Raw genomic sequence first — 144,179 nt, 5'->3', positions numbered from 1 at the left:
GGTGGAAGATAGTGTCGAAGGCCGCAGAGATGTCAAGGAGCCTGAGGGCCTCAGTCTCCCCTCTGTCAAGAGGGCACAAATGTCATCTGTTGCTTAGAGGAGTGTGGTTGTGGTGTTGTGGTTCTTCCTGAAGCCTGATTGGGGAGGGTCAAGGATGTTGTCATCTTCGATGAAGGCGGCAAGCTGGCTGTTGAAGGCTTTTTCCATCACTTTGGCCAGATAAGGGAGTAGGGAGATCGTTCTGTAATTCTTGAGGTCGGTGGGGTCTGCTGAAGGTTTTTTCAGGAGAGGGTGGATCTCTTCGTTTTTCCAGTCGTTAGGGAAGGAGGCGGTCTTGAAGGAGCGGTTGATGATACGTTGAAGATCGAGGCAATTTTGTCTGCGACTTAGCGGTAGATGTGCTGGGGCAGGGGTTCGTGAAGGCCCAGAAGTGGGTGGTCCTCATTATCCTCAGAGTGTCTTCGATGCTGAGGGTGGTCCAGCTATTATGTGCCAGTTGTGTGCTGCTGGGAGCGGTGGGAGTGGGTTCCTCGTGGAGGTTTTTATCGTCAAAGTTGTAATAGATGTTCTTGATTTTTTGATGGAAGAAAGCGCTGAGTCTGCCGCAGAGGTCCAGCACTGAACACAAAGCTTTTCAAAGAAAATGGTGCTCCAGAAACATATTCTACTGAGGAGCTACCCCATTTTGTTTGGAGCATGGCTTCTCATCTAAGACCATCCACAAACTATTAGCGTCTGAGCTCTCAACATGACATCCTTATATGTTTATCCCTGATCTATGCAGGGAACAGTTACTCTCTGCTCTTCCCGTACCTCCATATGCTGCAATACGGCTCTCACGACATGTTAGCATCTTACAAATTAGCTAGGGAAACAGATAAATTATATGACGCTTCACTTATTGCAAGACAATTTATTGTTGAAAGTATATGTTGAGATTGGAATATTCCCTGCATAGTGTACAGTTGTGAACCCTGCCCTGTGTGCCTGCAAACATCTAGTATCATGGTATTCAGATGTTTGGCCCCAGCATCATGTTAATGTAGCCTGTGTGTAGAGGCCAAGCCTGCCCATGACTTGTGAGTGGTCCTGAACCTGTCCTGAACCTTACGGGATGCACCAAGTGTACCATCTGTCATGACAAGAGGACTACTGTCCCTGTCACTGCTCCATACAAGCAGTGTGGTGGTGATAGCATACCCAGTGTAATAGTGAATGCAATATGACAAGGCCTTTTTACCTGTGTCATATGAATGAGAGCACAGTGGCCCATTTATCCAAAGTTCAGCTGCGAATGGTGAACTCAGAATCATACCGCTGAGATCCTCTGGCTTGGATGGTTGCATGTATGTTAGTGAGGTTTGGAATGCATTACATCAGTACAAGAATGACACAGGGCTGTGTTTCCATTTTGCAAGCCCCTGAACTGTGTATGCACACAAGATGGAGGTAAGCCTGCTTTCCCAAATAGTGGAAATGTATTGCTGATTTTACTTAACCACAAGGGAGGGAACACAGACACTGAAATAGGGTAAGAAGATACAGGCTTCCATTTATAAATTCAATTGGGTCCTTTCTGATACAGAGGGCTTTCGATTAGTATTCTTTAGACTGCCATTTGGTTGATGACAGGGGCAAGGGTTGTGACTGATTATTTTGTGTCAGGGTGTAAAGGGGAGCAGCCCTTTGTCTCTCTTCTTGGTTACTATTAGGTGTGGATGTTCATGGGCTTGTGCAGACTGCTCACACCTTTTGAGTCTCTCTTGTGTCTGCCCACCCTTGAGACAGTCCTGCTGTTAAGAGAATTACTTAAAACAAAGGCTGAGGCTGAGGCTGGAGGGCAGCCTGAGAAGTGCACATGAAAAGGGAACTGACAAAAACTGGGTATTAAATGGCAGGCAGAGAATGCATATACTCTGTCAGCTAACTATGTATAAAAGAGGGAGTAGCTGATCCACTTATTGTTCCAGTTCCAAGTTCTTTCTGACACAGGAGGGGGGTGCTCCACAGAGTAATCATGGGAATACTGTGGAACTATTGCTGTTGTCTGGCTGACTGCCAGCTTCACAGGCATGAGGTAAGGGAGTATGATCTTAAAGAAGAACTGCCTGTCTTGTCCTTCAAACTCAAGGAGTCCAATCTGGGTGAAGGCGACTCAGTGAGCTGTCCCTGGAGGAAGAATGTAGCACTGGATGTAGGCTAGAAGCAGTTGACACTAATGCAAGGGTCCATCCACCAGAGAGTCTCTGACTGTGTAACTGGCTTCATCAACATTGCAGACCAGCCTCAGAGATCCTTGGAGGGCAAGAGACCTTCTGAAGTGTGTGCAAGAGGCCTCATGTGCCATCCCCGTCATGGCCACCATGACACTTGAAAAAATGCACCCAATCAGTTGTCCTGACTGACACCAGGACTGACATTTGTCCTCTCACATCCACTGTTTGTCTGCAAACCCAAATGGCATGAATCCATTACTGCCAACTCTGTGCCATACTGTCCTGGCCACCCAAAAGGGGAAGACTCTCAAACGATTGTGAATATCAGATTTATTAACCACCAACAACCTTCTGCACCCATCTCAATCCGGCTCCAGAGCCTGGCATAGCACTGAAACAGTATTATTGGAAATAACTAAATCCATCAAGTCAAGTTTAGACCTTGCGCTTAATGTTGCTTTAATTCTGCTGGATTTATCAGCTTCATTTGATATAGTTTCACACGAGATCTTGCTTCAAAAGCTAGAGACGGCTGGGGTGGGTGGCATGGATCTGAAATGGCTGAGCTCTTTCCTAGAGAAGCGAAAGCAAGCAGTATAGGTGAAATCATGAAAATGCGGGGTGCCATAGGGCTCTCCAGTGAGCTCCACTCTTTTTAGTATCTATGTGGAGCCCTTGGCATTTTTAGTAGTCATTCGGCATCAAAATTGTCTTTTATGCAGACGATACGCATCTACTGCTGTCTTATGAGAATGACTCAGTCACTGCTAAACAAACATTTACATCTTGTGTGGTCGCATTGAGGGACTGACTTAGAACTATTCTCTTACAGTGTAAGCTGGATAAGACAGTAATACTGCTGTTTGGCCGTCTTCCGGGCAGGACAGGCACTTTACCAAGCAGTGGTGCTCTCTTTAAAGTTCAGATAGCAGCAGTAGCGAAATCTTGTTTCTGGATTTTAAGACTGCTGAAGAATTTCTAGGACTTTCTTTCATAGGATGCATGGATAACAATGGTTAGAGTGATGATTCTGTCCAGATTGGACTATGTTAATGTCCTCTACCTGGGAATTCCAGACCATCTCAGCACCGTCTGTAGACGGGGCAGAACACGGCAATCCACCTGCTGTTCAAATCGTCTAAATGTTCCTCAGTGTCCCACCTCTGGGAACAACTGCACTGGTTGTCAGACCATAAGATAGTGATGTTCAAAGCCTTAATGATCGCGCATCGAACTTCTACAATACATGTCTCAAATACCTAAATGAGAGAATCATTGAATACTGTCTGGCCAGGGCTCAGCGCAGTAGGAATGCTCGGAGGATTGCTGCCCCCCGTTTTAAAAGAAAGCGAAGGGGGGTTGCCTCCTTTGTGGTACTTGTTGCCAAAAGGTGGATCCAACTTCCACTTCAACTAAGCGCCCTTACAGATGAAGCAAACTTCTGAAAAGCCCTCAAATCCCACCTGTTTAATCTATAAATCCGCTGCCCATCTGGCTTTTTGCCGTAGCACCGGGACACTCATTGAGTAGCTGTGCACTATACAAAATACATTTAAAAACAACAAAAAAAGACTGAAACTTGCAGTTCCCACCCAGAGAACCCCCCTTTGAGGGGCTAATTTGACGCTGACACGCAAGAGCCCAAGTTGACTACACTGCTCTGTAGAACAACGCTGTAGACTCAAAAGCGCCATGTACCAAATTAGCACCTTGCAACTGTCACGTGGTCAGGCTAGGCCCAGATGGAAACGCTACCTTTTACATGCTCATGTTTCTTAAGTTTCCTTCTCTTTTAAACACAGTGACTTTTGACGTACATTTGCGAATGTGACTATGCAGGCTAACATTATCTGAATCTGCATTGCTTATATTTCACCTTCATAGGCACGCTTTCACAACACCTTGAACATTTAGTACAAGAGATAAAGTTCACTGCACAAATGTTATTTATTTTAATGTCTGGTAAGCATTGATGCTATCCAACTAGAATAAAGTGGCCTGACAGGGGTTGCAACATGTCCATATGTGTGCTGTTATTATATATGAAGGACGATTTGCTTGTTTAGGGGAGAGGAGCACTCAGCTGACACTGTCAGGTCACTACATGCCGGAATTCCAGATCAGGTGATTCCTGCATATCAACACAATGGATGTCCTACTCTACACAAAGACGGACAGCCTGATGACTCTTACCCACAGGTAATGGGGAGTTACTGTCTTTGCACAATGGTGGAAATGTTAATCTTTTTCACTATTCTTGTAATGCTAATTACTCTAATCTGTTTCAATATATTGATTATCGCAGCACATGCTTCAATAAATGTTTAAACTCCCTTTTGAGAATTTCTTGTCTATTTCTTTGGGTATGCATCAGAGGCCAAGTGAAAGGGTTCTAGATCTGTTACCACAATTTCCTTGGGGAAGCTGGGATGTCATGTTCTGAGGCTGCACAAACATTTGTTACCCTGTAAGGTTAGGGGTGCAGATGGTGCACTGTGGGCTAGCAGGGAGAAAGGCCAACATATCCTGAGGGAGTGCACGGAATCAGCCTGGCACAATCCTGATATTTATGTTGTCTGTCAAACGCATGCGATGAGGTGCAAGCCCTATGATACAACAAAGGCGCTAAGACCACCATGGCTTGTTTGACTGCTGTCGTTGTGCTCTCAACTGAGCCTAGAAGTATGCTTTTGCCACTGGAGCCCCAAGTCCAGAGAAGGAGACTACTGAACCACCTCCACCCAAGATGGGCAAAGTGTGATTGGAAGCTTACTCAACAGAGGTGTCAGGCAGATATGGATTCTTTGAAACTTACTCCAGAACTACAGGGGTGGGGTCTCAGACACACAGTGTAAGGACTGAGTTCAGTTGAACGTGAGTTAAAGAGGCCCAGTAGACAGAAGCCCTAACACAAACCCACCAAGCTAAGTGCAGTTAGTGCTTTCATGTTACTTATCAGTAGTCCTGTTAAACAAGTTCAGGGACACAGTGGTAATCAAAACAATTTGTTCATCTTGCAAACAACACACTCAAACATTGCACTAAGAAATCAGGACCTGTAGTTTGAAAAGTTTATTTTAAAAGTTTTAATCGTGTGCAGATAAAATATATGGCAACGACAGAGATTGAAGAATAAAATTGCAGTTAAAATTGTTATTACAGCGAACAATAAAAACACTTCAAATGTTTTTGCTTGGTAAATGACATCCTAGAACCTAATGCTATTACTAAACCCTACACTAATTCACCTGGATAAAACATTATATATTATTGTTGCCTGTCAAGTATTGATCACACTGCATACCTTTTGCTAAAGCAAGTCTGGTTTCTTGTTATCAGAGTTCTATCACGGAAGAAAAGACTTCTGCTTCACCCAAGGACATGAGTCCCAGCACAGCTGCTCCTGGCTTCTGCAGCCAGCTCTCCCAATGTATCTCTCTAATTGAGAGTGAGGTCTGGATTGAGAATTTGCAAATTGAGGTGACCTTTGGCAATATTCTCTCGGGCGAAGACCTCTCCTATTCAATGATTGAAAACCTAGACTTTTTTTTAGGAATTTGGCCACTTATGTTTTCTAAACAAATCAAGGGTTTAAGACATTATCTACTTAGTCTGAACTATCCCAACCTAAGGTACGTAAGCTTCACTCCACCTATTTACATTAAAGGACGGCGCCATGTTGACCTGATGGCAGGTGCGTAATTATGTAGGTAATCAAGAACAATGTCAGCCTAATATAATTGAAATAACTTTATTTCGGCCACCAGGGCCACAAAAGTACAGTACAAACATGGTTTAAATAACGTAATTTTATTAATGTTAAAAATCTGTGCGTGTTGCATCTTTACATACAACTTCCAAGATAAAAAGTATACAATTATCAGTAAGCAAAAGTAAAATACAATTTCATGTTTAAAACAGATAAATGATTGCTAATCAGAAGGTACGAATTTCCTGCGCACAATCCACATGGCACCTAAAAATTTGGCAAGAGGTATAGCATATGTTGGGGAGCAATTTATCAGACCTCACAATACGAAGAGCCAATAAGTGGCTACAGTGACCTATACGCCTGCAAATGGGAACGAGCCAAAAATTTAGCTGCCGAGCATAAGCAGGACAAACTAAACAGACTTGCGGGACACTCTCTGCCTGGGACTGGCAAGCAGGACAAGTATCAGTATCCTCGTCTGACCAATTCTTCATGAACGTTCTTAACCGCAAGGTGCCCACTCTAAATTGGAAGTATAATTTCCTATCACAGAGAGCTGTCACAAGGTCTCAATGTGATTCAGAGCTATCCCGGGGTTTGATGTCTATGAATATTTGTGTTAGGGCAGGAAGGTCTGTTCTTGCAGTTAATGTTTCCTCCATCGGTGTCCAATATAGCTTTTTTAAATTGACTTTTAGAAGGGAAGGATATGGTGGCAGCTTGTGTCCACAGTTCGGGGCCCCCATTGATTCTAGTGTGAATTTTATATGTTTGAGCTAAAGGATAGATATTGAGTGGCCAGCTACAATAACATCGTGGAGGGCTGTGGAATAGTCATCCAGGGATATACAGCTTCTGTAGGATTTATGGGGATGAAACATCATTAGCTTCGTCTTATCCAAAGGTGATCTCCAGGCCCCGAACACCACAAAATTCTTTGAATCGGGTCAAGGGCTGTTGAAGGCTGCTGGGGGTCTTGAAGACCAACAGGGTGTCATCAGCAAATAGAAGTATTGTGGTTTTGATGTGGGCCAGCGTTGGAGCATTGGCATCCGTTTGGGTTAAATTAGGCACAATATCATTGATATAGAGCGGGAATAAAGTAGGGGCCAGTACACACCGCTGGCGGACATCTCTGTCCACTTTGATCTTTTCTGTCATCTCTGCCTGGTTTCCCCGTCTTATTCGAGCAAAGTTCTCTTCATGAAGGCAAGCAGCCAATTATGTTATGTGTGGTGGCATTTTCATGTCCATAAGTGCTTGCCAGAGTTTGGGACAGGGTACTTAGTCAAACACTGAGCGTAAGTCGAAAGGCAACATATAGGTTGCCCTTGCCGATGAGAACAGTTCGCCAGGAGTTCATAAGGAATTGTAAGGCTTGATCAATTGTGGAGATTTTTTAATGAAAGCCCACCTGGAAAGGGTTAAGGATGGACTCATCTGACATCCAGTCATGTATTTTCGCCAAAACACATCTGCATTTTTTAACACTATCAATAAGGCTAATGGGTCTGTAGTTAGATCAATCGCCTTTTTTATGCAGGGGGATGATAGTGGCTCCTTTCCAGGACTTGGGAATGGGATCTACTGTGGTGATGGTGTTCATTAAAAGCAAAATGTATTGAGCACATAACTCTTAGTCTAGTAAAAATAAGTCGTCTGGAACACCATCTGGACCAGCAACTCTGCCCCTAGCAACGACCCTTACAGATTGGTCAATTTCAGCATGATTGGACAGGTCTTCCTGAGAAAAGTAACACATCGGTGGGAGGCTAGAGCCAGATAAGATATTTGGAAGGGTAATAGATACAGTGTATAAGGAAATAAAAACTCAGCCCACATCACTGAAGCTATACTATTTTGTGGGCTGGGAGCAGCACAAGTATCCCATTTGGAAACTAACTCTCAAAACAGAGTATAATCCTTGGCTATACATGTTTTGTTGAGAATAGACCATCTCGGTATTTCCAGTTCCTTTTGGCTGTAGCTATGGCTTGTTTGTACACTTTACGAAAGAGAGGTATGCATGGCAAATCTTGGATTTTGCTAGGCCTGATTAGAAGACGCTGGTATTTGCGGTACTCCTTGCAAGCAAGGGTGTGCTTTTGGCTTTACAGATTTGAGAGTTGCCAGAACTTTAAAATAACCTGATAATTGATCAAAAAGGGCAGGGTGATTCATAACTAATTCGTTATAAGATAGTAGTTGCCCACCTTCAATCGATGCTATGGTATCTTTAAAGTCATCCATTATGGCCCAGATGATCTCAGGACGGCTAGCTGCCTGGTTCCATCTTAGATGTTTATTATTAAGAGTCATTAGAATATCCCTCGAGAAAATTGTAGGGACAGGGGTTGGAGGTATAGTACAACACAGTCCCGTCTAAGACACAGAGTGGGTTATGATCATTCTCACTTATTTCATGAACACTCATGTCATGCACATGGGACCACTTCCTAACATCAATCAATAAATAATCAATTCTGCTGGTGTGAAAAGTGTTATTATAAGTGTGGTTTACCAGCCAATCAGACGTTGTGTACCCATTTGCTACCCTTAAGCCATACTCCACAGTTAGGGCATGAAGCTGGAGAGCAGTTTGTGTCCACCTCCGGATGGGGGGATATCCAGCTGAGGGATCGACCATGCTCTGTCCTCGTTGCTAGACTGAGGGACTCCATGGATATCCAGTGGCTCAAAAGTAGTGTTAAGTCCCCCAGGTATTAAACGATTAGCATTAGAGGGAGATATATCTAAGAGCCCCTTTAGAATTTGAATGGTGGGGGAGAGGACCCTTCCTTTGGTCCCTCGGTTGTATATGTTAGAGAGATGGACCCTCATCATGTTTTTACAGCTTAATTCAATAGGCAAAAAATGAGACAATGGAGGGAAGCGCTAATCTGTGGAGAAGTGTGGCTCAAATGGTTAGAGCGGCAGACCCTGATGCAGAGGTCTGGCCCGGGACCAGGGTTCAATACCCGCCTTGGCTGGTCTTGGGCTCAATTTCCTCGGACCTGATAATTCTCGCCTCGGTGCCTATTCTAATCATGGGTCCCACTCTGCGACTCTGGGCAATAGCTTGCTTAATCTCCACAACGGCCCCAAAAGTGCTGGGATGCCTGGTTTCACCCTGGGGGTGCCCAGGAGTGGACACGCACAGGGAAAACCAGGAAGGGTTCCTAAGCGGTATACGGGCAGCGCCGGGACACTACCTCAGGGAAGTAGCTGTGCGCTCTATAAATACCGGTACATTTACATTTACATTTACATGTACATTTAACCCAAATGGTTAGGCCTCCAGACATTCTGCACCATTGGCTAGGAATAGCTGGAATGAAAAAGTTTAAGAAACCGGACCTATGGATAGGATCTAGTTATCATGTCTCCTGGAAAAAGCATATGTCATGCTCGTCCACGAAAGTAAATCAGTCAGAATGTCTTATCTCGCTCGAAGTGTCCATTTATTATCAGCAGTTTACATGGAAAAGGAATCGCACACGTTTTAATACAGATAATACTTGAATTGAAAACAAAGCAAACTTGTGAAAATAAATGGTGCAAGATGGGAACTATCGTAGTGTTCACAACTGGCTTTGGCAAAGCCTTTTAGCGTCAACTAGCAAAAAAAGGTCCGGTGACAGAAGTCAAAACTCCTGCAGGCACCACCTAAAGACTGTTCATGCAGCCTACGGCTGCCTGACCTGAGCAGGATTGACAAGAGCCATGTGCTTGGCCCTGTGCACCACTAATAAACCTACTCAGTTGTGTAAGGTCTATTGTGGCTCAATACTGCCAAAGAGAAGGAATTGGTGAGAGACTATATGGGCACTTTAGCCTGCAACAGTACTGTGTGCTAGGAGAGGAGGGAGGCCAGCACCTGAGCTAGTGACTATGCCTCCAGAACCCCAACCCATAGAGTGGCTGGAGGAATGGGGTTTGATTGCCCAGTCGGAGCCTCACTATGAGCCACATGGAACTAGTACCCGAGTATCGGGTATCCCGTAGATTATTCTAGCATGCAGGATTGTCCCTATATGTAATGTAAGGTACTTGTCTTTTCAAAGGAGAAGCACTGAGCTGGACACTCATCTTGTAGCACCACAGGGGCTGGTTTTGAGTGCCGAGAATACATTAACTCCCACACTAACTCCCTTAAGAAGCATTTCACGGCTGAACATTGCTAGCATTAAGAGTCAAGTGCTGAAAAGGTTGTACTTGGTCCAGTTTGCAGAGGCATAATCAGACCATTCCTGGGGCAGTAGAGGGAAGCAATTCCATCCCCCACAGTTGTGCCCTAATTGCCCCGGCCAGTCTAACAGTATGCTACATTAATGATGTAGTTCCTCATTTACATAGTGCTCTTACAGTACACCACATAATACAGCATTCCTCTCTCAGACAATAAAGATTGCAGGTCCCTGAAGAGGGTCTCAACCTGGTGCTCTCAATTACAAGTCTTGGGAAGCGGGTCCTGGATTCTCCAGGGATCCTCCAAGACAATGCAGTGACATACAGCTATGCTCTCAGTGTCAGCACACAACTAATACTCCCACAAAGGTACGCGAGTGGCTGCGTACATGAAACAGAATGAAGGAGAGGCACGTGAGATGGATGCTCTGTCGGTGTGTGCAAAGAGGAGAGTGACACACAAGAAGGAGTACTCTTATAAGTGTATTGTAGAATTATTAAGTGCTGTCTGTGGCCTGAAAGCAATTTCAGTCCACTGATAATGTAATGCAGAGCCTAGCCTACACTGTCTCAGACACTGGGCTATTAGATATGCACACCATATGGTGAAGCACATTATGTGTAATTATGCCCCATGGTCTTAGGCCGTGGCATTGATAGTGTGAGCTATGTTGACTGTAGGGAAAGGCTGCATCAATTTCAAAAGGCAACTTTAGTCATTTTTCTCCTTCTCCTATTACTTGAGTCAATCTCATATATAGGTTTTTGACCTGTGTTTTTCTATCAATTTGTATTAGAGGCGGCTATTTGCAGCAGAAGCTACTGACATCTGCTCTGAGAACAACTTGTGATCTGCGTTGTAATTTTCATGCACACAAATTGCCTATTCGCTTTTTTACGGTTGTTTGAGCGCAAGGCGCTTTGTCTCTCTTTATCTCTCAATACTCCAACTTAATTAGATCCCGATCTGTTCCTCCCAAAAAAAATCCTCTACAGATTTTAAGGTAAAGCACTGGTGATTTCTGCTTTGCACAATAAAATCCCTTGCACTTAGAAACCTTACAATTGTCATAGGAGATGATGACAGGGTATTCAGGTGGCATTTGCTCATGTGATACTACGCTACACTATTACTAGTTTTCAGGGTGCGCACTTGCACCAGGTACTTATTAATGAGTGCAAATTCCAGATGGTGTAAGTATGCGGCGTTTGTGAATGGAAATGTGCCGGGGATCAGGGACAACATGCATGAAAGGGCCCCATGATTCCTAGACCCGAATCTTATTCTGGGATCGAAATGCTGCTAGTGTCTGGAAATACCCTCTGGAAATCGTAATTTCTGACACAGTTTTAAATGAGCAATTCGGAATTTCGCCCTTAATTGCTTTCTGTCACTTGACCAGTTATCATAATGGTCCATAACAATAACATAGTTCGTGATAAGGCCCAGTTTTCTTTCCTTGTTCAACAGCAGCACAATATGGTAGCATGGTAATTGTAGCAACCTCGCCTATGAGTATTTTACGAGCATTCAAATTGTATATAACATTGTCGATTAAGAAGGCACCTTGATCTTTCCGCCAAGATGTCTTAATAAATACTGATTTATAAAAACTGTAGGGAAATCACTTACAATTTAATGTTATTTCTCTAAATGACTTTCTGTCTTTCCAGACAATGAGATTTCATTAAAAGCTCTGTAAAGAAACATTTTGCTTTCTTGAAGTGCTATTGCAGAGAGTGGAAAGGCCAGTATGCATGCATGCAAACTGTAAGAAATAATTTATAGGACAAATTCCCCTCTAGACCATTGAGTGGAAGGGAAAAAAAATAGAGAAGGAAAAAAAAACCTGGCTCCTGACACTTAAGGCTTAACATCAAATGCGGCCAGAAATCCATTTTCACAGTTTTATTGCCCATTCTGGACGCTTCATTTCAAAGGGAAAGAATTTGAATTCAGACACATAAAATTCCCTTTGTTCTCCTGCCCTCCAGCCTTTGGTGCCAGTGTGGACGGTACTACAGGGAGAGGTTCAGATCAAAAACACTTACAGCTCAGATACCTGGCCCTCAAATTATGCCCTTTGGCATTCTTAATTAAGTCGGCTTTCCTACAGATTGACAATGCACTGTCAGTTATAATCATTTACATTAGCAATCCGAGCATTTGAATTTTAAAGGCTTTGAAAATAACATAGGTTCAGGAGTCACAAAAAATGTTATAAAATTAAACCGCGTGCAAGGAAGAACATGCTGGACTGTCAGACACCTAAAGTGTTATTTTGACACCAAAGTAAAGTTGTTTAGGGCCTACACGCTGCATTATTTACCACCTACAACATTTTGCAACTGATTTATCAAGCCCTCTTTCTCGCTGCCTTGATGCAGTTCAGCCTTCCGTTAAACATGAACAAGGCCCCAAATTGTGCAAGTGCTCGAGGGATTTTCACCGCTCAGCAAGGGCCTATTGAGACTTCTGCCTTTTTCAAGAAGCTGTTACCCCGAGCAGGCCTACCTTTTACCTCTTTAATTTGGCACCTGGATAACGTGTTGTTATCAGAGGCCTGTGGCATTGACAGCTGACACTTCTTCTGTTTGAAAGTGAAGCATTTGTACATTACTTAATTTGTTTAAAAAAATAATAATGAGCGCAGGGACTTCAAGTTTTTTTTTCTCTTAGGAATCCCATGCTGCTGAATGCCAGAGTTATAGGGAGCCAACGATTGATTCCACCTCGTGCCTCTTTCTTCCACCACCCCACACTTTCTGTCTCTTTATTCCAATCCTGCTGGGGTATTTTTAGGTATTGGTTACTGACAACTATAGGTGGCTGTTGGCGGAAGTCTTGCTTAAAATGCATAACATATACTTTGAGTGGGCTTTGGGCTAAGATTGGACTGCTTTGTTGTTAACTCAGTTGTCTGCTCACGATTGAATGGCTTTCCTTTTAACTTTCGTTTGTCCTGCCGAGGAACATTTCAGTCTCACTTTCTTCTGGATAACTTGTATCTTTTCTGCTGCTGACTTTTTTTCCTGCAGTGAGCACTCAATGGAAATGCACGCATTTCCTCTCTCCACTTGTTCATCTGCACACCTGTCCCATGAGCCCTCCCCTTCCCCCTATTTCCCAATGCTGCATGTCCCACTACCTATTTTAAATATATTTTTTAATCAATTAGTTTATTTATTTATTGATGAAGGCCCGCAGCCATAATGTGCAAGTGAGTTATAAGTACTTGTGTGCAGAATTTGTGTATTGTCCATTTTTAAACTTACGCAAAATTGCCCATGATTATGTATAATGCATCTCTAGTGCATCGTGTTACAAAATAGTGACGGAGATGCATTTTGTGCTAAAAGATAGGATGAAATGACAAGTTGTGTTGCGCAAACGCACCCATTTTGTTTACTTCACTCTGCTCCTTTTCTAACTATACTTATGTTTCCCTAATTCCCAGGCCATCCACTTCCATCCACCCCTTTCTTGTGTACCTATCACTTTTTCCAACTTTATTTTCAACTTTTAAGCCTAATTTACAAGCACATTCCGCCACCGGTGCATCACTTTTTTAGACACACCAGTGGCACGGTGTGCTTGCCCCTATTTAAAAGGCTATGTAAAGTCACCCTGCATCATTTACACTTTTCATGGCCCTGTAAATATGGGCCCCTTTCCTGCATTACTCTGCGTGAAAGGGGTGTTCCATGGGTGTTCCCATGCAACATCCCTGGAACCTGACATATTCTCAGATTTACAGAGTGTTGTAAACCTAGGAATGCATCAGAATCCTCCGCCTCCCAGGGGAAGCGTAGGAGTGGCAACGAGGAGAAATACTTTTATTTCTCCTTGTTTTTTGCTCTTTCTATGTGTGCTACACTTTGCAGGAGCAAACTCAATTAACTCTTTTTTTGCAGGAAGGTGCACCTTTCTGCACACCACAAACCATCCCTGTAACACAGGCACCCTTAAACCATAGCACAAGGGTGTTGCGTGGTGCTCGGTTGCTGTTTGTGCTCTGGGGCAGGGGAGAAGGACAGGAATGTGCCATCTCTGGTAGATATGGCACATTCCTGCCCTTTTATTTTAATGCACACCAGTGCAGCAGGAAGGCTTACTTCTCTGCCTTTTGTCAAAATATAGTAAATGAGGCCCTTTGTTTCTCTGTGACTGCCACTGTGCTGTTATTTTTCATGTTTTGTTCCCTGTTTATCTGTCTTTATATATATATATATATATATATATAAATATATATATATATATATATATATATATATATATATATATATATATATATATATATATATATATATATATATATATATATATATATATATATATATATGTACCCTTTTACTTTATATATCCCTTATACTGCCAATGGGACAGGTAGGACATGCGGCCGTACCCTTCTGTACCCTCTGTGATCGATGCCAGCGCTAAAGAGTAAAGCCTGCCGACATTATTTAAGTGAGACAGAGGTGGAAGCGTTAATCTTTTATGCACAGCTCCACCTCTACTCTCCCCAGCAATGGTTATGACCCGGCAGACGAGCTGCAGTGGGGGAGGTACTGCGCAGCATGTACTGCCACACCAGGATCTCCCTCACCCAGCGGGAGGTAATGCACCGCTTGATTGATATCATGGGCCATGAGGAGGATCTAATAGGTGTGGAGGTGGAAAGGATAGGTAAGTGATGTTTATTTTCTTTTAATTTGATATTTAATAATTTTCAAGTGGAATTAGTTACATCACAGGTAAATTTCAGTGAGATATATAATTAGATATGCTAATCATGAATAACCAATTTGAATCACAATTTACACCAGGGACGACTCCTCCGCTATGGCGGAGGAGCGTTGCCCCACTTCTTTCTAGCAGTGTGAGAAGCAGAATCATAAATGGTAATAACCTTTAGTTATTACCATATTATGTTTGGGTTTTTGAAGGGTGAGTTGGTGGGCGGTACTGCTCTGTTCGGCAGTGTAGCAGTGGTTTGCCCACTCCTAAAAGTACGCAGTGACTGTTTGGTCTGCCCTCTCGAGTAACCCTGGGCGAAGTACAACGCAACGCTCGCGTAGTTTGCGAAGTTTGCGCTACTTCGCACTACAAGAATTGCACGTAGCACATTCCAAGCACGCGTAGCATAGCAGTAATTTTTTGCTTGCTCGCGGTCCTCAACGTCAAGTTGGCGACCACGAGTGAGCAAAATGCCATACTGGCGAGACTTTTTCCTCGTTCGCGATCAGCAACATCAAGTTACCAATCGTGAGCGTGAAAAATGATCCTCCCAGCGTGATTCTCATACGGGGAGGTCAGGTTTCTCATTGTGAGTGGTCGCGTATGCTCGCGACGGCTCGCAATGAGAACCTACCAGTCCGTGTTGAGAAAGCTGCAGCTCGAGTAGAAATCTACTAGAGAAGCAGAAAACGACCGCTTGCACTGTGCAAGATGCGGTTTGCACTGATTTCACAGTGCGGACAAGCATCTGGCACTGTGCAATCAGTGCGAACAGCATTTTGGACAGTGCACTACACAGTTCGTGTAGCTACGCATAGCTCGCGTAGTGCAAAGTGCACTTTGCGTAGCTACGCGTAGTGCTACTACGCAATCTATGCACAGGGTTACTCTTGAGCCGCCCAAATCAGTCATGCGCACTTTGCCCTCCTCCATGCAGGCTCCATCTCAGCCTACATGGAGAACATGGCCAATCCATAAGCCCCTGCTGGGTCTCCATCCCGACCAATCACAACGCTGTATGCAGCGTTGTGATTGGCTTTGGGGAGGGAGCCTGGCTGCCTGCTTCCTGTTCCTGTCGGAAGCAGGACAGCAGGAGCCGAGAAGACGCTGAACCTGGTCTCTAGGTCAATTTCATTTTTTTTACAAACCCCATCATACCTACCCCGCGACACCCCCCTCCCCACACGACCCTCCCATGTCCATCCCCCACCCGCAAGCCATGCCGGCCGCGACTGATTTACACATATATGTATATAGACAGTGCTCCCTGTGTAAATTGTGATTCTGACTGGTTATCCATGATTAGCATATTTGATTTACAAATAAGTCCCTTGTACAGTGCACTATGTGTTGCCAGGGCCTGTAAATCAAATGCTACTAGTGGGTGTGCAGCATTGGTGGGGCCATCCACATGAGTAGCCCAGTAAACCTGTCTCAGGCCTGCTATTGCAGTGTCTGTGAGTGCAGTTTTAAATTGCCATGTCGACCTTGTAAGTGCACCCTATTGCCAGGCCCAAACCTTCCCTTTTGCTACATGTTAGGTACGCCTAAGGTAGGCCCAAGTTACCCCTAGGGGCAGGGGGTAGTGTATGTGATATGCACTGGTGTTTTTTACTTGTCCTGATTGTGAAATACTGGCAATTATGTTTTTCACTATTGCAAGGACTAGCTCTCCCAGAGGCTATTATTTGAGCATCCTTGAAACACCTTACAAGTGTAGCTTTCAGTTGGGAAAAGATAGAGACTTGCAGATTGAACTCTCTAAGTTCAGAATTTAAAAGCACATCTTTTAGTGAAGGTGGTTTTTAAATTGTGTGTTAGAAAATTCCACTTTTAAAAAATAAACATTTTCTTGTTTTACCAGCCTGTGCCCCTGCTGCCTGTGACATCAACATCTGGTTTAGACAGACAGGGGCCTGTTGTGCCTTCACTTTAGACAGTCAACCAAAGGGAGCTGAGGTGTGTTCTGCATATCCAATGGCCCATCACCAGGCTGATGGGTCTTCCTGAGCTACAGTGATGGGAGCAGTTGTCACATACACCTGAATAGGGCTGCCTCTGGCCTGTCACAATGCTGTCTCCAACCCCCTTGGAGAGTGTCTAGAAACAAGACAGGGCAAGGCAGGATCTGTGAACTACAAAGACTCTCCTTTGAAGTAGGCCTATGTCAAAGACCAAAAGGGGTATACGCATTGAACCTAACATTTCAGAGTTTTAATCCCCTTCTGGATTGAAGACTCTGCCAAGAAGAAGAGCTGAAGAGCTGCCAGGAGGAGGACTGCCCCTCTGCTGTGTTTTGATTTTTGCTCGGTGGGCCTTTAGTTGTTGCTTCTGTTTGAGAGGAGTTAAGGAACTGGACTTTTCTTCTCTGATCCTGCCTTCCAAGTTTCTCCAAGACCTTGTGTGTGCTTGCCTCCTGTTAATAAGTCTCAGGGACACAAAGACTTCACCTTCGTCTACGGCCTTGAACTTCACTGCTGTGAGTTCTGACCTGCCAAGTAGTGCCAATTACAATTCTGGGCCATTAGAGGTGTTTGCTGGGCTGTAACTTCAAGAAAAGGATTACCAAAGCCCCAGCCTGCACCGATGCCATGATGACCACTTGCTGAGAAAGCACAGCACCGACCCCGATGACACCGCAGTCCTGGTCTTGCTGATGACGACTCATCTCTCTGTATCAATACCGCTGCCTGCATCATGGCCATGGGCACCACCTCATCGTATCGACTTCAACCGCACCCCAACGATGGTCACACTGATGATAATGCCTAACCACCGCCACCGACTCCACTGCTTGGTCACTGGCTCTTTGCACCACTCTCGATGACACTAAAGGCTTGGGCGGACAATAACAGCGCCATAGACTCAGAAGCCTGCTCTCCAGCATCAATGCCAAGCTGCTGCCTGCACTGAAACCACAGACACCTCATCATGACGAGCACGACTCACCGCCCGTGGTGACTCCGCTGACACCAGTGCTCTTGACATCAATCAGTGTTCTTGACTTCAGTCTCAGGGAGTTCGACCTGCAACGTTTGTGTTTTCAAGGACATACCGACGCGCAGCACTGACGTGCTTCACCGATGTTTTGCGACTCCAGCGATGCCGCACTGTCGCACTTCACTACAAAGTCCCTGAGGCCTCTTTAACTCCAAGGTACTCTATACAGGTCTTCCCTGATGCCGTAGCCAGCCCTTGACTCCATCGAGGTTGGAGTGAACTGTTGAATTTGTTGGTCACGACGCTGTGATAGCCCCAGTTGGCGCTATCGACTTCAAGGGACTGTATTCTTTAGATATTCTTTTAAAATTTACATCCTTGCTTGTGTATGCTGGAATATTGTGGTTTTGGTCTTGTTTTGATTAGATAAATATTGGCTATTTTTCTAAAATGGTGTGGTGTCCATTAGTAGTGTTTTCACTGTGTTACTGTGTGTTGTATGTACAAATCGTTTACACATTGCCTCTGAGATAAGCATGACTGCTCGTGCCAAGCTACCAAGGGGTTGAGCAGGGGTTATTTTGGTTGTGTAATTTCTTTACCCTGACTAGACGGGAGGGTCCCTACTTGGACAGGGTGCAATCCACTGCTAACTAGAGACTCCCATATCTAACACTGGTGGTCATCAGTGAGGATAGGAGTTGTGTTGGTACTCAACATACAGTGATTGGTTTACCCTTCTGCATAGGGCCAACCATTGTGTGACCACACACTGCTTTTAGATGTTTTTCCTCTTTTTGTGACAACCCTTGAAGTTATCTACAGGTGATGTCTCAGCTTGGTGAGCCAGTGGAAGTTGTAGAAGTTGTGTATGAGATTGGGAACTTAAAGTCCTACTCAGTATCTCAAATGAAGCAGATCTGCAATGATCTTAATGACCCTGTAAAATGCCATATACATATGACCACTTGGGCACCTCTGACCCTTCGGCAGTTTATTTGGGTATCATATACGTCCTTTAAAAATGTAAGCTAGCCCTATTGGGCTTCATTGAATGTATAAGCCTTTGGCTCATGACTGGACATTTATTTAATTTTCATTTCATATATACATTTATCCTTGTTTCATTTCCTCGTTATTGACAGCAGTAAACACACTAGAATGTCGGTCTTAGAGATGAAGCTGACAAGCCTGAAAGACAGCATGTAATGTGTAAGAAGTGTCTGTGAGAAGTTGGCCTGATATGCAGTGCTCACTATTCTAGTGATCACTATGTATCAGTCCAAACAACCCTTATTGATGATTGGTTGTAAGTCAACCTTATAGACCAGCTATCCTAGTAGCATGGATACAAGCAGTCTAAGGCTAAGACTCTAGAGGGCGTGTTAAGCCAGCTGTTTTACCATCACATTACCCCTTGAACACCAAGTGAAAGGACACCACACAAGTTGTTATGAAAATAAACAGATATTTATTTATAACAAGACTACCCTGAACTCTTTATGAGTCAGGGAGCTAAGCACATAACAAAACTCTTAAGAAAATACTTTAAGTCGCACAATTTACACAAATGCCCTAGGGGCACGAAAAACCATATACACAGTAAGTGGAATGCAAACTTGCTAGCAGGTAAGTAATACTTTTCTAGACTCAGGAATCGCTAGGCCTACAATTCTAAACACTGGGATTAGATGCAGGAGGCCTGTGGACGTCGTGTGCAGAGTGGGAACTCTCACGCGTAAGGCGGGAAAAAGTCTATGGAGGCTAGCAGTTGCAAAGTTACTGTTCTCGGGCGAACCCGACTAGGTGGGTCGAAAACAAGAGTGGATCCGAACACTTAGGGTGTTGGACTATGCTGGAGCACCAGAGTACTCAGGTTACCTAGCCCAGGGGCTGCGGCTGCATAGGGTTGAAGTTGCGTCGGAAACCCTCGTTGAAGATCCAGGAGCCTGAAGAAAGAGTTGCTGGCAGGCGGCCAGTGAAGAAAGTTCGGAGTGATCCAAGCCTGGATCAGGGAAGAAGAAACCTGTAAGCAGAGGGGACCAAGTTCTGAATCACTAGCCAGTGATTTGAGTGGGCACCAGGATGGCACCGGATGAAGTCACCTCAGCCAGGTGAGTGGGCGCTGCTGGGCTCTGCAGTCTCTCGGACCAGGAGGCGTTGTCGGCGACCAGGATGGAGGTGCGAGCTGTCCCACGAAGGTTCTTGCTGTCGACGTCGCTGGACCCAGGATTGGGCAACAAGTCTTGGCAAATGCAAGGCCCACGCGGTGGACCTAAAATGGCGTCTTGAGGGGACCAGGAGGGTCCAGGGTGCTCCTCTTTTGGAGGGGAGCAAGGGCTAGTCTGGAGCAACCAGACCAGCAGTGTTTGTCGTCGTGGAGCGTCGTGAGAGGGCCACTAGCCAACGGGCAAGTGACCTGGACAACGCGGTTGGCAGCAAAGAGCAGAAGGGCCCCACGCAGATCTCGTGGATGCAGGGGGGCTGGACTTCGGTGCTGGAGCTGCTCAGGGTCGGGGCTTCTCTTACCCCAAAGCACTCAGTCGAGGGTCACTCGGGAGTCGTGCTGGACAAGCGTCGTGCAGTCCTGAAGATGGCCGGTCCCTCGAGGTCTCGTCACACCCACGGATCACAGCTGGGCTGATGATGTAGGTTGAGGTCAGAGGTGCCAGGGAAGCCGGTTCTCGTCGTGCTGGAGCAGTCTTGATCCGAAGGAGAGACTGGCAACAAACCGCGATGCTTGGTTGGTGCCTGCTGCTGCAGGGTGACTACTCCTTAGTCACAAGGGAGAATCTTGGGAAGAAGTCTTGAGTTCCTTTCGTGGAAAGTAGTTTCAGGATTCAAAGATGATCTGATTTGGAAGGGGGCCAGTTCCTACCTTTATCCTGCAAAAAGGGGCTGGCACGCAACTAAGTCCTGCCCTATGGGTGGGACCAGGAGGGGGGTGGTTACACCCCTCTCCTTTGGCGGGCTTTCCCCAGGCCAGGGGCTGGAGTGCCCCTGGAACTGGTTTCAGCCGGCCTATGCACAGTGAGCACCGGGGTGCCACTTGCAGTCACCTTCCTCTAAAGCCCTGCCTACCTAGGATACACAAAATCCTGTCTGGGACGGTGCTGGCACCGCCTCTGACAGGAAACCCTTTGTCCTTGCCTCCTGCTCTGGGAGGACTCCCAGCAGCAGGAGGGCAGACTTGTGTCTCGGTGGCAGCATCCATTTTGTGGAGCTAAGGCAATGTCTGACTTTAACCGGGGTTACAGGTTACATACATGTCGTGTCCCTCTAGAAGGGTGGAATGCTAACCCCGTCGCCAGAATTGGCGAGGGGTTAGTATTCCAATTCGTATGACACCTTACTCGACATGTTTTGATAAAGCGATACCAGAGTTGGCATATAACCGCGAGGATTATAATGCACTTAAGAGTATATGGTATGCGATATCATGGAAACGGCTAAGGGATGGATCCCGAAAGCCACAGACAGGCTCAGCTCATGCCAGAGCACTATCTCACACGATTCCAAGCACTCTGCCTTCAGGATTGTTAAGGCCTGCCATAGGAGTGACTGATAGGAGATCTGTGTGTCCATTTAGGTTTAGATATAGGGATACTATATCTAAAGCAAAGGGTGAGTACACCACCTTGCCCCCAGCTGTCAAACAGCCAGTTGTGTCTGTTTGGTTGGTCAGTCCAGGGGTGGCATAATACATGCTGCAGCCCCTGGGAGACTTCTGGGTACACCTCAGCCCTGGGTACAGGGACTTGGAAAGGGCCCAGTGCCAATTCAGTACCTGGGTACAATTTGGAATAGAGAGAACAGCTAGGCTGTGGGTCTGATTAGCAGGCCCACAGCCAGGGAAAGTCGTAAACCAGTGAAGCAAAAAGCAAAAATCTGGGTGATCATAGGATTGCAGACCCTACTCTCCTACATGACCCCCCCCCCAAACTTTGGGACAATAAACTAACCTTGACCAGGTGAGTCTTCTTGCTCTAAGTGGAAATACCTGGAGAGCCCATCAGCATTGCCATGATCAGTACCAGGTCTGTGCTCCACTGTAAAATCCATCCCCTGTAGGGACATGGACCACCTAAGTAGTTTGGGGTTTTCACCCTTCATCTGACTTAGCCATAAGCGGGGCTTATGGTCGGTCTGAACTGTGAAGTGAGTTCCAAACAAGTAGGACCTCAACTTCTTCAGGGCCCATACCACAGCAAAGGCCTCCCTCTCAATAGCTGACCAATTTTTCTCTCTGGGGGTCAGCCTTCTGCTAATGAAAGCAATTGGCTGGTCGTTGCCATCAAAATTCAGCTGAGATAGAACAGCTCCCACACCCAACTCAGAAGCATCTGTTTGGACAATGAATGGTTTGGAGAAGTCTGGACTCTTTAGGATAGGTGCTGTGCACATGGCCTGCTTTAGGTCATCGAATGCTTTCTGACAGCTTGCTGTCCACTGAACTTTCTTTGGCATCGTCTTACTTGTCAGGTCATTAAGGGGGGTCACTATGGACCCATAATTTCTGACAAATTTCCTATAGTACCCAGTCAGGCCCAAGAAAGCTCGAACCTGAGTCTGGGTGATTGGAGGAGCCCAGTCCTTGATGGCCTGTATCTTACTCTCCAATGGCTGAACCTGGCCTCCACCTACAAGGTGGCCCAGGTATACAACCTGTGTCTGCCCTATCTGGCACTTAGTGGCCTTGATAGTGAGGCCTGCCTTTTGCAGGGCCTCTAACACTTTTCTCAGGTGGACCAGGTGATCCTCCCAGGTGGAGCTAAAGACAGCAATATCATCCAGATATGCTGCACAGAAGTCATCCATCCCAGTGAGAACTTGATTCACCAGCCTTTGGAAGGTGGCAGGTGCATTTTTCAAACCAAAGGGCATTACCACAAACTGATAATGCCCACCAGGGGTAGAAAATGCTGTCTTGGGCCTGGCTTCCTCAGCTAACCTGATTTGCCAATACCCAGCTGTCAGGTCAAATGTGCTTAAGTAGTTGGCAGAAGCCAATCTATCTATAAGTTCATCTGCCCTTGGTATTGGGTGGGCATCAGTCTTAGTGACTGCATTGAGGCCTCTGTAGTCTACGCAAAACCTCATCTCTCTCTTACCACCCTGGGTGTGAGGCTTTGGCACTAGAACTACTGGGCTAGCCCAAGGGCTATCTGAGGGCTCAATGACTCCCAGCTCCAACATTTTCTGCACTTCTGTCTTGATGCAGTCTCTGACATGATCAGGCTGTCTGTAGATTTTACTCTTGACAGGCAGACTGTCTCCAGTGTCCACCTCATGGGTGCACCAATCAGTTTGACTGGGTGTCAGAGAGAACATATGTCTGAAGGATTGCAGAACTTGTCTGCAATCCTGTTGCTGATGTTCAGAGAGGCTGCCACAAAAGACAACACCATCTACTGATCCATCATCAGGATTCTGAGTGAGCAGGTCTGGGAGAGGGTCACTCTCTTCCTCCTGTCCCTCATCTGTGGCCATGAGCAAGCTCATGTCCTTCCTGTCGACATATGCCTTGAGCCTGTTCACATGGAGCACCCTGAGGGGGCTCCTGGGGGTTCCAAGGTCCACCAGGTAGGTGACCTCTCCCTTTTGCTCAATGATGGTGTGGGGCCCAGACCATTTGTCTTTGAGGGCGGCTGGGGCCACTGGCTCCAGTACCCACACCTTCTGTCCAGGCTGGTACACAGTCAGGACAGCCTTCTGGTCATGCCAAGCTTTTTGGAGTTCTTGGCTGGCCTCTAGGTTTTTAGTTGCCTTCTCCATGTATTCAGCCATCCTGGAGCGGAGACCAAGTACATAGTCCACTATGTTGGTTGCAGGCTTTTTGAGAGGTCTCTCCCATCCTTCCTTCACCAAACACAGGGGTCCTCTTACAGGATGCACATACAGAAGCTCAAAAGGGCTGTAGCCAACCCCCTTCTGTGGGACCTCTCTGTAAGCAAACAAGAGGCAGGGTATCAGGACATCCCATCTACGCCTGAGCTTTTCAGGTAGTCCATGAATCATCCCTTTGAGGGTCCTGTTGAATCTCTCAACAAGCCCATTGCACTGTGGATGATAGGGTGTGGTGAACTTGTAGTTAACACCACATTCCTTCCACATTGCAGTCAGATATCCTGACATGAAGTTTGCACCTCTGTCAGAAACAACCTCCTTAGGGAAGCCCACTCTGGAGAACACTCCAACTAGGGCCCTTGCCACTACAGGTGCTGTAGTGGTCCTAAGTGGAATAGCTTCAGGATACCTGGTGTCATGGTCCACCACCACCAGTATAAACTTGTGCCCTGATGCTGTCTGGGGTTCCATTGGACCAACAATGTCAATCCCCACTCTTTCAAAGGGAACCCCCACCACAGGTAGTGGTATGAGGGGGGCCTTTGTTGTGCCACCTGACTTACCACTGGCTTGGCAAGTGACACAGGAGCGACAAAACTCCTTGGTATTCTCATTCATGTGGGGCCAGTGAAAGTGTGAGACAAGTCTGTCCCAAGTCTTTGTCTGACCTAAGTGACCTGCAAGGGGAATCTCATGGGCCAAGATGAGAAGGAAACCTCTCAGAGACAAGGGGATGACCAGCCTCCTGGTTGCACCAGGCTTGGGGTCTCTTGACTCAGAGTACAGGAGTCCATCTTCCCAGTATACCCTATGGGCACCTGTGGCATTCCCTGCAGCCTCAGCAGCAGCCTGCTGTCTGAGGGGTTCAAGGGAAGGGCAGTCTAACTGTGCCTTCCCCAGGTCTTCTCTGGAGGGTCCCCATGAGCCCAGAAACTCAACTTGATCAAGTTCAAGCTCTTTAGGCTCTGTTTCCCTTAGCTCTCTCAGATCAGCCTCCTCAGAGACTTGATCTTCAACCTGGGGCAAGGGGGAAGGCAAAGCCTTACCCTTACTGCTCTTCTTCTTGGAAGGTGTCTGGTCCTTTCTTCCAGGATCCAGCACCTGTTCAGTGGGGCATCTTCTGGCCTGTGACCTAGTCACAGCAAGCACATGTGCTGGCAAGCCTAACATTTCCATGTGAGTCCTCTGCTCCACTTCTGACCATAGTGATGACTCCAAATCATTGCCTAACAAGCAATCCACTGGGAGGTCTGAACTAACCACAACTTTCTTTTGGCCACTTACCCCTCCCCAGGAGAAAGCAACAATCGCCATACTATGACTGGTAGTGAAGTTGCTGGCATTGGTCACCAGGAAATCTGTACCTGGCATGATCTGTCCAGGGTCCACAAAGTTAGGTGTCACCATGGTGACACTGGCACAAGTATCCCTATCGGCCTGAGCCATTTTGCCATTTATTAAAGGTGTCTGTCTGTATTTGCCCAAAGTATTGGGACTTACATCAGGGGACATATCCATATCCCCTGTACAGACAAGGACAGCCTGAGTGAGTGTGCCAACTAAGTTGTCAGACTCCTCAGTTCCCAAGGTTAACCCAACTAATCCCTTGGGAGGTGCACTACCACTACTGACTGTACTAGGGGGTGCAGTTGCCTTAGGGGCTGTAGTGGTAGAGGTTTGCCCTCCTCTTTTGGTGCACTCACTAAACCAGTGAGACTTACTTTTACAGTACTGGCACCACCTTTTTGACTGGCCTTCTTGAGTCTTCTTTTTCTGCTGTGAAGCCTGACCCCCACCCTCTTTGGTTTGTTGGGGACCTGTTGAAGACTTCTGGTCATTTTGTTCACTCTTAGTATTACCCTTCTGGTCTGCTTTCTTCTGACCACCCTGGTTCTGGTTCTGGTTCTGCTTGATCCTTGTTCTGACCCATTTGTCTGCCTTCTTTCCCAATTCTTGGGGAGAGGTCAGATCTGAATCAACAAGGTGCTGGTGCAACAACTGGTTCTGACAGTTATTTAAAATTTGTTCTCTCATCATCAGATTATACAATCCTGTGTAATCAGTAACCTTGCTACCCAGCAACCAGCCCTCCAAAGCCTTAGTGGCACTATCCACAAAGTCAGACCAGTCCTGAGACTGAGTTTTCTGGGTGTCTCTGAACAGCAACCTGTACTGCTCAGTGGTTAAACCAAACCCATCAACCAGTGTATTCTTCAGGACCTGGTAATTGTTAGCATCCTCCACTCTTGTAGTGAGGAGCTTATCTCTACCTTTGCCATCAAAGGAGAGCCACAGTATAGCTGCCCACTGACTCTGGGGAATGCCCTGCACAGTGCAGGCCCTCTCCAAAGCAGCCATCCATTTCTGGATGTCATCCCCTTGTTTAAAGGGGGGCACTATCTTTGTCAGGTGTTTAGTATCTAAACCCTTCTCTCTATCTCTTGGGAGATTGCTGCCACCAGTGGGAGCTAACCCACTCATCTGCTGCTCTCTAGCAAATGCAAGCTTTTCTTTGGCCAGGGCAAGTTCTTCCCTTTCAATCCTCAGAGCAGCCTGTCTCATTCTGGCTTCATGCTCTATTCTCTGAGGGGAAGTCAATCTCCTCTGGGGAGAGTTTCTTCTCCTCTGAGAAGAGGCATTAGAGTGCAGAGATCTATTGGAGTCCCTAGAAAGAGATCTATCTCTCCTAGCTCCAAGGTTAGGCCTACTTAGGGTCAGTACTGGGGGTCCCCCAGATCCTAGCCCAAGCAAGTCTATGTTGGCCCTAGTTAGCCTTCTGACTACCTCAAGACCTTTGTCTGCCTCATCCCCAGAGAGTTCCTCAGGATCCTCCTCCTCAACTGCATTTACAGTGTTGTGAAGGTCTGGATCCCCAGTGGTACCCTCTAAGGCTGGCATATTCCCATCTAGCTGAGAAATCTTTCTTGCATCAAATGTCTCTAAGAGGCCTATCAGAAAGGGAATGGTGGGGTTAGACCCCTGTTTCAGTTTCCTGGAGGTACACACTTGTCTCATCTCCTGGAAACTGAGAGCTGCATATCTTGAAGTGACCTGTGGAGGGTCAATAACCACAAGGGGAGTCTCTGAAGACTCTCCATGGGTAGACATGCTTTTCTAGTGAGGTGTAAGTGGTGCACTTACCTACACTATTTGTTTGCCTACTGATCCCTTGCTAGAGTTGTAGTTTAGGGTGTGCTAGGCCCTAGGAGCTACAACAGCTGGTTCAGTAGAACTCAGAGTATTCTAAGCTAAGTTATATGTACCTTTAGTACTTATGTGATCTTTCAAATGATATTCTTAGGATATGTGTGGTAAAACAACAGCAAGCTCAAATCCCAACCGCTGCTCACCAATGTGAGAAGTTGGCCTGATATGCAGTGCTCACTATTCTAGTGATCACTATGTATCAGTCCAAACAACCCTTATTGATGATTGGTTGTAAGTCAACCTTATAGACCAGCTATCCTAGTAGCATGGATACGAGCAGTCTAAGGCTAAGACTCTAGAGGGCGTGTTAAGCCGGCTGTTTTACCATCACATTACCCCTTGAACACCAAGTGAAAGGACACCACACAAGTTGTTATGAAAATAAACAGATATTTATTTATAACAAGACTACCCTGAACTCTTTATGAGTCAGGGAGCTAAGCACATAACAAAACTCTTAAGAAAATACTTTAAGTCGCACAATTTACACAAATGCCCTAGGGGCACGAAAAACCATATACACAGTAAGTGGAATGCGAACTTGCTAGCAGGTAAGTAATACTTTTCTAGACTCAGGAATCGCTAGGCCTACAATTCTAAACACTGGGATTAGATGCAGGAGGCCTGTGGACGTCGTGTGCAGAGTGGGAGCTCTCACGCGTAAGGCGGGAAAAAGTCTATGGAGGCTAGCAGTTGCAAAGTTACTGTTCTCGGGCGAACCCGACTAGGTGGGTCGAAAACAAGAGTGGATCCGAACACTTAGGGTGTTGAACTATGCTGGAGCACCGGAGTACTCAGGTTACCTAGCCCAGGGGCTGCGGCTGCATAGGGTTGAAGTTGCGTCGGAAACCCTCGTTGAAGATCCAGGAGCCTGAAGAAAGAGTTGCTGGCAGGCGGCCAGTGAAGAAAGTTCGGAGTGATCCAAGCCTGGATCAGGGAAGAAGAAACCTGTAAGCAGAGGGGACCAAGTTCTGAATCACTAGCCAGTGATTTGAGTGGGCACCAGGATGGCACCGGACGAAGTCACCTCAGCCAGGTGAGTGGGCGCTGCTGGGCTCTACAGTCTCTCGGACCAGGAGGCGTTGTCGGCGACCAGGATGGAGGTGCGAGCTGTCCCACGAAGGTTCTTGCTGTCGACGTCGCTGGACCCAGGATTGGGCAACAAGTCTTGGCAAATGCAAGGCCCACGCGGTGGACCTAAAATGGCGTCTTGAGGGGACCAGGAGGGTCCAGGGTGCTCCTCTTTTGGAGGGGAGCAAGGGCTAGTCTGGAGTAACCAGACCAGCAGTGTTTATCGTCGTGGAGCGTCGTGAGAGGGCCACTAGCCAACGGGCAAGCGACCTGGACAACACGGTTGGCAGCAAAGAGCAGAAGGGCCCCACGCAGATCTCGTGGATGCAGGGGGGCTGGACTTCGGTGCTGGAGCTGCTCAGGGTCGGGGCTTCTCTTACCCCAAAGCACTCAGTCGAGGGTCACTCGGGAGTCGTGCTGGACAAGCGTCGTGCAGTTCTGAAGATGGCCGGTCCCTCGAGGTCTCGTCACACCCACGGATCACAGCTGGGCTGATGATGTAGGTTGAGGTCAGAGGTGCCAGGGAAGCCGGTTCTCGTCATGCTGGAGCAGTCTTGATCCGAAGGAGAGACTGGCAACAAACCGCGATGCTTGGTTGGTGCCTGCTGCTGCAGGGTGACTACTCCTTAGTCACAAGGGAGAATCTTGGGAAGAAGTCTTGAGTTCCTTTCGTGGAAAGTAGTTTCAGGATTCAAAGATGATCTGATTTGGAAGGGGGCCAGTTCCTACCTTTATCCTGCAAAAAGGGGCTGGCACGCGACTAAGTCCTGCCCTATGGGTGGGACCAGGAGGGGGGTGGTTACACCCCTCTCCTTTGGCGGGCTTTCCCCAGGCCAGGGGCTGGAGTGCCCCTGGAACTGGTTTCAGCCGGCCTATGCAAAGTGAGTACCGGGGTGCCACTTGCAGTCACCTTCCTCTAAAGCCCTGCCTACCTAGGATACACAAAATCCTGTCTGGGACGGTGCTGGCACCGCCCCTGACAGGAAACCCTTTGTCCTTGCCTCCTGCTCTGGGAGGACTCCCAGCAGCAGGAGGGCAGACTTGTGTCTCGGTGGCAGCATCCATTTTGTGGAGCTAAGGCTATGTCTGACTTTAACCGGGGTTACAGGTTACATACATGTCGTGTCCCTCTAGAAGGGTGGAATGCTAACCCCGTCGCCAGAATTGGCGAGGGGTTAGTATTCCAATTCGTATTACACCTTACTCGACATGTTTTGATAAAGCGATACCAGAGTTGGCATATAACCGCGAGGATTATAATGCACTTAAGAGTGTATGGTATGCGATATCATGGAAACGGCTAAGGGATGGATCCCGAAAGCCACAGACAGGCTCAGCTCATGCCAGAGCACTGTCTCACACGATTCCAAGCACTCTGCCTTCAGGATTGTTAAGGCCTGCCATAGGAGTGACTGATAGGAGATCTGTGTGTCCATTTAGGTTTAGATATAGGGATACTATATCTAAAGCAAAGGGTGAGTACACCACCTTGCCCCCAGCTGTCAAGCAGCCAGTTGTGTCTGTTTGGTTAGTCAGTCCAGGGGTGGCATAATACATGCTGCAGCCCCTGGGAGACTTCTGGGTACACCTCAGCCCTGGGTACAGGGACTTGGAAAGGGCCCAGTGCCAATTCAGTACCTGGGTACAATTTGGAATAGAGAGAACAGCTAGGCTGTGGGTCTGATTAGCAGGCCCACAGCCAGGGAAAGTCGTAAACCAGTGAAGCAAAAAGCAAAAATCTGGGTAATCATAGGATTGCAGACCCTACTCTCCTACAGTGTCCACCAATGCTTAATCTGTTTTATTTGCTATAATTCAAGTATGTACGGTGCCGAAATTTCAGTTGCAACTTTATTTAAGATTTTGCAATAGACGACCCTGCAGTTTGAAGTAGAGAAATCAAACTTTTGTATTTTTTCCATGACTATCATTACGTTTTGATGCATGTGACTATATATATATATTTAAAAAATGGCAGAGCGTTGTTGAAAAATGCAGAGCGCCCAAACGCGTCCGAAAAAGACCATTGCTGCAGCCGGTACTTTGAATAAATAATTCTTACCTGCTACTGGAGTGCCGAAATTGCTTTCATACCTAAGGGAAAAGTGTTTATATATGTGCGTGTGTGTGTGTGTATATAATTTATTTATTAGCATCTTCTTTTGCAACAAAAATAGTGGACAAACACAAGCCCTCTGGTGCAAAAAATGCATTTATGTATGTGAGTAGCACCATGTTCACAATGAACAGAGAGCAGGGATCATTTCAGAACTGTAACATGTTGGTGCCACTCAAATAAATAAATTCACTTTTTTCACCAAGGTGCCCATTCACGCTCTTTGTTGCAACAAAGCGGGCAAATAAATAAAGGACATAACTAAATAACAATATGTTTTTGTGTATGTGTAATCTGTTACGTTTCTGGATACACTTAATAAGTGGGGAGTGCTAGTGTTCGACAGAGAGTAGTGCGTGTCAGCCTGACAGGGAGGATGGAGGACTGGAGTATTGGTAAGAGAGTGCAGTGGACGTCAACTGAATCACACTGCCTAGATTATTTTCCACAGAGGCTAAGGAATGCTTAAACTGATGTTTAGAATGCCAGCAGGATAGTTTGATATTAAGGGTGTTGGTGTTCCTCCATGACTCTTCTTTTGCTAGGACAGTCTCAATCTCTGTGAGTTGCACACACTGGCATTGCCCAAATATTTTAGAATTTTAGCAAAAATATACATAGTTAGTGGAGGAGTAATATTATTTGTAGGTAAAAATATGAAGAACATTAAACTATTAGTTGGATAAAGACTAAAAAGAGGAATATGCTTGGTTAGTCAGACAGTAGATTTGTTTGCCTGCAAAATGCCCTTTGGTTGCTACTAATCATTGTCTTTCCACTGTTCAGGACAACCAGGGAGAACCAAGGGGGCCACGAAGTCTGCCACCACGTCAAGGGGTACTAAGCCCAGGGACATGCCACAGCCTCCACACCAGGTATTCCTGCTGGTGCTTGTAAATTATGTTTATGATTTCCTACTTTTAACAACTGTTACCTAGTATGCATTATGGTCTTCTGTATTTTTAATTTTTCCCTTCTTTTTCCACTTTTGACTGTAGCTTTCTTTCTCCCATTTTGTTCCTGTGGCAGAAACCGCTCTCTCATCTCTCTTTTACATATTGCCTTTTATTTCCCTTCCCCTCATTTTGATCAATATGTTTGAGTCTTTTCCTAGACATTTCCCTCCATTATTAAACATTCGTTTTATAGGGTTGAATTTTTGATAACTTGATTTTTATATTGCATTGAATTATTGACAACGCAGTAAACCTTTTAAAGTTATATCCTGTCTAGAAATTAATTCACATACCGAGGTATTGTTTGTTATATAACATGTGCAAATACTGTGGTTGATACTGATGTTCTAAATATGTGTGTTATGTTTTGGTCTAGAATTGTTATCACTCTATGCTATGGAGGAGGGCATGGACCATCTTGTGGATGGGGATCAATGGCCATTGGGGCAAATGGTAAATCACATTCCTTTCTCAATCAATGACAACTGCTGCATTGCTGCATGTTTTAAGGTATTCCTTCCTCCCTTCAATACTCAGGTATCAATCCTTTTTAAATTATCAAATTACTATGTGTCTAAGTCTGAGTCTCTCTACTGTTGAAAGTAATTGGGAGAATAAAAGGTGTATTGCCCACTGCCAATTCATACCTATCACCTCCTTATTCTGTCCCAGCCAGCCCACAATTCCATCTCAGAATATGCCACATTTCATCCATAGTTTCTGTCTAAGCGTTGTCTTATCGTGGCTTCCATTACACTGTTCCTCCCTATACCTACCATTAACCACACAACTAAGCCTGCCGTGTATGATATGGCCCAACATGTCCATCGCAAAAACTAAACCTAGTCCAAGGCCTGGTGTCTTATTAGACCATATCTTCCCCAACCCACAGTTTCTACATAGCCCAGGGAAAAAATATCTGTTGTACATTTAATGTATTTGGGGTGGCGTGTGTAGTGTTGAACTCATTCTACAGTCAAGGCAGGACTCTGGAGGGTGTGTGATTGGAGTAGGGCCTTTGAAAGTAATATGAAATGCCATTAGTAGTTAAAACATGCTTCCCTGCCAGGTCTGCTTCATTAATGTTGCACAATATATATTGGCAAATAAGTTTTGCATCACAAATGTTATGCACCATATTGTTTGCTGGCAAGGTATATGTACATGTTACAACTCAGTCATTTTTTAATAACATATTCAGTGTATGGCGAAAGGGTTACTTCATGAGGTCAAATAAATTATTTAGCAAAACACCTATTCTTTATTATGGTTGTGGCTGTGGATTAATTTATACCACATAATGCATTATGTGTGGGGGGAAACGATCCTGTGACAAGGCATCGCATTAAAAACATCAGTGGCCCAAGGGGATCAGCAAAGTTGTGTGACTGTCTGATTATGTAAACAAGTGTTTGCTGTGAGTACTACAGTTCATGTTCTTTTTTTTCTTGAATCATCCAGCTGCCCCTGCTAGAGTCCAGGTCTCAGAGTCACAATGTGAGTTAGCCACTCAGCTGTGCTTCCAGGAAATTAAGATTTTTGCGGTGAAGTACCACCACATGGCGATCCTCGAGGAGAAAGAGGAGGAGCAAGCCACTGCTGCCCCCACCAGGTCTCCAGTTGTGACACCCCAGTCACATCATTGCTGCCACCGCAGGCAGTCGGGGTCCTAAGCAGCCACTCTCCTCTAACCAGTGAGGCCATACTGCAGGAGGTGCTGCAAAGTCTGTAGGAGGTGAAGGAGGGCCAACAGGGCGTTGTCAGCATCCTGCAAAACATGCTAAGCAGACTGGAAGCCATTGAGGGATTGTTCTTTAGAGGGTGCAAGTCTTGTTTGGGCGGGAAGTTTAGGAAGAAAAGTTGGGGTCGGGGTAGCTGTGGCTTTTTTAGGGTTTATTTAGGGAGAGGGTGTGGGCCTGTTGTGGGAGGTGAGCATGAATACAACATTTGGGGATGGGTGTAGTTGTGGGGTTTTTGGAATTTCCGGAAAGGGATGGGCCTATTGTGGGAGATAAGGGTTGGGAGTTAAAAGATTTATGTTAATAAATAGGGTTCTTTTCTCATTCAAAATATGCCTTTTGTTCTCTAATTTGTTGACTGATTAATGTAACATTCATGTTAATTAAACAGGAAGCTGCACCAACATTGTAATGTCACAAGCTGAGCCCCACACCTCACCCATAACAAACCAATTGTCCAACTGTGACCATCCCCTTTGTACTCTCTCTCTCTCTCTCTCTCTCTCTCTCTCTCTCTCTCTCTCTCTCTCTCTCCCCCCTCTCTCTCTCTCTATCTCTCTCTCTCTCTATTGAGCTCCCTTGCCAAATTAATTAGGTTACTTTGCCTCCTCCTATCCACCCCATGCTATTAGTGTTGATAATTGGTTTTTGTGACTGTCTTCTTTCTGATACCCCCACTAATGATCTGGCGTTTTGGGTGACTGCATCCCTCTGTCACTTGTGCAATTCTGAGGGTTGCTGTGTGTGATGACTGCACAGAATGAGTGGCAGTCAAAGGGCTGCTTCACATGATACCAACATCTTCTTTTTCATTACTCCCACCTCTTTCTATCAGTTCTACTCATTCTTCTCTCTAACTAGCAGTCTCCTTTTGAGGTACTCTTCCCACAAAAGTGCATGTTGATTTATCAGGATTGGTCAGTAGGCCCCCAGTACCTGAATGTCCAATTGATGCACCTCTACAAATTGTGTTGCTGCAAATTGTGCACTTTGAGATAAGCTCCTCATGCAGCTTGAGTGTAAATAAGTCCCCAACCTGGGGAGGAGACCTTTCTTATTGTGCCAAAGTCTGAAGAACTTGTTGAGTTAGAGCTAAGCGGTTTTCTTTGCCTTTCACTAGGGTGGCAGGTGAATGCAGTTGACGTGGTGGTTCCTGCAGGTTTTGGGTTTTGGAAAATATGGAAGCTGGTGGAGTTGGTGAATTGTTATTGCTCAGATCAGGGTGAATGGCGGTGATGTGCAATTTCTCTGTGCCACTACTACCCACATGAACAATCATTGCTACATCATCCTACCAAGATTTTCATGAACCACCCCTTCCCTTCATCTCTCATATTTGGACTTTGACAGGTTCCAATCTATGACAAGTTCCTCGGAGAAGGGACTTAGAGGAGACACAGGAGAGCTATTTCTTGTCCTTGCCAGAGATTGTGATGCTGATGTGGTGAGTGGAAGATCAGTCACAACAACATACTGCTGTGTCATGCTCTGCTCCTACTTCTGAAGCATCACATTTTGCAGACTGTGGCTCCTCTTGTTGATGTTCATGTGAAGATTCGATTTGCTGCTGGGGCAAATTGATTCCAGACATGGGCAATGGTTTAGGTGGTGGTGCTGTTGATCCAGGGGTGATCATCCTACAAGCCGTCACTGTTGGTTAATTCATGGACTTCTCTCCATTTTAGTACCATGGCTGATTTCTCATACATCTGAAGGCAATAACAATTGAGACAGGAGTCAGTGGGGCTTTGTCAATCTAGTCAATTTCTCACAAATTATCATCATCATCATCATCACAAATGCTGAGCAATAGTGTATCATTACATAAACTAACTTTATCGTTTGGTAGACATTACACAGGAAAACTTAAGTTGAGATCCTTCTAGGGTTCATGGAACTCTAATCGGAGGCACAGGGTGCCAGGCAAAAAATGAATACATTATTATATAATAGCTGATGTCCCTCAAGGTCCCATGAAGATAGGTGCCCTATATAAATGTATGTGATTTAGGCCATTCATGGGACAGCCCTGGGCCTTTACACACCACGAGTAAATCCGCAATGTCAGATAAGAAAGTAAACTTTAAAAATGACCCATTCACAAGCAGCCCAAAGCAACATTAATGAACTCTCTAAAATACCTTTGAACGTTTCATACAAAAACAGAATAATCAATCATCTCACACATGGACAAGCTTACACAAAATAGCAAGCAATTACATGGGGAAGAAAGTAGCTGAGAACAAAGGAAACTATCTGGCAACATAGGCCTGGACTACAGAATCCACTGCAACACCACTCACCAACAGGCACATGCAGACAAAAAACAATCTGCATTTAAAATGAATATAAGGCCAGCCACAAGCACCAACGATGATACAAATATATCTATATTACAGCAACACCTAAGACTGTGAAAAATACATTAAAAAATCCAAAACCTACTGAAGGGAAGACTAGGCTCCAAGCAATAACCCAACAACACAGGAAAGTGAATTACGAAATTAATAAGAAAATGTGTATATATATATATATATATATATATATATATATATATATATGGAAAAACTCCAAACAACACCACTTCCGGGTCAGACCGAAGTCCGGTCGGCGAGGTAACAGAGGAGACGGACCACCAGATGCGCTTCACAGGTTCTTTATTGCAAGGTTGTCGGTAGGCAGGAGGGCACTACGCGTTTCGGGCTTGAAAAGCCCTTGTTCACATGCAATATATATATATGTGTGTGTATATATATATATATATATATATATATATATATTCCTTTCAAAGTCGCCCTGCAATGAGAGGCACACTCCTCCAGCTGTAAGGTAATAACCCTTTATTTTCAAAAACTGGAGTGCAACTCCAACGATTTATGTCCATTTGCCTTATGCGTTTCGGAGCAACTTCTTGTTGTCAGCACACCGATAATGATTTCATCCAGTCCCTTACGTTACTGCACCATTTTGTAGACCTCCAGTGTGTCCATTTTGCTGGGGTGCACGCTGGGATTTGTAGGGCACAATCCGCTTGTCAGCCTCTAGTGGCTTGTGTGCTGTACAATGTTTTTATGGACTGCTTTTCACCCTCCTGTGGGCTTCGGTGTTGCAATCCAGTTTTCTAATCAAGAAACAGCTGGTCCGTCCGATCCTAGGCAATGCAGGTAAGACGAGCCCCAGATAGTAGAGGGGTGGTGCGATCTCTCCGTGGCTATATATATACACACCCATGCACCCACACACACACACACATGTATATGTATATATATATATATATATATATATATATATATATATATATATATATATATATATATATATATATATATATATATATATATATTACCTACTGGCGGTCGCCAGTAGGTATATATAGTTAGGATTGTTTTCCATAGGGAAATCGCAACATTCTATTGGGAATAACTTTGGCGCCGGTTGAGGGATCTGCCTGTAATTTTCCTTAACTTTGCCTCGCTGCGCTCCTCTCCTTCCCTGAAAGTTTCGGGGGGATTCGTTAAGCGGGGGCCGAGATAAAAGGGGGGTCCCAAAACGTGTTTTCCCCATGTTAATTTCCATAGGGCGGTTGGACTCACTTTTAGCCCGAACGGCTGAATGGCTTTCCACCAAACTTGGCAAAATTGTAGGGACTGGTAGCCCGATGTGCCTTTGCTATGTCTCAAGATATGTGCTCCAGTGGATTTTGAGTAATTTAGGTTCAAAAAAATATATATATCTATAGCAGCTTACCCGTGAGCTTACCCGTACGCTTACGGTACGCGTACGTGCGCGTACGGTACGTGTACGGTAAGCGTACCGTACGCGTACCTCTAGTGCGCGAGCTGCATTCTGATTGGCTGCCAATGTCTGTCAACACTCCAAAACAGAAACTGTTGGCAGCCATCTTGTGCCTCGGTAGACTGAGGCACAGGAAAGCAGAAAAACAAACGTGTAGAACTCAAAAAGGGGGCAGGGTAGAAGCACCCTGACCCCCTAGGCCTGCTCAGGGGGTCCCACAAGGACCCCCAAGGCAAATTTTTATTTTTTTATTTAAAAAATTTGCGGGGTACGCTTACCGTACGCGCACGGTACGCGTACCGTATGCGCACGGTACGCGTACCCCGCGACTTTTTAAAAAAAAAAAAGTCTTTTTTTTTTGCCTTGGGGGTCCTTGTGGGACCCCCTGAGCAGGTCTAGGGGGTTAGGGTGCTTCTACTCTGGCCCCTTTGCGAGTTTCACACCTTTGTTTCACTGCTTTCTTGTGCCTTGGTTCTAACAAGGCACAAGATGGCTGCCAACACTTCCTGGTTTTGAGTGTTGACAGACAGTGGCAGCCAATCAGCATGCCTTCCCGAGAAAGCTGCATGGTCATTGGCTGTCAACACTTCTAACCAGGAGGTGTTGGCATCCATCTTGTGCTAGTGTTGACAGACAGTGACAGCCAATCAGCATGCCTTCCCGAGAAAGCTGCATGCTCATTGGCTGTCAATAGTGTATGAAAAGGTGTATGTGATTGTCACGTGGATGATGTCATTAGTGATGTCTTCAGTGATGTCATTTGAGATGTCATCAGTGATGTCACTGACCATGTCATGAATGATCTAATATGTGACATCATCAGCAGTGGATTGCGGGTGCGCGAAATATAGTTAGTACAACTAACTATATAGGAGCAATTTCAATGGTTTTGTATGAGTAAAATGTCCAGCTAACTATAACACCACTAAAACTTATAGTTTTTTGAGTGAATTTCAAAGGTTTTGTAAAAGCTAATTCCTAACTATATAACTCCTGAAACCTATGGTTTTTTCAGTGAATATATATATATATATATATATATATATATATATATATATATATATATATATATATATATATATATATATATAATAACGCTAGGCCTTCGCATTCCAAAAATGTGTAAATATTATATCTAAAAAACCTTTAATCTCACACGGACTTTTACTTCAAACTCTTGCCTATCCAGCAAGTAACAAACAAAAAAGGGACACGAAGAGTGGTGCCTACTCTCCCTCGAATATCAAACGTTTTGCAATGTACAGCATTGAACTTATTTGATTTTTCATAAAACGTAAAGATTCCAAGGGTGGCATCGAGCAGAGATTGCAGACAAAAATAAATTGATGCTTTTTCTCCAAAATCGAAACCTAAAATGACCAAGGACTGAACAAAGCAGACAGGGGAATCTTTATGACAGGAAGAGGAAGTTTGTAATCCATGTACAGTAGCCTCCCGGTCTCTATGGCAGTGCCAAAGTATACTGGCAGAACAAAAAGTATGCCCAACCTCAGTTACTAGATTCCACGTTTGAACATTTTGAAAATTCTAATCTACCATTCTAACATCGATGTCTGAAACAACATTCCTATATCCGTTAAGAAAGCCCCCACGCTATTCCGTTTAGGAAAAAGTTAGGGAGAATTTTTTTTAAAAACACAATATCACACCAACAGTCCACAAACCAGCGACCTCTATTATCCCTCGTTGACGTTGAGCCGGACTTTGACCATGTACAGCGCTCAGCTGCATTTTGATTAGGTACTAGGCTTGCGCTTTTGAATTAGCACATACATACATATAAAGGTCATGGTTGGCTAGCCAGCCTGCTGGTGTCGAAATGGATGCCAATCCAGTCCTTTAGGGACAGTGTCTGAGCACTGTTAATGCCCACTGAAGAGTAACTGTTCAAATAGAGTATATAATCTTTTGTGACTTGTAATGTGTTTTTAATCCAGAAAGTGGTGTCAAACTTGGCATATCTTTTTAACAGGTGAACAAAATATAACTTTTTTTTCCCAATGCATTGGCTAGTGTTCTATGTCTCCACGGTTTATACTAAGGTAAAAGCAGTACAGAGTGACATTTGTCCACAATACTGCAACAGTAGGTAACAATTCATTTTGACACTGAAAATCAGTGCTGTGAAAAAGTCTTTCAGCCTGGGATATTCCCACAGCGGGAGTGAGAGTAATGAAGAGATAGCAAAAATTAGTCTAGGTCGACTTAGCGTTGACAAACTGGCCTGCACCATTTGATGATCCATGTAAACTATTTTTGTTCGGCACAATACTTACAATAGAGAAGACAATAATGATTTTCCTACTGATGCTAGGAGGCAAATCCACTTTGCCACCCGGAGGAAGGGAAGAACTAGAAGAGTAAATACTTAAATAACTTTCTCCAAGAACACTTTTCTGAGCATACCTGCAGGAGCATTAGGGTCTTGGTCAACATGTGACAGCCTTGCTGCTTGCTTGGAAACACCCATCCTCCTCAGCTTCCAACTTCCAAGTCATGTGCTGCAAAGAGGGCAATTTGTTTTTATATAAAAGAGAGCTGCTCACCAGGTGAATAGTTCTCAGTTAACAGGTTTGCTACTAAGAAGGCGCAGTTGACATGTAATTCAATAGTCCATCCACCTCAGCAAATGAGATTTGTGATGTGTGTAAAAGCCTTTGGCCTTTGGCGACAGTCAGTTTAAAATTAGGTGCAGAAATAAAAGCAGCTTGGGTGGGGGAGGGCTCAGACAAGGACAGATCTGCACTGCAGAATGTATGTATTAGGACTAGGCATATAAATGGATTTTAAGGTGCCTCATTGCACCTAAAATGCATCAGTGAACAGGAGCATACTTTAGTGATACAGAGAAAAGCAGCTGCTTATGCTTTTAAATAGAAATTAATTCTGAAACTAGCTAGTCTTAAATTTCATTTGAAATTAAGTTGATGCGTTAGTATAGGGAACATATAGCTTTTAGTGCTGTCATCAGTCTTCATCCATGCACCCTTTTTATGTAGTTTCGTGTATGTTGGGATATTTTCAAGGTGCAGCATACCACCGAAGTCTTATGGCAAATGATGAAGATTAATGGGAAAAGAATTTGGAAAGCAAAGGAGAGATAGCAGAATCAGTAGGAAAAATAGGCAAATGCTTAAGAGAGCTGACGGGCTTTCAAAAGTCTTCAGAAAGCAAATAGGCTAGAGATGGCTGTTGGGTTTTGAGGTAGACTTCTCATGGGAAAGTCCTCAGTACACACATTTTACTATGAAGACAAGATGATTAGAAGGATGGAAGGCTTAGAACTTTGTATTTGAAGAGTGATTCTGCATGGTGGTCTTCTGAGGAAAGATACCTTCAGAAATGTGTTTGACTGATCATGTTGCAAGGTTTTGAATTTGATTGAAGTGTGCCTCAAAAGAGAGTGTTGGATCTAATGTGACAAAGGAGATTTTAACTTTTTCCCCCAGAAAAGATGTGATTAAGAATTGCTTAGTTAGAACATTAGTAGCAGAAGATAGCGTTGGATCAGAGAGAGCTTTAGGCAAGGAGCCTTAGATTCAGGCTTGACAATATTTATGCAGGCCATAATGTTATTCATCCAAGCTTGATATTAATAGAGGGTGGGTAAGATTTGTCCCATTAGCAATAACCCTCACCTTCCATACCATTATAGTACCAGCTATTAATATTAACATTTACATCTAATTTATCACGTAAAATAATCTTGCTACATTCTCCTGAGGTGCAATTTTAATCTTTCATCCAGGCTAGGCTTCAAACCCATAAATCATATGCTCAAGATCTATAAAAACAAATGTTTATCTATTGTACATTATGGAGGTGGAATCTGGGGATATGCTAACATTGAGAGTTTACAAATGGAGTACAACAAATTATTTTAGCGCCTCTTGTGCGTCCCTCCATATAACCCTCATTTTTCATGCCATGAGGAACTAGGAATAAGTTATCTGGCAGATGGTATTAAAATGACACCTTTAATGTTTTAACTTTAAAATTCGGCTAATCCTGCCACCAAACTGATTAGAGATATTTTCATTGAGTGGACTAGAATGGATATACAGATGAATGTTCACGGGTTCAAATATGTCAGGAAATTATGTCTGGAGCTCAGTAGAAGCCATTCATTTTCAGACCCCGGCTCTCTTAAAAAAAAAAGATTGAAACTGAGAGAATTAATTTTATACCTATTGGTGCTCATAGAGGGAGTCTGTGGAGCTTTTAAAGCATTCAGTTAGGACTCATGTTCTTTTCATAAGTGCCATCCAGACCCAAGAAATATTTTAAATCCAACCCATGCTCCATCACAGTCGGCCATATTTTTCAACTTTGACCCAGTCTTGCATGACTAGATGTCTGCGGTTGGCACTTTGATCTTTTAGGTGCAGGTTTTTACCTTATACTCTGGTTCTATTAATTGGATTTTTGTCATTTTGGTGTCAAAATATTTAGAAAAATATACTCTATTATTCTGACTTGGTGCAGGATTTTTCTTGTGTTTTCGCTTCCATACTGTTTGTGTGCTACATAAATACTTTACACATTTCTAAATTAAGCCTGACTGCTTTTGTGCCAAGTTACCAGAGGGTTAAGCTCAGGTTAGTGACTTTTGTGGTTCACCTTGATGGGGATTGTGGCTGTTACTTTAGCAGGGTTAGCACCCCACTCAACCAACACCCCAATTTCTCACATAATTCTGCTTTAGGTCCCTCCTACCATCACACTAAACAAATCCTGCTCGAGAACTACATATAAACAGATTTTTCACACCGCCTCTATGTTCCCCTGACTTGAGGTTCAGGTTCAGGATCGTTCCATTAAAAATGTATGAGAAAATTAAGAGAAGGCAGTGTCTTAAATTGCATATGTGGTCTGAAATGGGGAAAATAAAGTACTTTTTGGTCACTTGTCCCTTTTCCATGACATTTTTTGCAAGCATTAAAACAATTTTAAGTCTCACAGCTTATGAAGTTGAATCATAAAGACTACACAAAAATGAAGATTGTGGTCCTATTTAGATAGCTAGGTCTAAACAGGTAGGTTTTCTACAAATTAATTCATTCTTACCCTGTTAAGTAATTTTCGATTTTTGGCTATTCACCATTTCAAGTGTAAAGTTACTCAAAAGTGTAGGCTTATTGTGTCCCTCCCTTTGAAATAGGCGACAAAGTCACTAAAACAGCAAATATGGCTGTAAATGTATCACTAGTAGTTACAACAGTATTTGACATTCCACACACTTGGTGGATACCTCTGCAATCGTGTCAGTATTCCCCTATGATACAATATAGAGAAAATTGTGAATGTTTATTAAACATTATTTGTTAAATATTAATGTTAATTAATGCTATATTTTTGATACAAGTGTAGAATCATATAACATGTTATAACATTAATAATAAATTAAATTAAAATATATTCATTTTAAATACATTACATTAAAATTAGAATAGTTTTCTTTGCAACAAAATAAATTCCTACCTAAAGTAAAAAATATCTATTAAACATTAATAAAAGTAATGAACCAAATTTAATAAAAGTAGCCTAATTATTTTTAATAAATATTAATGTCACATTAATTTTTACATTTTAAAATGTTTAATAAAAGATTTTTTTATTAAATGTTTGTTTAATTTCTAGACATTTGTTTAATTAAATAAATTGTGTTACATTTCTAAATAGTATAAGTAATTTAATTAATTTTAATATTATTGAGTTTTCCTTGAGGTCCTCACCTCAAATATTTTTAGAATGAAATCAGTTTTATTAGCCGAACATATGGTTGATCATTACAGTGCATCTTTGCCTACAACCCAACGGGTGGGCTACATAAAGGACGGTACGGTGAAAGAAAATCAGTGGAGTACAGCAAATCAAAAGATGTTAAGTATACAGCGAGCCGCCTACAACCCATCCTGGGCCGGCCACGTCAATGAAGAGAGAGAAAGCACACAACGGCCACAGTTGCACTTAAATTACCAATGAAGGAGACCTGCTGAGTGTAATGCATATTTATGCGTATGAAAAATGACTTAACGCCTTGTATTGCTTTGCCCACTTGCGTAATCTGAACTTACGCACACCACTTACTCACACAGAAACTCAAACACTCCTCTCGAGGTGAAAAGTTAGCTTTATTAATATTGTAGGCAACGGCAATAAGTCACTGAAACTAATAAATTCTTAGGCACCGAGTGAAAGGCAATAAACAATGAATACACCACACTATATACATAAATATGTGTAAAGATGAGTCCAGGTAAATAAATAAGATTAAAATCTTTATTGAAGAGTTGGTACAGGAACCTCCAGCTCATCCACAGCCTGCTTCACAGCTCAGTTCAATCTGCTCTAAAGATAACATTCTAAACTGCTAAGCAACACATTTACATTCCATATGAGTCATCTCTACACACCTCCCCATTACATATCCACAACTAAAAATTGAAAGAAACCAAAATACAGAAAAATATGCAGAGGAGAACAATTTAGATACAAGGAGAAAAACACTTAGTAACATTTCCTAAACTCCAAGTAGACCCATCACACAAAATCACGACACTCTTTTTTACTTCTTTCACTTGAATTGGTTTAGAAAATTTGCTATCACCTTTGACAACAAAACCTCCACGTTTTACTACCACCCAATCTCCTGATTTAATGTTAGGAAACTTAACCCCTTTTAAATGATCATAATGTTTGGCAGCAAGGGTTTGTTTGTTGACAACTTGTTTTCCAATCACATCACGATTCACCCATACACACTCCTTGTCTTTCAACCACCCTGGTATCTCCTTCAAACCCGGTTCCCTTCCTTTAAGAGAAATAAAAGGTGATACTCCGGTCATGGAGTGCGGTGTCACTCTATAAGACCACATTAGCTTTTTCAACTCTTCAGACCAGGACAAACCATTGCACAAAGAAAGTTGTATATTGTCCGGGATCAAACGATTAATTCTTTCAACTAAGCCATTGGCTTGTGGTCTGAATAAGGCAACTCTTTCATGCTTAATACCCTTTCCACAAAGGAACTCCTCCAATTTTTTAGAAATTAGCTGAGGACCATTATCTGACCCCCAAACATTTGGAATGCCTTCATTCAAAAAAAGTTTCTCAAGAAATGTAATTACTTTCTCAGTTGTGATACTCTCAGATGTCTCAACCACAAACCACTTGGAGTGATAATCCACCAAAACCATTAAAAATTTGAACTTTGTCCCTAATATGGAAATAGGACCAACAAAATCTATTGCTAACCTTTCCCAAGGACGCTCAGGAAACTTCACAGGAGCAAGAGGAGGTAGATGTAAAACTTTGGTCTTATCATTAGCAGCACAAGCATAACAGTCTTTGACAACTGCTTCAACATCATTATCTAAACCAGGCCACCAGAATGACTGACGTACACGTCGCTTAGTCATGTTTCTTCCCAAATGACCTTCGTGTGCCATAATGACAATCTTAGATTTAAGAGTCTCCGGTGGTACTAACTTGTCTCTCCTCCACAATTTTCCTTCTCTTACACTTCTTAACTCTTCAGCAACATTGATGAAACCTTTAAACTGCACGTCATTGCTTAATTGCGTATCCCAACCATTAGAAATAAAATGCATGACCTTTTTCAATACATCATCTTCCAACATTGCAGCGTTACACTGCTCCAACCCAAAGGCTTGTTCTTCCGTATACCTTACTTCCTCAACATCAACCTCAGACTCCACTTCACTAACCACAACAGGTATTCTTGACAAACAATCCGCTATTATATTCTTCAAACCTTTCATATACTCCACCTCAAAATTATATTCTAACACAGATAAAATCCACCTTGATATCCTCGGAGTAACACTCCCTTCCAATCCTTTACCACCCTTAAACAAATGAACTAAAGATTTGTCATCAGTGCAGAGTCTAAATGGTAAACCCCACACAAAGTATTTGAAGTGTTTAATACCCCAACAACACGCCAAGGCTTCTTTTTCTATTACAGAATACGATCTCTCAGCACCCTGTAACCTTCTAGACGCAAACCCTATGATTCTTTCTTCTCCACTACACACTTGAGTTAAAACAGCCCCAATACCAATAGCGCTCGCATCAGTGGTAATAAAAGTTTTTGCTCTAACAATCAAAATGTCCAAGGCTAGGTGCTGACAATATTCCATCTTTAACCTCTTGAAATGCCTTTTGACAAGCATTGCACCATACAAACTCTATTCCATTTTTCATCAATATCCGCAATGGTTCCACAATATTAATAAAATTTCTCACAAACTTGGAACAATACTCCGCTAAACCAAGAGAACTTCTAAGTTGATCCTTACTCGTAGGAATAGGAGCATCTTTAATGGCAGAGACAATACTCTTCTTAGGTCTGATCCCTTCCTTAGAAACCTCATGACCTAAGTAACTAACTACGTCCTTTCTCAATTGACATTTCTCTTTTTTTATTGTTAACCAATGTTCTCGCATACGACACAAAACATTTTCCATTACTTGATCATGATGGTCATAATCTCTTCCAACAATTAACACATCATCTTGGAAACAAAGTACATCATTGATACCATGAAGAACTTTTCCCATAACTCTTTGGAACACCGCTGAGGCAGAAGCCAACCCAAAGGGCATCCTCTGGTAACGAAAAGCACCCAGCGGTGTTACAAATGATGTTAAATGTCTTGATTCTTCATTGAGATCAATCTGGTGATATGCTGACGACATATCAATAACACTAAAAACACTCCCTCCACCCATTGCGGTCAACATCTCTGAAATATTCTGTAGGGGTTGACGATCAACCCATATGTTCTTGTTTAAATCGCGAAGGTCAATGCATAAACAAATTTTCTTTCCCCCATCTTTAGGTGCGACGACAATGGGTGCTAGCCACTCAGAAGCCTCAATAGGCTCGATTATACCTAATTTCAATAACTTATCAAGTTCCTCTTGCAAAGGACCTTTCATAAGATGAGGAACAGATCTAACTTTGTGAACTACCGGAGTAGCATTGCTCTTGAGAATAATTTTGTGAGAACATTTTTTTTAGTTTCCCCAACTCATCACAAAATACATCAGAGTACTTTCCCATAATCAATGAATCATAACTGTCACCATTCACTAAACATATAGATTGTACTGGTATAGAAGCATTAGGATTAAAAACTATACCCAAATCCCTCTGGTGACGCCACCCCAACAAATTTGAACCCTGCTCAGTCAAATACACTCGACCATAGACTTTCTTGTTCTCAAATTCGATTACCATCCATTTTAAACCCAAAATATCAATAATTTTTCCTCCATAACCTACAGCTCTAATATCTGAAGTATTCCAGTCGTTTACATTTGCTGATGCACCCCAAGATTTGATGTACATTTCTTTTGACATTAAAGTATACAAACTTCCGGAGTCAATTAACATTTTTATGCCTACAGTATCAAGTTTGATAACATAATGAGGCTTATCCAGCTTGTCAGTACTTTCTCTAGCAATAGCAGACACATCAATATTTTCAATGACAGTTTTATCAGCAACATTAACTTGATAAGCCGTGATATTATCAATAGAGGGAATAAATTCTTGAACATCCTCACATGAATCGTCAATTTCGTGGACAGAAGGCATTTTAGTTCTACAAACCTTAGCAAGGTGGCCTCTCATACCACATGTTCTACATATAGCATTTCTGGCCATACACTTCATACTGGAAGCAATATGGCCGGGGGCGCCACAGCGGTAGCATTTGACAGGTCGCATATTCATAAAGTTATTATTTTGGTGAGATTCTTTATTTTTATCAAAAGTTTTACTAAAAGGTTTTCCCTGGAATTTGTTCAATGGCTTACCTAATTTAGTTTCATCAATATTAGCATGAATCTCTGAATCTTTAGAATTGATAACTTTCCCTGCACCATCCTTATTCACAATAGAATTGCTAAACTTATCCATTTCTTTGATCCAAACATCAGTATGCTCTAAAACCTTAGCTGTTTGTATGGTTTCTTCCAATCCTGAATCTCTTAAAAGCAAATTTTCCCGTACTCTTTTATTATTTGTACATCTGACAATCTGATCACGAATAAGTGAATCCGTCAAAGTCTCAAATTGACAAGTTAGCGACAACCCTCTCAAAGCAGCAACATATGATGCAATATCCTCATCCATTTTTTGTACCCTACAGAAAAATGTATGTCTTTCGAGAACTATATTCACTTTTGTGGTAAATCTAATTTCAAGCATCTGCAAGCTCATATCGTAAACATTTGCAGCATGTCCATCACCATTACCCAGGGAAACTCCTGGGAGATTTTCATATAACCTACGACCTTCTACAAGTTGTGTAGTAAAATAGCTTGCCTACGCACTGGGCCATATTTATCAGCACCAGTGGCAAGAATTAAGGTAAGAAATAACTTTTTCCATTCCTAAAATGGCCGACAAACGTCGTGATCACGCTCCGGGTCAATGACGTATTACGTGTGACGTTCAAAAGACAGAAGAGTCACAGAGGAGATCGGTAATGTGCGCAAGCAAGGAATCAGTGCACGAAGATGCATCCAGGCAACGTTAAAATGACCGGTGAGAGATGTTGTTTACATTCAAGTTACCAACGATTTCAGTCAGTTTCATTACACGAAATCGGTAAAAAGGCCAAAAATCAAACAAGCTTGAAAAATTAGAACACTTATGACCACTGATACAAGCGCTTGTAAATATCAACTGATGCAAGCGCTTGAAAATATCAGCAATACTTCAGATAAAATCCAGGCTTTGTTTCAAATCGCAACGAAGTATTAAGTTTAAGTGAAAATTCTTATTATTTTCAAGATTTCGAATGCTTGTAAATATCAGTTGTACTCCACATAAAATCCAGATTTTGTTCAAATCTTAAATCCAGTGTAAAGTTTAAACGAAAGTTCTTATTATTTTCAAGATTTCCTTTCTTCTTCTTTTAAAAGGTAGAGTCAAAATAGTTGAAACTCTGGATCCAATTAAATTTAAAGTTGAGTACAGAATGTAATCAGTTGAGTACAGAATTTAATCAGTTTACTCACAAGATAGTGGATGATGATATATAAAATATTCCAAAGTCCAAGGGTGGATTAAAATCTTTATTGAAGAGTTGGTACAGGAACCTCCAGCTCATCCACAGCCTGCTTCACAGCTCAATTCAATCTGCTCTAAAGATAACATTCTAAACTGCTAGGCAACACATTTACATTCCATATGAGTCATCTCTACAATATGAGACTGTAAATACAGGTATATAAACAGTTAATGTACAAAGCACCTCACCAGATTAATTTGCAGCACCGGAGACTTCAACATCCCTGGGCCAAGCACTGAACACCAAGTCGGGAACCCGTAGACCGGGGCTCAGGGAGTAATCTCTTCGGGCACCAAAGTTGTCCCGAGAGTGCGTCCACTCCAAGACTGAGTTCCTGAGCTCCACCCACAGACACAGCTTTTTATAGTTTAAATCAACCTGTTCGAGAAGCCTCTAGCAGGCGCTCTCGCCCATCTATTCACAGGTGCTGGCCCCATCTCTGCATCAGACCCGCCCAGACAGACCTGGCCAGATTCTGTTTGGGCTATGGTAAGGCCAAAGACATTCCTTTCCCTATTCTACAACCTTGGAGCTTTTCACGGCCATCCTCCCTATGTTCTAGAGATAAGTATGGAATGCAAGAAAAACACTCTGAAGGTACACAATAACCTCACGAGGCATCCTCATGAGATGCCTCGCACCCATCTGTACTGGTTTACGTGAAAAACATGTTTATGTTACTGCTTAAGTGTAACTACAGGGCAAAGCAGCACAAAATGGAAGTGCGATGAAATAAAATGGAAGATCAGAGCATTGCATGGAATCGAGGTCAACATGTAATTTAGCACGTGTAAAATGGCAAATGCAGTACACACCTTTACGGCAGGAATGGTGCTGATAAGTCTGCCTTTTCTAGAACAAACAACTAAAACATAACAGAAACAGAACATTTAAGGGTCAAATCTATACTCAATTATTTTTAAAGGGAGGGTGTTAGCCATGCATGGTGAAGAACTTACTCGAGTTCTGAACTGGAATACATTTATCATTGGTTTTGGTTCTTTATGGCTGCAGTGACTATACAAGGTCAGAGAGTGAATAGCAAAGGGTTTACTCGTTTGTGGTAGGGATTTGTCCCTCCTTACAACACTCAATTACCCTCCATAACCCTCCATAAACCTTTCTCATAACCCCTCACCTTTTGTATTAACCATTCCCCACGTTCTAGCCACTCACCTCTGTCCCTCCCATATTTACTACTAAAACGTACATTACGTGTGCGGAAAGCTCCACAATAAAACATAGGCAAGGTGGAGGCGGAGACCTAGGCACACAGATGTGTGAACAGCATTTTGTAGTACCTAAGTGGTACTATTAAATACTACCAAACGTACTACAAAATACAGTTTGTGAAAAGGCCTTACTGTGTAACAGTTATCATACTGTTTCATTATTTATTTGTTTGTAACTTCCTGTTGATGTGTAGTTTTTGTTTTGCATAATCAGATTAATTTGAATAAACATTTTGGTGATGACAAATAATACATTCCCTTCAAAAAGCAAAATTATTCACTGAGAAGTTGTCAACACAACTCTGCAAGGCTCAAGTACATTTTAACCTGTTAGGTGCTGAGGATGGAATGGTTCGATCCTCAGCCACAGTGGTCAAGTGCCGTATACGGAACCATTCTGTCCTCTGCACACTACTCAGAAATCCCTCTGCTGTAAACCGCAGAGGGATTTACTTTTTGGTTTTTCAGTCTCTGGATCTGGTTTTTCAGTCTCTGGATCAGTCTCTGGATATGTGGAAATTGTGCTGTTATCACAAAGTTTGAGGTTTGCAAGGGATTCTGGGTAACAGAACCCGGTGAGAACCACACAAGTCACCCCATTTTGGCTTCCCTGGGTATCTAGTTTACAAAAAGGTACAGGTTAACTATGTTTCCTTAGGTGCCAACTGATCTAGGGTTCCGAATCCACAGCTAAGCACATTGTAAAAAAGGGTCAGTTTTGCCTATTAAAATGTTTGCTGTCACGGGCACTAGGACTACCCACACAAGTAAGGTACCATTTTTATCAGGAGACTTGGGGGAGTGCTGGGTGGGTGGAAGTTTGTGGCACCCTACAGATTCCAGAACATTCCATCACAGAAATGTGATAAAAATGTGTTTTTTTACAGTTTGAGGTTTGCAAGGGATTCTAGATAACAAGCCTAGTGAGAGCCACACAAGTCACCCCATCCTGGATTTGATGGGTTGCCTTAGTTGCCGATGGAGTTAGGGCTCAAAATCTACAGGTATGTACATTGCAGAAAAAAGATCAATTTTCAGTGGAAAAATGTGATATGTCCACATTGCGTTTTGGGCCATTTCCTGTCGTGGGCACTTGGCCTACTCATACAAGAGAGGTATAATTGTTATAGAGAGACTTGGAGAAATGCTCAGTGGATGGAAGTTTGTGGCGCCCCACAGATTTCAGAACTTTCCATCACAGAAATTTGCAGAAAATGTGTTGTTGTTTTACAACATTTGAGGTTTGCAAGAGATTCTGGGTAACAGAACCTGGTGAGAGCCACACAAGTCAACCCATACCGGATTCCCCTGGGTGTCTAGTTTTAAAAAATGTATAGGTTTTCTAGGTTTCCCATGGTGCCAGCAGAGCTTGGGTTCAAAATCCACATCTAGGCACTTTGCAAAAAAAGGGTTCGTTTTCAGGGGAAATATGTCAGGTATCCATGTTGCGTTTTGGGCTTTCTCCTTTTGTGGGCACTAGGCCTATCCAAACAAGTGAGGCACCATTTTTATTGGGAGATGTAGGGAAATACGAAATAGTAAAACAAGTATTGTTACCAATTGATTTTCACACATTTCTGCCTTCCAAATGTAAGACAGAGTGTAAAAAAGGTGTCATTTTGAAAGATGGCTTTTAATTCACATGCTAATATGGGTATCCACAAATTAGGATATGTGCAAAGAACTGCTGTTTCTAAACTTCATATGATGTTCCCATTTTGGGAATACATAGGTTTCTTTGATAACTATTCTTCACTCTTTATATTTTACCAAATGAATTGCTGTACACTATGAAAAATCATTGCAAGGCACAGCTCAGTTATTAGCTCTAGGTACTTTGGGTTCTTGGTGAACCTACAAGTCCTATTTATACCCGCAACCAGAAGGGTCCAGCATACATAGCTGTATTTTTATTGCTTTAAAAATCTGTCATTAGAAGAAGTTACAGGTGAAAATGTAAGCACCAACAGCTGTTTTTTCAAACTCAATTTCTTCATTTTTTTATTTCAACAGTTACTTTCTAGACGAAAATCTTAAAGGATCTACACAAACAACCTTGTGCTGAATTCAGAAATGTGACTACTTTTCAGAAATGTGTAGCTTTTTAGAATCCATTACTGGTTTCACACTCATTTCTACCACTAAAGGAGGTTGAAAGCACAGAAAATAGGAAAAATAGGCTGGGTCCCACTACAATGCCAAAACTTTGTAGAAAATGTTGTTTTTCTCACAACAGTCTGCCTGTTCCTGAAAGCTGGGAAAATTGTGATTTTTATCACCACAAACCCTTCCTTGATGCCATTTGCAGGGTAAAAAACAAGACATTTTCTTCTGCAGCACCTTTTTCCATTCCCCCCCCCAAAAAACTAAATGTAACAGTCTTTTGGGTAATGTCTTGGTCCCCTCCTGGGAAATCCACAAACCCTGGGTACCTCTACAATGCCCATGATGTAGGAAGAAAATTACCCATATTTGTCATGGATGCCTTATGTGGACAAAAGGTTACAAAGGCCTAAGGGCAATTTCTTGGTCCCCTCCAGGGAAATCCACAAACCCTGGGTACCTCTACAATGCCCATGATGTAGGAAGAAAATTACCCATATTTGTCATGGATGCCTTATGTGGACAAAAGGTTACAGAGGCCTAAGGGCAAACTATGCCAAATAGCCAAAAAACGTTCACCGGGGGAGGAGGTGGGGTAATGTAGCATGGGTGGGGTCGGGGGGATGGGAAATCCTAGCAGGGAAGGGGTTAAAAGTCATATTTCTTTTTATTCTCTTGCAAAGGAAAAGTCATGGTTTGGGAATGAGAAGAATGTTAACACGGCACATTCATTCAAAGCTAGAAAGATTAAATGAATCATAGAGTTGATAGAGGATTGTTTTTCAGAGCAGTCAAAGAAAAGAAAGGTTGTAGAAAAGACAAACAGGTGAGAAGAAAGCAGTAATAAATAAATGAAAGATGCTGTGTCTTAAGGACTGCACCAACGCAGAAGAGAGGTCTAGCACAGATTTGTGACGTCAATTGTGCAAATGCATAGTATGAAGAAGAGGACACTTCTAAAATGATGGCAACATTTCATGTTTGGAAATTCATTGTGCTTGAGTCATAGTCAGAAACTCCGATACAAGGGGAGACCTTTCTCCCCATACCTGTGCACAGCAACAATTAGCCTTTGCAGGCGTGTTTATTTCCTTGCTTAATCTTTATTTTGTTCGTTTGACCTTTGAATGTTAATTCCCTTTACTCCTGCTACGATGTTAATCCACACGAAAAAATGCGCGCCTTTTTCAAGGTTTCTTATGTCCCCAAAGTGCCCATCCAGACCTCAATCAGGAACACGACTGAAGCGTTATTCATAAAAAGCAGCTTTTATTCATGTTTATGCCCAATGCATTTCGGGCTTAATTAGCCCTTCGTCAGGGGTCACTGTAACATTCCGCCGCTGATCTTAAAACGTCCTCGATATATCCAAAAATATCATATGAGTCATAGTCAGGACAATTTAAAAAAACAAAAGCTCAATCCTCATAACAAATAGTATCTTACTTATAGAGAGCCTGGAGAGCCTTACCAAATATTTCTCAATTTTTTAGATCCCATCCATAAACATTGCCATTTAATAGTAAAAAAATCATCTCGAGATTGGAGTGATGGCTAAACTGGCGCAAATCACTTTTTCTTGCATCTCACTAACTTGGATATACCAAACCTCATTTAAAGGGGGGGGGAATCACTGATTGACCTATGGTGGGCCTCTCCCCGAATCAAAGATTGCAGTCTATGAGCCCAAGGGCTATTGCTATCTTTTACGCATCTGAAGTAGGCCTTTTTAGGGCAGGCCTCCAGCATTGCGTCTGCCAGGTGCCGCAAAGCCTATATGGAAGTGGACAAGAGGCCCTGTGAGTAGGGAGAAAACAAACTTCATATGCATCAGACCCATGGTCTATTTTTCATCTACAAAATCTCTCTCCTGTTTTGGGAAGGTGTGGTGGGGTGTTGTTCCTGAAAAAGAAATAAAAATGCTGAGTGGACCAAAATTTCAAGCTGCCATGCTCCGCATTCATTGTTGCTGAAAATGCCTCTGCGGTACTGGTGGGAGGCGCTTTTGTCAGTGAGATGTCCATCAGGCAGAGCGTATCTCTCAGTATGCAGCTTTTCCTACAAGCAAGAGGCAGGGGCTAAAGCCTCCAGTGGCCTAGGAGGCTTCAAAGCCATCCTCCAGGATGTACATGACCATATTATTTGATTTGAATATTCGTATTCAAAATTGACACATCTATATTGGCCATGGGCACTATTCTATTGTCTGTGTCTTATGAATAATAAAGGAATTTTAAGACACAAATCAAACATTGATTCACAAAAGATTTCTTTATGAAATTAATATTTTCCAATTAAAAGATTGATTATTGTAATGCTAAGCACTTATTCGTAGGCTGAAACATTCTCATTTACAATTAAAAAAGTTTTGTGCTTGTTGAAGCAATTAATTACTTTGCCTGTAACTTAATACTTTTTGTGGAACACAGTCCTATGTGCTATACTAACATTATTTTATTGTTCTGCTATGCAGAGTTTCATTTGAACCCATGTTTTATTTTGTTACTGTGAGTTCAGCAGCAAAAAAATCTATTTACATACCCATCTCTCACTTGAAGCTATTATTGCCCGGTCAATACTGTGGGCAGTTTACTAAGGACTTCTTTGTCCTTGTGTGACACAAGTCGTCTCAAAGAAATGCAAGCCCTGGGATTTAGTAAGCCACACAAAGTTACTTTGCCTGGTTTAGTAACTACAAAGTAATGCAAGGCAGTTCATAGTGCCGGTGAGCATCACTTTGCGTCATGTCACATTTCATGGGTGGAGCATGGGCTTGGTCATATAGCCACCCATGTATTTGACACAAACCTACATTTACAAAGGCAAGTAAACCTGGGTTTGCACCAAAATGGTGTGCCTACCCGACATATTTCTTAGGGGCTTGCATTGTCTTTGTATGACACAAGTTGTCGAGAGGAAATGCAAGCCCTTAACTGAGATTTAGTAAGCCACACAAAGCTACTTTACTTGGTTTGGGAAATATAAAGTAAAGCAGGGCAGCACAGTGCTTTGCGCTGCCTTGCATTACTTTGCGTTGTGTGGGTATTACATGGGTGGAGCATGGGTGTCCTCATGCATCCACCCATGTATTTTGAGGCAAACCCACATTTACAAAAACTTGAAAATCTGGGTTTGCACCACGATGGTGCGTCTACCTGACAGAGGCGTAACGAGGAGAAATATATTTACTTCTCCTCATTAATCCCCCTTTCCACATGTGCAGCACATGTAGAAAGAGAACTATGCCTCTAAGGATTGTTTTTATTGACAAAGTTGCCCCTTCGGCACAAAAATAATCCTGCCAGTGATGCAAACTCTCTTGCATTGTGGTACAAGTGTGCCTGTGTTTGCACTAGGCAGCACACAGTGCCCCAAAGCAGGAGATATCTTTGTAATTTTCAAGCATTTCTGCCCTTTCATGCAACACAGTACAGCAAGTAAGTTACTTTGCGCTCCTGCATTGCATGAAAGAATTGTACATCTAACACTGTGTTTGTGTGCACAAGGCTCAGTTTTTCTTCAATCAATCAATCAATCATTCAATCAATCAATCAGTGTATTTTTAGAGTGCTTCTTGTCACCCATGAGGGTATACAGGCCCTGGCAGGGTCCAGTTAATTAGCCCAATAGTCAGGTCTTATGGGACTTTCGGAATTCAGGAAAAGATGGGGAGGTCCGTAGATGAAAGGGTAGCTCGCTCCATGTCTTTACTGCTAGGTAGAAGGAGCAACCTCTGTATCTGCTACGTTGGATGAGTGGGGTGAGGGTTGGAGAAAGGGACATTGGACAGAGGTGGGCTGATCAAAGTTCAGGCGGTGGTTCAAGCAGGCGGGTCTGCAGTTCTGTAGGGCCTTGTATTTATGGGTCAGGAGCGTGAACTGACATTGTTTCTGTACAAGGAGCCAGTGGAGTTTCCTGAGGTAGGGGCTGATGTGAGCGCATCTAGGGAGATCCAGGACAAGTCTGGCTGCGGTGTTCTGTATGGTCTGTAGTCATCAGAGGAGGTGAGCTGGGATCCATGCATAGAGAGCATTGCCACAGTCCAGTTGGCTGCAGATGAGGGCCTGGGTTATGGTGCATCTTGAGCTTTGGGGTAGCTATTTGAAAATTTTAGGAAGCATGCAGAGGATGACGAAGCAGGAGGGGTAGACAAAGTTGACATGAGTCATCATGGTTAGCTTATTGTCTAGAATAATGCCTAAGTTCCTAGAGTTGTCAGTGTGGGTAGGAGTAAGTCCGAGGTCTGAGGGCCACCACGATGTGTTCGATGAGGAGCTTTTGGTTCTGGAAATCAGTACCTTTGTTTTGTCGAGCTTCAGGTAGTTATCCTTCATCCAGTTGCCAACATGTGTCATGCAGTTGAGGAAGTTGGTCTAGTATTGGTGGTGTCTACAGAGAGGGAGAAGATGAGTTGTGTGTCCTTGGCATAGGATAAGAGTCCATGGGTTTTGGCGAGGCTGGCAGAGGTAAGTCATATAAGTGTTGAAGAGTGTGAGGCGAAGCAAGGATCCTGGGGTACTGCACAGATGATTTTCTTGGGTAAAGAGGTGAAGGCACACTTTTGGCTTTCTTCTGGTGAGGAAAGAGGCAAGCCATCTGAGAGCGGCTCATTGGATGCCTATATTATGCAGCCTTGTGATTAGGCCTGGGCGAAGTTAATGGAGTTCTGATACGCTGAAGTCCGCAAAGTGCAAAATCTCTGCCGTGCTCCGCGGAGTTCCGCAACTGGCAGAGTGAGGTAAGTCGCACTGCTCGGACTAAGTTTTAGTGGTAGGAGTTTGTCCCTTGCTGTAAAATCAGCATAAACAGCACAACACGCTAGAGGGTGCGGCTTCTTTCTGCCGCTTGATTAGATGTTCTACTCGAGCGGCAGCTTCTTCAACACTAGCAACAAGTTTCCTAACACATGCGGTAGCGGCGTGCCGAGACCACTCGCGTTGCGAAATCTCGGCGGGAGGTGGCCTAGCATATGATTTTCTCATTTGTGCTTGCAACCTAACATTGGTGAGCCACGCAAGAGGGAAAGCTCTGCAGCTTTGTGGAGGCAGAACTCCACAAACTCCAACAGCAGAGCAGAATTCATCACCCATCCCTACTTGTGATGAGTGTGTGGTGGGATACCATATCAAAGACTGCCAAGAGGTCTAGGAGGATCAGAGCAACAGTCTCTCTTCGGTCGAGTAGGACACAGTTGACATTGGCAGCCGCAATGAGGGCTGTCTCGGTGCTGTGGTTGCTGCAGAATCAGGATTCAGAGGAGTCGGGTAGGAGGTTCCAATTCCAGATGTAAGGAGAGTTGTTGGTTGATGGCTTTATCTAATACTTTGGCGGGTAACGGGAGCTGGGAGATCGATCGCTATTTTTATAGTTCACTGGGGGCTGCCGATGGTTTCTTTAGTAGGGCGTTTAATTCTTTGTGTTACCAGTCCTTGGGGAAGGTGGCCGTGGCAACTGAGGTGTTGAACAAGGTGGTGAATATGTGGCAGATTCTGTCTTAACCTAGGTTAAAGATGTGGTGAAGGCATAGGTCAGTTGGGGCCACTGAACAGACCGAGTTCATGATAGAGGGGGTGTCCTATGAGGTGAATTGGCTCCATTCAGTTAGTTGGATGTATGTGGTCATTGCGCGGTCATAGTGTTACTTGAAAAGTCAGTGGCCTTGAGCTGGGTTTTGAAGTTTCTGTAGATGTTGGCGATCTTGTCATAGAAGGCGTTTACAAGATTGTCGCTGAGTTCCTGTGAGAGGGTAATGTTGTTTATTGCAGCTGAGGGGTTGGGGAATTCTTTAACGATGTTGAAGCGTTCTTTGCTGTTACTGGAGCATGATTCGATGTGCGAGGCAGTCTGTGGTAGAGATTGAGGGCTGTCTTGAAGGCGGTCTTGTCAGTCATGTCCTTGCTGGTGTGTCATCTCCTTTTCAGTTGTTTACAGTGTCATTTAGCGGTTCTGATATCTTCGGTGTACCAACTAGCCTGCTTGGTGGACCTTCTGTGGGTGTTGTTTCTTGGGCCACTAAAATGTTTGCCTTTTTAAAAAAATGTTTTCAAGTAATTGTGTGGTGTTGTCATGTGTGAACAGGTGGCAGAGGTAGCATTAGGCCCTTACTAAAATTGAGGGGCATTTTCAACAAATAATCATGCAGTGAATCACAGCAAGTCACCTTCTTGCACTGCATGATAAGAAAAGTGCAGGAATGCGCTGTACCTAACAATATACAGCGCATTACTGGAATTGCGCAGCACTGGCGCACACTGTGATGCCTAGTGCCAATGCAGGCACCCTTATATGCTGGTGCAAGGGTGTCTGCGTTGTAAGCAGTATTGCTGCACAAAATTAATCCCCTTAGGCATTTAACTCTTTCTATGCACAGTTCAGCACACAATTAAGGAGGGAGTAATGAGGAGAAATTAAGATATTTCTCCTTGTTAGGCCTCATCTGGGGAGGCATGACATTTTGAAGCATTACCAGGTCTACCAGTAATGGAAAATCTGGAAATGCACCAAAATCTATGGTGGATGCGAGGGAAAACTCAGGCTTCACTCATGGAACACCTCCTGGAGTAGAGTAACGCAAAACAGCGATTTGTGCAACGTTGCATTACTCTAGATCTATCAAGTCATGCTAGGCCACACAAGGTGGCCGAGTGTGGCTCAATAACTCAAACTTGGCACAAGGGCTATGCAACTCTTTAACAAATATGCCCCTGAGTATTTTTGTTTGTATAATTCAACTTTGTGTTTCCCAATAATCTATTGATGTATTGGGTAACAATTTAAAACCGAGGAAGCACTGGCGAAGAACCACTCTTATCTTGAGAGATATTCAACATGTTTAGACTTGACGATGCCCTGGGCATGGAGTCACTGACTCGTGACATACTTTGACTGAGCCACACTGGCTTTCGTGAAGCATTTACCAGCTGCCAAAATGCATCATTCTTTTTTGCAGATTTGTGTTCTCTACTTGAATGAGTAGTAAGAGGAGATGTAGCAATATGACTGATGGAGAGATATTACGTGTTCATATAGATATCATTGTCTCTGTTCATTGAGACAGGAAAGAGTAAGGTACTGAAGCCACGGTCTCTGTCAGTTAAATATTGACTAGTCAAGTGTTTTTTGTTGCAATACCTGAGACAAATGATATGGGGCCAGGCAGATTTTCAGAATAACATGCATTTGTAAATTACATTCAAACATGTTCCTCCTTATTTAATTTGCATTTTTCACTTCCCAAAGCTGATTGCATTCTCATTTGGCAATCATCTACCCATCAAAAATAAGACAATCAAGGTTTCATAGGTTTGAATCAAACTATACCTGATGCACTCTGTCATAGCAGAAATCAAAGATAAGGCATTTGTCCCATTGCATACTCACACTGAGAGAGGATATCTTTTTGTTGGAAGTGATGTGGTAAAGCCAATCATCGGTGACATGGGACAGTCACATAAAAGGCACAAATAAAGGTATATCAAAGGTGCTAGAAAATACAACTAATGGTAGCATAAGAAGAGATTTCCTTTGGTGAAGATGAGTGGTGATGATGACAATGATCTTCTCTGTTCTGCACTGCTTGTGAAAACGAAGCACTCAGATATACACAGGCTGATTCACATAGTTAAATTAGAGAAAAAGTGTATGTGTATGATTACATTTATCTTCTTTATGCCTGCCAGGAACTCAAAAGGGTTCAATGCGGGTGTAGCACGAATGTGGAGAAATCTAAACTTCTAATTTCCACTCTATGGATGACAAGATAGCATTTCAAGGTGTGGTATACATTGGAAGTTTAGGAACACCACAAACTTGTACATTTGAGAGTCTTCTCACATATAGATCTGAACCCCTTCCACTCTGGAAAGGGTTAGAGATTTACTCCAGCACAACGGTGGCATACCAGATCACCCCTGCACTAGGTAGGGGCAAACAGCAAGGGATTTCTCCACGGGGAAAAATGTTTTCTGCCCAGGAAAAAGACAATAGGCATTTGCACTAAAGTCTCCACCCATACGTCTCCGTTTATTTGACCTTATTGCAACTGTACCTGAGCATACATTTCCATATTTGTAAAATGTACAAACATTCACAGAGTACTTCTGCAAAGGTGTGACAACCACAGGTTTCCAGATATATTTCTGGGAAGGTCATGTAACTATTTTTTAGAATCCCCGTTCCTCCTGTATTGCAGTTTGGGTAATTTTCTCTTATTACATAAATATGGATCTAATTAATTTTTGGGGAGATCAATTCACAATATCAAAATCAAAATGAGAAACAGGAAAGTGGACTAGCCAGAATAATACAATACAACATGCAGGTGACCATCCAGAATTATCTAAGTGACATTAATCATGCTCCTGAATGCTGAAGATAAAACGATTGATCTCACATGACGAGACACTTATTGATGACATAGAAAGTTAAGAGATAGAGTGTATGAAAGCAATACTAATGTAGCAAAGGGATTTATTCGAAATAGGCATTCTTAAGGAACAAACATTAAAAAGATACAGAGAAAGAAGAAGTAGAACACGTTTATTTCAAAACAGTCACTATATTGAGGACAGGTCAAGAATAATATATGGAGGTGTTAGAAACTCTGATTATAATGAATGACAAGTTGAAAGATTTCCACAACTGTTAGCATACAAGAGAAAGAGTCATTTGAATGACATGTTAATATTATCAGAGACATGTGAAGATGAGTTGGAAATATCATTGAAGAGAGTAAGTACATTCCTGTATCTGGATTGGGCACAGTAAAAAAAATGCCATAAAAAGTTGTAATCGGGTTTTCTCTATAGAAAAATTGGGAAATGTTGAAGAGATGTTAAGCTGCATTTGATTCCGTCTATTACATATACATGATAAAACAGTAGCAATTTAGTGGGGGTTAGTAGCACTCTTCTACACCCTATTTCTGTGATTGGTGAACCTGATTCAAAATGTGCTGATTTATGTTTTTATTTTCAAGATCCTTAATATAATCACGTTCCTCCTCAGTACATACGATGCATTTGGTTTTTGCTTTGTGCAGAAAACTATTAGGATGGAGACGATTAGAAGGTCTGTTCTATTGAAACAAGCTATATTTTGCATTAGATTCATTTTTCGATTTTGGAGACGGTATTGCCATTCAAGAGAAGAGGGGACAGAGAACAGAAATTGTTAAGAAGTGAAGCACATTAGATGGATAGGTGTGATGCCATACATCAGTGAGGTTAGAATAAATGGCAAGATATTATACTATTCCTTTGAACCACTTTGACATATCATAGAGAACTTAAACAGACTAATAGACAGGTTAACTAGCTGTCGTTGGGATCTAATTATTAGGGAAACACAGTTTTGCACCTACATGTGAAAGACATTTATCAAAGAGAGAGAAGAAAACGGTTGAGAAGGTGAGAGGCATATGCGTGTAGCCAGGCTAGATAGGAAAATAATATTTGGGTGAGAGAAGTGAATAATCAATATTTTATTGTTTACTTTTAGTGAACGTATAATGTAAGGTGAGTGTTTAACACTGCTGAAGAAGAGCTTAAAAGCAGCCCAAAATACATTGAGTGCTCAGTGTGATCATTAAATACCTTAAACTATTTAATTTGTACGACCATTATGTACTTGCGAACAAAAAATGAATAACAGTTAATAATATGAGAGGATATATTTCAGTGGGATAAATGGAAATGTGCGAGCAAAAGAGTTGGTCTCCGGAGTTGCATGTTGATTGTATAGAGGTTAATCAGTCTGTCCATTTATGCCCTAGCTCAATTAAAAGAAATAAAGGGTTTTGAAGTTAGGAAAAGTTGAATTAAGAGGTGTGCTCGGTCAATTGGTAGTTTACCATGAACAACACAATTGGCAAAGAATTTCATGGGTATGATTTTGTGGAAGGGAAAAATCATTGCTGTTGTCACAATTCTGAATTTCATGCAACTCAGCAGGAGGAAAAGAAGCCCACACAATCCAGCTAAATGATTCAAACACCAGTGGTGATCATGAATTGAATCGATCATGATTCATGAATTGGTCATGAATTGATGGTTCTAAGATTTTGGTTGGCAAATTTTCAAATCTAAAGTTACCAGATCAGTCTCATGTTGGTACGTGCTCTTTTTGAAACATACAGTTGTTCTGCATGGTGACTATCAGGCAAACATGATCTTAAATTGCAGCCTGTACTGCTCTTTCCTTCAGTAAAGCTTCTGAAGCATCTCAGTGATATAGGAGGATTTTCACATCTACAAAAATTGAAAGGACTGATATATTTCCCTCAGGTCAATGAAGAATAACTTAAGAACTCCTGCTAGAACCCAAATGCCTTAGTCAACCCTTGCAAAGACAATAATTGTGAATGCCAATTGAAAGTCTGCCACTAGAAGACTATGGGGGTAATTATGAGTTTGGCAGTGTGCGGTGGCGCAGTGGCTACCTCCACACCAGCGGTCCGAGCATCCTATTTTGAGTTTGGCGTTGGACCACCACAGGCTCACTTCAACCGCCGGGAACAGAGTTGGTGTGAGGCAGTAATATGCTGGCGGTTGTGTTGAGACAGCTCCAAGCATATTATGAGTTTCTTCACTGCCAGCCTTTTCATGGCAGGGAGTCTGCCATGAAAAGGCTGGTGGTGAGGGAACTAAGGGGGCCCTACATGCTGTGCCCCTTGTGTGCATTCGCCCCCCTCTCCAGCATGTCATGGACTGCAGAGTCCATGCCGAGCAGGAAAGTGCCTTAGCAATCCCGTTACAGTGCCTTTTTCAAAGGCATTGCCATGGGATCACCAATGGACCGCCCACCAGCCAGCGAGATAACTTGTAATCTGGCGAGCGGCAGATGGTGAACTTTAGCTCCCACACCGCCAAAGTCATAATCAGGCCCTAAACGTTTAGCAGTAACAAGAAAATTAAGCACTCTTGTAAAAGTATCCACATTGAATCTAAAATAAGACTCTAAAACATTTTCAGGGAGAAAGAAATCAATTTTGTATCATTTCTTTCAATTCTTTGATCCAGATTCCTTACAGGTAAATGGCCCTGAGCCAGAGCTTGGGAAACCATGGGGCATATTTACAACAACATTTTGGAGCACGAAGCTGCGCCAAATTAGTCAGCGCCTCACTCTGACATTTCCAAAATGCAGGGATGTGCCATATTTACTACAATATGGTGCACCCCTGTGTTTTCCCTAGCGCTGGTGCTCAAATTAGTTGCCTGGCATCAATGCAGGCAACCTTGCACCATAGTGCAAGGGTGCCTGCTTTGCAGGGAATGATTGTTTATGTTCCAGAAATGTGTTGCTTTCTGTTCATAAACAATCCATAATGGCTATATGTTACTTCTATGTGAGCTCCAGAATTGAAGTAGCATATCGTCATTATTTAATGATTGTTTATGTGCAGGAAGGGATACCATTCCTTTATGGCATTTAGCCTTTTCTATGTGTGCTGCAGGATGCAGCACACTTAGAAAAAGCAAAAACGAGAAGAAATAAAAGTATCTCTTCTCGTATAGCCATTCTAATGCCTAATCTTGCATGGCATTAGTTGTTGGCGCTGCCTCAGATTTACAGATGCTTGTAAATCTGGTGCAGCATCAAAATGCAATGGGTGTTGCAGTGGAACGCCCACAGCAACACCCATTGCACGCCCCTTTCACGCAGAGACCAGAGTGAAAGGGTACCATATTTACAAAGTGCCGTTAAGCCACACAAAAAAAGCCTGAACGCCACTTTGTAAATATGGAGCAGGGCATTGCGCCAGCCGAACATCATTAAAAGTGACATTCCTGTGGCGCCAGGACACATCTTCTTCACTCATGTAGGAGATCCAAAAGTCAAAAATAGTACATATCTTCAAGATTATGCAAGGTTTAGCCAATGTGTTGCCATCCAATCAGTGCTCTTTGGCTTCCCTAAGTGGGTTTACCAATCTTGCTGTAAGTAGCACTTCAGAAGCTGCGGCACACACACAATGTAAAAAGGGAAATAGGTGCATTGCATAATACAGAAAGCTATCAAAGCTGCAGATGTCTGTCTCACTTCCCCATTTAAGAATAGATTCAACATTTTCTTGCGCTCACTCTGTTTAAGACACAGTGGTCGTTTGATCCGCGTCACTGAACTCTTTTCCCTGGATGGGGGCTGCCCATCATTTTATAACATCTCTGCTTGCCGATTGGGGATCTCTATGCCTTCTGTTTATCCACCAATGTGACGGATGTAATGAAGACTGCAGAGTGGCGACCTGGTAACACATTTTCGCAGGCAATATCTGTTTTGGTCTCACTTGAAATTCTTTTTTCTTTTACTGAAACGAACTCCAAACACAATACTTTGTTTCAGAAAAAAACACAAGAATACAATGGCCCTGAAGTGCAGAAAGTTTGAAATGTTCTTTTCCCCACCTAAGTCTGTCATGCCTTGCATAGATGACCCAGGTGGGAAAAAATAAGTCACAGTGACCCTGCCCTAACTAGGGCGGGTATGACCACCACTGTGACCTTGTGGTACAGCGGTGGACAGGCCGCCTGATTAAGAGCTTCCATCTTCAGGGACAGAGGATGCTTAGGTGTTGGAAACCCTTTGGTTCCCGTGACTCTTTACTGATCTAGGAGTAATGCAATTCAATTCAAAAGTGCTTTATTTCGAGTATTACTCATAAAAGCAGACAAACATACATATATTAAGAAACAATTAAATTTACACGTCATATTAGACTTAGCACACAGTTAATATTTAAAAAACACAGTACATGAAAAAAAAAATATCAAAAGCAGGTTTGATATAATAAAGTGCCAAATAGTAATCACAGATAAACAATTTGTAAAAATATAACATAGAATATCAGACCGATGATATGTTAAGATTAAATATATTACAATGGAATAAAAAAATAGATACAAGTCTAGCAGTCCCTGACCAAATAATCAAATTTTTTCAGAGAATAGACTATAGCCTAGCAGTCTCTGAATTTATCATAGATTATTACGGAGAATAGACATGTAACTAACAGTTCCTATGAATGACCCAAGAAAGAAAGAAAAAAATTATTATCCTCTAATCGTTCTTTGTCTTATAATCCAAGCCCACCCCAGGTACTTTGCAGTAGCAATTATAATCCAGTTAGCAGATGTAGTTCTTAAAATCCGCAATGCTACCATGCTATTTTTTGTACCTAAGTTCCTGCACATTGGAGCCAACCACACTCGCCTAGGGGTGGAGTACCTTGAACAGGCAAACAGAAAATGACCAAGGGTCTCGTTACCTATCCCACAGACAGGGCAGATTGACACACCTCCTGCTTCCCACTTAGATGTTAGGTTAGATAGAGGAAGTGAACCTACCCTCAGTTGGAAAAGCAGTTTCCTGTCCATGGGCTTTAATATGTAATCCCAGTACATTTCATAAATAGGATACAACTTGGTCTCTAAGTAGCTAGTGGTCATAGACCCACTGTTTGAACTAAGCATACTCTTATTAACAACGTGTTCCCAGTAAATGCTTTTTATGGTGGACTTGGAAGGGAATGAGGTCCCAGCTGGGTCAACCCATAAAGCATTGAGTCCTATATCGAACAAGGCAGTCTTCAATGATTTAAACCATTTGATTTTGTTGTAGCAGTAACGTGTGACAACATCTTTAAACCCATTCGCATAGTGAGAGAGCTCTGGCGTGGTCCAAAGCCTACGCCAATATAAAATCGGGCGTAGTTTGGCCTTATCAGAGATTGCTCTCCTACCTAATTCATATCGTAGAGGCAATTGCGGACTGCTCTGAGGGACGCCTATCAGATTCCTATAGAATTTATTCTCAGAGGTTTGGAGCTCCTGAAGGTTTTCGTACCCCCATAATTCCGCACCATACAAGGCAGACCCTATTGCTTTTGCCTCATAGATTATCAAAGGTGGTTTGATGGGCTTAGTGAGCGATTTCTTTTGCTCTTTGATGATTGTGCCAGCTAATTGCTTATGCCTTAGGGTAGCAATATTAAGGTGTGACCGCCACCTATTATCGTTGGAAATGTGGATCCCTAGGTAGGTAAAGGATTTTACTACCTCCAGGGTGCGACCACTCAACGAAATGTTAGGTTTAAAATTTCTGTGAGGATTGAAGGCCATGAGTTTTGTCTTGGACCCGTTTACCTCCAAACCGTGGACTACACAGAAATCATCAAATATTGCCAATGCTTTTTGCAACCCAGCTGGGGTTTTTGATAAAATTAAGGTATCATCGGCGAACATTAAAATTGGAACTTTTTCACCTGCGAGGAAGGGAGCATCCACTGCCTGAGACTGCATAGAAGAAACCACGCCATTAATAAAAAGGGTGAACAAAGTGGGCGCCATTGAACAACCCTGCCTAACCCCACGCTCAACTGGGAATTCAGCGGTGTCATTACCATACCCACCCCAGCGAATTTTGGCATAATTGCCCTCATGCAACCGCATGATTAAGGACAACAATTCCCCGGGGACCCCAAGGGTCGCAAGAACTTCCCACAGTTTTGACCTTGGAACCAGGTCGAAGGCAGCCCGCAGGTCAACAAATGCTGCATACAGGCTGCCTCCACCTAGCACCACGGTCCTCCACTGAATCAGCTGAAGACGGAAGACTTGGTCCACAGTGCTGGTTGCCCTGCGAAAGCCAGCCTGAAAGGGGGATAGGATGTTATTATCCTCAACCCAATCAAGCAGCCTATTAACAATTACTCGCCCCACTATTTTTTGGACAGTGTCGATCAAACTAATTGGGCGGTAATTACTAGGCAGAGCACGATCCCCTTTCTTATATATCGGGATGATAACAGCACCCTTCCATGTTACAGGAATATCTGCACCTCTGGCAATGTGATTAATTAACAGATGGATGTATTTAGACCACCTTGCAGTATCGTTTAAAAAAACGTCTGCGGGTACACCGTCGATGCCAGGGGCACGACCATGATGGACAGTTTTAAGTGCCATCAATATTTCGTGCTGCGTGAAGGTGTCAGCTTCTGTCATGGAAAAGGGTTGACATGCGCTATCCGTAGACAGGTCACTCGAAGCATATTGTTCCCTAAAAAATTTAACCCAGGCATCCTGGGGGACATTATTTGTGGTGGCGTCTTCTATCCTGTCATGACCCCATTTGACTATATGCCAAAATAACCTAGAGTGACCTTGATCACTGGCACTCTGTAACAAATTCCAGTGGGCTTCGTCCCAATCTTTTTTTGCCTTAACTATGGAAGATTTATATTGTATCCTAGCTGTCCTGATAGCCTCCTTGTTTTTATTCTTAATCGCGGCCCATAAGCGGGCCCTGGCCCCCTTGCAGTCTTGATTATACCATTTGGCTGGCCTATGATTCCCAGGCTTTTTATTGTTGGTCGGTTTTAAGAAATGGCATTTTATTTCTTTGAAAAGGTCGTTGTGGACCTTGGTAACCGTGTTTTGGGTGGGGGGTAACCCAACCACACCCTCAAGGGCCACTGTGGCCTTATCAGTTGCCATATTTATTTTTTCCAAAACCTGCGGGTCAGTTTTAACACTGGTCCACCTCAGCCTGCGCATATCGTTGGTGGGTATAGTCAATGGCGGAAGAGGTTCAGCACAAATACTTAAAACGGCATCAGACAGCCACCAGTTATGAAGGACACATAAAGGGTTATGATCGCTCTCTAGCCTTTCCAACACAACCATGTCAATGACCTTTGGCCATAAGGACATACTACATATAACGTAGTCAATACGGCTCTTATTTCTTCCATTATTAAAGGTCATGGCTGGTACTCTGTCAGACTTTGTCCGACCGTTCAAGGCCCTTAACCCATGTTCAAGACACATAGCGTTTAGGCCAAGAATATCCTCAGTCCAGCGGGTTATTGGAACTGTAGTGAGAGCGGGAATGTCCCATAACGTGTCTTCTTCCATGCCCAGTTGTACTTCACCAATGTCTAGAGGTTCAAAAGTGCGATTTAGGTCGCCAGCTATTAGTATATTATTCCCTGATGAGTGAGTTTCTAATAAATTGTACAAAGACAAAAGGACCTCAGATTTTCGTACATTTCCCCCTCTGGCATATATATTATAGATGTCCATGGAGGTAGATGAGTTACCCTTTAATCGAATGAGCTGAATATCTTTTTGGTGAAGCTCAATGTTTCTCACATCAACCATGAGTGCCTGGCGCACCCATACAGTAAGTCCCCCCATCGGTCGCCCTTTTGGACCCTTAGTGGCCGGAAGATAAAAATTCAAGTAACCAAGCGCAAATACGGGGTCTACAGCCCAAGTTTCTTGGAAAATGCAGACGTCGTATTGGCTAACAAAACCAGACCATAAACCGCAATCCATTTTGGAACAAAGCCCCGCGATGTTCCAGGACAGTAAATTCCCAGTTGCGTTTGCTATTGTAGAACAAGTGCAATGAGCCGACCCTGTTAACAGTAGATCAACATTACCAATTTCATTAGTATTTACAATAGCTGCACCAGCACTGGGTACAATAGTATCTGTCACATCTTGTAAAAGTATAGGACAACTCAAAACCACTGTGGGACTTGCAGCCGTGGGAACTTGCAACAAGGAGGTAGAAGTAGATGGTAGTCAATCACAAGCGTCTAGGTTGGAAAGTGCAGCAAATCTATTTTCCACTCCTAGATCCCGCGCAGGACCCCACTCAGCAAGATCAGAATTCTTGCTGCCCCTCTTGGTTACAACGTTCCATTTTGTTCTTAGAGTGCTGCAATTAGGACCTCTACCTTTCCTGGGATAAAAAAAATCTAAAGTAAGAGGGACAATAGGGGTAAATCTTTTCTGAGGCGGGTGGAGATTGGGCAGAATATTTGGCAGGACCTCGGGGTCAGAGAAGTTAAGTACAACACAATCCCCCTTGAATTTTTTTGCCCTGTTCCCAATCCACTCGACCCTTCTTGCGTTCACCAGTTCTTCCGCTAATTGCTCCTTGCCCCAGGGTGTTATGGCCATGTTATTGGTTAGCCATGATAACGATTTATTTAATAATGACGCAGTTGACTCAGCATCACCGGGGGCTAATTTAGGTACATTTGCAAGAACAAGAACTAGTGGTGAGGCTTCAACGACGAGCTCTGATGATCCTTTCATGGTATTTGGTTCCCCATGAGGTAAAGCAGATGGTACATCTCCGGGGGGCCCATCAGGTAGATTTGCCATTAAAGGCAACGGGGGATTTGGTGCAACAACAGGAGTCGGTCCATTGGAGTGGTTAGATTGAATTTCACTCATCAAAGGCTGGACACATGTTGTGATGACTTCTGGTAGTTTTCTCACCTCCCCCAGAGTTTTTCCCAATAGACCTTCCAGTTTGCATACCTCAGCAGTTAATTTATCGATTTTACTAATCAGGGGTTTAACCATCCCTTTGATTTTTGTATCCATCATACTACAAAGCTTTTGTAATAAATCGTCGGAAAGAGTCACATAAGTATCCCCAGACAATTCCTCCTCCTCATCATCAGTAGATTTCCTTGGTGGCGACGCAACTTTGTTTTTAGATGACCTTAGGCCACCTCTCTTTTGAATGGCTTTCCTTTTCCCCCCAGAAGCCCTAGGTGCGGGGATGGGGGGAGCGGTAGAAATAGTAGACTCGCTATTTACGGAAAGCACAGTCGGTGCGTCAGTATCACTATTTTCTGCAATATTAGCTACAATGCCACTGGGCTGGATGCAATTTGAATCCTGGAGGGAGGCATGTGCCTCACCCAGGAGGCTGTTATTTAGCAAGTTGAATGAGTCCTCATTCTCAATATCTACCAGTGGTGATTGTAAGGGTGAATCTAATCCCAGTGAGGTCCTTCTGTCGGTATTAATTTTTGTCACAACTTGTACAAGATAGTTCTCCATAGTATTAGGGACTGTGGGTTGCTTTTTTGCAGGCATTTGGCAGCAGAAATGCACTTGAGACAAAAATATATAAACACAAATAATGGGGTTAAAAAGTTACCTGGAGCTTGGTGAGCCTAATCTGCCTTATGCGATGACAACAAGCAAAAAATAGAAGCAAGGTCTCTGGCCCAACCCAACCGTGGCCAACCTCGGACGGCCTCAGACGGCCCGCCCTTTGTCCGGGCTTCGTCCGGGCGTCCCGCTCGCGTCCCGCGAAGCGGGTGTCTCCGGCGCTTTTGTGCGCCTCCTGGCGCCCTGGCGTCGGCGGAAAGCGCGCCGCCGCGTAGGCTGCCGGGAATTGAAGTCCCGGAGCGGCGGCGCGTGTAGATTGTATGCAGATGACTCTCGGCGGTGGCGGCTTCTCACCAGGTGACCCGCGACCCCAAGGAAATGCTCCTCGCTATGGCAGCGTTACAGCGTCAGCAGCAGGTAGGTTTTCAGCGTCTCCCCCGCTCCGCCGGTGTCTCCGGCGCTTTTGTGCACCTCCTGGCGCCCTGGCGTCGGTGGAAAGCGCGCCGCCGCGTAGGCTGCCGGGAATTGAAGTCCCGGAGCGGCGGCGCGTGTAGATTGTATGCAGATGACTCTCGGCGGTGGCGGCTTCTCACCAGGTGACCCGCGACCCCAAGGAAATGCTCCTCGCTATGGCAGCGTTACAGCGTCAGCAGCAGGTAGGTTTTCAGCGTCTCCCCCGCTCCGCCGGTGTCTCCGGCGCTTTTGTGCGCCTCCTGGCGCCCTGGCGTCGGTGGAAAGCGCGCCGCCGCGTAGGCTGCCGGGAATTGAAGTCCCGGAGCGGCGGCGCGTGTAGATTGTATGCAGATGACTCTCGGCGGTGGCGGCTTCTCACCAGGTGACCCGCGACCCCAAGGAAATGCTCCTCGCTATGGCAGCGTTACAGCGTCAGCAGCAGGTAGGTTTTCAGCGTCTCCCCCGCTCCGCCGGTGTCTCCGGCGCTTTTGTGCACCTCCTGGCGCCCTGGCGTCGGTGGAAAGCGCGCCGCCGCGTAGGCTGCCGGGAATTGAAGTCCCGGAGCGGCGGCGCGTGTAGATTGTATGCAGATGACTCTCGGCGGTGGCGGCTTCTCACCAGGTGACCCGCGACCCCAAGGAAATGCTCCTCGCTATGGCAGCGTTACAGCGTCAGCAGCAGGTAGGTTTTCAGCGTCTCCCCCGCTCCGCCGGTGTCTCCGGCGCTTTTGTGCGCCTCCTGGCGCCCTGGCGTCGGTGGAAAGCGCGCCGCCGCGTAGGCTGCCGGGAATTGAAGTCCCGGAGCGGCGGCGCGTGTAGATTGTATGCAGATGACTCTCGGCGGTGGCGGCTTCTCACCAGGTGACCCGCGACCCCAAGGAAATGCTCCTCGCTATGGCAGCGTTACAGCGTCAGCAGCAGGTAGGTTTTCAGCGTCTCCCCCGCTCCGCCGGTGTCTCCGGCGCTTTTGTGCGCCTCCTGGCGCCCTGGCGTCGGTGGAAAGCGCGCCGCCGCGTAGGCTGCCGGGAATTGAAGTCCCGGAGCGGCGGCGCGTGTAGATTGTATGCAGATGACTCTCGGCGGTGGCGGCTTCTCACCAGGTGACCCGCGACCCCAAGGAAATGCTCCTCGCTATGGCAGCGTTACAGCGTCAGCAGCAGGTAGGTTTTCAGCGTCTCCCCCGCTCCGCCGGTGTCTCCGGCGCTTTTGTGCGCCTCCTGGCGCCCTGGCGTCGGTGGAAAGCGCGCCGCCGCGTAGGCTGCCGGGAATTGAAGTCCCGGAGCGGCGGCGCGTGTAGATTGTATGCAGATGACTCTCGGCGGTGGCGGCTTCTCACCAGGTGACCCGCGACCCCAAGGAAATGCTCCTCGCTATGGCAGCGTTACAGCGTCAGCAGCAGGTAGGTTTTCAGCGTCTCCCCCGCTCCGCCGGTGTCTCCGGCGCTTTTGTGCGCCTCCTGGCGCCCTGGCGTCGGTGGAAAGCGCGCCGCCGCGTAGGCTGCCGGGAATTGAAGTCCCGGAGCGGCGGCGCGTGTAGATTGTATGCAGATGACTCTCGGCGGTGGCGGCTTCTCACCAGGTGACCCGCGACCCCAAGGAAATGCTCCTCGCTATGGCAGCGTTACAGCGTCAGCAGCAGGTAGGGTTTCAGCGTCTCCCCCGCTCCGCCGGTGTCTCCGGCGCTTTTGTGCGCCTCCTGGCGCCCTGGCGTCGGTGGAAAGCGCGCCGCCGCGTAGGCTGCCGGGAATTGAAGTCCCGGAGCGGCGGCGCGTGTAGATTGTATGCAGATGACTCTCGGCGGTGGCGGCTTCTCACCAGGTGACCCGCGACCCCAAGGAAATGCTCCTCGCTATGGCAGCGTTACAGCGTCAGCAGCAGGTAGGTTTTCAGCGTCTCCCCCGCTCCGCCGGTGTCTCCGGCGCTTTTGTGCGCCTCCTGGCGCCCTGGCGTCGGTGGAAAGCGCGCCGCCGCGTAGGCTGCCGGGAATTGAAGTCCCGGAGCGGCGGCGCGTGTAGATTGTATGCAGATGACTCTCGGCGGTGGCGGCTTCTCACCAGGTGACCCGCGACCCCAAGGAAATGCTCCTCGCTATGGCAGCGTTACAGCGTCTGCAGCAGGTAGGTTTTCAGCGTCTCCCCCGCTCCGCTGGTGTCTCCGGCACTTTTGTGCGCCTCCTGGCGCCCTGGCGTCGGTGGAAAGCGCGCCGCCGCGTAGGCTGCCGGGAATTGAAGTCCCGGAGCGGCGGCGCGTGTAGATTGTATGCAGATGACTCTCGGCGGTGGCGGCTTCTCACCAGGTGACCCGCGACCCCAAGGAAATGCTCCTCGCTATGGCAGCGTTACAGCGTCAGCAGCAGGTAGGTTTTCAGCGTCTCCTGGATGCTTAGGTGTTGGAAACCCTTTGGTTCCCGTGACTCTTTACTGATCTAGGAGAAATGCACATTTAGGAGGTCGGGAGCAATGCTGAGTTATGGCAAAACTTCTGTCCTACAAACATCCAATGAGATCCTGAATATCTTGAATACCTCTTACTTCAGTGACACAAGTTGATACCTATATAAGTTTCAGAAGAAAATCAAAGGTTGATGGTGAAGCAGAATATTGCAGTTCTGTGTTTAGCCCATATGTTTTTCCACGCTTTATTTTTTTAGTTTAAATCACAGACAAATAAAAAACAATACACGCACACCGACTTGATGCACTGCTTCTGACTAAGACATGAAACATGAATATTGGGGGGTGGGGCGGAGACTAGGAGGGAAGCTCGGGGGGGGGAATCATAAAGGGGAGGGGGTCGTACTAAAGGAGACCTACAGTACTCCAGGCCATATTTTGAGAAGTCTTTTACACCTATTGCCAACACCATTCATACTGGGACATAATCCACACATTTGATGCACTTTCCCACTGGTTTATTTCTTCAGGTATGATGCTGCATATGACTTTGTTGGCCATGACCTTACACAAATGAAAGAATTACAGCAGCACACATTTACCATTGCACATCTTTGTAATCTTTTCCAGAAAAGCTGGATAAATGTAGCCGACCAACACAATCAATGAAGAGTTGGAAAGGGACTTTCTTGGTTCCTTGTAAACTTGGAACACAAGTTCCAGTCTTGTCATCGGTGTTGTTTGTCGTGGATTTCAAAGCATGTCATTTGCATGCAATTTTTATGCAGTGTGTCACACTGATTAATAAACAATGACATCCTCGCAAAGAAAGTGTGAGTGTCGGTGGCTGGCATCCTTTCATCCACCCATGGCAGTGCAGATTATTCCTTTCAAATAATGTCACATCACCGGCAGTTCAAAGTCAGGGGAGCTTTCAGCCAGCAGTTATTGCAAATGCGAAGTCGGGACTTCATCTTGTTTATGCTTCCATTTGGAGCACATCAGCATATTACTGTACTTCCACGGCCCTGATCAAGGCTGCTTGTTTTCATTAGAATTGTAAAAGGGCCCTTCGTCAAAGCCATCTTCCAAAACCCCTGCAAGAGAACAGGGAAAATAGGGCAAAAGGAGAGGCTTCAAACCTCAGGCTCCTAATGGTGGCTAGCGAGGTGATCTCAAGCAAGTACAGAAGTGTACAAAAAAGGAATATGTTACAGGCAATTAAGCATCAAAGGCATCTCTCTCGGCAAACATTGTGGAAACAATTTCCGCGGCGTGTACTGCAGGCTGCAACTAGAAAGTAAACCAGTAAAACAAATCCCCAAACGCAGTCCCAAAGAGCTGGAAGAAACTGGCAGTGTAAAAGAAGTTATTGTGATAACACCTTCTGAATATCTACATTTCCGCTCTCTGAACCCGATGTGATGGAGGTATTGTAGTTTTGGGGTGCCGTAAACTGGGACGCAAAGATATGTGTAGACCATTGGTAAAGTACTTTAGGCACACTTCTCTCACCCCAGAACTTAAACCCCTAGCTCATTATGATACAAAACTGCCCTTAACTCTACACCTAGTACTCAGCAGCGGCTCCTCTATTATGGCAGAGGAGCGTCGCCCTGCCTGCTGTGAGTGCAGCAGGCACACACATTAATAAAATTGTAATAAATACTGTTAGACTTGGCCCTTTTTGTAGGGCCCTCCCTGAACTTTTTGCCTTCCTCCTAGTATTATTTCTGACCTGGTGTTGGTGGTTTTAGGACTCTGAACACTTTATCACTGCTGTCCAGTGTTAAGGTGCATGTGCTGTCTATGGTAAACATGGTAAGATTGGTCTACACCTGTTTGTCTTATTTAATTTACCTTTCAGTCCCTTGTAAAGTGGTATCTCTTATACCCAGTGCCAGTAAGTTAAATGCTACTGGTGGGCATGCGGCGTGATTGCGCCACCCACCAAAGTAGCATTTCAAACCTGTCTCAGGCCTCTGCCATTGCAGGGCCTGTACGCGCAGTTTGCTGCCGCTGTGACGTGGCACATAAAGTGGGTGCAACGTCCGTAACTCCCCTTTTATTACATATCACCCCTAAGGAAGGCCCTAGCTAGCCTTATGGGCAGGGTGCGCTGTAGGTAAAAGGTGGGACATGTGCCTTAACTGTGTGGCATGACCTGTTAGTGACAAACAGCCATTTTGGTTTCTCACTACTGTGAGGCTGCCCTCTCATAGGAATTGATTGGGGATTCCCTGATATGTGTTTCAGTGCTAATTCCTGACATGAGAGAAATAGCGTGGTCAAAGTTTGGTATGTTTGGAATAGTGGTAACAAATGCTGCATAATGATGTTCGCAGATTTATTATCAGTATTTTAGAAATGTCACTTTTAGAAGTGCGCTATGTGTCTTTGTGCCTGCCTGTTATGTATTGCATGTCTGGCTCTGGAGGGACCGGGGCTGGGAGCTTCAGTGAATCCAGAGGGGCTGGGTGAGTCAGTGCTAGGCTGAATAGGCAGAACTGCATTTAGAGTAGTGGGAGGAGTGGCACCTGGGCCTGAATAGGACTGTGCCTGCCTTCTACAATGCTGGCTCTGCCCCATGCGGTGTGTCTGTGCTCTCCTGATGATGAGGAACTTAGGGAACCATGTTTGTCAAAGTCAGTGAATGTTGGTCGCAATGGAAGCAACAAAAGCTCCTGCTTGTGGAGGAGGTCTGCAATCAGGAGGCTGATGCCTGTTATGTATTGCATGTCTGGCTCTGGAGTGACCAGGGCTGGGGAGGTGCAGTGGATCCAGAGGGGCTGGGTGAATCAGTGCAAGGCTGAATAGGCCGGTCTGCGTTTGGAGTAATGGGAGAAGTGGCACCTCGGCCTGTATAGGACTGTGCCTGCATTCAACAATGCTGGCTCCGCCCCCATGTAGTGTGTCTACGCTCTCCTGATGATGAGGAACTTAGAGAACCATGTTTCTCAGAGTCAGGTAAATGTTGGTCGCATTGGAAGCAACAAAAGCTCCGTCTTGTAGAGGAGCTCTGCAATCAGGAGGCCATCTTAGGTTGTGCCGAAACCACATCCTCGGGTGAATATCTTTTTAGCACACCAAGGAGTACTAAAGCTTGCATCTGCATTTGAGAGGCTGTCTCTGCCCTCTCACCCACTGTTTAACCTTTGATTCCATCCAAGAAAAATAGCAGAAAACTAGGAACTACCTTTATTTTGCATTTCAGAAATCTTGCAATTGGAACTATGACATACAATCAGTTGCACATGATTTATGCTCTGCATATAATAACATCTAAAGTTCCTGGCTTTTCAGCCAACAGCATGCTGAACTGTCTGATTGCTTATAGTTTTGCTTTCAATGCTGCCATTATAGGCTGAAAACCCAAGCATGCAAGGAGCGGGGGGCAAGTCAGTGAGCAGGGAAGAGCAATGTGATTATGAGACCAGTGGGCAAAAGGATAAACCCAGGTGAGAGACAGCAACCCAGAGTGCAGTGGGTGGAAGCAATCAAGAGCAATCCAGAGGGTGGTGGGAGAAACATAGAGGATGGGAAGCTATACGGAAGGTGGGGCAAAAGCGACACAGGGAAGCGGGTGGGGAGAAGCAGCACAGAGTTGGCAAAGCAAACTAACGGGAAGAGAGTTACTGGAGAACAAGTCAGAGACAATTGGGCGAAAGAGCTATGTGGCATAAGTGGGGTGAAGTCCATGGGCAAGAGAGAGAGTCCAATATGAAGCATGGAAGGGGGGAAGAGAAGCACACTAGAAGCAATGCTAGGGAGGCAGCTGAAAAACACATGCACTCTTGTGGAGTGCTTAAACAAAAAAAGGACTGTTTGAAAAACTGAGCAGAAGAAGGGCACCACAGAAGGGGCAAGCACAAGAAGAGGGAAAGCCTACAAAAATGTACGAATAAGAAGCATGCAAATGAGAGTGACAATAAAGCCAACCAATATTATGAAATGGGCACGATCTAAGCCCACTGTAAACTAACAATACATCTCACAACAGACAGAGCATGTGCTGACTAGTAAGTGAGAAATATAAAAATGGCAAAAACAAAACGCACACCTATCTGCTGCTCTCTACTATTGCCCTTTTTGGCTGTATATTGGCTCAAGCTTTGTCTGCCCAACCTCTACCTCTATCCATTCTCTCCTTTCCGACATTTTCCTTCTTTCTCATACTCTTTCTTTCACCTTCATTTATCTTTTCACCCTTTTTCTTACACTGAATGTTCTCACACTTTTTATTTACACCTGCCCTTCTCTTTCCATCTTCTTTCCCACTTTTATCTATTATACATACCTGTCACTCTCTTCTTTTTGCACACTCCTACTCCCTCTATCTCTCACATAATCCTTTTCTTTCTTACTTCTCTCTTACTACTTCTATGTCTGTTTGCACCACACTATACCAGCATGAGGTTTTTGCCATCTCTAGTCCAAGCTATATTTTCCTGTACCGCCCACCCTGGCAATGATGCCACATTTGCTACTTGTACTGGAAATATGACACCTCCTACTGTTGGCATCCCTCGGATCCACCTAGTAGTCTCTTGACCAAAAACTGGCCCTGCTCTCTGTTTCTCACACTGTTCTTTATTCCCACAGCTAATTTATTGAATTTTTTATCATGCATCCCCTTCCTTTTCTAAAATGTTTGAGCATCACAGTTCATCATCTCAATCCTACGCCTCCCTTTCTCTAGCTCACATACAGTCTTCTCTCACATTTTTAACATGTTTCATTCGCACCCTCATTTTTGTCCATCCTCTGATAACCTGCTCTCTTTACCCATCTCACTTCACTCAAGTTCACCGTGTACCCTTCTCCTCCTGGCAGCAATTCACTGTCTATATCGTACACTCATTTCTCACGGCTTCCTTTGACATATCTTATAGTTTCCAGAACAACATTCAACCAAGCAGTTGATTTAATTAAAATAATGTGCCACTGGATAGACCCTTGATAGAATAGCATATTCAACAGCAATATCCTGCACAGGTGTTTAGAAGGAATGCACAAGCACCACCATGACACTGGACAGACTTTTTCAACAAGGAACAACTAGTCATCATAGGACAGGCCTGCAAATGCAATTGAACTTCTCATGTTCACCAAATAAATATTACATTCAAAGAAAGCACATTACCTTGTTTCAAGCTCAGAATGTTCACTGTGAAAAAGCCAGCCCTTTTGATTTTTTTCAGTACTTGTTTTCCATGGTATACTTAGGATTTTGTGCCAGGTATGATGCAGCCTAGAAGAGGGGCTATGCCAGAAAAATTCCCCCCATTAGAAATACTTGCCTTTAATAAAATGTACTTGTGAGGAGGGACTCACCGGTGTGTCGCCATGGGTGGATCTCCCCCTTAAAGTCCATGTGCCTCTCTACAGTCGGGACTTGCAGGATCACGAGAAAATCCATTCCGCTATTCTGTCTCTCCACAGCGAGACGTCGACGGGAACCCGGAAGTGGGCGGGTGTAACCCCGGAAGTCCCTCTCATGGCCCAATAAAAAGAGGAGAACACGAACGGGAGGCTGGTCAGACCAGTGGCGCGAAAGCAGCAGGAACGGTGTCAGGGGAATAGACAGAAGAAGACGGACCCTGCAGAAGGACAACCGAAGGAGACTCGAGGAGTGTAGACGACGGGGAAGAGTAGGACGCGGATCCGGAAGAGCGGTGGTGCGAGGAGTGGTGGTATCCTCCAGAGGATGCTGGAGAGCGGCCGCAACTCAGGAGAGTTGCGGCAGAACCGGTGAGTGGAAGAGTCTCAAGGGAACTGGAGGGTGGTAGGAGTGAGGTGGGTGGCAAATCGGGAAGGGCTGCGGGTAGCGAACTAGGGGTTCGTTGAGGAATTTATCCATGCCTTATATAATACGCTAAAATGAGCATTTGAGTATGTGGCAGGACCTTCTATGACCGATTGGAACTGGTAAACAAGCTGGAACTGGTAAACAAGCCTCCTAGTCCGTTGAGGAATTTATCCGTGCCTTATATAATACGCTAAAATGAGCATTTGAGTATGTGGCAGGACCTTCTATGACCGATTGGAACTGGTAAACAAGCCTCCGTTGTTTTTTTTCTCCTAGTCGAGCCTCCGTTGTTTTGTTTCCTCCTAGTTTGACAGTGGGGCATTTAAAGGACACGTTGTTCCAGTGTGGCATTATTTAGTTGTAAATCTGAGGCTTCATAAAGAAAACACGCATTGGTTAAAATTCCCCTTCCCAAAACCACCACCCAGATTAATTTCCCTAGGCACTTGCAAAAGACTTCCCTTTCCCAAACCTACACAGAAAGAGAAGTTACTTGAGCACTTTGAGGTGTGGTGACGGGTCTACAATACAGAAGTAACTTAAAACTCTTGTCTGACGGCTCCTTCTTTTCATCTCTTATGAGCCTCCGGGGTGATCACCCTGAACAAGAAGACAAGGAGCAGGAAACATCGCCCTCTACATCTCCATCTAGCTCGAATAGACCCCCATCAGAAGAGGAACCGGAAGAACAACATCCTGATCCACAGACCCTTGTTACTTTTGATAATAAAACTCGATCTTTTGGGAAATACTTACAGCCTCCTCGCCTGTATGTCAAGCCTGCGCTCCCACAGTACTATACTTATAACCAGAAATCAAATCAGTTCTGCTGCCTGTCGGATTGCCACTAGCACACATATCATGATTACATTAATGCCCTTGATATTAGATACTGTATCCACAATTATTGCCCCATCAGAGTTACTATGTTTATTAGATTGCCACTTGCTCACATACCATGCTTACACTGATATTAGATACTATGTCCATAATCGTTGCCCCATCAGAGTTAATATGTTTGTAAGATTGCAGCTAGACATATCATATCTACATTCATGGCTCTGATATTAGATACTGGGACCTTAATCATTGCCCCAGCAGAGTTACTATGTTTGTAAGATTGCCACTAGCATACATATCATGCCTACTTTCATGCCTCTGATATTAGATACTGTGAATGTATGAATGACCACCTTATAAAGCGCAAACTTTGCCCTAAGGTGTCAAGGCGCTGATGCAAAACCGACCGTCAGGGAACAGGAGGTGTAGGTCTGCTAAGTTATTAAAGGGCAAAAAGCCAGGTCTTTAAGGATTCACGGAAGGGATGGCAAGACTCTAGGCAGGAGATCGATAGGGGGATAGCACAGACGAGGCTCTTCCTACCCACCTTGCCTCCCTAAACTACCAGCCAATTTTTGTTGGCCTACTGCAGCTGTTTAGTTGGGGCATAACATTGGAAGAGATGTTTAATTCCTTCTGGATCAGAATTGTGAAGTGTCCTATGAACGTACATAGGGCCTTAAACAGAATTCATTTCTCTAGTGGAAGCCAATGCAACTTACGAATGGCAGCGGAGATCGAGTGAAATTAGGGAAGTTCCATAATGAGTCTCGCTGCACATTCTGAAGTTGCAGTTTATGGATAGATCTCTTGTTAATGTCCAAGTATAGAGCGTTACAGTAATCCAGCCTGGACAAAATCAAGGCAACAGCTGCTTGCTTTCATGAAGAGAGAGAACGACATGGTAAGATCTTCCTCAAGATCTTAATAACCCCCCAAAAAAATCAAACAGTTCTGTTGAACTGGGGATCAAAAGAAAGTGAATTGTCAACTATAACTCCGAGATTCTTTGCCGAGGCAGCAGGGCAAGGGCATTGTCCAAGAATTTCTGGCCACCAAGAGTGGGTCCATATAGATTGTTGGTTGCCAAAGACCAGGACCTCAGTTTTGTCCCCATTGGGTCGAAGATAGTTGTTTACCATCCAGGAGGCCATGGCCTACATGTAGCTGTTTAAAATTGGCTTCGGAGGCCTCTAAATTCTTTGTGATAGACACAATTATTTGTGTGTTATCAGCATAGGATACGGCCTCCAGCCCAATAGATCTAATCACCTTAGCCAACAGAGAGACATAAATGTTAAATAGAGTGAAACTCAAAGAGGAATCTTGCGGAACGCCACAGAAGGTGGGGATAGAGTCAGAATAAAATTGGTCCATCTTTACTTTCTGTGAGCTATCTGTCAGGAATGAGGACAGAAGCTCCAAAGCAGAGTCTGACACACAATTTCCTGAAGACAGTTGATCAGTCTTGTCGGCGAGATGGTACCAAAGGCCGCTGATAGGTCCAGTAGCATTAACAAAGAAGTGTGCCCGGCACCTACTTGAGTTCATATATTATTTACCGCAGCTATTAAAGCAGTCTCTGTGACATGGCTGCTTCTGAATCCATATTGGGAGCCCTCAAGCAGGTGATGTTGCTCCAAGTAAAGGCTTAATTGGGCATTTATATGTTTCTCCAAGGTCTTAACGCGAACAGGTAACAAAGAAATGGGCCCATAGTTTTTAGGTTCTGATGGGTCCAGGCTGGTTTTATTGAGTAGGGGCTTGACAACCGTTGTTTTCCAGCTAAGACGATAACATCCTGAGTAAATGGCCATATTGAGAGTTGAAGTAAAGTGGGGCACAATAATCTCCCTTCCCAGTATCATATACTTCAGGGTGCAGGGTTCCAATGGGGACCCAGAAGTAATTCCCCCTAGGAGTTGATCAGTCTGTTCAGGAGAAAGAGGATGAAAAGCAGACAGCCCTGCTTCCCTCTTTCCCATTTTAGGATGGTTCTAGGATGAGGAATTAGTCATTTGAGCTGCATTGGAGAGTTCAGAGTTAAGGTTGCCCAAGGAGGAATGCATTTAGAGAATTTTAGAGTGGAAATATTTGGCCATCCTGTCACAAAAATCCTTCAAACTGTTGTATACTGGAGCAGGTGGAGAAGAAAGAAGATTTATTGGCTGCTTTGTATTCTGCTAACTTCTTCTTGTGATTATCCCTTACGATCGGGTCGAAGTGTCTCCACCAGATCCGCTCTTGGCGGCGACAGGTTTGTCTGAGTTTTCTTAGTTTCTCTGAAAACCAGGGGGCTGTGGGTTATTTCCTCCCTACATTGTATTCTTTGAGGGGAGCAAGGTAATCAATGGCTGTCGTAAGCCAATGTAGGTACTCTGTGGCTGCCAAATTGGAGTCATTATGATTGGTCCAATATTGGTTGTAAAGGGCCCTGGAGATTGATTCCTTGCTAGCATGGTTATAATTTCTTTTAAGTATCCTATAATTACCTTTATTAGCTGTTTTATGAAATACTGTAAGAGAGATGGAGAAAGGAACGTCATAATGGTCTGACCAAGAGAGGAGAAAGGGTTCGGTCACCATGAGATGAGGATAATTAGAGAAAATGCCATCCAATATATGTCCTGCATCATGGGTGGTTGACTTTACAAGTTGAGGTAGACCACAGCATGCCAATGTGTCTTTAAAAGTCTGAGATGTCTTACATAAGGTGTTCTCCAGATGGAAATTAAAGTCTCCCAAAAGTGTCAGATTTTGTTTTCCCAGGTAGGGTTCTATACCATTAGCAAAATACCAGGTAAAGGAAGATCTAGGCCCAGGAGGCCGATAGGTCAGAACCCCAGCCAAGGCTACTGTTGGGAGTACTTAGTGTGAGAAAAATAGTGCTTCGTAGGAATCTGTGAGAGTTGTTAGCGGCTCAGTATAGCATGGATAGGAATCCTTAAAAATAATGCCTAACCCGCCCCCATTTTTACCTATTCTATCAAGTCGTGATAGGGTATATCTCTGTGTGATCGCATCAACCAGGACAGGACCAGAAGAGTCCTTGGCCCAGGTTTCCGTGCTGAAAACCCAGTCTGGCATTTGAAAGGAAACAAAGTCAGAAAACTCAACTTTGTTTTTAATCAAGCACCCCGCGTTGATTAGGAATCCAGAGAGGGAGTTCTCACGTAGGTCATTGGGGAGGTGGGTACCTGGGCAGGCGTGTGGCTAGGTTTGAAAGGAGGTATCTGAAAATTGCTTGGTTAATGTACCCAATGCAAACAATGATGTGCTCTCCTGCGGCATCCCTGACTGATGTTTCAATCTCCTTAGGATTAAGGATCCACTTTGACTGACGTGCATGAGAGCAAGGTTAAAAGCGATTCTTTTAAAACCTACCTCTGTGGTGTTTCCATCTAAACGTAACAGTGTTATAGGAGAGGCCTTGGTCATGCGAAGATGTTATATCATCTGCATATTAAACCTATCTTCTTCTGCTGTAGACATTGCAGCTATGACATCTTCTCCGTTTTCTTGTGGCTGCCCATACTTCGCAACAGCACAATCTGAAATGTTTCATTCTATTTCGAAAATATGTCTATTAAAATTGATTCAAGTGTTTACATTTTTAAGCCAAAAACCTTTAAGGACTTCAAACCACTTGTGATTTGGGTGGTTTTGAGTTTCTACATTTTGGCGTATGCATCATTAATTGTGAACTTCTCGAAGAATACAGCAGCCTTCACTCTTTATTGAGTAAGGTAATGATAAGATGAGCTTCAATAAACCCTATTTTTTAAAGATTTGATTTATTTTAATGGGCCAATGGCAGAAGCCATACTGACCTTGTTTGGAAAGAGTTACAGCCAGTATAAAACTATGGGTTTGAGGACCTCACTTGTAGATATATCAAAATCAAATCTACTAAAGTGCAGATACATGAGTCAAAACAAATATATAGAGCAGTACTCAGTGAAATGCAATAGATTTTTCAAAATTTGAATATTTTCAAGATTTAAGATTAAAAAAAGGAAAACAGTGCAAAGGTCCAAGTTTCACAAATGCATGTGCAGTACTTCACTCTTTTCTCTACCTCTTTAGTTTCACATATGCAGGATGGCGCGTGTTCCTAAAACTTTGTCAAGGTCTCTATGCATCTGGTCCTATTAAGTATCTGCCATTCTGCAGTGTTTTTCATCTATTTATTGAGGGATATCTGTCCAATAAATATTTTATTTTGGATATCATTCTTGGTCTCCACTAATAATTCTTACATTCTTACATTCATCCACTATATAGGAAAAGGTATCAAGAAATTGAATGAGCCTATGTGGAAATCTTCACACTTGAGGAGGCATTATATCCTATTAATTATATACACAGGGGGCATTTCGGTCTAAAGTGAAATACCCCCACTGTTTCTTAAAACATAGTTGAGCACTATTTCAGAAAAAGTCAGGTTAGATGGTCGGGGGGGAAAGGGAAGCAAAATTAGACTTATTACTCAATCCTTCCTCTTGGACCATGTGTTAAATCTGTCCCAAAAACAATACATCTCTAGCAGCAGTGGTGGCTGCTCCAATTTTGTGGTAGTGGGGTAATGCAAACGCAGTGGGGTGGGGATGTGGGTGAGGGCAAAACACTTACCTGCTCCTGCTGCCTCTATGCTCCTCTCCTGATGTCGGTAACGCTGCACAGGTTCACCGAGGGCAATCACAGTGCTGCTCGCATGCTCATAATACCTGCATGAAAGAAGCGCTGTGATTGGCCTGAGCAGGCTGGCTTGATGCTCGCTCAGGCCATCGGAGCCTGGGACTTTTCTCCAATCCAGCTGTTGCAACACAGCTCGATTCAAGAAACATGAGTGAGCAAGTCTGTTTGGCCAGGCTAAGACGACCAGCCAAACTGACATGCACACTTACAAGTGCCCATCACTCATCACTTAAGCATAACGCTCTACAGGATGGCCCCATCCTAAACTCCACTGGCAGTAATGAAAAATAAACTGATTATAAAATGGTTTTATTATCATTTTATTTTTCAGTGGGGTGACGCTCCTCCATCACAACGAAGGAGCCAGCCCTGACTAGCAGTCAGATAACTTACCAGAGCAGTTCTATCCTTGGATTCCAGCACCTCTTTGCTGGTAAATGTTTCTAGTCTGCTAAACGATCTGTGGTATCTGGGCCTAAAAAGTAGATTAGAGTTTGCTGAAGTTCTGAATATTGATTTGATTTGATTGTGAAATGTATATAGCACTCGAATGCCCAGGGGTGTCTAGGCGCTGCAACGGAGGAGTCTGCCAGGATCTCAGAGGAAGAAGGTAAGAATTAATGTGAGAATAGCCAAGCTTTGAGTGTTTTTCTAAAGCAAAGTGGCGTTGGGCAATTTTTAATATCTAATGGAAGCGTGTTCCACAGTTTCACTGTGTTCAGGATAAAACTGCTTCCTACCCAGCAAACTTTCTTTAAATGTGGGTGTCTGGAGGAGTTTTCTCTATGCTGAACGTAGAATAACAGTTCACGTTTGTTTCTTTGAAAGTCTGTATGAGGTAGGCGTGGGCTCAGAAGCACCTGTAGACAACATTTCACTAATTAATTGGATGTTAAGTTGGCTTCATTTTTCTGTCTCTTCCTCTTGTTCTTAGTGTTGTGGGTGAGACTATTGGTAATAGAAATATCATCTGAAATAAATATTCTTGCCTAGATATAATTCACGAAAATATTGCTCCATGCAATGTAGATGTTCTATTATGAACTCCAATGAGGTGATAAAGATGTAAACAATATTTAGAACACTATATTTTTGTCAGACGATATTTGCGCCACTGTATTCTGGTACCATATTTTTCTCGTTAAAGCAAAGTATAGCTTTCCGACTGTTTTCTGCTAATGCTGTAGTCCAAGAACAAGAGAAGGGTAAAAGAACACAACTGGAGGAAAGTGCCCGTGACAGTGGTCATTGGTGCTTTCTACTTGATGTGCTTATTGCTTTTCTTTTTGGTTTTTATACTTAATACAATGTTTTTCCCTAAACTAACCTCCCTTAAGGAAACCTCTTTCCACATGAAACCTAGAGCTCACAAGACATTTACTGCACAGATGTTTAGAAGGAAACCACAAATACCACCATGACCTGGACAGACCCTTTCAACAAAGAACAATCACTGCCTCTCAAAGGACAGGCTGCAGGCGCAAGTTCACTTTCAGTGTCCACCGAATAAATATTGCATTCACAGAAAGCGCCTTAGCGTTTTTCATGCTAGGGGGTCATACAATGTCCACTGTAAAAAGCCAAAACATCTGACTTTATCAGTACCTGTTACCCTTGGGATGAGTAGGAGTTTGTGCCAGGAATCAAGCACTGTACTCTAGGTACAGTAATAGAGAGAGAGAGAGAGCACTGCTGGGTTTCTTGGTAGTGACTGTTGTCATCAATGGGTGGCCAGAGTACTTCTAGCTTTTGACTACAAAGGTAGACACAATTTATTAATGATGTTTAGTGTGACTTATGAGTAGTCAATTATATCGGCTTCTGTGAAGCTGTGCTTGCCATAAATGAAGTTGATATGTTTTTACGTTTTTCCAAAAGTAGTAGGGCGAGATATCTTTAACTTGCTATTTTATAATTCTGGACGAGTGTGGTTGATTCTTGCTCTATAGAATTGGTATATTGATGTGGAATGGGACTTCGAAGTGGTCTTACCAATCAATCTTGAGGGGTTCCTCTATTTTTGTGATTTTCAGTCGGGAGATCATAAGATCAAGAGTGTTTCTTTTACTTCTAGCTATTTAATGCAGTGCATGTAGCCCCTCAAAATCAGACAAACGTTACTAATAAGACTAGCTGTCTCCGACCTGTTGGTTCTAAAATTAGCACAGGATAGACCCGATTTTGTGGTTGTTTCCGTAAAAACATAATTTTCCTATAACTGAGTCAGCTAATGTTTTAAAATTCAAAAGACCTCATTACTGGGGTCCAAACTAAGTAGTGCATAAAATGTTAACTGATATTGTTGCATTTTTGCAGACGTATTTGCATTCTAATATATTCTCATATTTTAATGCTCGGAAGGTTTTATACAGAAATATTGCCAATTTATCATTTGACCTCAGGTCATGATAAAAATGCCTTGCTGTATATTCTTATCAGGTGTCATGGTTCTCAATCTGTCAAGCATATAATGAGTGTCCCATGTCAGTGGGGGTCCGACTGAGGGTAACTAGAGGGGGGGATTGATTGATAAGACCTTCATGGTATTTATATTGTCTTTTTTTCCTTTTAAAAAAAAATTATATTGGATCACAAGCAGGGTTCTGATAATGATTTAATGTGATTTTAATTACCTGTATATATATGTGCTTTTATGGTGATTTTTAATCATCGAATAAAGAACTCTTGACTTGAGTGTCCCATGTCAATAAACTACTGGTCTAACTTCAAGGTTGCAATGAAATACAATTGGTGTAAGAGGTGCGGCTGGAAAGTGGTCAGAATGAGAACCTCAGACTCTTCTGAAATCTGTCACTGCTTTCAGATTCAACATTTTGAGAATGCAGTTCTTTTTCACGGAACTGTGGCAAGAAAGGCCATATATGCTGTTATAATCACAGTAGTCGGTAGGGGTTTAAATGTGCCGCCTATTTTCTCCCTTTTGGAGTCAATTATTATTCCAATTTGCCCTGCAAATCTTTTTTTTGCAGTTTTATTTAAAACGCATATTGGACCCGAAGGTATCAGAGCGCTTTACATGAACACCAGTTGCCTTACAGACGGACACATTCTTTTTTTATTTTGAGGCACGGGGAGATCAAGGGGCATATGTAGGTAATTTACATTTTGCGATTCTCAAATAGCGATTTTTAAGGAATCGCTATTTGAGAATTGCAAAATGGTATGTATGTAATATTTCGCAATTTTATTGCGACTCTCTAAAATTCCTTGATTGCGACTAGCAAATTGCGAATCGCAATTAAGGAATGAGTGTCCTATTCATTCCTATGGGCCAAGATGCCCATAGGAATGAATGGGGATACATTCTCAAATTGCAATTTTCTATGAGAAAATCGCAATTTGAGAATCGCAATTCCAAGGGTGCCAGGGTGTCCAAAGGACACCTGTTGCACCCCTGAAATGTGCCTGTAAGTACATATGGTGCACATACATGCCCTAAGGGCATGTCTGTGCGCCACATGGCACTTTGTTTTTTAAAAAAAATGCATTTTGACAGGAAATCGCCAAATACTATCTACTTGGAGTAGGCGGTATTTTGCGATTCCTTAAGCTAAAATCGCAATTTGAAAGGCACCCCTACATAGCATTTAAGGAATCGCAAAATTGCGATTCCTTAAATGCTTGAGCAAAATAAGGAATCACAATTTTTGCGATTCCTTATTTTGCTATGTGGCCCATACATACCAAAACGCCGTTTGCGATTCGCGAATTCTGGCGTTTGCGAATCGCAAACGGCTTCCTACATATGCCCCCAAGTGATTTGCCTAGGATTACAAGATGCTTGAGCCTCCTGCCAGACTCGAACCTTGTTCCCCAGCTTCCAAGTCACCACTCTAGCCATCAAGCAACATTCTCTCGTCCTCAACTTACTTCTTCAAAATAATTTCTTAGATTCCTACTTATTTCTATCATTCAGAGTGTGACCAAGAAGGACTATCCCTAAACTGTGATCCTTTCTACCATATGACATGGTATGGGCTCCCTTAGCTATGGCGGAAGAGACTCACATTCAAACAAGCATTTGACAATAGTAATAGGTCTGGCTTTAAAGGAATGTTGTATGGTAGTGTGAACCAACACAACCAATACAAGCAAATAGCATGTGCATTTGCGTGAAAGCAAAGAACTATAGAATAATATTCATGAAGTTGAAAAGGGCAAGTGACAATTGCACTGTCAAGCTAGACCTAACAATCCTTGTAGGTTAAGGGTTGCTCTCCTCCCATCTGTGCTGCTGCCATGGAAAGACAACACACAATAAATTATTATGTTATTTCAGACACATTTGCTCTATTACAATGCTATGTGTGTGATGCTGAATGTTCATTCTCAGCCAGATGGATAAATAAACAAAATGATCACAGCTGGTGGAGGGACATCACTATTTTTTGTGGAATCACACAACAACTGCCTAAACAAAACATGTACTCCTGGCTCCCAAATTGTAAGCAGAGCTAAAGCTTTTCTCCACTGGTACTCACATAATTGTCTGATGACAAGCCAAGCACAGGGCAGACCATAAAAATTACATTCAGTATGGCAGGGTCTGCATTTAGCCAGGAATGGCCTCCAGAATGACAGATCATTGGAATCGACGCTTCCATAAGCCATAAACTATCTAAAAAATGCCATGGACAGTGGAAGATTTATAAATATGACACAGACTCACACACACAAACACACTCATTCACTCACTCACTATCACTCATGTTTATTTCCACTCACTAAAACAAATTTCGTTGCAAGCACTGCATCACCAAATGCGATGCAGTGCGCACAACGAAATTCGTTTTATTTATTTATATGTTTACTTACCTGTAAAACTCCATAATCCATATATTACTGACCCCACCCTGCCCCTCCCCCACCCCACGTCAGCGCCCTGCAGGTACACCTACTACCGACCGCAGCTGAAAAACACTCACTCACTCTCACTGCTTCTCTCTCTCCCACTCACACACGTACCCCTTGAGTCATCTGCTGGTTACTCCTCCATGGCTGCCACAGTGCAGGAATCTGATGATTGACATAGGAAACAACAAGGCACCATTCCTGTACTGAAAATGTAGAGTCAAACAAGGCATCAGGGCAGTAACACCTGCCTCAAGCCCAGCAAAGGGAACTCTAACAGTCCCAGTTTTACAGTGCAGAAAGTGCCACATGTGGCATAGCTGTCAAATGACCTGGCATGTGTATGTATGATGGTGAACACATACTCACATAAGCCTAATCGAGATATCTGTTTGCAGAGTGTTGTATTCTTCAACAGCACTTTGCATAGCTTATCCCACTCAGAACTCCTCCAACCCTTGTCATTAGGAGCCTGTCGAGACCAAGAGGACTGGCCTATGCACTGGCAGTGTGCATGGAACATAAACATGAACATGATGTTTTCATGAGGGCTGCCAAATGAATTACCTATCAGTGAGGGGATTGCACCTGGCAGAGTACCATCCAATCACCCCTAATTGATGATCTTGCATTTTTTTGTGTTGCTTTAGAAGTCATTTACTCCTAAAACGTTAGGTGTAGAAATATTAAAAAAAAAAGATTATTTTCCACAACTTTAAGCAATGAATATCATGATGTATTTTAACGGGGATACAGATGTAAATGCCATTAAATATTTAAAAGAAATGAAACTTATTGGCTTTTCCACTACATGTTAGTGTTTGTGTGACCCTCAGAACATATCGGAGGGTAATAAGCCCCTTTTATTTCCATAGCTGTTGAGAGAGCACAAGTTTGGGAAAAAATGTATAAGTGCGCCATATTTACAAGCACGTAGTTAGTTTAAACATGCTTTGCACACGAGTGTTTTATATCTAGGAGTGAAATATACAGAGTGTTTTATATTCAGTAGCGAAATGTATAGAATGTTAAGTAGGGTAACTATAATTATAACAGGTGTGAGATTAATGTAGAAATGTTGGAATAAATGTGAAAACCTCATGTTCTCATGTTAAAAGAATCATGTCCGAATTAAATGTAACTTTGAAATCCAGACTAAATGTGTAGGCCTTAGGGCAATTCACAGCAAACCTAAACGTGCTGCTAAAATAATGTGAGATAAGGTTGACGTGGTTCTTCCAAATGTATTATTGAACTTAGGGTTAAAAGTATATGCTTTATAGATGTGTTATTTTAGAAACGTATGCTAGTTAAGAATGTTTGCTGTTTAAATCAAGTTAATGTTTTAAGAGTGCAGGGACCTGCTTCATGTAAATCAAGTAGGCCTGAACAGATAATGTCATGTCGTTTGAACCGCCATGTGCTCGTTAGGGAAGAAGTCGAGAGGTGTCCAGCACAGAGCTTGGAGTGTGTTTTACGACCTAAAGATATGGTGGAGTCTGGAATTTGAGGCCCACTGCAGGACGAACTGTATGCAGGTGCGAGGGTCCTAATCAGCTCGAATGAAAGGGACTTTGTTCAGTGGCGCCTTGCGCAGGCCTGTAGGAGTTTCCAGGAATTTAGGGGGTATCGGCGCATTGGAGAAGAAGCCTGGGAACCAAGGTCAACTTTAACGAGGGTCTTCAAGAGTACCATCATGGAGTTTGCCGCGCACAGAGATACCACGTGAGGGGCGTCCCAAGGGGCGTTTCTGTTGGAAATGTGATTTGGTATTAGGGAAAGAGACCCGGGAGGAGAGCAGAGCAGATGATTTTGGGAGCCTAAGGAAGCGGATGGGTAGGCAGATAGGCTGATCAGGAGAGACCCATTATCAGAGAAGAGACAAAGAGAAGTGCGTGATCTTCTTAGGAAGTCACCACGGCTGACACCTAGAGGGGTAAAGATCTTGCTAAGTAGGGATGTCACTTAGTTTAGTGTAGGGACAGACTAACCTTAATTTTCTTTTCTGTAATGACTTTGAGGTTGCAACTTATATCCATTTTGACAACCCTTATGGTTTTCGAGATTGTACTTATTATTTTGTTTTTCAGACTTAGATTATTCAAAAAGTTCATGTTCATAGTGATACCAATTTATCTTTTGAATCTCATTTTGAGAAGTTTGTATCTTCAGTTATCTTTGACTTTATATTAAATCTTTGAAACTTAAAATTTGGTCAGTGGTCCTTTAGAGTGGTGTAAGTTCTTAAAGTGATTGACTTATTGTAAGATTACCTTTTACTCAATGACAGGTACCAACGATTCAGTCGACTTAGTTTGGGATTTGGTAAGGTAACTAGTAACCAGTAATCCCGCGTTAGCAGTTGGTAGCAGAGTGAGGATGGTTATCTTCTTGAGGAAGGTAATCTAGAGAGGTTAGTTTACCCCAAGGCCCGAGACGTCGAGAGACGATCAGCGGAAGAATCGTGTGCCGAAAGGTGCAGACGGCGCGAGAAAAGCAGCAGTATCGGAAGAGAGTGAGTATAACAAAGGGTCATGCGTGAACAGATTGCGGTGTTTTGTGTTGTATTTGTATTGTAATGTCTTGCGGAGTTGAATGCCTGTAGTGTGAATGAGAGAAGGTTGTGAGCGCGCGCAACCTGGTAAACTGGTAACCTGGTAAACGGTTGAACTGGTGAAATCTTAAGTTCAGGCCAGAGCTTAAGTGGTTTTGGGTGTATCGAACATCCAGGGTAGTTGTCGACCATAGTACGGAGGTCACGAGGTACCATTGACCGCCGTGGATCCAAGATAGGGAGAGTGTAAGAGTGAGTGTATGAGTAACGGACGCTGGTCGAAAGTTACTGTGTGTGAGTAACCTATCGGAGAAGGCGATTGTCTGGAAGTAAACGGAAAGATATTTTGCCAAGTTAAGGTGACAACTACAGAAAGACTGTGGGCGTACAGTCAAGAAAGGTGATCGCTTGGACGGAAGTAATCATTTTTCAGAGTATGAATGGGACGCGTGCATGACCGAGGAGACGAGCTGAGAAAGGAGGGGAACTGCTGCGAAGGGGGACGGGTGACGTCGGCTAGAGCCGCGCTGTGATTGAGCGGTTGGTGTGACGTTAGCTAGAGCCGCGCTCTGGTTGGGCGGCTAGAGTGACGTCGGAGGAAAGTCGCGTACGGATAGGCCAGTTAGTGAGAACGGCGCTGAGATTGGTGGAGTGTCATCAGGAAGTAAACAAACGCGGAGAAAAGAGAAATCATGAAGTGTTTTAAGTGTTTGAAAGGGATTTTTAAACGTAAACGAAGTGAACATTATTACGGGGAAGAGGCTCCGCCGGAGGGTACGCCAGCTCATTATATGGCAACGAATGTTGGGCTGCATACCATATTATGGATTGGGGCTTGGAATAAGCTTACGGAAGGGAATGAGGAAATGCAGTTCCCGAAGTACGGGACGTTTAAGTTAGAGGTGTTACATCGGCTAAATGCAACCATGTCCTCATTGAAACCCTCACCTAGACCAACACAGTTTGAGGCCCTTAATGCATGGATTAAGGCTGCACACTACCGAAATTTGAACAGGCGTCAACAAAGGCTGACGCGATCGGTAAGGGCAGTACGAGATTCCAAATGGGATGAGGAGGAAAAGCGTTGGAGGGTACAGGCTATTGAGGTGGAAAAAATGTATCCGATGAGGGAGGTGGCAGGAGGAGGAGGAAACCTCATGGAAGAAGACGAGGAAAGCGAGTCGGAGGACAATCTGATAAACAGATTGTTAATGGATAGACCACCTCCGAGAGTGGGGTTGATAGAAGATAGAGGGCTCGCAAGGGAAGATGGGAATGCCATAGAGGGATATACACCACTCCCTATATCGGAATGGACACCTATCAAAGGCGGAGAAACACCTCAAAACAACACTGTACAGAGTGTAGTGGGAAGGTTTGTGGTGCAGAAAACGCCAACCACCGAAAGGGCTGAGTCTGTGGGATTGCCAGACGCGCTTCAGGTGCCTGTTACCATAGGACCCATAGTTTCGATCTATAACCCTGAGAGAGATAGAGAGGAACAACAAAGGCAATGGGATAGAGAAAGGATTGAGATAGAAAGAAGGAATAATGTGACAAATGCATGGAAACAATTGCCAGGATCGGTAACGTGGAATACCCCAATAGACACAACTGTCGGTCCCAATTCAGAACAGGGAGGTCCGAGAGGACCAATGGATCTAAGGGGACCGCGGCCAAGACCCTATTCAGAATTAAGAGCTGATTTGAGGGAATGGGACGGGTCCATAGTATCTCCAAGTAACAGGACAAGAACGGAACCAGAGTGGGAAAGCAGGGGTAACGGGACTGTATCTCATTGTGGGGCCAGCGAAAGCAGTCAGGGCCGGGAAGGCCAAAGTCAAGAGAATAGAGGGGATACATGTCCTACAAATCAGAGAGAACAGCAGGAACAAAATACCAGGAGTATGGAGTGTGAGGAGGTGTCTCGCCTCACGCAAACAGAGGGAGACCAAAGAACGTAAGAGTACAGAGATAGGTTTAGGTGCACCCATCATGCACACGCACCTGGGGAGAATGTACAGCACTGGCAAAGAGGGAACAGTGAAAGGTCACGTCATACATCGAGTGATCGGAGGTCACAGATGCATGAGGAAGAAAAAGAGAGTAACGGAATTCCTTACCATACATCCCGTGAAACCAGACAGGATGGGGAACGCGGGGCTATGAGGCGCGAAGGAGTATTTCACTACCCACCCCGAGAAGATGGAAAGGCATGGGACCTAGAGAGATGGGAACAGGGGAGGACTCCCTTTAACTCACCAGTGCCTAGGCGCAGGGCTAGGAGCTGGGACGGGAGGGAGGCAGAAGGTACATCTGGACCAGAGGTGCTGAAAGCTGCGATAAAGGTTAAAAGGCTTGATGTCTCCAGTCTGAAATCCGACTTAGACGAGATTATAGAAGGAACGGTGCCTTTAGAAAGGATCGATTTGTACGAACAAGATGAGTTGCTGTTCATAGCGAAGGATACTACTAGGAGAGCTAGAGCATTCCACGAGAAACTGTCTAATTTGGCCGACAGGTATGCTGTAGATTTATCTAGGACAAGGGCACTACAGAGTAACCATAGGTTACAATACTCAGACCAAGACCTAGATGAGAAGAGGACTACTGGATTGAAAACTCACATAAGGGAGCTGATATCCGGAATAAGAGTGTGGAGGGAACTGGATAAATGGGAAGAAAAGTGGTCAAAAAAGGGCACGGTTAGGCGAAGTACAAATGTGATGACCCCTGAGGGAAGGGTAATGCAGATGGAGGCATTCCCTCTGCGAGAAATATCAAATGGAAATTATGTACATGTGCCCTGGAGTAGAGGAGACTTAGCTGCATTTACCAACTCATTTCCGAAGTTGAGGGACAATCCAGTAGAGTGGTATAAGCAGGTAGAGAGGTTTGTTAAAATTTCGAAGGTATTGTGGATTGATTTGAACACGTTGTTTGACATCGTGGTCCCATCTGATCTGTGGACCCCTTGTAAGACTAGTGTCGAATGGCCAAATGCTGAACCAGTGAGGGATGTTCGAACAAATGGACCATCTGAGATTGTCATGCGAAAGTATGAAAGGGTAATAGCTTGGTTGAAAGATAAGGTACCACCACAGGATATAGATTGGGTAAAGATAGATCGAACAAGGCAAGAACCGAAGGAGACCGTGCATGAGTTTTATGAGAGGTTGTTGAAAACATTCAAGCAATACAGTGGACTTGATGTAATGGATCCCAAAGATATAGGACAGTTTGTGTCAAAGTTTGTCTTGGGGTTGAGACCTGACATTTGCTTGATGATTCAACAACATTTAATCTGTTGGCAGAACAAACCACTAGATGAGATTTTACGTTATGCCAGATACTGTAGTGATGAAATAGACTCTAAAGCCAAGAATCTAAAGGAGAAATTGATGGTGGTACAAATGCAGTCCGCCGGGAAGGGTGGCCAGCAGAAACAGGGGATGGGACGAAAGCCAAACGGTCAGAATAAGGACAAAAAGGAAGGGCAGAGACCTAGGATAGACTTTGCCACTTTAAAGAAAACGACAAAGTGTCATCAGTGTCACCAGGTGGGGCATTGGCGACGCGAGTGTCCCTTTAACCCTGAAAATGGAGAGCTAGAAGTAGAAGAGCAGGTCCAAGAAGTCCCAACGCAAAAGGTGACAGTTCCAAGCAGTAAGGTGGCCAAAGGGGGGACTTCGGCTCCACGGGCCCAATTCCCACAGCCACCGAAGATAGCAGCTGGGGGAAAGGTCTTTAAACAAATGCCTCTGTTTATCGAGGAAGAAAAGTGTTATTACATTGATCTATTGACAGGACAACGGGTGAGCAGTGAAGAGGACTGTACCCTCGGGGCAGTCCTAGAAGTGGATCAGAGAGGGCCATTTGTTGAGGCAGAAGTGGCAGGGTGTCCCACTACGTTCTTAGTGGACACTGGGGCTACTCGTTCGACTCTGAGATCAGCGGTGGTTCCAGACTTGCCAATGTCAGGGGAAACAATTCAGGTGGTAGGAGTCGCAAATAATAGAATGACTAGTCCTTTGACAGAACCAGTGTCTGTGAAAATTGGAAACCACATGAACGAACATCAGTTTGTGGTTTGTGACTCGAGTCCGGTATGTCTGTTAGGAAGGGATTTGTTGTGCAAATTGAACTGCACCATATACTGCACCCCGCAAGGAGTGGAGGTACAGACTACCGACGAAGATGCTACTTTTAAGGTGGCCAATTCAAAATCTTGTGTAGAACTATATCCTACTCTGACAATAGAAGATCTTCCCCAAGACCTACGAGATGCAGTGGCGTCAGAGGTATGGGATTTCACAGTAGAGGAAATAGGATTGATTAAAGGGGTAGAGCCGGTAAGAATATTGGTAAAATCAAATGTTGAGTTTCCAAGAACACCTCAATACAAATTGTCACAGGAAACGATTGCAGGAATAAAGCCTGTGATCGAGTCAATGATACAACAAGGAATACTGAAAGAAATCGTGGGTAGTCCTTGTAACTCCCCGATTATGGGTTTGCAGAAACCTAGTGGGAAATTCAGGATAGTACAGGATTTACGAAAGATTAACAACATAGTTGTTTCATGTTGTCCCGTGGTACCGAATCCTTCAGTGATACTGTTTCAAATACCATGTCAAGCAGAATGGTTCACAGTGATAGATCTTTGCCAGGCTTTCTTTTCAATCCCATTGGATGAAGAGAGCAGGTATCTTTTTGCTTTTAAAATGGAAGATCGCGTTTTAACATGGTGTCGAATCCCACAAGGATTCACAGACAGCCCATCCATCTTTAATCAGTTGTTGAAGAAGAATCTTGAGAATCTAGTACTGCCACAGAACTCGGTTCTGGTCCAATACATAGATGACCTACCTGTTGCGTCAGAGACAGAGGAAGCTTGTAAAGCAGACTCAATTGCCTTACTGAACCATTTAGCTGAAAATGGACATAAGGTATCTCCGAGCAAGTTGCAGTATTGTCTGACAGAAGTACAGTATCTAGGGCACAGGTTAGAAAAAGGGAAACGTAAGGTGTCCCCAGAGAGGATCGAGGCGATAATGAAAATGAATGCGCCTACAACACAGAGGGAAGTTAGAATGTTCCTAGGAATGGTGGGTTACTGCCGACAGTGGATAGTTAACTTCTCACTGAAAGCAAAGCCCTTACAGAAACTGACGCACAAGGAGGTGAGTGATCCGGTACCATGGGATGAAGAATGTCTGGTGGCGTTTTTACAGCTGAGAGACGATTTATGTCGTGCTCCGGCTCTGGGAATGCCCGATTACGAGAAGTCATTTTCACTCTATTGCTGTGAGAGAGAGGGATGTGCTTTGTCAGTCTTGGCACAGACCCACGGAAATGCCCGTAGACCAGTTGCATATTTTTCGGCTACATTAGATCCAGTAGCCGCAGCGTTGCCCGGATGTCTCAAATCCGTTGCTGCAACGGGTGTCAGCATTGAAAGGAGCGAGAGTATTGTGATGGGACATCCAGTGGTGGTGTATGTACCACATTCAGTTGAATTGTTAATGACCAGGACGAAGACGCAGCATTTGACCAATAGTAGGCTCACGCGCTACGAGCAAGTTATACTTGCCGCAGAGAACGTGACCCTCAGGAGATGCTCTGTCTTGAATCCTGCTACTTTAATGCCATTACCTACTGTAATAGAAGGCGAAGGATGTGAAGACCACGATTGCCTTGATGTGACTGAACTATGCACGAAACCCAGACCAGATATTGTGGATGAGCCGTTGTCTGACCCCGATGAAATTTATTTTGTTGATGGCTCATGTTTAAGAGACGATACTGGTCGGTTGAGAGCAGCTTATGCTGTTTGTACTATTACTGGAGTTGTGGAAGCTGCTTGCCTGGAAGGAGTACATTCCGCACAGGTAGCAGAAATTATTGCCCTAACTCGTGCCTGCATAGCAGGAAACGGAAAGAGAGTCACCATCTACACGGACAGCCAATATGGTTTCGGTGTGGTTCATGATTTCGGGCAGTTGTGGTCTCAGAGAGGTTACATGACCTCCTCTGGTTCGCCCATTCGAAATGGAGAATTTGTGCGACTGTTGTTAGAAGCATTACAAGGTCCAGTTGACATCGCAATAGTAAAATGTGTAGCACATACTAAGAATACAGATTTTGTGTCACAAGGCAACAGATACGCTGATGAAGTCGCACGTTATTGTGCGGAACAAAATTATTCTTTCTCAAAGGTGGAAATAGAAGGTGCGGAAGAAAGGACAGAATTAAGCATGATGTTAGAGACCGTGGATTCCTGGGAAGATTTGAGGGTAATGCAGGAGAATGCACCAGAAACTGAGAAAAGGGCATGGGAAACCGCAGGTTGTGTGCGAAGTGAAATGGATTTTTGGGTTTCAGCAGATGGGAGAGCTGTGTTACCTGAAGAATTAGCAAATCCCATGGCGAGAGAAATACATGGTCCAGTACATCTAGGAAGGGATGCTATGATGAGAGTGTTTAGGCAAACTTGGTATTGCCCTAAATTTAGAATAGCAGCAGAATCAGTATGCAAGCGATGTGTTACCTGCCAACAACTGAACGTAGGCAAACGAACACCAGTCACACTGAGTCACATTGGGAGGTCGGGGGGGCCTTTCAATAGAATGCAACTAGATTTCATCGAAATGCCAAGAGTCAATCGCCTTAGGTATGTGTTGTTGATTGTATGCGTATTTTCCAGATGGGTTGAAGCGTACCCTACACGTAGGTGCGATACACTCACAGTGGCTAAATTGTTGCTCAGGGAGTTGATACCGCGCTTCGGGGTGCCTGCCTCTTTGGAATCTGACAGAGGAAAACATTTTAACAGCGAAATAGTGAAGATGTTGTGCTCCACACTGAATATCGATCAAAAGCTGCATTGTAGTTATCGACCAGAAGCTTCAGGAATTGTGGAACAAGTGAACGGCACTTTGAAGAATAGATTGGCTAAAGTAGTGGCATCCACATCTTTGAGTTGGCCAGATGCTCTTCCTTTAGTGCTCATGAGCATGCGCAGCACCCCTGACAGGAGGACAGGTCTCTCTCCACACGAGATTCTGATGGGGAGGGCCATGAGACTTCCCACAGTTCCAACTACTGCCCTATTGAATATTACAGATGATCTGATCTTGGATTATTGTAAAGGACTGTCTGACGCCATCCATTCTGTGTCCCTTCAGGTGCATGCGGTTGAAGTTCCAGCATCGAGGAACCTGTGTCATGACCTGAACCCAGGGGACTGGGTATTGGTTAAAAAGCACGTCCGGAAGAACTGCCTAGATGTTCGCTGGCGTGGGCCCTTTCAGGTAATCCTGATAACGAACACCGCGGTGAAGTGCGGGGGGCTGCCAAATTGGATCCATGCATCCCATACTCGAAGAGTTCCAGCACCTCTAGAAGGAACAGCTCCTATCCCAGACGAAAGCCCGGAAGTGGAAGAAGAGTCGCAAGAAGGGATTGAGGCAGCTGAGGGGGTGTCGGAAGAAGTTGGGAACGCAACGGATTCAGAAGAAGAGCGAAGGCAGGACGGCAGTGAGACGGAAGACGCAACTGAAGGAGAGAGCAGAAGTGAATACGACTCAGACTCAGATCCGTATCAGAGCGACCAAGAACCAAGTGAGAGGACAAGGAATAGGAGAATAAGGCTTGGAGCTGCCACTTGGCCAGCAAGGAGAAGAAGGCTAAGTTTGAGGTCGGCCCAGGAAGAAACGCTTGCTCCTATATCCGAAGACTCAGATCCAGAAGAAGATATCCAGGATCAAGCCGAGGAGGGTCTTAGAAGATCAAGGAGGGTGCGAGTGCCTAGCAGAAGATACTCTACTCCCGACTGGACCTACCTCGTTGCAGATGTCCGGGAGACACAGAACCGGGAGGATCAGGGAAGTGGACCTGGTCAGAACTGACCCGATCATCACAGTGCAAATAAGGTTTCTAATGCCAGGAGCGGAGACCGAAAGGTTGCTGACACTCAACATCGTTCATCCTCCTCTCCTGAGCGGAATAAGAAAATTGATTTTAGAGACAGTTGAGTTTCCAGTTTGCTGTTCACGATATCCAATATTGGAGGGAACTCTTCTTCGTTTGGAAATGCTTGAGCGAGTAGTAGAAATGCTAGGAGCGCTTATTGTTGTGGATTAATACCATATTGCGAATGTCTTCAAGGGGGCGCAGAACTGGAAAGGTGAAGAAAGTGATCTTGATTAGAACGGACCCCTTCGTAATTGTGGATGTAGAACTGATAGTACCAGGAGTAGAAATTGAAAAAACGTTAACTCTCAATTTCGTCCGTCCACTTGTCCTGAGCGAAATAAGGAGAATAATCCTAGAAAAAGTTGACTTTCCCTGTTGTGGTACGAACTGCCCAGAACCTGAGGGAATGTTACTTCGGATGGACATTTGTGAAGACGTAGTGTTCCTCCTTGAGTCATACATAACTTCAGACGAAAATAAGACTTTTGAAAAGAAATTGTAAAATTCTTGCAAGATAACCTAGCGCCGAGTGGAAGAAGAAAAAAAAATGGTAGGGGTTTCATTTTAGTGGATGGAGAAGGGCTAGGGTTGTCTAATTTCTACTAGACTTTGAACTGTTTTGCGGAAACAAATTGTCAAGCTTCCCAGTGTTCAAAAGAGAGATATTGCGGGAAAGAAAGACTTTGTTCGAAAAGAGGAAGAAGTTGATGTAGGAAGAACGTCCAGAACGACACTGTTTGAGAACATGGAGGCTGGCAACCCGAACCGCAGGGCAAAATGTATAGTTGTTACACTTTTAGGAGTAGTGGTTTCTCTTATAGTTTTAGTGGTAACTGTTTCATTCCTAGTGGGACACGAGAGGGATGAAACTGCAGTCAAGGAGGCTAAGGGAGTGTCAACCCCGAAAACTACCATTATTAATGATAAGGGAAACATCAATGATAAAGACAAAGCGTTGTTAGATGCAGAAATAAAAAGGTTACATACAGATGAGTCACAGGGAAACTACAAGTCAAATGCTTATGCTAAATTGCTTTATGAATACGTTGATGCCATGGAAGTGAAGAATTGTTACGTTTGTATGCAATTACCAGCTTCGGTAGAGGAGGGTATCAGATACCATCATCTTCCGTTGACATATGGAATCACGTGCAGTTTGTTGTTGAGCATATTTTATGGACGAGAAGGATTTGAGTATTATTTCTCGAATTTCGACTCGACATTGCCAGAGGTCCCGAATTTCAAGCATTTGAACAAATGGGACTATTACAAAAGCGAAGACAGATTACACAAATGGTTTATTCCATGGAAAACGTTAGATACTTCACATGCTCGAAGAAACAATCTGACTTGTCAAATATCAGAAGTTGAGAAAAAGTTTATAGGACAGGTAGATACTAGATACAGGAGGCAGAAGATTTTGAAGGCATCAGGACAATGGGAAACAGATTGGACCAAGGAGGAAAGGGCACATCAAAGAAAAGGTAGTATTGGTCCAATTGCTTTGGATAAGGAGAAACGGGGGAAACTGTGCATTCACAGGAGTTACTCCTATTATGAGAACTTTTATGTAGGTCAAGTCAATTGTGAACATGCCTTTCAATTGGAGTATTACTCTAAGGACTTTTTGAAAGGGATGCAAGCAATACCAAATGTATATTTTGTATGTGGAAGAAATGCCTATGTGAAGTTACCAGATAATTGGTACGGATCATGCTATCTGGCTGTTGTCTTCCCTAAAATATATCATGTTGAGAATTTAGAAACGCCAAAGAAAGAAATACCAACTAGGTGGAAGAGAGGGCTGGGTGCAGCAGAAGTAGTTGGAGATGTACTCGGTGCTGCATTCCCTATCTTAGGACTGATATTGAATGACATTAAGATCAGGAGGTTAGCTACAGTCGTAGATAGGCTATCTGCCAGTACTGCTAGATCTTTGATGCTGATAGAAGGGGAGATGCAATCGATTAGGGCAATGGTTCTTCAGAACCGACTTGCTTTAGACGTTCTGTTAGCTAAAGAGGGAGGAGTCTGTAAGGCTTTGAAGGTCCAGGAATGCTGCACTTACATTCCAGACAATTCAAAACCTCTAGAGAAGTATATACGAAACATCACTGCCATACACTACGAAATTGAGGACCTGGCAAAGGTAAATGTGTGGGAAAAAGTAGGTCATGGAATGGGTAAAGTTGGAAGTTGGTTTGCCAACTTAGGAAAGGGTATCGTTTGGTACATACTGAAACCCATCATCATAATTGTGATTTGCGTAATCACTTTGTGGGGATTGGTGCGTTTGTATCAATGTTATAGAGCAAATAGGTTGCAGAGAACTATGAGGAAACAGGAGGAAGAGTTGACAGCGATGCAGGACACTCAATACAAGAGTCTGAAAGCATTGGAGAATATGAAAAGAGGTGGCACAGCCATGACTTCACTTTGAAGGGTTCTACATTTTTAGTGTCTTGATGGTGATGACCCCTTAAGGTCATCAAAGGGGGGACTGAGAGAGCAGAAGTTTTGGAAAAAATGTATAAGTGCGCCATATTTACAAGCACGTAGTTAGTTTAAACATGCTTTGCACACGAGTGTTTTATATCTAGGAGTGAAATATACAGAGTGTTTTATATTCAGTAGCGAAATGTATAGAATGTTAAGTAGGGTAACTATAATTATAACAGGTGTGAGATTAATGTAGAAATGTTGGAATAAATGTGAAAACCTCATGTTCTCATGTTAAAAGAATCATGTCCGAATTAAATGTAACTTTGAAATCCAGACTAAATGTGTAGGCCTTAGGGCAATTCACAGCAAACCTAAACGTGCTGCTAAAATAATGTGAGATAAGGTTGACGTGGTTCTTCCAAATGTATTATTGAACTTAGGGTTAAAAGTATATGCTTTATAGATGTGTTATTTTAGAAACGTATGCTAGTTAAGAATGTTTGCTGTTTAAATCAAGTTAATGTTTTAAGAGTGCAGGGACCTGCTTCATGTAAATCAAGTAGGCCTGAACAGATAATGTCATGTCGTTTGAACCGCCATGTGCTCGTTAGGGAAGAAGTCGAGAGGTGTCCAGCACAGAGCTTGGAGTGTGTTTTACGACCTAAACATATGGTGGAGTCTGGAATTTGAGGCCCACTGCAGGACGAACTGTATGCAGGTGCGAAGGTCCTAATCAGCTCGAATGAAAGGGACTTGGTTCAGTGGCGCCTTGCGCAGGCCTGTAGGAGTTTCCAGGAATTTAGGGGGTATCGGCGCATTGGAGAAGAAGCCTGAGAACCAAGGTCAACTTTAACGAGGGTCTTCAAGAGTACCATCATGGAGTTTGCCGCGCACAGAGATACCACGTGAGGGGCGTCCCAAGGGGCGTTTCTGTTGGAAATGTGATTTGGTATTAGGGAAAGAGACCCGGGAGGAGAGCAGAGCAGATGATTTTGGGAGCCTAAGGAAGCGGATGGGTAGGCAGATAGGCTGATCAGGAGAGACCCATTATCAGAGAAGAGACAAAGAGAAGTGCGTGATCTTCTTAGGAAGTCACCACGGCTGACACCTAGAGGGGTAAAGATCTTGCTAAGTAGGGATGTCACTTAGTTTAGTGTAGGGACAGACTAACCTTAATTTTCTTTTCTGTAATGACTTTGAGGTTGCAACTTATATCCATTTTGACAACCCTTATGGTTTTCGAGATTGTACTTATTATTTTGTTTTTCAGACTTAGATTATTCAAAAAGTTCATGTTCATAGTGATACCAATTTATCTTTTGAATCTCATTTTGAGAAGTTTGTATCTTCAGTTATCTTTGACTTTATATTAAATCTTTGAAACTTAAAATTTGGTCAGTGGTCCTTTAGAGTGGTGTAAGTTCTTAAAGTGATTGACTTATTGTAAGATTACCTTTTACTCAATGACAGGTACCAACGATTCAGTCGACTTAGTTTGGGATTTGGTAAGGTAACTAGTAACCAGTAATCCCGCGTTAGCACTGTCATTACATCGCCATAATGCTTTTCATAATTAGTGTCTGTCTAACAAAGTTGTTCGTCTTGTAGCCTAAACATCCATCAACCATTGATTAATCCCTCTAGGATCTACTATAGAACTCTCTCTCTCCCTAAACTACTTGTTGATAAGCTTTTATGTTCAAGAATGCTTCCTCTGTCTGTTTTAGGACTGCATTTACACATCTTGCTAATTGTGGTTCATCGCTCAGCAGAGTTTGATGCAGTGACCAAATAATAATGAAACACAGTATAAGAGATACCTGCATACATTTGCCCATTGGTACCATAAACTGAGAAGTCTAATTTGCGTACATCTAGGGGACATGGCATTTGTTATGTTATATGCTGTTAGAACACTGGAATTTTGAGATCTCTCTTTTAGACAATGAAGTGGCTGAGGGTCAATAATCGCTGTATAAACCCTTACTCCATCATTATAATTCTTGTCTTTTTCTATCCCTCTGTTTATTTTAGAACATTTAACTCTCAGGGGTGTGATGTTCTGATATAGCTTGATAGTATTCTATTGAGGGTGATAGCAGTTTTTAAAGGCCAGGAATCCAGAGATAATACTGAAGGAGAAGTCCCTTGAAAATGGTACAGCCTGAGGCTGTAGCATCCTCCCCAGCCTCGAAGCATGTAAATGATTACACCACACACAGAGCTTGGTATCACACGTCTTTATTCCTCATCATATAACCATCAACTGAATATTCTACATCATGAATTCTATCACCCAAGCTTCTACGTCACTGTTCTACGGAGTCCGTCAGGAACCAAAAAGGTACCGTCATCTCTAACTCCCAAGATACTACAGAGGCAAGAAGGCTCTTATGGCAAAGTATGATGTTATGTTACTTGCACACAATCTGTCTTTAGTATGGCCCTGTAGATTCATCAGTCTTCCGAGGTGCACACCATACTTTTCTTGTTATCCTCATTGTAGACTGAAGTATTGGCAGTAGCGGCTGGTGTGGGGGCGGAGTAGTGGGGCGGGGGGTGGGTGAGGGAACGCAGGAAGATGGCGAGAAAACAGACAACCATATAACATTAAAAAAACTAAAATACTAAGAATTTACCTGCAACCTGATGCTTTTTTCTGCGTCCTTGCTGGCGCAGGGTCTGGACGCGGTCTCCTTCCTCCTGGCGCTCTCCTTGGCTGATTCGGGCAGAAAGGGAAGGGCTTCCGCCTAAGTACAACACGAAACCAGCCAATCCTTGGCTGGAGTAGGCTAATCCAGCGCTCATTTTGAGCCGGCCAATCTGACCTGCGCACTGGCAGGGGGCTGCATTACTAGTGCACTCGCACTGATCAATCCCACCCCCTGCCATCGTGCTGGTACGGCCCGATCCTTGGACACATTAATAAAATGGTATTTTTTAGAAATGGGATTTTCGGTTGGCTACGGCATGCACCTATGCCAGGCAGAAACCACCACTCTAGTCAGGGCAAGGGAGTTTCACACCAAAGATAACCCCTGCTCACCCCCTGGGTAGCTTGGCAGAGCAGTCAGGCTTATCCCAGAGGCAATGTATAAAGCGTTTGCGCAACACACACACACAGCAGCGACACACTAGGCACACCACAAACAAAAATCCACACAAGGTTATATCAAAAATAGCCTTTGTATTACTCATAAAACGCATTAGAACATAATCACATATAGACACTGTGCCACCTGGCACTAGGTATGACTTTACAGGGGATTATATACATTACAGGGCCAATCGGGCCACTGTCATCACCATTAGAACATACAAGTAATAAAGCAACCAGTAACTACTGGTAAACACTGTAATTGGCATAAACACATTATGCATAAACCATATTAGGCATACATCCTAAATTACCAGTGAACCACAGTAACACTAATAAGGTGCACACATCACCTCAGGGCCTTACACCCAACCAAAACACAAGGTGAACACCAGGCCGACTGGCCTTCCTCGAGGGCCCGTCTTGGGCTTCCCCACAATGCCCTTTGTCTCAAAGTCAGGACTCTCCTAATTGTGTGTTCATCAAGCAGCTGCGCCGATCCTGCGGTGTAGCGGTGAAACCCCGATCCTTGTCCACGCACTCAGAGCAACACCAAACAGTGACCCCGGGCAGTCTCGGTTCCCATGGGGGGAGGGAAGCCAACACCTTGCTCCCCCTTTTCTGCCCCAGCCCAGAATGGGTAACGCTCCGGCCCCTCACGGCGATCTGAGTGCACATGCCAGAAAGCCTCAAATGCACAGAAGCTCCGCCCCACTCACCATTCCTTGGGGGATGAGCGACTTTTGTGGCAGTCGTCCCATCACCGAGGGCTCAGGCTCCTGTGCTTCTCTGTCTTGAAGTCTGGAGCACAAGTCTGCTTCACCTGCCTTCACGCTGGCCCTGCCTGGCTTCCGTCTGCTTTCCCAGCATGCAACGGTCATCAGAGGTATGGAGCGAAGCCTCCCTCATCTCCGTCTCTTTCTCTCGACTTCCCACAAGGGTTCCCACCAGCAACATGGGAGCCCCACCCACCTCCAGGTACAAGCTTGCCTGAATTCCTCTCGGAGTCGGCTCACAGTGGATGCAAGGCTCTGTTTCCTCAGGCTATCGGGACCTACCCCAACCAGGCTCCTCCTGCCTGATGTCCGGCGACTCCGAGTCCTGTTTCCCAACAACACACGGGGTTCTTCCTTCACGGCGCGGCGGCGCCAGTCACTGGCAAGGAGGGAGCCCACTCTTCAGGCTTCGATTAGGGAAATGAAAGGAACCCACACATTCTCCTGGTGGGTAAACACAGTGCTTAAGGCATAGTGCAGCAGAAGCGCTTCACATGCTTCACCAAAACACAAGCCCACCCCAGGGGCCCAAGCACACAGGGCACAAGAATCCTGCAGCACCGCACGCCCAGGTCTGCAGGGTAATGGGAAGAAAACGCAGTGCTCAGCCTGCTTCCCTCTTCAAAAGCACAACCGGGCAGCAGGCACCGCCCTTCCACAGGAATCCTCAAGGCCAGAGCTGGGCACAGGTAGGCCAGCACGTAGGGACCCACAGGAGTCAGCAGCTGGGTAACCACTGCAGTTCCTCCTGGAAGTCTGGCAGCCCGCCGGCTCCATGTCCCCAGTAAGCACCCAACAGCACACTTGTCATGGGGTCACAGCCCCAATACTTATACCCACTATGTTCTTTGTTCTCCTCCTGGCACAGGGCTCTGTGCCCAGTCTAAACCAGTTCTGGGGGGCACTTAACATTTTATTTACAGTGCACAACAACCGGCTTTGTAAGTGTAGGCTCTGGCTGCGCAGGTGACTCCTCGTCTTTCATTGCTTCGAAAGCATTGCTGCTCAAGAGGACGCAACTGTCATCTTGTGCTCGCTCTGCTTCTCGCCTCAGGGAATATATGCGTTGCTGCAGTTACCTGCACCTCCATACAACATGCTTCCTGCTCGACCACAATGCCTTCCATTACAACTGAGGCCCAGTGCTCACCAGTCTACTGAAGTTTGGGCATCTTTATATGCTATATTGAATGCTTAATGTTTAATTTTCGGTCTCCACTGTCTCAAAGGGACAGATGTGCATTCGATTCACTTCAAGTTGGCAAGTAATTTTGGCACTTTATTGCAAGAAGCATGTATATTCAATGCTGTTGCCTACAAATATAAGAGTTTTTATGTGTTTCAACATATTGGCACATTCATCCTCTTTAAGCTGATGCTCTTTTCCAGTTTTACGTGACAGTTTAGCACTCTTCTCACTAATTATTATTATACATTTGCGGCTTCTTCTGGAAAACATTCCTTTACATTACTGTTATCAGGCTGGTGTATGGGCAAAGTAAAAAAAATCTCCATTTCATACCAAGGTGTAGTCTCTTTCCAAATCTGTCTCTGATACATTTTCTAGGGGTCCTTTGATGAATACATTGGTTCCTTCTGCTGATATGGCGCATTGAGCTACTCCTCATTCTATGTCTACATCTGTCATCTCAGTGAAAGCAAATTCACCCTCATTCACAAATAAAAGACTATGGGCCTGATTACGACTTTGGCAGTCCTGCAGCGGGGCGCTAGCATGGCGGCGTGCTCCAGGACCGCCAAAGTCTATCACTGCTAGCCCACCAGATTGCAAGTATTTTCGTGGTCTGGCAGGCAGGCGGCGAGGCAGTCTCCAGGCGGTGCACTTTAAAAGCTCATAAGTGAGCCTTTGGAACCACCAATGCACGTATCTGCACAGCATGGACTGAACAGTCCATGCCATGCGGTAACCTCTGCGTGCATGCACACAGGGGGGCACAACATGTGCCTCCATTCATGCACCCCATGCACAGGTGCAACAGGGGGCCGTTTCCCCACAGCCAACCTTCTCATGGCAGGCTCACCTCACCTCCATGAAAAGGCTGGTGGGTGGGAAACTCGTAATATGCATGGCGGTGCCACAGCAGTGTATGTGTATTTATTCCTGAGACTGCCATGCAACCACCAGGGATTTCATATCTCTGGCAGTTGAGGCAGTCCCAAATTTCTCTGACTGCCGTACTCATAATACAGCAGTCGGCCTACTGGTGCGGCTGTCCCCAACAGCCACTGCACCTCTAACGCAATTTTGGTGGTTCTATGGACCACCAAACTCATAATCACGCCTTGAATCATGCTCCCCTTCACCGGAGAAGTAATTATCTCCAATATCATTAGAGATATATTGGAGGAAATTTGAGATCTTCATTTTTATGTTGAGGAGATCAATACTCACAACCAAAATCTCTATATCAAATGGTCCAACAGGGAGACACAGATGTCTTTGGTGGAGCAGAAAGTTAGTGACTTACATGATGAAACAAGTAAAATTGCATTTTTAAAAAAGGAGGTCCTTCAGTTACAGAAAACTTGGAAGACGTGGAAAACAGGAACAGACTCTAAAATGTACATCTTTATGGTCTTCCTGAAGGCACAGAACGTGAGGAATCTTCTTAGTATCCTTTCTACCACAATCGTTGGAACTACCTCCTTCCACAACTCTCAATATTCAGCGGGCACACAGACAGGCCCTTGTCTGTCTTCTTCTGATTCACCTACTAAACCGTGAGGAGTTGTTATCTTCTTTCAGGAATTTACTGACCTATTGAAAGTTCTCAACGCTGCTAAAGTAAAATGTCAACTCATTTGGCTGGGTAGGAAGATTTTCATTTGGCACGATATCTCCAATGCCACAGCCGTGAGAAGGAAGGATTTTCTCTCTCTTTGTTCTGTGATGCGTAGGGCGGTGCTCATTAAGGCCTTTTTCATCTGGGTCTCTTTAGGTGTCCCACTATTTCCCCTGCTATGCTATGGGACACTTTTAAAGCTGCCGCTCATGGTTTTATCATTGATTATGTGTCTAAAACAAAGAAATTGTGGGATAAGGATCACACAAATCTAATATTATCCATTAGGTCCTTGGCTCAGACATACTTTTCCTCCGAATTGACTAGTGATTTACATAAATTGCTCTAAGCCAAATTACATTTTAATTCTCTCCCAACTAATGAAGCCTTTTCACTTCTCTTGAAAAGTAGTGCTCGGTATTATGGAGAGCATAACAAACTTGGTGAAATAGTGGCTAATTCTCGTAAATCTAAGAAGCAATGACTTAAGATAGACTCATTACTCAACCGACAAGGAGTTGCATTAACTAAGGATACAGATATCTTGGAGGAGTTTGTTTTTAGAATTTTTTTTCTATTCCTGAATTGTCAACCCCTTCCACTTCCATTGATGATTATTTCCTTCACACTTTTCACTTTAATCCTTCTCATTTAGACTTTCTATCTTTGGAGATGAATTCTACTTCCAATGAGATCTTTTAAGCACTCAGCTTTTTAAAGAAAATGAAAACACCTGGACGAATGACTTCACTGTGGAATTTTTCCTTCATTTTTCAAATATTATTCTTCCTCACATGTTGCACTTGTTTCATCACTTTATTGTCTCTTGCTCTACTTCGGGCACTTTCAAGAGACTACCATTTGCCTTATATATAAACGTGGCAAATACCCTTCTCTATGTAAGAACTATAGACCTATCTCTTTAGTGAATGTTGAGTATAAGGTCTCACAAAACTCTTAGCACTTCATTTAGATTCTTTTCCTCCACACCTCATCAGGAAGGAGCAGTCAGGATTCATAAAAGGCATGTAAGCATCCAATATTACCAGATTATTTCTTAATGTTCTCAGTAAAGCTCCTCTCCTGAAATCTCCACTTGCAGCAATAACAGAAGATGCAGAGAAAGCATTTGATAGGATTTACTGGGACGGTATGTTAAAATCTTTAGCTTAGCATGATTTTGGTCCTAAAATTATTGCCCTAAATTCCCGGCTTTATCAATCCCCTCACGCTACAGTTCTAGTAAATGGTGTTGTCTTTCTCTATTTTCCTCTACAGCGTGGAGTGCTTCAGGGGTGTAGTCTTTCTCCATTACTGTTTGTTTGCTATTTAACCTTTCCTTTCCCGTATTCAACTTTACTCATTCTTATCTGGTATTCAATATGGTGCTCATTATCTAAAGTTAGTGGCTTATGTGGCTGAAGTCCTTCTTTTTCTTTCAGCTCTCCTCAGTGAGATGGTATCCCTTTCGGAAGTTGCAGGTTACAAAGTCAACAAAGATAAAAGTGAAATTCTCCCTCTAAATAAATATATGAATAAACATTTATTTATTGCTGCTGGATTTCAGTGGTCATCTTCTTCCAAGAATAAATACCTCTGTATTTGGTTCAATCAATCAATCAATCATCGCATTTGTATAGCGCGCTACTCACCCGGAAGGGTCTCAAGGCGCTTGGGGGAAGGGGTCTGCTATTGCTCGAACAGCCAGGTCTTGAGTTGTCTACTGAAAGTGAGATGGTCCTGGGTCAGCCGAATGTGGGTGGGGAGGGAGTTCCATGTCTTGGCCGCCAGGTAGGAGAAGGATCTTCCTCCGGCGGTGGCTCTTCGGATGCGTGGTACGGCGGCGAGGGCGAGGCTTGTCGAACGTAGCTGGCGGGTGGGCGTGTAGAAGGTCAGGCGGTCGTTGAGGTACTTGGGGCCCAGGTCGTGGAGGGATTTGTGTGCGTGGGTGAGGAGTCTGAACGTGATTCTCTTGCTGACGAGGAGCCAGTGCAGGTCCCTCAGGTGGCCGGAGATGTGGCTGCGTCGGGGGATGTCCAGGATGAGTCGGGCGGAGGCGTTCTGGATGCGTTGGAGTCTTTTCTGTAGCTTGGCTGTGGTTCCGGCGTAGAGGGTGTTTCCGTAGTCCAGTCGGCTTGTGACCAGTGCCTGGGTGACCGTCTTCCTGGTTTCGGTCGGGATCCATCGGAAGATCTTGCGGAGCATGCGTAGGGTGTTGAAGCATGATGAGGAGACGGCGTTGACTTGTCTGGTCATCGAGAGGGAGGAGTCCAGGATGAATCCCAGGTTGCGTGCGTGGTCTGTTGGCTTGGGAGTGATGCCCAGGGCGGGGGGCCACCAGGAGTCGTCCCAGGCGGAGGGCGATGGTCCCAGGATGAGGACTTCCGTCTTGTCTGAGTTCAGTTTCAGGCAGCTGTTCTTCATCCACTCGGCGACGTCTTTCATCCCTTCGTGAAGGCTAGTTCTGGCGGTGGCGGGGTCTCTGGTGAGGGAGAGGATCAGTTGGGTGTCGTCGGCGTAGGAGATGATGTTGAGGTTGTGTTGGCGTGCGATGGCTGCAAGGGGCCTCATGTAGACGTTCAAGAGGGTGGGGCTGAGTGATGATCCTTGCGGAACGCCGCAGATGACTTCGGTGGCCTCGGATCGAAACGGGGGGAGGCGGACTCTCTGTGTTCTTCCGGCGAGGAACGAGATGATCCATTCCAGTGCCTTTTCTTGGACACCTGTGTTGCTGAGGTGTTGGACTAGGGTGCGGTGGCAGACGGTGTCGAACGCTGCGGAGAGGTCCAGGAGGATGAGGGCTGCTGTTTCCTCGTTGTCGAGCAGGGTTCGTATGTCGTCGGTGGCTGTGATGAGGGCGGTCTCGGTGCTGTGGTTGGCTCGGAAACCGGACTGCGAGGGGTCGAGGGATCCGTTCGTCTCGAGGAAGGTGGCAAGCTGTTTGTTGACGGTCTTCTCGATGACTTTGGCAGGAAACGGGAGGAGCGAGATGGGGCGGAAGTTCTTGAGGTCGGTGGGGTCCGCTGTTGGTTTCTTCAGTAGGGTGCTGAGGTCGGCATGATTCCAGCTCTCCGGGAAGGTGGCGGTGTTGAAGGAGATGTTGATGATGTCCGGGAGTTGGGGTGCGATGATGGAGTCGGCCTTGTTGAAGACGTGGTGGGGGCAGGGGTCGGTTGGGGATCCGGAGTGGATGGTGTTCATCGTGCGGGCTGTTTCTTCGTGGTCACCGTGGTCCAGGTGCGGAGGGTGGCGGTGGGGGCGTTGATTCGACGGTTAGGTGCGTGGATGGTGCGCTGAAGCTGTTGTGGATGTTGGCGATCTTGCGGTGGAAGAACGAGGCGAGAGAGGCGCAGAGGTCTTGTGAAGGAATGATGTCGTTGTTGCCGGTGCTGGGGGTGGAGAACTCCTTGACGATGCTGAAGAGTTAGTTCCTTGCTGTCGTGGGTGTTGTTGTCCAGTCGTTCCTTCAGTGATTTCTTCTTGATGGTGCGGATGAGCTGGTGGTGCTTGCGGGTGGCTTGTTTGAGGGTGGTCATGTTGTCTGTGGTCTGATTGAGGAGCCAGGCTTTCTCGAGGGTGCGGCAGTTCTTCTTGGAGTCCTTGAGTTCGTCGGTGAACCAGGTGGCTTTCTTGCTTCTGGGTCTGCTGGGAGGGTTCTTCAGTGGTGCGAGGTTGTCTGCGCAGGCGGTCAGCCACTGTGTGAAGTTGCGGGCTGCTTCGTCGGGGTCCGTTGTGCTGGCGGGCGGGTTCTGGCTGAGGGAGGTGGTGAGTTGCTCGGCGGTGATCTTGCTCCAGCTCCTGTGAGGAACCTGTTGCGGGTGGTGGTGGGTCGTTGTTCTTCTGAAGCTGAAGTGGACGCAGCTGTGGTCGGTCCAGTGAAGTCTGGTGGAGTGGCTGAAGGTGATGTGCTTGCTGGATGAGAAGACGGGATCAAGTGTGTGGCCGGCGTAGTGGGTGGGGGTGTTGACCAGTTGCATGAGACCGAGGTTTGCGAGGTTGTCCAGCAGGGTGGCGGTCCTTGTTGTTCTCCAGGTGGAAGTTGAGGTCCCCTAGGAGGATGTAGTCAACGGAGGGGAGGGCGTGCGGGCTGATGAAGTCCGTGATGTCTTTGCTGAATTGTGTGCGTGGTCCCGGGGGTCTGTAGACGAGGGTGCCTCTGAGGGTCATCTTTGGGTCGGTGTGTATCTGGAAGTGGAGGTGCTTGGCGGCGGAGAAGGTGTCGTTGGAGTCGGTCGTGATGCGGATGGTGTTCTTGTGTACGATGGCGATGCCTCCTCCAGTCTGGTTGGTGCGGTCCCTCCGGGTGTTCTTGTATCCGTCTGGGATGGCGATGGCGATGTCGGGTGCAGAGGAGGCGTTCATCCAGGTTTCTTTGAGGAAGGCGACGTCTGGTGATGTGGTGTCGAGCAGGTTCCAGAGTTCCACGGCGTGTCTGTGTACGGAGCGGGTGTTGAGCAGGATGCACTTCAGGTGGTTGCTGCTGGTGCTCGGCTTGGCGGGTGCGGTGCAGGTCCGGATGCAGGAGAACTTGCAGGAATCGCAGGTGAAGGGTCCGTGGGTGCGTCTCGGGGTGGCACGGTAGCATCCGGGGATCCGGCCGGTGTTGAGTGCGTTGAGTGTGGCGGCGTCGTAAGTCCGGCGGGTGGAATGGCGTCTGCGGGGGCCAGGGCTGGCGCTGGGCGCGGTCCAGGCGCAGACGGGTGCAGACGGGCTTGCCTTTGCCGTGCAATCGGCACGCCCGCTGCGCGTCAACGCTGCGCGTACGCATGCACTCTGCCATTTTGGAGAGTGGGGGGGGCGGGGTGAGGGAGGAGCAGCTGGGAGGCGGGAGCGGGGCGGCGAGTGGGGGGGAGCATGCGGAGATGCTGGAGGGAGCTTGGGTGGGGCCGCGGGGGAGCAGCGGCAGGGAGCAGGGTGGGGCAGGGAATAGCGATGGACAATGGCACAAAACTTTAACAGGGCAACGCGAGAAAGCGCGAAGACGGCAGAAAAAACAACAATACAGCTACCAACGAGAACAAGCAGGCACAGGGACAGTCAATGGGACAAAACTTAACAAGCTTACCAGGGCAACACGAGAAACGAGAAAAACGGCAGTAAAAACAATAATACAGCTTACGGCAGGCACAGGGACAGTCAGGGACAGGGGCCAACCAAGACAGGATAGTCTTAACTCGGCGGCAGCAGCGGGAGGAGATTGGGCACACTCGGGGTGGCCACGCGGCAGGAGGAGCGACCGGGCTGACAAGGTCAGGTCAGGTCACAGCTCCTTGCCCCGTGTGCCTCTCCTTAAGTACCTTGTGGGAGGGAGGAGAAGCTGGGAGGTGGGAGCAGGGCGGCGAGTGGGGGGGAGCATGCGGAGATGCTGGAGGGAGCGGGGGTGGGGCTGCGGGGGAGCAGCGGCAGGGAGCGGGGTGGGGCAGGGAACAGCGATGGACAATGGCACAAAACTTTAACAGGGCAACGCGAGAAAGCGCGAAGATGGCAGAAAAAACAACAATACAGCTACCAACGAGAACAAGCAGGCACAGGGACAGTCAATGGGACAAAACTTAACAAGCTTACCAGGGCAACACGAGAAATTAGAAAAACGGCAGCAAAAACAATAATACAGCTTACGGCAGGCACAGGGACAGTCAGGGACAGGGGCCAACCAAGACAGGATAGTCTTAACTCGGCGGCAGCAGCGGGAGGAGATCGGGCACACTCGGGGTGGCCACGCGGCAGGAGGAGCGACCGGACTGACTAGGTTCACAAATTCAGTTAAAGACTCTGTTACTATTAACTTCGAAGAGATACTTAACTAAAATTGACAACTTACTTTCCTCTGGGAATCCTTTATATCTGTCTTGGTGGGGTCATTTAGACTCCATTAAAATTATGGTTTCTCCACTTTTGCTTTATGCTATTTCTATGCTGCTCGCTCACATCCCTAGAGCTACCTTTAAGAAAATAGACTCTTTACTTTCTAAATTTCTTTGGAAGGGTAAAAAAACGAGAGTTTCTCTGTCTCTTCTCAAAAAATCTAAATCCAAAGGAGGCATACATTTTCCAGATTTTAGTCGATATCCCACTGCGTTCGGTTTATGTCAGGCCTCTTTTTGGATTTCTGATTCACATTCACCATTTTCTCCTTTATAGTTTGATGTCGAGAAAACTCTTCTCCACCCTTTCTCCCTAAAGTAGGTTATCTCTTTATCTTCTAATTCATTTATTAACTCTTCCACTTTCATTTCTACTAGTCTATTGTATTCTATATTCTTTAACTTGTCTATATGTTACAACAAATTAGTTAAAATTCACAATAGACACATTTCTGGAGAGCTTGGAAGAATAAAGCTATTATGTAGATAGCACAATTATTTAAAAATGATACTCCTATGCCCTTCCCACATTTTAGACATGTATTTAATTGTCCTCAATCTTTCCATACCCACTTTCCATTGCTTACAAACTCACTTCTAGAAGTCCTTTTTTTTGTTTGCAGGATACACCACTCTCAATCGAAGACTTTGGACTTAACTAATCTTCTCAGTTCCAAACCTAAATCATCCATTATTTATAAAAATGTATTTTACCCTCCACTCCTACCTGAACCAAGGCCAAAGTGAAACTCCTTTGGTAGATAGATTTGGGGGTCCCATGGCATGTTACTTTTTGGAATAAAGTGTGGTCTAATATTTACCAAACTTCTCGTACAGCAAGTATTACTCAAACCTTATTTTTGATTTAACACAGACTCTACTTCATCCTCTTGCAATGTTGAAGATTCTTCATATCCCGTACTCCCCATTGCTAGTCTTGTAATTCTTCCAGAGGTGATTTTATTCTTCTGGTACTTTGGTGTCCTGGTACACTCTCTTTTTTGGCACAAAGTTTGGTCTCAAATTACACAAATATTTCACATACAACACTCTTTTAACATTCTCCATCTTTTTTTTAGAAACTTTAACTCGCAAGCTTTTACTGTCCTGCCCTAAGTTAGGTATTTTTTTAGCAATTGCTTTTCAACACATTGCTTTTAATTGGAAATTTTCCTCTAAGTTATCCTATAAGACTTGGTGGGCCAACGTCTGTTTACATCATACATTAGATATTGCTTATATGTCTGTCTCAATGCTCTACTTCTCATAAAGTTTACTGTTAATGGTTGACTTTGACATAATTTCTTAATAATATTGATACTTGCAAACCTTCGGGGGTCCTTCTGTGGTGGGGAACTCTAAGGCATGCCAATATCAATGATTTGAAGCTGACGGAAAACCGTTTCCTCCGACTCCTCCCCAACCTCCTCCACACACTCCACTAGTGCCACTTCACTTAGATCTTGGCATCCGTTCACTTGCCCATAAAGTAAAGCTCAGACATTTGATGTACTGGAGGAAGATTTAGTACTCGCCAGATTTACTTTTCTATCGGCTGGGCTTGGAAGATATTAGGAAAATTCCTGGGGCCCCCAGAATCCCATGGTTGGGGTACATTAAGAAACCATTTGAGGAGATAGGATGTGGTGATATGTGGGCTTACCTAGAAACGTCTAGTGGTATGTCCAAGTCTGCGCTCAAGGAGCGGTATTGGAGACACGTATATGGCAGATTGCACCAGCATGGGGGGGGGAGGCAGGTATCTTAACTTCTACCTTTTTTGAATATTAAGATACCTATCTCTTGGAAAGGTACATGGACTCAATTGAGCATTCGGGCAAAAGACACTTTACATCAAGTTCCGAATTGGGACCTTGCCTTTTCGATCATTTGCTGGGAAGTGGCGGTGTGCCCTCGTTAATGCTGAACATAACCTAAGCTGCCCATTTTGCCCGAAGAACATGGAAACTGTAGATCATGTCCTGTATTTCTGCTCACATGTATTTCACAATTTGGGCATCAGGGACTCTAAAACTGCAATTAGGGTTCTCAGGGCTGACACAGCTCAAACAATTGTTTTTACTGTCTCTGGGTTTCCTGCATATATGTCGATACTCAGACAGAAAAAGTCTGCCACATCACCAGCGAGCATCTAGCACCTTAGAATCTTGTGTGTCTGAGTAGCACTTTGAGTCACTCATGATTTCTTTTTAGATTGTGTAACAGTAGGCAATCAATATAGTAGTTGCCAGATGAAATTCACTCTCCCTTCTCTAAATTATTAAGATATTCTCGCCTATGTTGCTTGGGTTAATCGTGGGTATTTTTAACATTATAATAATTTTATACTTTACAATATGCTGCTTGTGTTAACGGTGGGTTATTAGAAATATTTTAACTACCTTTTTCTTTTATATAAGCCATGTTTTTAGAATTCTTGTGTATGATTTTACAGTTTCTCTGTTTGCTTTTATGGCAATTGCCAAAATGAAGTTTATTATGGATACTTGTAGGTAATCGACAGTTTGTACATTGGTGGGAAATTCCAACCGCCATGAATATTTCCCTCTGTTGTTTCTTATATTTACACATTATTGTCTATTGTTACCATTCATTTGCTTATTATACGATTTTCTAGTTTTTGTACTGCTTAACAATGAAATGAGGATGATATTCTATATATTTATATATAAAGTTTCACTTATCATATTCTCTCCTTTTCCCTACCCCTGCTTTCCCCCTGCAAAATATAACAGACTTTCATTCATTCACCCCAATTTCTTTTCCATTGTATTAGCTTTGTGTAGTACTTAACTTATATGCTATGTTTATGCTAATATTTAAATAAAAGTCTTTTATTTATTTATTTATTTATTTATTGAATTTATATTGCGCTCAGCTACCCGTAATGGGTTTCCCGGCGCCAGGGACAGACTAGAGAAGAGAAACAGGTAATTGCTGAGGAAGGGAAGGAGCAAAAACAGTGACCAAACTAAAACAGAAAAGTTTTCAACTTCTTGCGGAAAGCAAAAAGATTGGTCTCTGTTTTTAGCGCTAACGGAAGAGCATTCCACATCTTCGGCCCCAAATGGGCGAATGAGCGACCTCCCATTTTTGCCAATCGGATTCTAGGAATTACAAGATTGGCTTTATTTGATGACCTGAGAGGACGACTGGGCTGATATGGCTGAACAAGATTGTGCAGGTAAGTGGGGGCAGAACCCTGACGGATCTTAAACAGAAGACACAAGGTTTTAAAAGCCACACGGTCAGGGATTTTTAACCAGTGAAGGTCACACAGGGCTTGCGTTGCAGACATTCTTCGTGGAATATTGCACAAAAGGCGGGCAGCTGAGTTCTGTACAACCTGGAGTATATTCATTGTGGCTTTATCGGCTCCTAGATAGAGCACATTGCCGTAGTCGATACGGGACATTACAAGGGCCTGAACAACAGTTCTTCGAGTAGACTCAGGCAACATCCATAGGATCTTCTGCAACCAGCGTAAGGTATTAAAGCAGATTGCAGCAGCCTTTGTTGCCTGTTGTCGCATCGAGAGTTTCTCGTCGATTAGAAAACCGAGGTTACGAACAACTGGCACAGGGGTAGGCAGTGGACCCATATCACTGGGCCAATGTCTAGGGCCCCACAGATCTTTATGTTTGCCAAGTATAATAACCTCAGTCTTATCACCATTGAGCTTTAGCAGATTGACTTGCATCCAGGCCGCAACACGAGAAAGGCCGATTTTAAGGGCAGAAGTGTCCTGAACCCTGCTGCCAGACAAGGAAAACACAATCTGCGTGTCGTCTGCATATGAGTATATGGACAGACCGGCGTCCTCTACGATAGTAGCGAGGGGTCTGATGTAAATATTGAACAACAGAGGGCTCAATATAGACCCCTGAGGGACGCCGTAAGCAGATGAACAGATCGCCGATTCAGCTTTGTTTGAAAATACCTGAAATGTGCGCTCATTAAGAAATGAGATCCAGATCCAGCAACACCAAGGGAGTGAAGGGACTCCAATAGAATGGAATGCGACACGGTATCGAAAGCCGCGCTTAAATCCAGAAGGATAAGCGCAAAGGTCTCACCACTATCAATACCGTGTCGGAGTCGCTCAGTCACCCCTAGGAGTGCGGATTCGGTGGAATAATTGGCGCGAAAGCCTGATTGGGATGAATGAAGATATCCCGTATTTTCAACAAACTCGTTTAGCTGGATGTTGACATGGCGTTCCAGTATTTTGGAGCAAGCTGGCAGCAGGGATATAGGCCTGAAGTTGGCCAGGTTAGTAATGTCTGCACCAGATTTTTTTAGTAGGGGAACGACCATGGCATGTTTCCAATCCTGTTCAACACAGGATTCACTGAGGGAGATGTTGAGTAGCCTCATTAGGAATCTACGTGGTTCAAGGTCAAGTTGTTTCAATATCTTCATAGGGACAGGGTCCCGAGGAGAGCCTGACCTAATGCTTTTTAAGCACGACAGGAAGGACACATCATCAAATAATTTCCAGTTGTACAGAAACTCAGTGGGAGGGACAGAGACATTACAGCAAAAGCCAGGTAAGGAAGGGTCAGTAGAAGGTGGAAGGGAAGCTAGGGATTGATGGATGCCCTGAACCTTCGATATAAAAAAGTCCGCAATGGCATTGCAGTGTACACCATCTAAAGCCGGCAACGCGGGGACAGTGTCAGCACCTGTAAGTTTCTTGACAGTAGCAAAAAGAGTCCGAGGACAGTTCTGCACTGAAGTGATTGTAGAGGTGATGTAAAGAGCTTTGGCACGTTTACAGTTGGCGTGATAAGCTTTTAGCTCATCCTTGTAAATCACTTTAGAGGGAATGGAATAGAACCTTCTCCACTTCCTCTCCAAGGCTTTACATTTAACACGTTGGATTTTTAACTCATCCGAGTACCAAGGTGCTGGGGGACGCAAGGATCGAAATTTACTGCCAGAACGAGGGGCATAAACAGATACTGCATCTGTTAGCCACCTAGAAATGGGGGCATTCAAATTTTGCTCAGTGTTAATGAGAGAAGGAATTGTCTCAGTCAGATGCAGATTAAAAGCAGCTAAATCAATCCTGTCCCATCGATAGGAAGGTTTTGTTTCCTCTACATAATCACTAGCTATATGAAGACCGGGCGGTAGCACAAAGTGTACAGCATAATGATCGGACCAAACAAGCGGGCGTGCCAAGTGAGTACAGTCAAATGAAAGAGTGGAAATAACTGGGTCCAAAAGATGACCGGCCAGATGAGTAGCTCCAGTATTACAAAGTTTGAGGTTAAAAACCTCAAGATCAAAAAGAAAAGATTTAGTAAGGGAATTGTTGACATTGTCTAGATGAATATTTAAATCACCAAGAATGGTGAAATTCTTTGATTTCAGAAGTATTGCTGATAGACAATCAACAAGTAAGGGAATCCAAGAAGCAGCATTCCCCGGTGGCCGATAAATTAACAGGCCAGAAAGCGTCAGTCGGGGATTAATCGTAAGTTTAAACAATGCAGCTTCGCTACCTGGAAGATGTAGTGCTTCCAGTTTACATTGGTAGGTGGATTTAAAAATAATAGCAATTCCACCCCCTTTACCTGAGGGTCTATCCTGATGTAGCATAACATAATTGGACGGAATAGCTGCGGCGATGTCCGGACCCAAACTAGCATGTATCCAGGTCTCGGTCAGGAATAGGACATCAGGTGATTCCTCGGATATGAAATCGTAGATGTCTAATTTATTCTTGGGGAGCGATCTACAGTTTAAGCTCCAAAAATGGAGCAGAGAGGGAGGAGAAATACCACCCTTCGTAGGCTTCCTTTTCCCCCTACAATGCTTAATGTACTGTTGGGTTTTAGAGAGCTGCATTTTGCCGGTAGTGAAACCACAGCCGGAACATGAAAAGTAATGACACGGCAGAATACAAGAGGCACAAAAAGTGGGGGCAGAGGGTCGCAGAGAATGGAGTATCGCGGATGAATAACATACGCGACCATCCCGAGTTAACATACCTGAAGTCACGTTAGTAAGGGGCAGCCCGTCCTGCAGCCCGTCCTCAGCGCGGACGGGCGCAGACGGGCAGGACTCAGGCACGACTCCGGCTAAGCGAGGGCGACCCATCTGCGCGTCCCGCTGCGCGGTAGAGGAGAGCATTAAATAGGCACTCCAGGCCCAGCGCGATCGCGAGGGCGTTCCAAAATGGCACCCGTCGATGTGGTGAGGAGCCCAAACTAAGATGGCTCCCAGGCAGGGCAGCCCCCGGGACCCGGACTCGCCAAAACGGCGATGTACTTTCCGTTAAATGAGGTAAGAGGGAGGGAGAGATGTAAGACCCAGCCTGATCCCGCCTAAAAGCAGGGGAAAAAGAAAATAAAATAAGCAAAGCAAATATCCAATAGGGTAGGTTTAAAATACAAATAGCGCTAGCAGCAGCGCAAGCGCAATGGCAGCAGTACCTGTCAGGGCAGAGATGGTAAAGAAACCGCCTTAAATAGGCACTCCAGGCCCAGCGCGATCGCGAGGGCGTTCCAAAATGGCGCCCGTCGATGTGGTGAGGAGCCCAAACTAAGATGGCTCCCAGGCAGGGCAGCCCCCGGGACCCGGACTCCCCAAAACGGCGATGTGCTTTCCGTTAAATGCGGTAAGAGGGAGGGAGAGATGTAAGACCCAGCCTGATCCCGCCTAAAAGCAGGGGAAAACGAAAATAAAATAAGCAAAGCAAATATCCAATAGGGTAGGTTTAAAATACAAATAGCGTAGCAGCAGCGCAAGCGCAATGGCAGCAGTACCTGTCAGGGCAGAGATGGTAAAGAAACCGCCTTAAATAGGCACTCCAGGCCCAGCGCGATCGCGAGGGCGTTCCAAAATGGCGCCCGTCGACGTGGTGAGGAGCCCAAACTAAGATGGCTCCCAGGCAGGGCAGCCCCCGGGACCCGGACTCGCCAAAACGGCGATGTGCTTTCCGTTAAATGCGGTAAGAGGGAGGGAGAGATGTAAGACCCAGCCTGATCCCGCCTAAAAGCAGGGGAAAACGAAAATAAAATAAGCAAAGCAAATATCCAATAGGGTAGGTTTAAAATACAAATAGCGCTAGCAGCAGCGCAAGCGCAATGGCAGCAGTACCTGTCAGGGCAGAGATGGTAAAGAAACCGCCTTAAATAGGCACTCCAGGCCCAGCGCGATCGCGAGGGCGTTCCAAAATGGCGCCCGTCGATGTGGTGAGGAGCCCAAACTAAGATGGCTCCCAGGCAGGGCAGCCCCCGGGACCCGGACTCACCAAAACGGCGATGTGCTTTCCGTTAAATGCGGTAAGAGGGAGGGAGAGATGTAAGACCCAGCCTGATCCCGCCTAAAAGCAGGGGAAAATGAAAATAAAATAAGCAAAGCAAATATCCAATAGGGTAGGTTTAAAATACAAATAGCGCTAGCAGCAGCGCAAGCGCAATGGCAGCAGTACCTGCCTAAAGACTATATTTACCAGATACAAGCGAGCGGCAGCAGCTAAACTGTCCAAAGAGATACTGAGAAAGGAAAACAGTGTGCTGTTGCCAGCCTCTTCCTGAGCTTATTCTTGGGGTCTGATTTAGGTGTTGGCAGACAGGTTACTCCATCACAATGGTGACTGATATCCTGTCTGCCGAAATATAAATCCCATAGGATATAATAGGATTTATATTTTGGCAGATGGGAAATCAGTCACCGGTGTGACTGAGTAACCTGTCCGCCTTGATCTAAATCACACCCTTAGTCTAGAAGTTTGTGTAGTTTAGGTGGAGCAGCTGAAAAGCCCTACCTTGAAGAGGTGTGGCACGTGCTAAAAGGTGCTGCGCCACAAGGGTCACCAATGCTGTTACGCTTGAGGCATTTTGTTGTTCATTGTCACCCAATCATTGGTCAATAGACACATAGGAAACCACCAATTGAATGTTCCTAGAGAGTGAACCACCAATAGTATAACATTTAATTGGGCCATATTATGACAGGTTTTGTCTCCTTTCCAAACAATAATCTTAAAGCCGGCCACAATGCAATGCACAGTTTAGATAAATGCACTCTATTTCCTGCGTTTACGGATCAATTAGATCTAGCCGAGAGTTTTCTTTTTGAACATGTTCTGCTGATCATTTTACCAAACAGCTCAATTTCTATTATGCGGTCCAAGCATACCTGCTGCTCACTGCTTCCCAAGTGAGCATGCTCTGATTTGGGCAACATCAGCTTGTCCTACTGATCAGTTACTCCTCAGTGAGTAGGATGTGCGGTTCTGCTCATTAGTACCTCATTGGATAATTTGCTCCTTAGTGCTGCTGGATGTATATGTGTTACGGATTGGTGTCTCTCCTCTGAGATTGCTCTGTTTTTCACTATATTGCCATGTACTTCTGATTAGCCCCTGCTCTGTTATAATGACCCACAGTGTTACTTCTCTGAGCATTTTCTGCTGATCAATGTATCCACCAATAGTGAATCTGTATCTTGCTTAGTGTGTCCTCCTGATCAGTGGCGCCCTTGAGAGTTTGTTTTATCATATTATGCTAATCAGTGGTTAAAATCCGCCTGCACTGTAGTTTACTCTCTTAGCATATCTTGTTGAGCAGTTTCTTCCCTGTGATTGTGCAAGGTATTGTACTGTCTGAGCATGCAGTGCTGATTCTGCCTGTCTTGGGAGCTTACTCTGCATATTGCACCCCAGCCATGCCTTGCTGGCCACAATCTCCTTTGTGTGAATGTGTGGTTAAATTGCTGTTGGACTACTATCTGTTGATCAGTGTTTACCCTTAAATATGCCTAACACTGTTCTGTCTGAGCATGGCATGCTTATCACTTCCTGCCCTGTGAGTGTACATATTGATCAGTATCGCACTTGGGAGAGCTATTTCCTGAGCTTATTATATTGACTAATAACTCACTCTTTCATGGCACGCAAGTGCAAAACCCTAAACATTTTGTCACTGACACCATCCACCTTCAGTAACCACTCTAAATGCAATGAATGGCAAATTATGTGGAGTATAATTCAATTGACCTTTGTCATTATTGATGTTCCACTTGCTCACATATTGTGGTAGCACCTGAGCCCCAATTATTTGTTTCCTTTATGTGCCTTTTGATGCTGTTCACCATCTATCTTGTGCCTTTACCCCACATCATCCCAATCTATACTTGTCATTTCTCAAGAAACACGAATGACATTCAAACCATTCTCTGCTTGGATGGAGAACTGGGGGTGTTTCTTAGCAACTTCTCCCAAAGCTTGTTGGAGGCCTCGCATTGGATGGAACTCTTTGGTTCAAGATGAAGTGAAAAATATTTGTTCACATTGCAGTTCCCTACCACTATGAATCATGGATTTAGGAAGGCTTTATCAATATACTCATTACTCATTGTACAACTTCAAAGTTTATTCCATCATTGACCAGACATTTAAAGGCAAATATAATAAAGATTTTTAGAGGATTGTGGTAGAAATTTAAATCAATGAGTTTAATATAATATTTTGCAAGATATATAATGTGCATCGGTCATTTTGTCTAGATTCACTTCGCTTTACATTTCATTTGACATATGTGTATATAAAACAAAATATATATCTAATGCTTACAGTCTGATAGAACCAATGTTTGCCTGATTTCGAAGGACTCAGATGTATGAAACAAAATCAACAAAATGCAAACGGGCGTCTGTAATTTTCAACACTGTTTCAAAACAAAAACATTGATACATGTACAGACACCTTTGCTATTCTCTCTGTCAAAAATAAAGACTTCCCCTCAGTAATGAGTGTTTCACGAAACAACAGGTTAAATAACATGTGAAGCAACTTTGGCCAAGCCTGAATGACAGATGTCTCATGTACATTAAAACAAAGTACCGTATCACACATTCTGTAACCCCGCTTATCATAAGACAGAAGTGCACCACACTTTGCTTCCTAATGAGGTGGGTGAACGGAACCTGACGAAGTACACACTGTGAAGCAAATACAATATGCACTAAAAATATCTGCTTATTTGTATACTAAATGGCAGGTAGGTCAAACAGCATATGGCAGTATTACAAAACATATGCCTGCGTATGTGCTCTGGTATATAAAATGTTTTGGAATTTCCATCATGATTTGAGAAATATAGGAATATGCAACAAAGTTTCAATAATGCAGCTTTACATCTGAATTTTTTTACAGTAATAAATGCATGCTTTGTGTCATAATTTCAGACATGCCACAAACGATGCACAGTCGCAGTCTCAGTTTTTTTGTGTCTGAACCTCGGCAAAATAGAATATTAACTTAATAAATTCACGAATTTTTCAGGAAAATGTTCACGTAGATTTCATAACACCCTGAGCAGGGGACTAAAACCCCACTTCAGACGCGTAGCTAGAGCTTGTGGCGCCCGGGGCTATCCTTCAGATTGCCGCCTGCCTGGGGGTGGGGGGGGTGGGGGGGGGGGTGCTGGGGAACAAGGACGGCGAACACCTGAAAAAGGTCCGAGAGACACACGTAGTATCGCCGCTAATAGTTACCTCGATCATGCAAGTTACATGCTCATACCTAACACGGTCCAGGGCTAGACACCCCCGACCCCAAATTAGTGCCGCCTGGGGCGGACTGCCCCCACCTAGCTACGCAGCTGAAGGAAAAAAATAAGGAAACCCAAAACTTAGATCAGTTCTAGCTACCCTGTTTGTGACATCTCACTCATAACATCACAGCTTGTGCAGGACCCTTGTCCCCTGTCCCCTATCTGCCCCGTCCATGACCTCAGCAATGTCTTCAGACTGGTACACTACACTGGGTTTGACCACGATTCCCCTGGCAGCACCTTCAGGATACTACAGGTGAGTCCAGATCACTAGACTAACTTGAGTTCTGCAGTTGGGGCAGAACCAGCCCTGCAGTGGAAGCCTTCTCACTCCACGCAAGCCCCCCATGAGAAGAGAGCTCAGTAGAAGCCATCCCGCATGCCCCTCCCAGGAGAGAGCAGTGGAGCCATCCACTGCCCCAGCCGCAGAAGAACTACAAACCCTGACCCCCCATCCCAGGAGAGAGTAGTGTAACCATTCTACTCCTCCCTCCCGCCAAACAGAGAGCATTCAACACCAACTCAGAGTCGCCTACAGTCAATACAGTATAGTAGTGTGAGTTTTTAAAGACTGTCAGTGCTCCGAAAGCATTTCAATAAGCTGGAGTGTCAAGCCAGAGAATGCAGTAGAATGTGAAAAATGCAGTTTTTACCTACCCAGGCCAGTAGGGGGATCTGACCCATGGCCCATCGTAGAGACAACCTTGACCCTGCCGCTGTCACTAGAGACAGCCCCATTCCCACAAAAAAAATGTGAAAATCGATAGAAATATTTTCATATTTTTGTGGGGGGAAAATATACTAGGAGGGGACAACCCACGGAATCTGCAGAAGGAACCGTGGCAATGTATACTAATAACAGTTTCCCAATGTAATATTAAAATTAAATGCACCCAAGATGCCTTCTTTCAATATTCCTGAAAGTTTAGAAAGCGAAGTAATTGAATGTGAGTCCTGATATCACGGTATGTGCCTGTCCTCACAAACATCTCTCGTTAGCACGCCAAGGTCTCTACACCTTCATATCGCCCCACGCTCTTTTTGTGTGTGTTACTAAGAACACACAGGTGTTGCTTGCCACATTCAATCTTCAGCTGTAAATGTTCACTTCAGCACAGACTTACTTTGCTGAGCTGACGCTGTAATAAAAACAAGCACTGACAAAGTCAAAAGGTCTTGCTTCTGAAAGCTATTGCTTTGGCAATGCTTTGTAGCCATGCTGTATAGCAGTGCAGATTCTTTGCAGTGTGGCTAAAAGTAATTTTAAATGGCACTAATACACAGTCAGGGCTAATGCACGTTTACCCAATAGTGGCCTTTAAACTATCCCAACCATCAGATATCCCAATCTTCCCTCACACTGTCCACTTCTACCTTCAGTCTAGCACTTCTATGCTCAAATGATCCCTTCCCTTTCAACCTAACCTCCATCACCCAAACTGCACCAAAACAACCTCTCCAACACTAAAACTAACCCATATTCTTGCTACCCCATGTTTTTAGACTACCCCTTTTAGAACAAAGTCACCCCTTCAAACAAACTACCCCTACCTTTATGCAAACTTCACCTTCAAACTACCCCTCCAATGCTGAAACTACCTCCAGTTGTAAACTATTCCCTTCCAACTTCCTCCCCAGCACCGAAGCAACCCTATATTTTGTCACATCCCTCCTGACCTCTAAATACTTCCAACTTTCAAACTGTCACCACCCCCTACCTACTACTCCTATCTACAGTCTCCCAGTATCAACGTACCCTGCGTACTCAGCATGACCCATTTTACCAGAGCAAATATTCAATGTCAACCTCAATACCCCATGCACCTTGCCTTTCACTATACCAATGATTTCTAGAACTGGTCTTATTTACTGATATTGAAATTCACCCTCTCTCATCTTACTTTTTATTATTCCATAAATTATAATATATATGTAACAACATAATGTTGAGTAATCTAATTCTAGTCATGTAGCACAAAATCCCTTAGAATTCTTGCAAAGTGGGTGTAATGGGGTAGGAACCACACCAACAGTCCTAGAACTCTAAGCAAAGCCATATCAACCAAACTAATGCCATACAAACTAGCGTAGCCCAGTACAAATAACAGACAATGGGAAATTCCAAAATATTTCAAAGCATATTAGGTGTGATATTTGCTAAAATTACACATAGTGCCCAATTTACCCTTAGGAGGCTGTCTGCATGAAAGAATTGTATTTGAGAGTTTACTCAAAGCACAACATACAAAGTATTGTTTCTCTGTCTTTGCATAAATGAAAAATCATATTTATTGTCACAAATAACAGTTATTTGCATGTGTGTTGCTGATGCCATCATTGTGGCACAATGCGCAGTAAATAAAATGCAGTGCTAATTTTGGTTGTGCAAGGGAGACTATTGCACATAGTTGTATAGTGTGAATCTTGGTAAATCTGCTCACAAGTGTACTGAATTTAGAACGTGCTAGATCGGTAAATGCATACAAACATAATTACCCCTTCAACACCCAAACTGCTCCATACTCCTACTATCTCTGCCTTATATTAACCCATCCTATATTTGAACTATCCAACCTTTAAACTACTCTTCTACCCTCACATTATATCACCAAAACTCACACACTACACTCCGGTTTTAAAAACTGCCTCTTCAGGCCCACTCTGCTCTCCTACCTTTAAAGTACACTTTATAATCTTAAACAACATCTTACCTGTACAATGCCATTCCCACCTTCAAAACACTGCTCCTTCTCAAACTACAGAGCCTCCTGCTCTACTAACGCATATCATTCTTCTACGAATGATGAAAATGCCACAATATTTGAATGGTATGCAAAGTAAAAATATGGAAACTGTCCTGTGCAACACACAACAGAAAATACACGAAGAGCTTTAAAAGTCTACAGAATTTCTGCGAGGTCATCGATTTTATACGCTTTGCTCCTTGTGGCCAGCATGCACTGGAAGAACAGAAGCTCGAGGAAATGGGGGTGAGTGAGGGGGGTTGTTACTGAACATGCTGGCTAACATGCAGTATCTGTGTCATCATAGCTGCCAAGGTTTCAGGTAGCTTTGTATGACATTTTCATAATTTCAATATAATTATTTGTGACATTTCAACGACTATGAGTGACATTTTCTCATGACAGTCAATTGTCCTACCACTTTGACAGCAGGCCCGCTATACGAGTGCAGTAGTATTAATGCTTACCCTGCCCAGATAGAGGGCTCTATTTCCCTGCTTAGCTGAAAGTCGCTGTTCCTGCCCTTGCAGCCAACTGGGTCTTGTGGCGCCATTGAGTACAAGTATTGGGAAGTCTTGTATGCTCGGTGGTATGGTGAAAATCAACATGCTGCTCTCGCCCCCTGCAAGGGGAAGGGGCCGGTATTACAGTCCCAATCCTGTGGTGCCGCTATCAATGCTGTCCCTGTTTACCAGGAGGGCACCTGGTAAAGCACCTGTCCCACAAATATGCAGTGTAATCTAGGGCTGTGGCGGCCAGAAGTGCAGAGCTGCCTGCTGCCTGTAAAAAAAAAAAAACTCAAGCGGTCCGGCTCAGTTGGCAGCACATGACACACGCAACTCTAGGACAGCCACCGCGTCAACATGGGGTATCATTTAAGGGGTCAGCCTCATGCTGGGATATACCTGGCCGGGCGGCAGCCTGAGAGTGTGCTGGGGTGCGGTTTATGTGGTGTCGCGAAAAACTACAGTGTGGAGTCACATAGAATTAGAATTGTGAATTGCACTAAGAACGTTTTTATAAAAAGTCTGACTCACCTTGCGAGCCATGGCATTTTGCTTTAACAGACTGCCAAGTTGCCACAATGACTGACTCCTGGGGTAAACGGCCCTGCCACCTGGGCGTTCACACTCAGCTCACCAGAGCTCAGTGGTGTGATCTGGCTCCAGAGGCCGCCGTGGTCAATGGAGTTGCGTCCGATCGCAGCAGCGCGGAAGATCATCACTGATTTTAATATTTTACCGCAGCCCCCAGATTCCAGAACATTATATTGAGGAACTCCTGCTTAAGCCACCTGTAGTGCTAGCGCCACTTTTAAGTCTGCCTCACGAGTGCTGACGTTGGGGTAGCCAGTGGGCACTGTCTATCCTGACGTCAGACGCTGCAAAGCACACACATTGGGTAGGGCATCCCCTGTACAGAGCAGGTTTTTTTTCGTTACAATCTGTTACACCAGAACGCAAACAGAAAGGGTTAATGAATTACTGGCACCCCTACCCACCACCCCGCCGGTGGCACAGTAGGACACTTCATGGAAACGGATCCTATCCGGGGGTGTCAGGCACCATAGCTGATTCACCCACTGTCATCGGGGAGTGGTGGTAGGGGTGCCAACAATCCATGCATTTTCATCACATTCTGCAGCATGCCAACCAAGTGCCTGCAGAGAAGGACACATAACTACATACCTTACAGCTGGCTATCACATCACGTCATACTTGTCAACAAAAGACAACACATAAAGTACATTACAGAGAGCCTCCCTCATAAGGACACGCTGTGTAGTGGGCCATGAGGGATGACTAAACCAGAATTAACCAAAACATGTTACATAAAACATCCCAAATCATACATTAGAGTTGCTGGCATGCATTCAAGAGAACTGAGATGTGCCATATACTATCACTACTGACAGTGCCATCATGCCATCTAGATAATTTTACCATGCTCAGTCCACTGAGGAATTTAGGGTCAAGGACATATTTAAGACCATGCAATCAGCCATAGGCATTCAACCACATTTTCACCAGCATACTAACACCCAGAGTTCAATTCCTTCAAATCCGCACCAAATTGTCCAGCCGTCCCACTCACGATCCTTTACATATCGATCCAATGGTCAACCTGACATCAAGCAAGTAACACCTTGCAGACCTCAACATCAACAGTTTAAAACCTTTGAACAAGCCAAAGTAAAATGTGTACCTGGTAGAATATCCCTTAAATCTTTAATTTATTCTTTGTCCGATTTGCCTCTGCACTCCTTTAATTATCCATTCTATTACCACTTTTTATTCGAACCATCTCCAACCTGAGTTGTTTTCCCTTGACTTTGTAGGTCTCTTGTTTTTTCAATTGAATACTCCTTTCATTTTTTTCCCAATAATTTGTATTAAAGCTTTTCAACATTTACTTTATCAGTACAATAAGTAAACGGAGAGAGAGGGTGCACATTCAGCAAGAATCGAATCATAATCAGTAAGTAAGCAATTATCAAACAGCACAGAAAACACTCACTAAGCAAAAATAGAACTACAGAAAGCATCTGAGCGAAATTGATACTGTATGAACACCTTACGTGCTCATGACGAGCTGAGCTCGTCATGAGGCACAGTGGCACTGTGCTCATGACGAGCTGAACTCATCACGACCGCCGTGGCTCTCCCACACGGGGATAATTCCCCTGCTGTGCTGAGCGTTCTATAGAAACGGGCGTGGTCATGACGAGCTCAGCTCGTGATGAGCACAGCGCCACCGTGCAGTCTGACAAGCTCAGCTCGTTTCGAGCACCACGGCGCCATGCGCGGCCCCCTCCCTCCAGCACCGCGGGGAATTAGCCCCGCGGCGAAGGGGTTAAAAAACTGTAGGAGCCATTAGAACTCATTTATCAAAGCATGGACTTTTGAGACTACATACATGAATAAATTATGTAAAAAAAAACAGTAAAAATCCCCGATAGAGTCTAATACATACCTCTGCAAAGGATTCGAGCAGCCTGCCCAAATAATATATCCAATTTCAAAATTAATCTGGTCATAAAGTGCTGTACTTGTACATGTGTAAGCAGAAAAATTCATACAGTGCAAACTGTACCTGCATTTAGACTCAAAAGCAGGTCATCCTACCCAAGGATCCGGGGCCAGCCAGAGAGCATAAACCCAATCCGACAGGTGCTCCCATATTCTTTTTCCCTTCTGCCTGGACCTTCGTCCTTTGTGTTCATGCAATGCAATTTCTAAATTCATGATAGACAAAACCAGCCCCCTGCCATTGCTGAAACGTGTGAGGCTGTGGATCGCTGAAGCGATGCACGTATGAACATTGCCATGGCCACATATATTAAGTGATCACCCCCTCTAGCCCTTCCTGCCTCCTGTATCCCGAGGAGCATAATTTGAGAGGTCAGAACAATATTGGTGTTGAGAATTCTCTCCCCCCACACCCCTCAACCCAAAGTTTTTTAGAGACCTCGAATCTCAGTACATCCAACTGTGGGCATGAGCAAAACATATGGATCATATTTGGAGGAACTTAATTATCAACACTGGTGTTTTTAATGAGGACCAGTTAAGGATACATTCATTTACCAGGAGATTACTTGCTTTGTCCAGAATCACAGGATGTTGACCTGGCGCAGAGACTCGAACCGGGTTCCCCAGTGCCCAAGTCGGCAGCTCTGGTCATTACGCCTCATCCTCTCCCCACTTTCATAGTTAGTAGTTTGTTCCATTTTTGGCGGTGCTAACAGGAGAAAATGGGCTGGTGCAACCTGCCTCTTGGTGAGGGCCCCAGCACTTATTTTTGACCAAATTAACCACTGATGTGGCCTGCACGCCCTCTCCCTGGCTGCACCGGAAGTAGTGGGCTGCTCAGGCGTCACGAGGTGCACGCACTGGAGCTTTTTGCAAGCAGGTCACGTGCACAGCGCTTGCACTTCAAACGGCGGCCGCTCGGCACTGGCCCGTTGCCGCAGCTTTTATAATTTATTTGGGTACACTGACTGACAGCAGTGTCAGTGAGTGTCCCCAAATAATTGATAACGGTCGCCGCAACGGGCCAGTGCCGTGTGGCCGCCGCCCTTAAAATAGTGCAGCCTGGGGCGGACCGCCCCTACCGCCCCCCCTATTTACGCCACTGCCCTACTTTAAATGTTGTCCTAAAGCATACTCCATCGCAATAGTGACGGAGTATGCTTACCACCAACATTATGGTCCACTATCAGAATTAGACAGACCATAGTTTGACCACAGCAGGCACTACTCTGTCTCTGTTGTGACCAAACTGCTCTGACGGATTATGGGCCATCAGAGAATGGCTATATGTCCATCTGCCCCATTAGGATGGGAGGACATATAGACGTTTTTACTGCCTGCCACTGCTAGGCAAACCCTGGCAGTAATGGGCAGTAAAAACACAAGGAATACTCCCCTTCACCATGGGAGATAGGAGTATCTTTTTTTTATTTATTTTATTTATTTATTATTTTTATTAAAAAAGAAAACAATTTGGGGCAGGGAGCCATCACGTTGACAAAGCCCTGCACCAAATTGCAAAAAGCATTGACACTAACCGCTGTGATGTCAGTTCCTGGCAATGTTTTAAGAAATGATCACCAGCTTGGTGGTCATTTCATGATCTGGTGGGCAGAGGTGCAGTCAAGGAGATGGAGTAAATTACTCCATAACCCTAACTGCAATACAAACCTCTGTTCACCAAAATATAAATTGCCCCCTTAATCGTTGAACTGAAAAACTGCTAGTATGGACTTTTCCAAATCATGTTGAACTTTTCAAGCTTAGTTTTCTGACTGACTTAAGTCAGGTAAGAGGGCCTGATTTTGGAAGGGTTGTATCCTGGCTTAGGACAATTTCCAGACTGCACATGTGGCATTTGTTTGTATTCTGCAGATCACCATATGATCATCATCATGTTAGCTCCCACCTACATTACCGGCCCACTAGAAACATGTATGTTTGTCAAACCCTTTTCGAAAGCTCCATTATTTTCACCCTTGTGAATGCTATGCTATTTACCATGTGCAGGCAACTTACTGTGTACTGACCCATTCCTTTTATTCATATATTTTCTTTTTTCTGTTTTGGAAACCACAAGACACTTTGACTTTTGATCCAAGATCCAGAACTAGACCATTCTATATAAAACCATTGCATCCCTTGTAAACTGCTGATTCATTTTCCTGATGGGGACTACCATGGCTTTCATAGTATATAGTGAGGTTCTGTGACATAGTGATCCATAAGGCTTGTGGAATATGGTCTACTGGGCCGTAGGTTTCTAAAGCAGAGCCAGCTGAGTCGCCATCACTGGAAACATAGCTCCTCATTTATGAGGCCCTAGCAGCACTTTTGCACCTTTGAGTGCCCTACAGTGGCGCAATGGGCTGCAGCACTTTACGTGGCTTTCCATGGCCTTATAAATATGTGCCCCTTTTACGTAGAACACTGTGTGAAAGGGGTGTTCCATGGGGTTTGCTGTTGGTGTTCCCATGCAACACCCATGGAATCTGAAGCATTCCCAGATTTACGAGGAATCATAAATCTGTGAATGTGTCAGAATCCTACACTTCCCCAGGGAAGGCAAAGGAGTGGCGCAATGAGGAGAAATGCTTTTATTTTTGCAGCATGCACAGAAAGAGGAAAATGCCATCAGTGATTGTTTTGTGCAGGAAGGTGTCCTTTGCTGCAGTAAAACAATCCTCCCTGCAGGCACCCTTGCAACATGACGTAAGGGTGTCTGCATTGACGCAAGGCTTCTGTTTGTGCTCTGCTGCAGGAGAGAAGGACAGTAATATGCCGTATCTTGTAGATACAGCGCAATCCTGCCTTTTCTTTTGACGCACAGCATTGCAGCAAGAAAGCCTGCTGCACTGCTGTGCATCAAAAGTTTGTTAATGAGGCCCTTAGTGGTTAACACACCTCTCTATGAGATGGGGGAGTTGCAGATTCATTGACCAGACCGTAAACCAAACTCAAGTCTTTAAACAAGGCTGACACATTTAGGGAAAATATATAACAGAATTATAGCTAAAGATTCTTACATATTTTCAAAATAAGCTACATATTTGAATGATTTGGAAAATACCAGAAAAACCCCAAAATATATCCAAGGACTAAAAACTGTGAACTACTGGGGAACATACTGATGCCATAGATTCAAAATCTCACAAAGCTGTTCAAGTGACATTTGTCTGTCAGTAAATTAAGTGTCTGATGAGGTCATGAGTTTACTGAAGTGATTTTCTGAAATACTCAAAAGGTATTATTCTTATGTAAATATGGGGTGGCTAAATAATTGAGGCATTAACAATAATACACGAAGGCAAATCTTAAATGACAGACAATTATCAGATGTTGCAATGGAACCTCATAGATGTGTCCAACAAAGAGAAATATAAGGAATTCAGGTCACATGCTAGTCGATTTATGTAGTGTTGTGAGACTATCTGCACTAGGACCTTCGTGATTCTGGGCAGACTCAACAGTGGAATTATGTAACTTGCTGGGAGTTGTTAAGGTTTGGGTATTAATGGTTATGACAAAATTAGAGTGCAATCTGTGATCGTACTCTGAGTAATAAAAACACCCGTTACAGAGCTTTGTGTGTGGCTCTTAGACCTGACATCATTGGCCTGAGTCTCCCTTCCATTTTTGACGGATTGCCTCCTCTATTTTGATATGTTTTTGCTGGATTTATGCTTTGGGCACTGTGCCACTGCTAATCAGTGCCACAGTGCAAGTGCTCCCTATGTTAAATTAATATACTGATTGGATTCCATGATTGGGTTATTTGAATTATCTGTCAGCCCCTAGTATAGTGCCCCATCTGTGCCTAGGGCTTGTAGATCAAATACTGCTGGTGGGCTTGGAGCACTGGTTGTGCCACCCACAGAAGCAGCCTGTAAAGTGTGTCTCAGGCCTGCCATTGCAAGGCCTGTGTGCAGTCTAGCACTGACATGTCGACTTGGCCAAGTGCACCCACTTGCCAGTCCCTAAACCTTTCTTTTGCTTCATATTAGATAACCCTATGGTAGGCCCAAGGGCAGGGTGCGCTGTAAGTATAAGGTAGGACATGTTCTGATCTGTCTAGCATGTTCTAATAGTGAATTACAACCATTTTCGTTTTTCACTATTGAAGGCTACCTGTTCTCATAGGCCAGAATGGGCAGTGAAGATTATTACATTCTTATAATCCTAACTGACTCAGGGAACATGGTAGAAATTCGAATTTAGTATGCCTGAACTCAGAATAATAAAATACATATTTTAGTAAAGTTTATTTTAATATTCTGTGTTTGCAAATACCACTTTTAGAAAGTAGGTATTTGCTTGTCTAACCGTTTGAGCCTGCCTCTCCTGGTTTGTGTATTACTTGTCAGGGTTTCTGTGTGTCAGGGCTGGGGAAATTCCAGGAGACAGTCTGGGACAGCCCAGTGGTGAATAGAGAGATTTACATCCAGATGGGAGGGGGAGAGTGCACCTGGGACCTGAATAGGGCGGGGACTTCCCTCTACAATGCTGGCTCCACCCCCTGTGGCTTGTCTGATGTCTCTGCCCTGCACAGTAAAAGGAGACGAGGAATCCTATCAACAGAGTGCTCCAGAGCTGGATCTTCCCTCCCCTGTGCTGGCTCCACCTCATGTGGGGCGTCTGATGTCTCTGCCCTGCACAGTGAAAGGAAGAGAAGAGTCATGTCAACAAAGTGCTCAGGAACTGGTTTGAACTAGGCAGAGGCCTCTCTGCCTTCAGAGAACAAAGGATTTTGGGGTATAAATATTGGGACCCATCCCACAGACTTTAGATCACTTCTGGAACAAGAAACCTTTCTGCCAAGCAGAAGAACCAAGGAAGATGCTGGAGTTTGGACTGCCCCTCTGCCAGTGTGCTGTTTGCTGGGTTGGCCTGCAGTGGTTGCTTCATTGCCAAGGGAAAGGAGAAGGAACTTTGTAAGGACTTTCATCTACAGTTTTCTCCAAGGGCTCGACTGTGCTTGCCTCCTGCTGAAGTCTGAGGGTCAAAAGACTTCACCTCCAGCTCCCTCCTGAATTTCCTTGCTGGGAATTCTAACTCCAGTCACTTGCGTGCCGCTGGGAGCTGGAAGCGCGGCGCATTGAGAGGAAGCGTGTCGCCGCCGCAGCTGAAATCATCGCAACGCCGGAGAAGCGAGACTTCGTCGCATCTCCCTGGAAGCGTGTGTTCATCGAAGCTGCCTGCTGTCGCATCACCGGAGAAGCGTGACGCCATCGAGAGAGTCGGCATCGCACCGCCGGAGAAGCGCGTCGTAGGGCCTGTCGCGGCTCCAAAGTACAGGGTCCCCGCAAGGCTGCCAGGGCGTCATCGCATCGTCATCGCATCGCATCGTATCAAGGGCGCCATCTTCTCGCATCGCAACTGGATCATCACATCGCATCGAGACGCCATCTTGTGCATCGCAACGGGCCCGCAAGCCGAAAATCTACGCATCACCTCCACCGGTAAGGCTCACGACGAGTCCCCTACTCTGCGCAAGCATTGAGGCAGGACGCAACCGTTCTCCCGGATCACAGAACCAACGCATCTCCCCTTTTGCAAGCCTTTTGTTCACTTTGCGTTACGCATCAAGGTACTTTGTTGAGAACTTTGTCGCATTTAACAGCAACTTGATCTGAGAGACTTTAATCATCTTTTAAGTAATCTTAAGTGTAGTATTGTGTATTTTTGTCGTTTGTGGTCTTGTGTTTAAGTCTATATAAAGAATACTTATTTTTATAAAACCTGTGTTGTGTCCATCTGTAGTGTTATCACTGTATTACTGTGTATATTCACAAATGCTTAACACACTGCCTCTGAGATAGGCCTGTCTGCTCGTGCCAAGCTACCAAGGGAGTGAGCAGGGGTTATTAAGGAGTGTAATCCCCTTATCCTGACTTAGAAGTAAGGGCCCCTATTTGGACAAAGGTGAATACCATTGCCAACTAGAGACCCCCAGATCTAACAGTGGCATATTCATTTGGTGACTCCAGGCTGAGGAAGACGTTACATCTGGTGACAAGTATGGGAAATGTGCTCCGAAAAAACAAGACTGCTCTCACTGAGAGTTTGCAATGGTACAGCAAACTTCTCATGCATGCCACATGTGCCCCAAATTGATGTAAAGCAATCGGAAGTTGGCGTACGGGGAGTTGAAGCACAGTTCCCGCCCAGACACGGATATTGAAGAAGTTGAAGACCCTACGGAAGAGCACATACGAAAAGCCCGCCAGAATCTGCTGCTAAGACTGAAAAAAGATATATTGCACTGCACCATAATACAGAGCCATCTTTGATATAAAAGCAAATCGCCTAAAGCAGCCACAACCAGGTATGATGCAAAAAGCTAAAGGCAGCGGTGACCAAATGCGACCAAAACAGTAACTTACGTCAAGAAAGAAGATGGCGCCTTACAACCTCCGATTGGTCGTGATGACCCAAGGACAAGCACATGGCCTGTGCTTAAGGAAGTGACAGGTCTGGGTGAATAGCGACAGTCGCCCAAACAGCACATGATCTCAGAGGCAGTAGAAAAGAGGGTGAAGTATGATACAGATGCATTTCTGAAACCACCACCGCCATTCTACACCTCTAAGAAGCAGAATATTTGAACCAGGTGAACTGAATGGATCAAGACGTTCGATGACTTCATTGATGCTCTAGAAGAAATAAAGGATAAGAAAATCATGAAATACTTAAAGAACCTTGTCAGTGACAGCGTAAAAGAAATGTTGAAGAAAATCTTGCAGACTGATTGGGGACCAAGTAAAATCCGATGCTGAATGTCGACTATGAAAGGTAAATTTTCAGTCAAGTGAGACAGTAAGATGGTGAAACGTTGGATGAGTTTGTTGCGAGACATGATGTACTTATCACTGCAAGTTTAATTAGTATAATGACGTAGAACCCATGTGCATCAGAGTCATTTATGGCTGTCTTTCAGACTCACTCAGAAGATGATGTTGAGAGAGACGCTCAGGGCCATATGTACAATGGAGTGGCGGAGAGAGGCGTTAGCCTTCCTGGCTTAACGCCTCTCTCCGCCACTTCTGAAATACAAGGCTGCACCATATTTACAAGAATGTGGTGCAGCCCTGCGTTTTCCCCTGCGATGCCGCTAAGTATAGCAACTTAGCGCCAATGTAGGCAACCTTGCACCATAGTGCAAGGGTGTCTGCCTGCAGGGGGAGGTTTGTTTATGTGTAGAAAGGTGCCCCTTCCTGCACATAAACAATCCTAAAATGACACTCTGTCACTTTCATGTATGCTGCTTTCTGCAGCACACATGAACGTGACAAAATTGAATTTTTTTAAAGATTGTTTATGTACAGGAAGGGACACCTTCCTGTGCATAAACAAACCATGGCAATTTGCTTTTTTCCATGTGTGCTGCACAAGAAAGCATTCATGGAAAAAGCAAAAACAAGGAGAAATAATGCATTTCTCCATGTTTGCCAACTTAAGACAAGGATTTACCTGGTCTTAATGTTGGTGCTACCACCTATGTATTCCACCCTTTTACATAGTGGGCAGCGCCAAAATGAATGGGTGTTGCAGTGGAACGCCCACAGAAATACCCACTATGTTAGCGTGAAAGGGGGCCTTAACGCTGCCTTGTAAATAGGGTGCAGCCCCTATCGCCACCATAACATCGGTAATAGTGATGTTGTGGTGGCGATAGGGGCTTCTACATATGTCCCTCAGTTTCAAGAAAGTACTAATGGCTGCAAGGTTCAAGAGTGGATTGATAGGCTACTGATATGGAAACTGGAAGAGTGAAAAGTGAATCAATATTGGTCATGAAAACAAGTACTAGTACAAGGTAGATGCACGCCAATCGACATCTCAAAGAAGAAAAAGTTGTGTGTCCGATGTGGGTTTTCCTTCCCCATGAAGGTGAATGTCCAGCCATTGCACAGATGTGCAAAAGTTGCGGAAAAGAAAACCACTTCATAACAGTTTGCAAGGCAGAAGAGAAACCAACTGTGTCACAGCTAGAAGAGAAAAGGGAATCCAAATGGTCTGGAAACGCTCTTGACCCGCTCACAAGCCCAAAAAGCAACATCAATTACGAGAATTAGAAACCGGACAAAGTCGGGCGTCCTCAAGTTCATCCTACAAAGGCTCTTCAATGTCATTATTAAGCGCCAATAAAGAAGTTGGATGTGAGATGATGATATTGACCAAAGAATGACATGCACATGTCGGTTTGGCTTCTTGCAGGGAAGAAAAAAGGACAAAGACAAACCAACAAATGAAACAACAGACTTCATTTGAACATTGACCCAAGATTACTATTCAATTCAAAGCTGCCCCATACCCTTTATCATAGACATTCATGCATCAATTAACATCATGCCTGTTAAACAATTTAACAGCTTGTCTTCTGTGCCATACTTCAACCCATCAAACACCGAGGTACACATGTCAGCTGCCGCAAAACTGTTGCAGAGTCAAGAGACGTTCATAGCAACCATGCAACTTAAAACAATGCCAGTGCAGGTGCCAATTCAAGTTCTAGAAGGAACTTCATCCAGTGCATGCCTACTCAATTTTGCCACTGCTGCAGACATGGGACTGATATCCCTCAACTATAACCTTCATACTTAATCTAAAATTGTGAGTCAGTTTCCGTCATTGTTTCATGGCATATGCAACTTCATATTAATGAGGACATTCACCCTGTTGCTCAGTACCATCACAGAATAGTTTTTCACTAGCAAACAACTGTTGAAAATAACTGGAAATGCTGTTGAAGCTTGACATCATTGCGCACTCTACCGTTCCTACGCCGAAGGTCTTGCCATAGCAGTGGTGCCAAAAAAGGACTTTGGAGGTGCCATGTACATCTGTGCTGATGTTCGCCAGGCCAACAAAGCAATCGAAAGAGCAAGACATCCTGGCCCACACATAGCAGACATGATCATGCAGCTGAATCGAGCCAAAGTCTTCTCCCGTCTTGACCTAAACAAAGGATACCATCAACATGAGCTGGAAGAGAATTGGAGGTACAGTGCCACTTTTTCAACTCCTGTTGTTTGTTCTGGTACAAAAAGTTGAGTTTTAGACAGGAAACAGCCTTTACCACGCAGTCGGAACACAGCATGCCTTTACCACTCAGGCTGAACCAAGCAGGTGACATTACCACTCAAGTCTTTGAGGATTTAACAAATATGCCTTTACAAGAAATGTTGCTGTAAAGGCATGCATGGTAAAAGCATATTTGTTGTAAGAGTTTTAGTGGCAAGTATTGCAAAGTTTTTTTTGTATTAAGTGTTTTTGTTATTTTATATATATATATATATATATATTTATATATATACTAGCAGCCCGTCCCGACGTTGTCCGGATATGAAATAGAATGTATTTGGCAAGGGCAATTTATTTTAAAATCTCGCCGTAGACAACATTTTTTGTTTCCTTAGAATAGGGACGGAGAAGGGCCAGGTTGATGTTAGCAGGCGCGTGTAATTGGTGTAGTGATCCGCCGCTTGAGCCCGGCTACAGCCCTGGTTGATGTTAGCAGGCGCGTGTAATGTCGTTGAATGAGCTAGTTATCAGCCGCGGGTCAATCTGTTTAATGAGAGAGTTCAGTGACAGCGAGTAGGAGAGGCTGCAGTAATTGTCCCCGCAGACACGCTCATTTGCGTGTTCCCCCGCTTGAGGCCCAGATGCAGGCCTGTTTGATGTTATCAGGCGCGTGTTTCCCCGCTTGAGGCCCAGCTGCAGCCCTGGTTGATGTTATCAGGCGCGTGTAATTAGTGTACTGATCCGCCGCCTGAGCTCGGCTAGAGCCCTGGTTGATGGTAGCAGGCACGTCTAATTTCGTTGAATGAGAGAGTTCAGTAACAGCACGCAGGAGAGGCTGCAGTAATGTTACTTACCAGGCCTCCAGCTGAACGCGTTTGTCATTTCCCCAGCACACGGTCACAGAAGACAATCTTCTGATTAATGTACGACCCATATGGCATGAAGGGCGGAACGTAGCACACGCCCCCAGCGTTTCTCACGCCCCCAGTGTGTCCCTTGATGCGGCGCAATTGTGTTCACATGGCATGAAGGCCGGACACATGCCCATAGCGTTTCTCACGCCCCCAGCGTGCCCCTTAATGCTGCACAGCAGCGTAATTGGAGCTTGTATGTATGACTCACATGGCATGAAGGGCGGGCACACGCCCCCAGTGTTTGTCACGCCCCCAGCATTTGTAACCGCCCCAGCACATGCCCACAGCCCACGATGTGATGGCCGTACCACACGGCCCCAGCGTTAGTCACGCCCCCAGCCCACGCCCACAGCACAACACAGACACGCCCACAAGGGACTTCTTTGCTGGCACGGTTCTTTTACCTTTTAAATGTATATGGTGTCCTACGGTACAATTGTATGTCTTGCACTGTATGATTGTGATGAACACCACAGTTTCTTGAAAAGTTAATAAAAACAATTTAAAAAAATGTACATGGTGGCCGTGTGCATAGCCTATGTCCTTCTGCTGCAACTGCCCTTTCCAATGCTGTATTGGGTGTTGTGATTGGTGCTGTGGTTACTGAGATTACCCGCCTCAAAGGTTTGGGCTCTCTCTTTATAATATTAGTATGGATATATATATATATTTTTTCTTTTTTTAAGTCTCAGCCTCGCTGGAAATCCCACTGCTCTGCGGTGGTGCAATCCTTGCTGGCGACAGAGCCACGCTTCTAATTGTCACATGGGATTTACCAGAAGTAAAGAAAGGGTGCACTCAAGGGTAGTTTCCAAATTCTTTAATGCAGTACCAATTTTTTTCGGAAATACGAAGGGACTTCGTTCATTTTTCTGAAAGCAGTTGGTACTGTATTAAAGAATTTGGAAACTACCCCTGAGGGCGGCCCATTCTTTGCCTCTGGTAAAGCTAGTGAGATGTGATGTGATATATATCTATACTAGCAGCCCGTCCCGACGTTGTCCGGGTATGAATTGCTGCCGGCTAGTAGTATATTGTTTCGTAGGATTTCGTTTTGATAGCATTTCTTATCTGTGACAGGCCTGTGAAACGCTCCGATTCACAGTGCACTGCTGATGCACATAAGAGTGCGCGTTCAGTAGTGTGTGAACTCGAGTTTCCCTTCTTTATTTTCCTTGCACTATTATATAGCGCGAACTCGACAACATGGCATGAGCACAATTTACATTACAGAAGAACACATTCATTTGTGGTAGGCACGGGGAGACAAAGCGATTTGCCTGGAATCACAGGATGTTGAGCTGATGCCGAGATTTGAACGTAGCTCCCCATCTCTAAAGTTCGCAATTCTAGAACTTGTGGTGGGAGGTGTGTCTAAAAGTGTATGTCGGTGCTGGGCATCAATGAGAGAGACCTGTGCATTTTTCCAATCGGTGGTGAAAAAATATGAGTATGTTGCTGGAGATGTGGGCCGCCGTGCCACCAATGTACTTACGGGGGAGGGTAAACACCCATTATTCCGCAAATTTCTTTCCGCATACCATCACTCCGCATACTTTCATTACGAAAGTACCATGACTCCGCAATGCCATTATAATGCATGGCATTACATTTTATATGCTTTTACCACGCATACATTTACAACGAAATTCGTTGTAAATGCATGAATGGTAAAAGCATGTTTTTTTTTAAAGTTTGGATAAGGCAAGTATGGGTATATGGGTATATGTTTTGGGGTACTGAGGTATATGTTTTGGGGTGTTTGGGTATTTTAAGGGTTCAGATATAGTTTTGGGTTATGGGGTACAGGGGTATTTTTAGGGTTCAGGGCTAGGTTTGGGTTTTGGGGTATAGGGGTATTTTTAGGGTTCAGGGGTAGGTTTGGGTTTTGGGGTACAGGGGTATTTTAAGGGTTCAGGGCTAGGTTTGGGTTTTGGGGTACAGGGGTATTTTTAGGGTTCAGGGCTAGGTTTGGGTTTTGGGATACAGGGGTATTTTAGGGTTCTGGGCTAGGTTTGAGTTTTGGGGTACAGGGGTATTTTTAGGGTTATGGGGTAGGTTTGGGTTTTGGGGTACAGCGGTATTTGAAGGGTTATGGGCTAGGTTTGGGTTTTGGGGTACAGGGTATATTTATAGGGTTAGGATGGGTTAGTGTTTAAGGGTGTTGGGGTATTTTATAGAGTAAGGGTGGGTTATGATTATGGGGTGCAGGGGTATTTAAAGTAGGGGTGGGCGGAACTTAGTACAATAAATCCGCAATATTTAGTTCCGTCAGATTTCCAATTATTAAAACAGAAACCTCATATATTGAAGGTAAAATAACAAGTATTTCTATATGCTAAAATGCATATAGTCATTTCACAAAAGTGAAATTAGCTTCCAGCAAGCAGTGAGAGAGGTGATGATTTTGAGATCAAGCCCCTGCAAAAGCATTATGGGACGAGATTAGCAGTGGGAAGTGAATATTATAGTATCCAAATAATTCTACAAAGAGCTGCAGTTCACCTCTTCGTCCCCAGTTGTCCCCATGAGGCAAATGCAATAGCATTTAAAATATTATACATCAAGCTGCAGTTCACCTCGTGGTCCCTAGATGTCCCTGATAAGGCAAATGCAATAGCATTTAAAATATTACACATCAAGCTCCAGTTCACCTCGTTGTCCCTGATGAGGCAAATGCAGTAGCATTTAAAATATTATACATCAAGCTGCAGTTCACCTCGTCGTCCCAAGATGTCCCTGATGAGTAAAATTCAAAAACATTGAAACTCTTTCATGAATGCTAAAAATTATGCTAATCTTATCCCATAATGCTTTGCAGGGCCTTTGCCCATAACTGTGCTTGGGGTGGTTTTAAGTGAATGGGACCTCCACTGAATTCCTATTTAAAGGGAGCAGGAATGTATAGAACCTGGGAAGAAAAAACAACACTCGTGACGGAATGCCCCCAGCGATTGTCACGCCCCCAGCACACACCTACAGCACAATGCAGACACGCCCACAAGGGACTACTTTGCTGGCACGGTTCTTTACCTTTTAAATGTATATGGTGGGCGTCTGCATAGACTATGTCCTTCTGCTGCAACTGCCCTTTCCAACGCTGTATTAGGTGTTGTGATTGGTGCTGTGGTTCCTGAGATTACCCGCCTCAAAGGTTTGGGCTCTCTCTTTATTATATTAGTATAGATATATATATATATATATATATCTATATATATATATATATATATATATATATATATATATATAGATATATATATATATATATATATCTATATGTATATATATATTCACTGAAAAAACCATAGGTTATAGACCATATATAGTTAGGAATTAGCATTTACAAAACCTTGAAAATTCACTGAAAAAACCATAGGTTATAGACCATATAACGTTAGGAGTTAGCATTTACAAAACCTTATTTTACTCACACAAAACCATTGAAATTCCATATATAGTTAGTTGCACTAACTATATATCGCGCACCCGCAATCCACTGCTGATGATGTCACATATTACATCATTCATGACATGGTCAGTGACATCACTGATGACATCACTGATGACATCTCAAATGACATCACTGATGACATCACTGATGACATCATCCAGTGACTGTGTGTTTCTGTAAAGTTTAAATATGTTTTACATATTGAAGAATGAGTAGATGTATAAGTGTCTGGATGAAGCATTTAGTAGGTGGGTGACTGACTGTATGAGTGAGTGATTAAATGTGTCTCACTGAGTGCATGGGTTAGTGACTAAACTGTCTTAATTTGTGCATTATTATGTCTGTTGTTCTGTAAACTGCTGCATGTGTTGATCAGTAGCTATATGAGTAACTATATGGGTTATTAATTGATTGTCCAAGTATTTGTATGGGAGACTGAGTGTATGTGTGGCTGGCTGGGAGATGTGTGACTCTGTGCAGATCAATGTGTACTTGTATCAATGATTGTATAAGAGAGTAAGTATGTGTTAGTATATGTTTGAAAATGTAAGGTACTCTATGTTTAACTGTATAGATTAGAAAATGGAAGTGTGATTGATTCTTTACAGGACTGACTAGGTGTGTGAGTAACTCCATGGATGAGTGGCAGAGTGTGAGTGTCTGTATAGGTGTATGAGTGCATATGATAGTGTTGTAAAGATGAGTGATTGTATGTATGAATGATTGTATGGGTGAATGAGTGAATGTGTGTGTAGACGTAGGAATCAGTGAGTGCGTATGTAGTAACTAGTATTGGTGTGTCAATGGTTTCAAAAATTATACTCTGTATTTAACACTGGGTGTAACAGAGGTTATATTAAAGTGTGAGGAGATGCATTGTATTGCTCTGTAAACGGCACGGGGTGTCGATGCATTGTATTGTCACATTA

This window comes from Lissotriton helveticus, chromosome 9 (assembly GCF_964261635.1).
Source record: "Lissotriton helveticus chromosome 9, aLisHel1.1, whole genome shotgun sequence".
Taxonomy (NCBI): domain Eukaryota; kingdom Metazoa; phylum Chordata; class Amphibia; order Caudata; family Salamandridae; genus Lissotriton; species Lissotriton helveticus.
This window is presented reverse-complemented; position numbering follows the sequence as displayed.